The sequence below is a fragment of the Heloderma suspectum genome, chromosome 3 (genome assembly GCF_057233095.1).
Source record: "Heloderma suspectum isolate Gila_16-S chromosome 3, 16-S_ref, whole genome shotgun sequence".
NCBI lineage: Eukaryota > Metazoa > Chordata > Lepidosauria > Squamata > Helodermatidae > Heloderma > Heloderma suspectum.
The window spans coordinates 179650755-179794933 of NC_139460.1; the positions used below are offsets into that span (position 1 = coordinate 179650755).

General features: G+C 44.3%; 2 protein-coding genes across 13 annotated transcripts; one reads left to right on the forward strand and one right to left on the reverse strand.

Annotated features, from left to right (window-relative positions):
- The first annotated feature begins 19179 nt into the window (after positions 1-19179).
- Positions 19180-76216, forward strand: MAPK8 (mitogen-activated protein kinase 8). Of its 12 annotated transcripts, none has more exons than XM_084845099.1 (13): positions 19180-19301; positions 20677-20838; positions 24200-24361; positions 27454-27583; positions 41549-41607; positions 41720-41858; positions 43450-43615; positions 47966-48037; positions 52814-52996; positions 54980-55104; positions 65872-65935; positions 67799-67876; positions 72517-76216. In XM_084845099.1, exons 2-13 carry the CDS (start codon positions 20795-20797, stop codon positions 72660-72662), a joined length of 1368 nt encoding a protein of 455 aa, XP_084701225.1. In that variant the 5' UTR covers positions 19180-19301; positions 20677-20794; the 3' UTR covers positions 72663-76216. The 12 variants fall into 12 exon arrangements, with proteins under 12 accessions (XP_084701225.1, XP_084701233.1, XP_084701229.1 ...); XM_084845107.1 differs by lacking the exon at positions 47966-48037 and adding an exon at positions 48395-48466 and having other exon boundaries at positions 72512-76216; XM_084845103.1 differs by lacking the exon at positions 20677-20838 and having other exon boundaries at positions 19180-19588.
- Positions 76217-106173: 29957 nt separating this feature from the next.
- On the reverse strand, positions 106174-132452 carry ARHGAP22 (Rho GTPase activating protein 22). The gene is made up of 7 exons (XM_084845111.1): positions 131666-132452; positions 126274-126481; positions 119516-119648; positions 115954-116027; positions 112427-112548; positions 107895-108774; positions 106174-107091 (listed from the first exon to the last, which is right to left on the reverse strand). The coding sequence occupies exons 1-7, from the start codon at positions 131907-131909 to the stop codon at positions 106863-106865; spliced, it is 1890 nt and encodes a 629-aa protein (XP_084701237.1). The 5' UTR covers positions 131910-132452; the 3' UTR covers positions 106174-106862.
- Positions 132453-144179: the final 11727 nt, after the last annotated feature.

Below are 144179 nucleotides of genomic sequence, written 5' to 3' on the forward strand. Positions count from 1 at the left end.
GTGATTGGCTCAGCTGTGCTGCAGTGGATCTCTGTGTGTATTACTGATGTGTGTCTCCCTCCCTTGTCTAGTGTACCCTGGATTTGAACCCGAGAACCCTGTAAAATGTAAGCTGTAATGATGCAATGCAGTGTCACAGTTTGTGCTTGCTTACAGCTTCATGTACCTACACTTTTCCTTGGTCTTTCAGGCCCAAATCCAGATAGGGACAATGGAGTCCCTGGGATCAGCAAAGATAACCCACTGGTACAGTATTGCCTTATGAAGCATCTGAGCTTTACTGTATTGTTAGAGGAATCCTCCTGTGAGTTGACCCATGGCTGCTTGTTGCTTGTATGCAAACACAATTTGGGACATTGCACCTCATTACTGATCACAGGGCATTTTTTCTTTTTGAAAATGTGCATTTTAAAGTGTGTATTTATCTTTAAAAATCTGCATGTTTTAATGTGATAGCAAGTTTGGGAATGTGCAAACATTTTCAAAAAATGTGCTCCTATCTGTCTCAACATGTGGGGTTGAGAACACCCACGTATCGTCTCAAACTAAGACGAAATTCTCATACATTCCTAATTGTCAAATGTTGCAGAGGAAATTTACTGTAGTCTATGTGCAATGCCTGATTATTTTGATTATGAAATGCGACTTCACAAGGTAAGGCTACATGTGTATATAAATCTGCCAATCTGAGGTTAGTACTTCATGCATCTGATGAAGCAGACCTTGTCATGACAGCATAAATTTGTTAAGTCTTTAAGGTGCCACAAGACTCTTCGTTGTTTTTGCTGGAACACACTAACACAACTACTTCTCTGGAAATTCTCTATCTTATTCTTCACTCTTTACCTTAACACAGGGCACATTTGTCAGTCCTTGACATCCAGCCTGTGCCCTGGTGAGTGCAGATGGGGAAGAATGACGATCCAATGCACCCAGCTATGGTAGGTAAATTCTCAGATTCAAGGTTCTTCAGGTTGTTTGGGTACTAACTACAAAAATGATCTTCCTCCATTTAGCTTTAAAATATGTTTCTTTTTCCATTTCAACATTGATGTCATTTGTGCTAGATAAAAATCAGCAGAACACAGCCTTACTTTGAACATTACTGAGCTTCAAACACTTCAAATACTGTACACTATAAGTATTATATAAATAATAAAATAAAGCCGTAAGCTGTAATAGGTCAGCTGGATACCTCTTTTATTTATAACTTTTCTTTATTATTTAAAAAAATGGGTATTTTAAAATAAAGAATGCTTACCAAAAGATAGGAACTGCTACAAAACAAAAAATATTAACAGTAAAAACTGTGATAGTTCTGCTGTGTTGCATAGCACACTGCCACTGCTCAGAATGTGCCTTTTCGAACTTTGGCTTGGTGCAGACTATAGCACAGTGGTTGAGAGATCAAGGTTTTGAGCAATGTTGTTCTCGATGGACATCACACCAGCACCAGGCCACATAAATCCTCTGTGTGGTCCTGCAAAACTGACTACCGGGGGTGGGGGTGGGGACCAAAGACACTTCTTGCCCAGGGCACTATTTATCCTAGGGCTGGTCCTCACTCTGAGTAGCTGTGAACAAGCAGGAGTGAGTGAGCATGCTGGCTCCCAACCACCTGACTGCTCCCACTGTGTTAAACAACCCAAAGATGCTCCATCCATGGGTTTATTGTGACATCCGAAAGTGGAATTGGGGGTTATTGGGGGAAGAACAACCCAGACTTGTAACCCATGGTTTGTTCTTGGGTTCAGACATCATGATAAACAACCCAGGGACAGAGCATTCCTGGATTGTTTAACTCAGAGGGAATGGTTGGGCACCAGCATGCTCACTTGCTTCTGCTTGACTATCAACAATCCATGGCTAACTAACCATTGGTAGTTTTTAGGGCTGTGCACAGACCCCTCAATCTGCTTCGGATGCCACTTCAGATCCTCTGAAGTGACCCCTATCCGCCTCAGATCAATTTGGACCCCCTCCGCTTTGACTCGGATCTGAATCCGAAGCAAGATTCGGATATCTGGATCATCTGTTTTTGGAGTTTTCCCATTGACTTTGCATGGGAAAACACAAACGGTCATAACTTGTTTAGTTTCTATGATACAGGCATGACATTGGGGAGCTCTCCACCCCCCTGGAGAGGAGGCCACCTGCAAAATTTCAGACAGTTTGGCCCAGCGGTTTTTGTGCTAGGCGGAGTTAAAATCTGATGTTTTCCACATATACTCTCAAAGCAAAGAGGTGTAACTTCTCCCTGTTTCCACATGTGAAACCTGGGCCCCTCCCAGCTCCCCTTGAGAGCATCCCACCCTCCAAAGTCCAGGCAGTTTGGCCCACTGGCTTGTGTGCTAGGTGCAGAATGAATTTGATATTTCCAGAAACTCAGACCAAACTCAGAAGGAAAAGTGTTTTGAAGCAGAGGTCACTATCCCTAATCTCTGCTGCAGGTGTCTTTGAAGTGCAAAACAACCCTTATTCAGAAGAATCACTGGCTCAGCCTCTCTATGGCTGAATATACACATTACCTGGCAGGCAGGATGGAAGAGGTTTTTTAAAATCTGCTTTTGTGTATTTCTAGCAAACGCTAAATGAGCATTTTGAATGTATCTTCAATGAACATGGTCAGTGCCTAGCCCAGAAGGGCCACTGATTTTTGAATGCTGGAAACGTCCACCCCATGGATCCATACTTCCCCCACCCCATCTCCTCCATGGTGGCCTGCCTAAGCCTCTTCGGGGTGAGAGACAGAGAGCTTGCAGGAGTTCCGGAGGCACTACCAGCCTTCTGCTTGCCCCTGCTGCCGGCCTGCTGGGATGTGGGGGCCTCTTCCCCAAGCAAGACCGATTGGTGCTGCCTCCTTGAGTGCAGGAGCAGGCTGCTGGTGCTGTAGTGCCCTTGCTGTTTCCCCCCGCTGAGAGATGCCTTGCAGTGGCGGCACACAGCAGTGCTGGGATCCGCTCCCACCTCAAAGTGGTCCCACACAATGCTGCCCTGACATTTCAGGAGAGGAGGAGATGCAGACTGCCTGCCTTGACTCGGGGGGGAGGCACCACATGAGCGAGGGGAACAATGCAAGAGGGGTCGGGTGATGGAGCCTCTGCCTGCTGCTCCTCCTCCAACACAACCTGGAGGATCTCCTCCTCTTCACCCTCCACGACGCTGAGGACATCAGACACCTCTGACCTAACATTCAACAGCGGGCTCCCCTCTTCCGCTACAGAAGGAGATGCGGCTCTGCCTTGGGCAAGGGTGTGACCACTGCATGCACACGCACACACGATCATCTACCCACACCAGCCCTCTCCCAAAGACACAGCTAGCGCAATACCCAAATGCAGCCTTTCACTGAAGTATATATACCCCCTTCCTCCACCACTCTCTCTGATTGGAGACTGCTGCCGTTGGTTCTGGCCGAGAGTTCCTGTTCGCCAAAGCACACTCCCTCCTTCTCCTGCGCTCGCCTCCCCGCCTCACCCTGCCTTCCTGCGTCCGCTCGCCTTCTCCCCTCCCTCCTCCTCCTCCTCATGCCCCTCCGTGTGAGCATTCAGAAGTTGATACATTTTGGAGACAGCCTGTCTGGACTGCTCAGGCATTAAGTAGAGCTTCGAATATACGAGGTGGAGGAGGTGCTTTGTGGGGCGGGGGCGGTACTGCTCTGATCTGCTTCATATCGTGAGGATTTTGCTCTGAATAAGCACGCTTCCCATCATCATTCAGGCTTCGTAACAAGGCAGTGCACAGCCCTAGTAGTTTTGTACATGCAAACAAGGTCTTTATGTACATGTAACTTGTTATTTTCTACTCTAACATGCAGTGGAATTTCGGGTTTCAGTCAGAGGTCTTTCACATCACTTGCTACCTGATCCATCTTAATGGGAGATGCCAGGGACTGAACCTGTTTGCATTCAAAGATTGACTGTCTGCATTCAGAGCAGGTGCTGTTCCACTAAGCTATGGTCCCTTTTCCATGAATCCTTGATTGTTTCTGGATATTGGCTTCTGCTGTTCTCCCACAAACAGCTCCACCCAGACTGAGCCAGACCTTTACCTATTATATGTTGATGGACACTGCGTCTCTTGAATTTGATCACAGTCCGTCCTGTCAGTTGGATCTGACCACCTTCACTGCACCCAGGCCTTCCCCAATATGGGAAGCTCGTGCTCAGTGAAGCTGGGTCCTGGCCTATGTGCTAGGTGGATCATCCACCCAGTGGGCCAGTTCGCATGATGTCACAATAAGCCACCTGTGGGGCTCCAAGGCACATGCCAGCCACAATTTTGAATATGCAAGCCATAGTGGGGGCCGTGGGTCATGTCGTGTGAATCCGGGTGTCGTGAGTTATTTGAGGGTTAAACAACCCACGGATTGTTCTAGGGTTATCTGAGGCTTATTTAGCTCTCAAATAACCCATTACACCCAGGTTCGCCCAACACAACAAGCTGGGGCAGTCCCCTGCCATGGCTTGCATATTCAAAATGGCAGCCAGCGCACGTCTTGTGCATCTCAATGAATTCGCCCATGGTATCTTTCCATGACATACAAACTGGATTAGTGTGTTGGCCGGGTACCAAATGACATCAGGGGTGTGTGACCATGACCTTATGTGGTGATGGCCACATCTTCTGACATCATTCAGCTCATGGAGGGATGGGTGGGGGTGTCATTCCCATCCAAAAACAGGTCCCCAGCTCTGCATTAGGGCTTTTTTTCCTAAGGAGTTTTGTATCTCTGCAAACCTTGGGGCTCCCCCAAGCTTGCTGACACCTCCCTCATATATGACTGGTGCTGTTTTGGCTCCATAAAGATCCACATTCACCTCTGAACTCTAGAAATAGTGGGACAAGTGGGGCCCTACGACAAAACGTTGCAGTGTATCATTCGTGTGGGCACATTACCTGAATCTGTGGCTATGGAAGTTGAAAGAACAAATGTTAGCATCAAAGATAGAAGCCCCTGCTCTAACCTTGGTCTTACTTCCACCGCTCCCCCCACAATAAATATTTTTCCTTAGTTTTTGAGCATTTAAATGTTCCACCAGTATTCATGCAAGTCACTAGAGCATGAGGCTTCTACATGCAACTGAATACTTGGTTTGGTCTGGGAGGAGATCTGAGGGGGAAATGTAAGTAGATTGATTTTTTGCTGCAACCTGAGAGATACAGGTGATTTTTGACTGGGAATCCAGACCAGCATTAGCCCCACCTCTGGTCTGCAATAATAACAGTGAATTATATTGCAGGGCTGCTGTAAGATACTCTCTGTCAGCACAGGCTTCCAACCTGCAGTAGGGGCATAACAGTGAACTATACTGCAGAGTTGATGTAAGCTACTAGCTTCAACCTAACCTTCAATAGGAGTATAATACCTCTGCACAACACTGCAGGATTCTTGTAAACCATTCAGGGCCTGACTTGCAGTATTCAGTGTGAAGTACACTGCAGGGTTGAGATAACCCACTCTCCAAGCCACAGTCCCATCCAACCTGTGATATGGGTACAATGCATTTGCTTTGGAATTAATAGTTAATAGAGTTCAATTAATCTGTAACTTTGATAAAGAATAGGAACATTGGTTAGAGAAGCAGCATTCAAGTTGGACCAGCACCACATGTGACTAATACACTGGACATGGAAGGAAAAGTAGAGTGCCTAGGGAGGCAGAAAGTGCGCATGTGGGCACCCCACCCCCAAATAAGGTTATGGGAGGGTGTCAGGGAAGCTGAGGGGCACCCAGCAGACCTAACAGAAATGGGGCGACTCAATATATATGTGACAAGGCATTTGGTGTGGTGCAGAGAGAAGTGCAGGGAATTACCAGGGGCAGCTTAGACTTAAAGCAGGGGTGGGCAACATGTGGCCCCCACAGCCCCCCAATGTGGCTGCCACCTCACCTCAAAATATAGAGGGACCCCCCCACACACAAACACACAAACAAAATGGCATCCATAGCTGCTATGGACACCAAAACAAGCTAATTTTGACCCTTTGGGGAGTCTATAGCAGCTACGGATGCAATTGTTAAAAAGAAATGATCCCCCCCTTTCAGACCCATGGGGGGGTGCAGCCCACAGGGGGGCATAGGGGGCATGAATTACCTCCAGATCTCCCGAAGTTGCCTACCCCTGACTTAAGAGGGTTAGTGAGCAGGTGAAGGTGGTGGTTGTTCCTCCTCTAAGGAGCAGCCACTTTTTGCTTGCTTACTCCCACCGGATAGCTAAATTCCATTCCCCTGACTGCAGTACCCAAGGAGGCAGGATGCACAAGCAGATGTAACATTTCAGAGATGGGGGGGGGGGCAGATGAACAATTGGAAAGAGATGCTGTCATCATGCCATCAATCCTTCCTGCTGAGAGAATGAAGGCATTCTCCGCTACCGCAAGGAGCTGTTGCTGCTTCTCTGCATAGCATGCTTCTGGGGTCAGGCAGGGAAGTGTGCAAGCAGGAGAAGGCAACAGCCGCTCCTGCCTCCTCTGTCTTGCACTGGGCACTGTGACTCTCTGGGCTCTTTGTCAGAGTAGGTTGGGCCTGTGTCACTGCCTATATGGAGTGTGAGCAGCTGTCTCTGGCCACCTCTCTCTCTGGGCAGTGCAGCATACAGAGTAGGTCATACAAGAAGCAGCCGCTTCATCTTCTCATTCAGCTCATTCTTCTCTGGATGACACAATACTATGGATTCTGCCCAGTGTACCATATCCGCCCCACTGTGCCACCCAGAAAGAGGGTGAATGAGAGGACGCTGACTAGCCCTCTGCCTGCTCTTCACCCTCTCTCACTATGTGGGGTGGGGAGGGAGCAAATGAACAAGAGATGGAATGACCGAAGAAAAGATGGCTGCTGCTCCATCAGCTCTCCAGCCTCTCTCACTGGGTGGTGTGTGTTGGAAAGTCTGGTGTGACTTACAGCAGAGTTACCTTACACAAAGAAAACAAGTTAGCACAGCATTCAATATTAGAGGGAATAAATGCAGGATAGAGTCAGTTCAGAAGAAGTTTAAATCAATTTACCTTATTAGTGCTTTCATACACATCATTGAAGAAGGCTATCTAACACTGTTCAGTTACAAGCACCCCTTAAAATTGGGTGTGTGCGTGTAAGCAAGCAAAGGTACGAGAGATGGTTACTTACTTCCTCACGGGGAGAGCACATGTTGCTTGTTACAGAGGCAAAGATGAAGAGGAAGGGGAAGGGGGGTAGGAGAAAGGAGCCAATCAATTTACATGACAACAAGGGGATGAACAAGACAAGCAGCTGTTGATACAACACATTCTCTATGCCACCCCCCACCCACCCCACCCTTCAGTGTCTGGAAGCATGCAAAGTTGTTCCTATGATCCAACATTCCCGTTCTCAATTCTGCATGCTCCAGAGTTGATGAGACCTAGTTTTTCTTGGAGATTCTGGTAACTATCTCTGGTTAATGGCATGGTGAGTATATCCCACATTCATGTTTCCCCTCGGACAACAGCGTTAACTCAACAAGCCCCTGTTGTTGTTAAACATCATATAAGATCTACATCAGTGTGTTTGATGTGTGCACTGTTTTTCTCTGACAGACAGAGTCTTATGCGACTTTGGTTGTACTCTGTACAGGCATGAGCCCATTAACTCCCAAGTCTTCAAGTAGTCGCTTAAGCCATAAGATCTCTCTGCACACTTCTGCAGCTGATACATATTCAGCTTCAGTAGATGAGTGGGCAACCGAGGCCTGTTTGTGGCTTGCCCAGCTCACAGCTCCACCCCCATACAAATAGATGTCCATTAATGCATTTGCAGTGTGAAATGTCTTCAGCCCAACCTGCATCCGTGTATCCCACTGGTTTAGGGCTACTGGTGGGAGTGGTGGCTGGCAGTCTTAGTTTCAAGTGTGCAGTCCCCTTCAGCGATCTTGCTACCCTTTTGATGGCAGTCCAGTCTCTTGGGCTGGGTGAGCTCCTTCTCCTGCATACTATGCCTACTGCAGTGGCTGTTAGGCCTAGTGGTTGTGGCTACATACAGAAGCTCACCTATAGCCTTTCTATAGCCATTGTTTTCTGGTAGCGGCTCAGTAGGTTCCCTTTTCTTGTGGAAACCTGTTTCCATTGGTGCAGGCACTGGATTAGCCCTTTTAGTCGTAGGCTCCCTAGCAACGCTAGGATCATCTGTTTTTGACTAGGAAGGTAACTGCGTCTCCTCCCCTGTCAATTTGTATGCCTAAATAGTAACTGGCATCTCCTAGATGTTTGACTTTTACCGCTTTGTTTAGACGGAGCAGAATTTCTGCACTGTCCTTTTCATTTTCATGGCGCATAATCAGGGCATCAACATGAGTCAGCATAAACGTCCATCTTCCGTCTCTGTAACGCATGCAGAGGCAGGGTCTGCTTTATGCAGCCTTGGCTGGTCAGTACCTTGTCAAATTTTTCATTCCATGCTCCCACTGCTTCTTTTAAGCCATAGGCCCCCTTCTGCAGCTTGCACATGAGATGCTTGCTTTTGCTACTTGCAAATCCTGGGGGTTGTTCCATATACAACTCTTCTTCCATTTTTCCATGCAAAAATGCAGCCTTTTTATCAAGGTGCTCTACGTGAGTGCTTCTGGAAGCTCCTAGGCTTAAAAGCACTCTTACTGTAGCGTGTTTCACAACTGGTGCAAAAGTCTCGTCATAGTCTTCATCATATTTTTGGGAACAGCCTTTGGCAGCAAGCCTGGCCTTGTATCACTGTATCTCTCCTTCAGCCCCCTGCTTGGCTTTTAAAAACCCACTTGCAGCCGATGGCCTTTTTGCCAACCAGCAGTTTCATAAGGGTCCACATTTTGTTTTATGTAGTGTCTCTTCGTTTTTCTTGTGCTGCCCTTTTCTATTTGCTTGCTTCTGCTGTGGACATCTCTTCTAGTTCTTTCCATCATGTTGATTCTTGTAGCAACGATGACCTTGCGAGGTAGGAAACTCTCTGTTGGGCCACAATGAGTGTCTGGGATATGATTCAGGAGTACCATCTGCTTCCACAGAAACTTCTGCCTCTTCTGTTACATCTGCTGGCTCTCTGGGAGCTTCCACTTGTCCTTCCTTATCTGGTTGTGTTTGGGTGATTGCAGCATCTCTTTGTGTCAGTCAATACTCCTGTAACTGTATGCTGTTGCTGTCACCTTCAACCCCTTTGCAGTCACCAGCACGGCTCTGGTCATTTCTTTCTCGTTCATCGAAGTACACCGCTCTGCATACAGTTGTCTTGTCTGTCTTTGGGTTTAGGATCCTGTATCCCTTACATCCTAGAGCATAGCCAACCATTATGCCTTCTTCAGCTCTGGAGTCCAGTTTGGATCTCCTTTCCTTTGGGGCTGTGTATATACCCGGCTTCCAAGCATTCTCAGGTGCTCTACGCTCGGCTTCCACTCATGCCATAACTCATAGGGAGTTTGGGAGTTCTTTCATTACAGCTTCTCCCCATGTCTGTTGGGGAGTTCTGTATCTAGCAGTATATACCACGCCATGTCCATTAATGAGCGATTCTTTCTGCAACCCCATTTTGTTCTGGGGAGTATGCAACTGTGAACTTATGCTCTATTCCTTGCTCTCTCAAATATGTTTGTGTCTGAGGTGATGCATACTCACCACCATTGTCACTTTGGATAGTTTAAGACATCTTGTTGAACTTGTTGGTCACTTTGGCAACATACTCTTTCAGCATGTGTGCAGTTTGGGACTTCTCTGTTAGCAGGTAGGTCACACAGTATCTGGAAAAGTCATCTATAAAAGCAAGTATCTGTTCCCTCCAGCTGAGGCTGGCTGAATCGAACCACACAGATCAGTATGAATCAGCTCAAGAGGCTTGCTTGCGCGTCTCTGGCTTTGCTTTGGGACTGGTGGCCTGGTTGCCTTCCCTTTTATGCATGTCACACATTTATGACCTTAATTAATGCAGTCCTTTATATCAACGTTTCTTAATGACAACAGGATTTCCATCAGCTAAATGCATGCTCCCATTTGTATCTGGGTTTAGTTCATGGAATAAATTAGCATCAGAGGACAGAAGACACCCCACTGTCAATCAGCCATGTAACTTTGGTATGTCTTGTTTGGATTACATTAAAAGTTCTGTGACCTTTATTTTTATGCTGATTTTGGCTCTGTGTCTCCTTGGAGGAGTTAAAATTGCTCCGGCACACCCTCTGGAGTTGTCCCTTTTTGTTGCATTTAAAGCATGAGGATGGCTCCTTTCTTTGTGTCTGCTTGCTTTGCCTTGGTTGGTTTTCAAAATGCCCGCCTTTGGGCTTGTTTTTGGTGATCATGTAATTTGAGCCACTGCGTGTTTCAGCCTCCTCATGAGACTTTTGTCTTAATGCTTCTCCCCTTATGGAGCTTAGTAAATCACTTAACATTCTTTCTTTTGCATTAAACATTAAAGCTAATGTGGAGTAGCTTTGTGGGAGCTTAGAAATACCCCCATTTTTAGCTGAGCATTCAATATTTGCCCCGATGTGACCAACTTATCTTGTATATTTAGTAGACTTGCAATATGCTTATCAGTGTCCCACCCTTCCTTTAAGCTTGTAGAGAATAGTTCTATAAACAATAAAACTTGTTTCTGGGTCTCATCTTCCCCATATAATTTCTGCAGCGCCTTAAGCATACCTGCAGCCATTTTTTCTCCCTTTATATGCACTATCTGATCATCATTGCATTGTAAGCATTGTATTAATACGTTTCTTACCATTACATCTTTGGCGTCCCATCTTATAATGGCGTCTTCTCCTGTCTTAGGTTGCTCTTTATCCAGTGCTTCAAGAGCCCCATCCACCTCAGGTTGATTTCTCAGTCTGAGGCACCGTACATGATAGTTCTCTGCATTTAGTTTGGGAATCACTGTTTGCTTGTGTAACCCACTGGTATATTTTTCTTTAAGAATTCTGAGTAGGAATATTCCTGCACATGCTCAGTAAAGGAGTGAGAAAGGGAGTGGCCATCATTTCAGGCAGTTACTAAAATGCAGTGTGGAAGAAGCTTGCTTTCTCGTCTCTGTAAGACCCTGAACCCTTAAGACAGGTTAGCAGGGAGGTTTCCTTCTGAATTTTTTTTAGGGTCATGCTTTTTTTTTTTTTTTAACAAACTCATTAAATATGAGTTCTTTGTTGTTTATGTTCTTTTATATTGTATAAAGGGCTGTTTAACAAGTTGTTCCTGTGTTGCTGGATTCTGGTCCATTTTGAGAAGATTGCTGAAGAGCTGGAGTGAACTGGGTAGAGACTATTTTCTTTCTTTGGCCAGCAGGAAAATCAAGCTTCAGACAGAAGTTTTATTTATATTTTTGTTGTGGACTCAAGCTGAAAGACAGAACTTTGGGAGGGCTGTGCTCTGTTTTATTGTTTTGGTGATAAGTGAATTGTTATGTATGTAAAATTATTACTTGTGCATTATTATTGTTTTTAGGGTGTTAGAGCGGGGCGGGGGGGGGCAGATGCCAGATAGGAAGTGTCAGAGAGGCACTTCCACCCTCGCCGCCCTGCCCCCAGGAATGCCCCATTTTCGCTGCTCTGCACTGCTGTTATGAGTGCAGAGCACGGGGCCAATCCGCACTGCCTACAAGGGAACCGACCTATCCTATGGCCATCTAGCTGCTGACTAGCGGCCATAGGATTGCGCCCTTAATTAAGAAATTAAAATGATATATGTTAATTGTCCTGGTACAAGGCCTTTGCTGTGAGTCCCTTTACAGACCCTGAAGAAAAGTGTTACACAACTGGTGCCTGAACAGGGACTTGAAGACTGTACAGAGGCAAATTGTGTATATACACACACACACACACACAGAGTCATGGATACTGTATGAAATATGGTTTGGATCCTCTTAGAACTGTATTTGTTAGTGGAGTTTCCCCTGTAGAAACTACAGGAGAAATCAGAAGAGCCATTAGGGCCTTTGGTCAAATACCTGATCTGCAGAGGGTAAAGTGGGAACAATAAGATATAATTCTGTGTGAGTTTGAGGATTTTCCTTCTGTTATAAGTATAGAGGGAAAATGTGCTCTGCAAAAGCTGCAGCAGAAATGGGATGTTATACCAGTTCATGATGATGCTATACAGCAAATTATGGTTATGAGTATGAAATTAGAAGCCCAAAACAGACATTGTGAAGATTTTATACATGTTGATGGCGTTCATTTTACTGTCCCTAGAGCTCCAGCAGTGAAAAACTCTAAAAATAAGAGACAGAGTATGCAAACAGTGGCTAGCACTCCTTTTACAGGTAGAGGCCTAGTGGAAACCTCCACTCCTGCTGCTGGCCTCTCTTTAGAGATGCAACAATGTTTAGTGGAGCAGGTACTTAGTTCAACCAGCAGGTAGCTAGTTAAACTGAATCTGCAAAAGAGATAAAAGTTAAATTAAAATGCTTTTCAGGCAGTGTACCTAAACCTACTGGGGAAGTTGATTTTTTCACCCGGCAAGTACAGGTTAGAGAATTGCTGGAAGATGATGCAGTATCAGGCAGGGATAAAAGGAGAAAGTTTATAGAAAGTTTGTTACCCCCAGCATTGCATGTAGCTCATGGGGTAGGTAGGAAGGCAAGTGCTGTGGAATGATATATAATTGTGGAAAAAGCTTATGGGAGTGTTATAAGTATTTCAGAGCTTAAAGCTCAGTTCTCAGAGACTCATCAGTTTATTAAAGAGTCAGCTTCATCATATCCGAGCAGATTACACACACAAGCTCAGGAAATTGTAGAAGCTGGTGGGATAAAGAGTAGTGCTTGTTGTTGTTCAGTCGTTAAGTCGTGTCCGACTCTTCGTGACCCCATGGACCATAGTACGCCAGGCCTTCCTGTCCTCCACTCTCTCCCAGAGTGTGCTCAAGTCCATATTCATTGCATCAGTGATGCTATCTAGCCATCTCATCCTCTGCCGTCCCCTTCTCTTTTGCCTTCAGTCTTTCCCAGCATCAGGGTCTTTTCCAGAGAGTTTTCTCTTCGCATTAGGTGGCCAAAATATTTGAGCTTCAGCTTCAGTATCTGTCCTTCCAATGAGCAATCAGGGTTGATTTCCTTTAGGATGGACTGATTTGACCTCCTTGCAGTCCAGGGGACTCATAAGAGTCTTCTCCAGCACCACAGTTCGAAAGCATCAATTCTTTGGCGCTCAGCCTTCCTTATAGTCCAGCTCTCGCAGCCATACGTTGCTACTGGGAAAACCATAGCTTTGATTATATGGACCTTTGTCGGCAAGGTGATGTCTCTGCTTCTTATTATGCTGTCTAGGCTTGCCATAGCTTTCCTCCCCAGGAGCAAGCGTCTTTTAATTTCATGGCTACAGTCACCGTCTGCGGTGATCTTGGAGCCCGAGAAAATAAAATCTGTCACTGCTTCCATTTCTTCCCCTTCTATATGCCAGGAAGTGATGGGGCCAGATGCCATGATCTTAGTTTTTTTAATGTTGAGTTTCAAACCAGCTTTTGCACTCCCCTCTTTCACCCTCAACAAGAGGCTCTTTAGATCCTCTTTGCTTTCTGCCATTAGGGTGGTATCGTCTGCGTGTCTGAGGTTGTTGATAATTCTCCCGGCAATCTTAATTCCGACCTGTGATTCATCCAACCTGGCGTTTCTCATGATGTACTCTGCATATAAGTTAAATAAGCAGGGCAACAATATGCAGCCTTGTCATACTCCTTTCCCAATTTTGAACCAATCAGTTGTTCCATGTCTGGTTCTTACTGTTGCTTCTTGGCCCTCGTACAGGTTTCTCAGGAGACAGGTAAGGTGGTCTAGTACTCTCATCTCTTTAAGAATTTGCCACAGTTTGTTGTGATCCACACAATCAAAGGCTTTAGCGTAGTCAATGAAGCAGAAAGAGACGTTTTTCTGGAGTTCTCTTGCTTTCTCCATGATCCAGCCAATGTTGGCAATTTGATCTCTAGTTCCTCTGCCTCTTCGAAACCCAGCTTGTACTTCCGGTAGTTCTCGGTTCACATACTGCTGAAGCCTAGCTTGTAGGATTTTGAGCATCACCTTGCTGGCATGTGAAATGAGCGCAATTGTGCGGTAGTTTGAACACTCTTTGGCGTTGCCCTTCTTTGGAATTGGAATGTAAACTTACCTTTTCCAGTCTTGTGGCCACTGTTGAGTGTTCCAAATTTGTTGGCATATTGAGTGCAGCACTTTAAGAGCATCATCTTTTAGGATTTTAAATAGCTCAGCTGGAATACTGTCATCTCCGCTAGCTTTGTTGTTACTAATGCTTTCTAAGGCCCACTTGACTTCACCCTCGAGGATGTCCGGCTCAAGTTCAGTGACCGCGCTATCATGGCTATCAGGGACATTCAGATCTTTCCTGTATAGTTCTTCTGTGTATTCTTTCCACCTCTTCTTAATCTCATCTGCTTCTGTTAGGTCCCTGCCTTCTTTGTCCTTTATCATGCCCGTCTTGGCACAAAACGTTCCCTTGAGATCTCCAATTTTCTTGAAGAGATCTCTAGTCTTTCCCATTCTATTGTTTTCCTTGATTTCTTTGCACTGTTGATTTAAGAAGGATCTTAAAGGATCATTCTCCTTGCTATTCTCTGGAACTCTGCATTCAGTTGGGTATATCTTCCCCTTTCTCCCTTGCTTTTTGCTTCCCTTCTTTCCTCAGCTACTTGTAAAGCCTCATCAGACAGCCACTTGGCTTTCTTGCATTTCTTTTTCTTTGGGATGGATTGAGTTGCTGCCTCCTGAACAATGTTACGGACCTCCGTCCATAGTTCCTCAGGCACTCTGTCTATCAGGTCTAATCCCTGAAATCTATTCCTCACCTCCACAGTATATTCATAATGGATATGATTTAGGTCATACCCGAATGGTTTAGTGGTTTTCCCTACGTTCTTCAATTTAAACCGAAATTTTGCAAGAAGCAGCTCATGATCTGAGCCACAGTCAGCTCCAGGTCTTGTTTTGACTGACTTATCCATCTTTGGCTGCAAAGGACATAATCAATCTGATTTCGATATTGACCATCTGGTGATGTCCATGTGTAGAGTCGCCTCTTGTGCTGTTGGAAAAGAGTGTTTGCTATGATCAGCATGTTCTCTTGGCAAAACTCTATTAGCCTTTGTCCTGCTTCATTTTGTACACCAAGGCCATGCTTGCCTGTTATCCCAGTGATTTCTTGACTTCCTACTTTAGCATTCCATTCCCCTATGATGAAGAGGACATCTTTTTTTTGGTTTTAGTTCTAGAAGGTGTTGTAGGTCTTCATAGAATCGATCAACCTCAGCTTCTTCGGCCTCAGTAGTTGGGGCATAGACTTGAATTACTGTGATGTTGAATGGTTTGCCTTGGATTCGTACTGAGATCATTCTGTCGTTTTTGAGATTGTACCCCAGTACTGCTTTTCCCATCCTTTTATTGACTATGAGTGCTACTCCATTTCTTCTAAGGGATTCTTGCCCACAGTAGTAGATATAATGGTCACCTGAATTAAATTCATCCATACTTGTCCATTTTAGTTCGCTGATTCCCAAGATGTCGATGTTCAATCTTGCCATCTCATGTTTGACCACCTCCAGCTTACCTTGATTCATTGATCTGACATTCCAGGTTCCTAAACAATATTGTTCTTTACAGCATCAGATTTTCTTTTCACCGCCAGACACATCCACAGCTGAGTGTCCTTTCAGCTTTGGCCCAGCCGCTTCACTCTTTCTGGCGCTACTTGGAAATACCCTCTGCTCTTCCCCAGTAGTATATTGGACACCTTCCCACCTGAGGGGTTCACCTTCCGGCATCATATCTTTTAGCCTTGTGATATGTTCCATGGGGTTTTCTTGGCAAGAATACTGGAGTGGGTTGCCATTTCCTTCTCCAGTGGACCACATTTTGTCAGAACTCTCTGCCATGACCTGTCCGTCTTGGGTGGCCCTGCACGGCATAGCTTATGGCTTCACTGAGTTACGCAAGCCCCTTCGTCACAACAAGGCAGTGATCCATGAAGGGGAAAGAGTAGTGCACTGGACTGCTATATAAAAGACCAATTTTTCAGAGGATGTTGGCATGAGCCTTTGCTGACAGAACTTAAGCTCAAAGGAACTGTACCGTTCCCATATGCAGAATATCTTTTTCAAGTGAAATCCATAGAAAAAGAACAATCTAAGCAAAAGCGGAACATTAGACAGGAGTTTGAGGAGAGAGGAAGGCCTGTAAGAGCAGCTTGCAATTTGTGAAAGAGCCAGAAAAGGTTAATAAGCAACAGGAAGAGGACAGAGAAATAAACTGGAGAGAGAAATGTCTGCAGGTTGAGCAGGAACTGGCACAGATTGGATATGGCATTAAATCTGCCAGATTTAAAGAGAAAAGTCATACAGAAAAGCCAGCTATAAAGCAAAGAGACTCTGTGTGTTTTAACTGTAGGAAAACAGGGCATCTACAGCGAAATTGTGAAAATTAACCCCACATTAGTATATCAGCAGCTAACCAGTCAGTGCTTAACAGAGAAGAGATCTCAAGCCAAAAGTGAGCCTCATAATAAAGCTGTTAGTCGGTGGATTCCTGAAACAGATTTGGCTAAGGAGGACACTAAAGAGATAATTCAATACCTAGTAGGACCTTGCCACAGATATGTCTATTTAGATGCAGTCAAGGCTTCTTGTTTAACAGACACAGGTTCCCAAGTGACATGTATATGTGAGACCTTTTATACCAAGCACCTACCTTATAGAGAGTTGCAGTCCACTGGTAGCATCCTGCAAATTGAAGGAGCTGGAGGACAGTTAGTACCATATCTTGGATTTATATCCTTGGAAATAAGCTTACCAAAGGCTACCTGTGGGATCAACAGTAAGCATGAAGTTTTACTGTTTTAGTTCTTGTCTGCCCAGATCAACATATGAATTAATATAGGCACCAGTGTATTGATGCACTTGGTAGAAGATTGTAAGAGAAAATGGGGTCCCAACTTTCTGAATTTCATCAGAAGTGTGGGCAGGTGCTTGCAGTGACCTTTTATGGCATCAAGGAGCATGCCAAGAGACTGAAGATGAAACTGAGGTGATCCTCCAAGGAAGAAAATCAGTGAAACTTCCCCCAGGGAAAGTAACAACTCTGTCAGGAATGTTACACATAGCATCTGTGTGAAAGGAAGGTTCCATATTGCTGGAAGACCTAGGGGTTACACCTGGACTAGGTGGGCTTGCCGTTTTTCCTCAGTTTGTAAAGATTACTGGTTCCAGTATGAGAATAGGAGTACAGATAAAAAATGTGACTGAAAGGAATATAGTCTTGAAACCTCACACTGTCACTGATAAAGGCCAAGTGACTGAGTGGGTAAAACCTGTTCCCATTTCAAACCTGTGATGGAAGAAAGAAAACGTGTCTATAAACTACCCCTTGATTTTGAAGGTTCTCCCCTATGGCTGAAACCATAGCAGGGTGATAGCAGAGACCATTAATAAAGAAGCACCCAATGCCTTTTCTCTGCATGATATGGATTTTGGAAATCTCAAGAGTGACATGCAAAGTTGAGCTCACAAGTGATAGGCCTTTTAAAGAACAGACTAGAAGGGTATCACCTTCTGATTGTGAAGATCTACATCAACATTTGAGTGAATTAGTAGCATTAGGTGTGACGGAGGAAACTGCAGCCCTTAAGCCTCACCAATGGTGTTGGTGCGTAAGAAAACTGGGGCACTTAGAATGGTGGTAGATTATAGAAAACTTAACAGCATGACTCAAAAAGATGCTTATCCGCTGCCTGGAATTGAAGAAACATTTGCACTATTGGCAGGAGCAAAGTGGTTCTCTGTATTGGACCTCAAAAGTGGATATTATCAAATACCAGTTGAGCCAAGTGATTGGCCCCACATGGCTTTTACCACACCATTTGGAAATTGGCAGTTCAAGAGGATGTCACAAGGACTAACAAATGCCCCAGCTACCTTCCAGAGGATGATACAACATGACATGCATGGCATGCATCTAACTGAGACAGTAGCATTTTTAAATGATCTGATTATTCTCTCAGCCACCCATGCGGAACATGAAGAGTGTCTCTTGAAAGTTCTGAAACGACTACAAGAATATGGATTGAAGTTGGCACCTTCAGTGTAAACTGTTTCAAACTTCTGTAAAATATTTGGGACATGTGATTTCTCAAGATGGAATTCACCCACATAAAGAGAAAACTTATGCTATTACAACGTGGCCAGTGCCAACTACTATAAAAGAAAGAATTGTGCAGATTTTTAGGAGTTGCTGGATATTACTGGAGGTTTGTAGACAGGTATTCTCTTACTGAAAAACCTTTGAATTCCCTTCTTGCTAGGGCTGGAAGAGGGAGCAAATGGGATGGAAGACAAACCCTTGCTGGTAGATGGGATGAAAATGGTCAAAATGCTTTTGAGACTTTAAAATTGAAACTCATCCCTGCACGAGTTCTTAGGACCTGCCCTGTACCAGATACAGAATGAAAAACCTTGAGTCATTGCTTATCACAGCAGAGGACTGAATTCTAGTGAACGCAATTGTCCAGTTCATAAATTAGAATTTCTTGCCTCAAAGTGAGTGGGCCGCTTGAGATAAATTTCATGCATTTTTATATGGTGCAGAATTTAGAGCGATGACCGACAACAATCTGATGACATATGTGCTGAAGACTGCAAAATTGGATGCAGCTGGTCATAGGGAGTCCTGCATAGGGAGATGATGGGCGAGAGAGCCGGCAGTTTTCTGCTCGCACTTTCTCTCTAGTCTGCACTGTGGGCACAATCCTCCCTGCTGTGGTGCCCAGAAAGGGTGAGTGAGAGAGAGGTAGGTAGGTAGGTAAAAGCAGCCACTGCCTTCTCCTTGCATGCTTCCCTGTCCACCCCAGAATGGGATGGGGTGAGATGGGGTGAGAGGCTTCCTGGCTGGGGAGTTCTTCTTCCTTGTTCTTTTCCAGCCTCTGCTGAAGGGGCAGTGAAAAGGAAGCGAGGTTGCTATTTACTGTCTAATATCTTATTCTCATCCAGGTTCTTTTCTTTCAAAATAAAAGCAGCAGTGTCGAGCCCCCGGCCCTTACTTCCAAGTAAAGGTGTTGTATAAATGTGTAGTATTATTATTATTATTATTATTGCTGCTGTTGTCGTCGTCACCACCAGTGATTGTCACGAAAGTATTTCAGCGCTCTGGGCGGGGCGGCGGAGGCGGACACGCGTAGCATCGATAAGCGGAGGCGGAAGCTGCCGCGGCTCGCCAGCAGCGCGAGGCAGGAAGCGCTGTGCGCGAGCACGCCCCTTCTCTCCTCCGCGGCCCAGGCAGGGAGACTCGCAGGCGCGGCGGCGGCGGCGGCGGCCCCGGCTCGGGTTGGGCCACCCGCGAGGTGAGCGAGCGCCGGGACTGAGGCGAGGCCTACTTGCCCGACCACCCCGTTCCTGGCCGGGAGGGAGGGCCGGCCGGTGCGCGCGGGCCGGGACCGAGCGGCACCATCCTCAGAACGGCCACAGGAATGAGGCAGCTGTTCCGCTCCTCAGCGGGCTCAGGCCCAGGCTTGGCGCGGCACCTTCGCCTCCGACCGGGGAGAGGGCGGGAGAGATCCGGTGACTCGGACAAGGCCTCCTTGAGAGTGGAGGCTGCCTCTCGGTTTTTCTTTCTTTGGAGGCGATAAAGGTACGCTTGTGGGAATCGTAGTGAAATGCCGGTTGAAGATTTGTCGCTCCCCCCCCGCCGTAGGAATCCGGAGCATTCAATCTGGATTGCCACTTCTTTGCTTCTCCTTTGGGTGCCCCGTTCGAGAGGGGGTGTGGTAAGCCATTAGCAGCAAATACTTTTGCTGCGACTGAAAGACTAACCGATATATTATGGCAGAAAAGATTTCGTGGGCTAGTGCCAACTTCGTGAAGTGTATGTGGTATTGTCAGTGGCAGTTATGCCTATTTGTCTTTCCTCATCCCCACCCCGTCTTATTTGTATCCTTATAACAATACTATGAAGTAGGTTAAGCTAAGAGTTGTTGGCTCCAAGGTCATCCAGAAAACTTTGTGGCTGAGGGGGGATTCAAACCTGGATCTTCCCAATCCTGGCCTAATAACTCAGTCTAACCACTATACTGTATTGGCATCTACTCACACATATATAGGTAGTGGAGCCCAAAAGCCATAAAATACAAGAGGTACAGAAGGTATTTGACATTTCTTTTCAAAGCTCAGGTGTGTACATAGAACGTGTAGAAATAGTAGAGACCTTCTGTACCTCTAATATTTCATGGCTTTTTGTTCCATTGTCATGCTCCCCCCTTTTATCTATGTGTATCTGTATATGCTTGCAACAAGGATGACACGTCATGTATTTGACACTGTGGTCCCTGGTCCGCGAAAGCTTGTGCCACAATAAATCTGTCAGTTTTCAAAGTGCCACAAGACCGTACTGGCAATTCAGTAAGGACCCTGAGTTCCTTGGGTCTTCTGAGTAAACATATCCTGTGGGATAAGCATGGAGAAAGGCAGAAAGAAGTCACACTAACAGCCTGATCATGTGCATGTTTGTTCAGATGTAAGACTCACTGTGTTTAATAGAACTTACTCCCTGGACAGTGCACATAAGATTGTAGCTTACTTTTTATAGGTCATACCCCAGAAGTCAAGATGGCAGCTTTACATTTTTTGAAGATGGGTGTGTTACCAGAATTTGTAATACTGAATGTTTCTGAACTGACATCTCAAGGCTTCAGAGTTTTTCATGCTGATTCCTCTTTTTAGCTGTTTTCTCTCCATGAGAAAAGATGGGAGTTTGCAGTGCTCAACTGACATGGCATATAGAAGAAGCAATAAGACTGTGGTTATATGTTGATCTAGAGCAGAGCTTTCCAAACTTTTCATGTTGGTGATACGCTTTTTAGACATGCATCATTTCGTGACACGGTAATTCAGTTTTACTAGCAAACCGGGGGTTAAACTAACCTGTTATAAGAGATACGGGCACATACATAAATTGTAATAACGTAATGTATGGGGATAGAACATATCTCATGAAAACCTTTCATTTATATTTTTTTAAATATATGATTTGTAAGATAATAACATACATTGTTGTCATTTATGAGTAACAGTATGTAAATATGTACAAGAAAATGTGAAAAATAAACAAAACTAAAGTATTTACAATACATATTAGGACACATAGGCCCAGGTAGGAGCTCAGCTGCAAAAACACATGAAGTAGAGAAGCAAAAGTCCAACAAAAATGGTGTAAATATATATGTCTCACTACAAGGCTATATTGCTGTAAATATTTGCAATGCCTATGTCCAGAGTCCAGTTCCAGCACTCTTCGGTGGTACACTGTCAGTGGGTGGTTAATCAACAATTACAGCAGAGTAAAAATAAAAATAAATGGCAGAAATCAAATCATAAGTGCCATGTGGTGGGTGGCTTGCTGTTTGCCACATTGGGTTTGGGAGGGTGGCCTCCCTTCAGCCAGCAGCAGGTGAGTTGACTGGGTGACAGCCTGCAGCTGCGCTCACCTGGGTGATTGGGAGCACGCTGATTCTGAGGCTTCTGGCCTCCACTGAGCTCTGTTCCGACTGGCCAAGATGGTGGACGGCCCGCTTGGTGCAGTCCCAGTCCCAGGCGGCGTTTCCACCCGCGCGCTACTCTGGCCTGGCTGCACAGGAGCGCTGTGCAGAAGTCCGCGAAGGGCGTGCTCAAAATCTTGCAGGGCTGGTGGCCGCTTCCACTTCTCCGCGCCACCATCAGCCAAGCTCTGCTCCCAGGGCGGTGCCTCCCGTCCCCTCTCCTCGCCCCACGCCCTCCCCTCTCTTCGCCCCACGCCTCTACCTCGCCGTACTGCTCCAACACCACCAATCACGTGCGTCCTACGTCAAGACATCACATGATCCTAAAGCAGCTAATGTTAAAGCAGCTAAGCCTTAGCTGCTTTAACATTAGCTGCTTTAGGAAGTTCCATGGGAGGGGCCAAGGGAAGCAAACGTGAGTAAGGGAGCTCCGCGGTGCCCTTCCGCACAATTTTCTGCATTTTGTGCAACACACCTACACACTGCTGCCAGCACACTAATGTGTCGCGGCACACAGTTTGGAAAGCTCTGATCTAGAGCCTCCTGTGGCGCAGAGTGGTAGGCGGCAGTATTGCAACTGAAACTCTCCCTGCGACCTGAGTTCGATCCCAGCGGAAGCTGGGTCCCAGGTAGCTGGCTCAGGTCGACTCAGCCTTCCATCCTTCCAAGGTCAGTAAAATGAGTACCCAGCTTGCTGGGGGAAAGGTAGTCACGACTGGAGAAGGCAATGGCAAACCACCCTGCTATAGTCTGCCATGAAAACGCCAGCATAAGCAGGCGTCCCTCTAGGGGTCAGTAATGACCCGGTGCTTGCACAGGAGGAACCTTTCCTTTCCTATATGTTGATCTCCAAAGTTCATGCAGAATTTCAGTACTACACAGTCCAAAACATTTCCATGGGTTGTGCCAAGTGCTTTCCAATGTCTTTCATCTTTGTAACCCCTCCCTGCTGTGATTCAGCCACTTACCCCAAACCCTCAGCAAGTGTGCTGAATGTCTGTGCTTATTCATTAATCAGCCTTGAAGTTTTCCACAGATGTTCTTTCGTAGCTAAATCTAACAATGTAGGGCCACTGTAATTAAAAGACAAACCCATAAAACCACCTGTAGCTAATAGTTTCATTGATTCCAATAGGGTTAACTTCCAAGTCAGTATGTTTAGATTCAGTGTGCAAAGTCTGCAGAATTATGGTGTCTGAAGAGGTGCTCATTCTAGAACTCTTGAACCTGATCCTATCTACTCTTGGCCTTATACAGTAGACTGAAGGAAAACTATTTTTTAAAATATGTTAGAAGTAGGAATTGAGCTAAAGAGATAGTAGGACTGTTAGGAGGGAAAGCTGTAAAATGACTTCTGAAGGAAGATGGGGAAACTTCAAAGAAGCTAATTTTTTTGCAGTAGTCTTCAGAACATTTTGGAGGGAGACCCTAAGCAAATTCATGGAGGATAGCCATAGAACTGGCATGTGCAGAGGCAGTTAGTCAAAGATTTATTGTTTCACTAGTTTATTACAAGACTTTGAAGGCAGTGTACCTCCAAGTAGACAATGCTGAGAAGCAAGGAAAGGCTATTGCCTTCATGTATTGCTTGTTAACTTTCAGAGGCCCCTGGCTTTCTAGTTTTGGAAACAATACTGGACTAGAGCACAAAATGCAGGGGACTTGCCCATCTCTACAAGTAGGTGCATAGTCTGGGGGTGCTTATTGACCCAGCATGATTACTGAAGGAACAAATGTCTTCTATGGCTAAGTGTGCCTTTTACCAGTTCTGCTGGGTTAGACAGTTACAGCCATTCCTGGACAGGGTTAGCTTGACCGCAGTCGTCCATGTATTGGTAACCTTAAAATTGGATTACTGCAATGCGCTTTACAGGGGGCTGCCCTTACGTTGGTCTGGAAGCTGCAGTTGGTACAGAATACTGCAGCCAAGCTGGCAACGGGAGCAACATATAGCCAACATGTTACATCTATGTTGAGGGAACTGCACTGGCTGTCTGTATGCTATCAGACCAGGTTTAAGGTTGTGATACTTGTTTACAAAACCCTAAACAGCTCAGGACCAGGATGCTTAAGAGATTGCCTGACCCCCTGTCTGGTTCTTCGGTTGCTGTGCTTATCAGCCTGGAATAGGGCCTTTAGTATCCTAGTCCTGATAGCTCTCTGGAACTCCTTGTCCCTATAAATTAGACAAGCACCTACTCCTTTGGTTTTCAGCGCCTACTGAAAACATACTTTTTCCAAAAAGCATTCCCAGGATTGTAATTTTGTCTTCTGTATACAGTAATAGCATGCAGTGTTTAATTATTAATATCTACTATATTTTTGTACATTGTTTAGAAATCTCTTTTAATGTGTTTCATAAATATTATGGTGTGTGTGTGTGTATGTGAGAGAGAGAGCGAGAGAGAGAGAGAGCGCGCACGCGCTGTGGAAACAAAACGGGAGAAAGCTGCCCAAAGAGACATGGTACTTGGAAAGAGAAGCTAAATTTTTTCTTTGGTTCCTGTTTTTAATATTGTTGAATCTCCGTTACTTAGAGTTTGTGGGACAGGGAGGTACATGTTGGTAGCATTCCCTTCCTCTCTAAACACTCCCACCATTTCTGTAGGGATGTAGCTGGGAGAAAATGCAGAAAGGTTCATGTGCAGTTTTCAGACTTGGATTTGGGGTTTTATAAGAGGGTAATGTTTTCTTCTATGTGTTTGCAGGTTCATGTCTTTTAGATTAAGCTGTTCAACTAACGGCATCATGAGCAGAAGCAAGCGTGAAAACAACTTCTACAGTGTAGAGATTGGAGATTCTACTTTCACTGTACTCAAAAGATACCAGAACTTAAAACCTATTGGTTCAGGTGCTCAGGGCATAGTATGGTAAGGCTTTTCCTCTTTAAACATAACTCAGTGATGAAATCCCATTTTACTTAAAATGGGAATATAGACAAAACTGAAGCTGGCATATTCCTCATATACTACATGACCAGCCTTGTATGGGTGGAAGTGAACTTCTAGCTATACCCTTTCTTTGTATATATTAGTCCAGCACTGCGGGTTACAGTGCAGGGTAAAAAGGAAATGAAATTGTTGTGAACCACCCAAAGAGCTTTGGCTATTGGGTAGTATAGAAATGTAATACATAAATATTAGAACTGTGTAATTAGAACTGGCTTTGCATAGGTCAGATGTCACTAGGAAGTTGGTGAGGCAGGTACAGGATTGGGATTGCAGCAATACCACATTCAATCCTGTCCATGAAAATAGGAGCAAATTTCTGCCCTAAACCAATGAAAAGTGTACCTTATAAAATGTGAGGATTATGTTTTTAAAGGAGCATCAAGTGTTGTGGTGCAAAGTTCAGATTACAGAATAGTTTGCACTGGTACAAGGGTGAGTGTCTCAGAATTCATAGTTCTTCCTTCAGGTATGGCCACATGACTGTGTTTGAGGATTATTCCTGGGTTGGCTTGGTAGCATTTCATACATGGACTGTTCCCACTTATGTGACAGTTGAAACAAAATCTAGAGTGAGGCTTGGGCCAACTAGACATTATGCAGCACATTATGCAGCCTTGTAATGATGAGTTCAGTTAAAAAGAAATCTGAAAAGCAAGAAGGGCTCCTTAACCCTTCTGCCTTTTTCAACACGTGTGGGAAAGCAATGAGGAGAGGGATTGTGAGTAGACAAAAAACAGGAGGGAAAAGAGTTAAGCAACCCACCCTCGGTTCCTCCAGTATAACTAGCAGCCTTCGACGGTTGCTTTTTAGTAAAGCAAATGAACTCATCCTGAGGCTGTTAATTTTTTCTCCAGCAGAACAGATAGGTGGCCCAAAGAAAAAAAGAAATCAATAATGACAGTTACTAAGTAATATAAACCACCATGATGTTCAACAAGAAAAGGAAGAAAAGGGAGTGAGATAAGAAATACATTGTCTGTCTGTAATGCTAACACTACTGTAAGGTAGGTTAGTAGTATTTTTGTAGCCAAGCAGATGAGTTACTTAAACCACCCAATGGTTAAACTCACAGCATAAATTCACACCCAGTGAGATTTGAGATGGGGACTGACAGCACATAAATCACTCTTCTAGCCAATATACCAGTGTGATCAATTGGAGGATGGGCCCAGGAATTTTTCTTTACTAAATTAAGTATACCGTATACAAACATAATAAGAAGTAAAGCTGCTTTTTCACAAATACATAGATACTGGGTTTTATAGAGCTGCAGCCTATAGATAGATATTTTAACCCTGTCTCAGAATCCATAACCTCACTCTTGCTTCCCTTTTCTTCCCTTACTTTCTGCTCATAGACTCTTTCTGGAGTAGAGGACAACAGCTAGCGTGGGGATAGGCCCCTCCTCTGAGGCTGGGAAGGTAGTCTCCTGATCTTACTTTAGAAGGAGGATCGGTCTCCTGCCAACTACAGATGACTTATTGCCTTCCTTGCAGCCTGGCTGGCTCTGGCAGGGCTCCTGTTTGTGAGAGCCCAGTGTTTAAAAAAACCAAAACCAGCTCTTCCAATGGGAGAGCAGAGTGGAGAGAGACTTATCCCTCAATCCCTTCTCCTTGGCACAAAAGGAAGCCAGCTGGAAGGAGAAGAGGGCATGTTAGTTCATGGTGCCATTTTCTTGGCCAATCATTGCAGATAGTTTAGCATGTCCCAGACCACCACCTTATATGCTCCAGTCAGCAGAACATCTCGGCTCCAACTCCTTCCTCCTTCCTCTACAGCCTTCCTCTGTGGCAGGTTTAACAGGCTGCACCACAGAAAATATAGCAGCCCAGCCATCCCAGAGATAATGATGCCACAAATGAGGATGTGGCAAGTACTATTCCTTTGGGATAGAGAGGGAGGGCTTACAGCCAGTCTGCCTCTACCTCTCCAGGCCGATCAGAGGGCATACAGAATTTAAACTCTTCCTCTGTTCATTCCTTCATAAGACCCCACTTTGCCTGTCCCCTTCTTCTGGCTGCCTTGTCTCATGGGTCCCAAATTCACAGGGCTCTACTGCCCTGCTTACTCAATACTCATACCTCTGTCTCCTCTTGTTGCCATTCATGTGTAGCCTCTTATGTGGCTAGACCCTATATGATTCTCCTTGCCCACTCCCCCACCCCCCATCCAAATGGAACTTTATAATATAATTTGAAAAGCAATGTATACATCTACAAAATGGAGCTGCAGTAAAAAACAACAACCCAACATAATTTAACCCCCTCCCCAATAAAGTTAACAACTAGAATTAAAATAATTGAAGCAGCAGTTCTGATAATGGCTCAAAAGTTAGATGAAATAGAAGTTTTTTTCAATTTGCAATCAGCAGGCAGTGATGAACTGAGCACACCTCCCGAGGTGTTCAGATTCCTCATTGTTCGGATGACTATCAAAAAGTATTTGCTCCTAGTAGATGCCAGGTTTGTATCACTAGAATATGGAACTCCTGAAATAAACTGAAGTGAATATAATAACGTAAGAAGAGCCATACTGGATCAGACCAAGGTCCATCTAGTCCAGCATTCTGTTCACACATTGGCCAACCAGCTGCTCACGGGAAACCCACAAGTGGGACATGAGTGCAAAGCACCGACCTGCCCATGTTTCCCAGCAACTGGTGCACATAGGCATACTGCTTCTGATACTGGAGAAAGTGTATAGCAATCAGGACTAGTAGCCATTGATAGCTTTATCCTCCATGAGCAGGGCCTCTCTTTTACAGCTCATAGAAGAGGAGGCATTCCTTGAGATAATCTTTTCCTTCAGAGAAGCTGCACAGTGTGCTGATATTCTGTGATAGAGCCTTTCACTTTTCATAAACATTCCATGATATTGGGATGTGTGAAGTGCCATGCTCCTTATTCAAACTCTTGACTGATTCTGTGCTTGTAGCCTATCTGACTCTAGGCTTTAGCTTTCTTGTAAATTGTTGCATAAATCTGGTTATGGCAGTTCACTTTTATTTACAGTGCAGCCTATGATGCTATCCTTGAAAGAAATGTTGCAATCAAGAAGCTAAGTCGGCCATTTCAGAACCAGACTCATGCCAAACGAGCCTACAGAGAGCTTGTTCTCATGAAATGTGTAAACCACAAAAATGTAAGTACATTTGTGCATCATTTAGAGATAAACAGTACGGGCCAAACTAAATATGATGGGACCAGCTACATTTGCTCACTTCTCTGCTCCATTCATGTATAAAGATGGGTGAGGGTCCAATTGGTTATATCAAAAGGGGCATTGTCATAAGCACTTGTATTTTGTATTTGTATTGTACTTGTGGAGCACAAGTACTCCAGTACCGGAGTGTGCTCCAGTACTGGAATTGAGCCAGCCGGGGTGTGTGTGTGTGTGTGCCTGAAACAGAACATGGTGAGTGAGGCAGCTGTGGGGGAGGATTTTACTTATCTCCTCAACATGCACATGTTGTTGTAAAAATTAGACACCCTTCCCACCTCCACTTGAGTAGGGTAGATATGTGAATACACACACATGGTTTCCTCATTACATGGCTCTGGCCCTAACTAGATCATGCAGTACCCCTAGAATACAGACTAGTTAAAACAATTAAAAGATATAGAAGAAAATAGCAAAGCATATGTTAATATAAATTTGCTAAGCAAGGAGAGACAAGAAGGCCTTCTTAAATGAACAATGCAAAGAAATCAAGGAAAACAACAGAATGGGAAAGACTAGAGATCTCTTCAAGAAAATCGGAGATCTCAGGGGAACGTTTTGTGCAAAGACGGGCATGATCAAGGACAAAGAAGGCAGGGACCTAACAGAAGCAGATGAGATTAAGAAGAGGTGGAAAGAATACACAGAAGAACTATACAGGAAAGATCTGAATGTCCCTGATAGCCATGATAGTGCGGTCACTGAACTTGAGCCGGACATCCTCGAGAGTGAAGTCAAGTGGGCCTTAGGAAGCATTACTAACAACAAAGCTAGCGGAGATGACAGTATTCCAGCTGAGCTATTTAAGATCCTAAAAGATGATGCTGTTAAAGTGCTGCACTCAATATGCCAACAAATTTGGAACATTCAGCAGTGGCCACAAGACTGGAAAAGGTCAGTTTACCTTCCAATTCCAAAGAAGGGCAATGCCAAAGAGTGTTCAAACTACCGTACAATTGCACTCATTTCACATGCCAGCAAGGTGATGCTCAAAATCCTACAAGCTAGGCTTCAGCAGTATGTGAACTGAGAACTACCGGAAGTACAAGCTGGGTTTTGAAGAGGCAGAGGAACTAGAGATCAAATCGCCAACATTGGCTGGATCATGGACAAAGCAAGAGAATTCCAGAAAAACGTCTCGTTCTGCTTCATTGACTATGCTAAAGCCTTTGATTGTGTGGATCACAACAAACTGTGGCAAATTCTTAAAGAGATGGGAGTACCAGACCACCTTACCTGTCTCCTGAGAAACCTGTACGAGGGCCAAGAAGCAACAGTAAGAACCAGACATGGAACAACCGATTGGTTCCAAATTGGGAAAGGAGTACGACAAGGCTGTATATTGTCACCCTGCTTATTTAATTTATATGCAGAGTACATCATGAGAAATGCTGGGTTGGATGAATCAGAGGTCGGAATTAAGATTGCCGGGAGAATTATCAACAACCTCAGACACACAGACGATACCACCCTAATGACAGAAAGCAAAGAGGATCTAAAGAGCCTCTTGTTGAGGGTGAAAGTGGAGAGTGCAAAAGCTGGTTTGAAACTCAACATTAAAAAAACTGAAATCATGGCATCTGGCCCCATCACTTCCTGGCATATAAAAGGGGAAGAAATGGAAGCAGTGACAGATTTTACTTTCTTGGGCTCCAAGATCACCGCAGACGGTGACCGTAGCCATGAAATTAAAAGACGCTTGCTCCTTGGGAGGAAAGCTATGGCCAACCTAGACAGCATAGTAAGAAGCAGAGACATCACCTTGCCGACAAAGGTCCGTCTAATCAAAGCTATGGTTTTCCCAATAGTAATGTATGGCTGTGAGAGCTGGACTATAAGGAAGGCTGAGCGCCGAAGAATCGATGCTTTCGAACTGTGGTGCTGGAGAAGACTCTTACGAGTGCCCTGGACTGCAAGGAGGTCAAATCAGTCCATCCTAAAGGAAATCAACCCTGAGTGCTCATTGGAAGGACAGATACTGAAGCTGAAGCTCAAATATTTTGGCCAGCTAATGCGAAGAGAAAACTCCCTGGAAAAGACCCTGATGCTGGGAAAGACTGAAGGCAAAAGAAGAAGGGGACAGCAGAGGATGAGATGGCTAGATAGCATCACTGATACAATGAATATGGACTTGAGCACACTCTGGGAGAGAGTGGAGGACAGGAAGGCCTGGCGTGCTATGGTCCATGGGGTCACGAAGAGTTGGACACGACTGAACAGCAACAAAGCATGGATCATGCTATATTAAGCTGATAACTTGTTTCCTAGATGTCAACAATGCAGTAGATTGGCTCTTTGGATTTTCGTACATAGGATTACTCAAAGTGAAAATGATCATCAACTTGTATAGAAGGAGAAGTAAGGCACTTACAAAGGGCTTTACTAAACGTCAGTCTTCAAATTCCTGTGAACATGTTAGCAAAGTTTCTTAGGATTCAGTCCCAAGGCCTATCATACTCAATTTCAGTACTGTTGTTACACAAAAATTGTAGGTAGCCATACTATTATTTTATTATGTTTTCTAGCTGTGGTAGCAGATAGTATTGTTAGTACTACTACTGTTTTATAAAACCTATTTTCTAGATGCCCCACATGCTTTGCGTGTTCTAGGTCAATAATAGAATGGCTATTCTATTAGAGGTTAGAAAGCAACCCTGTTAGAAATGTTCTCGTATGGCAGCTGTGGGAATGAGGCTGAGACACTGGCTTGCTTAAGGCTACCCAGTGAGTTTGTGGCAGAAGCTAGATTTGAACTGAAAACCTCAGCTCTTGACTGTTATGTTATACTAGTGGCCTTGTGGTAGTGCTGTACGTTGATGAAATTCACAGATGACAAGCGTTGGGGATATTTTAATACAAAGTGGGCAGCATGCCTGTCAAATTGGTTGAGCTTATGAATTGAAATAATGCAAACTGAATGAAATACGGTAGTACATGGCATAAGGTCATGCGTCTGGCAACAGTTATCCATGCCTTCGTTACATCACGGTTAGACTATTGCAATGTACTCTACGTGGCTACCCTTGAAGAGTGTCTGGAAGCTTCAGTAGGTGCAAAATGTGGCAGGTAGGCTGCTAACCACTGCATGGTAATATGATCACTCCAGTACTGAAAGATCTGCACCAGTATTCACTGGTTCTAGTTTTCTGGACTCAATTCGAGGTGTGGATGTTAACCTTTAAAGCTCCAAATGACTTAGGGCCTGGCTGTCTGAGGGATGCCAATCTCAGTATAAATTTGCTTGGTTATTAAGGTCAGCAGGAGAGGCCCTTTTGAAGATGCCCTTGCTTACAGAGGCCTGCTTGTCAGGCATGTGGGAAAGGGCTTTCTCTTGTGTTACTCTCAAACTCTCAGATGCACTGCCTTTGAAGTTGTGACTGATCACCCCTCTTTCTGCATTCAGGAAGGGGGTCAAGATGCATCTTTTTAACTTGGCTTTTTAAATTGTTATCATTTTAAAATTTGTTTTTACTGTTTTACTGTATTTTTACCTGACTATGTTTTTACTGTTTTGGACCTTTTCTAAACCACCTTGATTGGTATAGAGAGCCGGCATAGAAATACTAATAATATTAACAACAACAACTGAGGATTAGAGAAATAAGGATTTTGTTATCGGAGGCTTTATCAGCAAGAAAAGGCAGAGGAGGAAAGAGTTTGAGGTGTGCTGGGCAACTACAAGATGACTATGAACTGCTAAATTACAGTCAACTGCCAGGAAAGTGAATGCAATTATTGGATGTTCTGAGTGGGGATATTTATGTTAGGGGAATGGAAGTAATCTCTGATAGTATTGACGATACCATATCCAGTTTGGATTATCGCCTATACTCAAGGAGGATGAGTTCAAATTGGAACAAGTGCAAACCACAGCAAGAGGAATAACTACAGAAAATAACTTGTCTGGGAGTAGGAAATAGAGGAATGTATGGTTTAAATTAGAAAAATGTAGTTGGAGAGAGTTCATGATAGTGGCGTCCTGAGATATTTGAGAAAATGGCAGCGTAATGTATGATAATGAGCAAAGAAGACTGAGGGAACCAGAAATGGTGACTCTACACTGGGGCATGAGGAACTTATTTAGATTTAAAATCCCAAGATATTTTAAGACTTAACTGGTTATGTTTATAAAGAACATTTTGTGATTTCTGTTCAGTTGCCTTAGGTGTGTTCCATTGGGGTCTACAAGAAAGGGTGGCTTTTTCTAGGCTGGCTTACAGCATCCAATTCTTTAAAAATCCTTAATACATTAAAATACAATAAACAATAAAACAGACAATGCAGGATCTCTTCTCCCTCCACTTTTCTCTGCCACAACTGGAGAAAGGTATTAAGTGGCATCATTATTTACCCAATAACATTTTGGGATTACTGATAGATGGGTATTGTGTATGCTGACCATAATATTTGGGATTTGGCTTAGTACTCTGGAGATTTCTTATCCTTCCTTTATGGTTGTGGCTTTCCTTACTTGACCAAGTCATCTGGAGCTATTGCTCTTTACACCCCCCGGATTGTGCCTGCTGTCTGCTTGTGGTACACGCTGTGTGGCTTGTTCTTGGAGAGGCTGGGAAAGGAGAAGAATATTCTTGCCTTTGTGTCAGGATTGGTTGAAAATACTTTAGGACCCTTTCCCGATTCTGTAACTTCAGGGTAAGGATGGACCTAAATTTAATGCAGCCCTGGTTTTAGAATAATTAAAAAAAAATTAAATGACCAAGTAACTTAAAAGGTCCTAGAATGATAACTTCTTTATCTACAACCACCACTTAGTTTTAATTTATTACAATTTCTAATGGCTCAAAGAGCGACATAAAAGTGTTCTGCTGTATGTGTAGATTTTAGGTGAGGCCTTTGAGTAAGTACTCAAATCCCTAAACAGCAAAGTCTTGTGGCACCTTAAAGACTAACACATTTATTTTGGCATGAGCTGTTGTGGACTACAGTCTGCTTCGTCAGATGCATGGAATATTATGGAGACTTTCAGGGTTATTATACACTACATATGATGGAGGTGGAGAGGAGAATTGTAAACAGTGAGGCCAGAAGGAAATTCAGTGCAGAAGGGGACAGATGATAGCAATCACATTATTAACAGTGGTCATTTACAGTGTAACTGTTGCTGATAAGAAATATACTGGCATAAGGTGAGCCAGTTAACACATCTGGTGTGATTAAAAAAACAATCTGTAATCCTGATTCAAGCCTCTGGCTTCAGCACTTCCATAAACAGAAAAAGGGACTATCAGTTTCTTTCCCAGAGGTCTGTCTCAAATTATCATTGGGGGTGTGAAGAGAGATATTCTGGCAAGTGGCTGGTTTATTTAAGTAGCCTCTGTAAAGAAAAGAGAAAGAGAAAATGTTAGGGCCAGGCTGAAGTAGTTGCTTTGGAAGACAAATATAAGAAGTCAAATGCAGTTAGAGTGCTCAAACTGTTCATACAAGCAAAGGGGGAAATTAGCTATTGGAAACAAATAAGGCACAGAAAGATTTGCTTTATGCCATACATGGGCAACTCTCTCTGTGCAGTCCACAGCCTTGGCCATTCTCTCTGCAGGTCATACATAGCCCAGCTATTCAGCTATCAAACTGGGCTGTAGGGGAACACATCACTGTTTCCTCGCTTATTAGCGGTGTGGAAACAGCGATCAGGGTCACTAGGGAGGGACCTCTTCTCCCTGCCCTGCCCCAGGATCCTGATTAGGATTGCTCTGGGGGAGAAGTTCTAACCTTTCCCCCTGCCGCAACAATTCTGATCTTAAATGGATGTGTGCATATGTCCGTCTGTCAGTCCTGGGCCTGCCCACCACTGCTCCACTCACCACCAGCCCCTTTCAGCCCTTGGAAGATTTCCTTAGGGGCCAATGTACCCGCACCCTGAAAAGTTTGCCCACTCCTGCTTTACACTAAACAGGCTTATTATGAGCAATGAGGCAAGTTTAGTAGGTTTCTTGCTGATTGCATCATATTATAAAACCTTCCACTAATCAGACAATCCATCCTTGTCCTCTGTAAAAGATTATACAAATCAACTAGAAATCCCTAAGTTAACAAAGAAGAGCAAACTGTGGCTGGATAGTCTGATCACTGAGACTAAGATAGAACAGGTCATTAGTGGCCTTGGAATGGGCAACACCTGGCATAGATGGGTTTACTGTTGAATTATTACAAAAAAATGTAAACCTGCCCTAATCCCTAAACAGTGATGTTTATTCCGTAACATAATGAAATGGGGGAAAGTACACGACCTCATGGTCAGAGACCAGAATAGAGATCCTCCCAAAAGATGATAGAGACTTGACACTCTCAGTCTTTGGCAGACAGCTCGCTGATTAAGCAAGACTCCAATATTTTTACTGCAACTCTAGCAAATGCATTGAATGTTATTATCAATTATTACATCTGTTCTGATCAATCAGGACTTATGCCAGGACAGAATTTAATGGATAATATCCACAGGACAAGTAATCTCACCCACGGTGCCAGAGGCACCCACTGGCAATGCTGCTGGTGGATGTTGAGAAGGCCTTTGAGGGATGGCAGTATCTGAAATATGTGCTTGTACAGATGGGATTTGGCTCAGGCTTTCCTAGGGCAATTGGTGTGGAGTATGCCACCTCCAGAGCTATGGTGACAGTCAACAGCTAACATAATCCCATGGTTAGACTTCATAGACATACAGATGGGTGCCCTCTATCCCTCACCGTGCTGTTTGCCCTTTTTATTGTCCTGAGGGACAACTTTCAAATTAAAGGTTTCAGAATGGGAGACACTGAATGTAAACTCAATCTTTATGTGGACAATATGGTCATATGTTTCTGATCCAAATACAGCATTGATAACTGAATTTGATAAACTTGTTAGTATCCTTAAAAAAATAACTTTTAGTCATTTAGTAGTAATTAACCCTCTGTTGATAGTTGGGGTCAAATATAACCTGGCAGTGCTGAAAAAAATTATAAAACCTTTATGTACTTCTTCCACAACTCCATCTTTCAGGTATTCCTAAATTGAAGTGCCATGTGCTCCCCCCCCCTCAAAATTTAGTGGAAAAATGAGTATTATTTTAACAGCTATTTGGATCAATTCTACTCCATTTGGAATGACTGAGAAAACTGGAAAAAAAATGCACATGAGGTGTTAAGGATTAAGTGATCCTGCAAAATGTGGTTAATTTCTTTTAATGTACTTTCTATGCTTACAGATACATAGATCAGGACCTATCAAAATACTGACAGAACATTGTTTTTTCACCCTCTATGCTCCTTTCTTATAAGAAATGGAAAGGAGCATAGAGTAGGGATGGGTAGACTTCCTGCTTGCAGGAAATACATTTTTTCACTAGAACTCCCAGGTCTACCAACTGGAGCCAGGTACAAAGTACTGCTTCAAGTAGGCAGACACAGAATTGCAAACCAAGGTGCCTCTAACAAATCCTCAGCCATGGAATTTGTTTTCAGTACCAGAACTGGAGCTCACACACACATCTTTTCACACAGAAATCTACTCTTATTTCCCTACAAACTTCCTTGATTTTAGCAATTCTATCTATCCTTTGTTTTTGGGATGGTCCCAAAACCATCCCGAAGTCCATTCCTAGGTTCTTACTTTTAGCTTATGTAGAATACTACCCTGAATTCCAACACTAATAATCCTTGGGATTTTTATTTTCGAGGAAGAATTCAGCAAATACCAAATTTGTATTCTTTAGTATGTTATAACAAAAAGAGTCTGAAGTTTTTACCAGTGTATCAGTACATTAAATTAGAACTCTCTTTGATGCAACTCCATATTAAAGCCCAGGTTACCCAGAATCTAACAGCACCTGAACATTTGTTTAATTTTGTCACCTCATGCATAAACGGTTTCCTTTCAACAGTTCACCAACATATACTTATCAGTCTTTCACCTGATCTGCCTCTGGGAGAGAGAATTGACATTCAGCAGTAGGAGCTTTGGGGCTCAGCATCTATTCATATCCTTTATTCAATTTATGATTGGCCCTGAACTCTGATACCTCTGATATACCTCTGATATAGACCCATAGTGACCCCTAAAGCATCTGGACAGTTAGCACTCTACTGGGAAACCTGAATAGTTTTATCTGACCTTATCTCACTTCTTTGTCCTCCAAAATGTGAACAAAACCTTAATGCCTTTTCTTGAATAGGCTGACTAGTTCCAACCACTTTGGGGTTTTAAGAGATCAGTTACAGCCCTTAAGAATGTGGGTCCAGCCACTAGGTAATTTTCTGATTTGCTGCCTAGATCACTGACCTAAGAAATGGAGGCTATTGAGTTATTGAACAGACCAGCCATCAGCCTCTGCAAAGGGGTTGGTGTTTACTGAGCAGAGATCCTTATTTTAAAAAAAATCCTCCGTCCTAGAGCTTTCGTATATACCATCTAACTGGAAGCCAGATGCTCTCTGTCTCAGAACATCCTTTATGCAATAAATTTGGCATATGCTCTAGGACCCAAGACTGTACTGAAGTAGGTAATGTGACCTGATAAGTCAAACTGACTTTTTGGTTTTATTTGGAATTCTGTGTATATATGTGATTATTGCCTTCCTTGTTCCCCCCCCCCTTATTTCTCTCTTCCTAAATAAACTCCTTTTTGTATTTTGACATTTGGCTGTGTTGTTTTAAAAGGAATTTCTCACTGAACTTTTCCTCTCATGAAAGACAGCATGATTACAAAGCCACTACTTGTGTTTTAAGATTTTTTAAAGGTTTTTTTAGAAGTTCTTTGTTTCTGGACTTTGGGAAGGAAAACCCAGAGCGCCTTTCCTTTTTCTTTCCTAGGTCTGAGCTAAAGGAAGGTCCTTGGCAGCAGTGCTCAGAAACTCCCCAAGCAGCTGGACAGACTAGGGTATATCAGGAGGTTCATCCTGACTGATGGCAGCCTATCAGAAATTCCTTTCCTGGGGCAGCTATGTGAAGAAGGGGTCCACTAGGAGGAAAAGTTATCCCCCTTCCCATTCTCACAACAAGCTCTAAGGCTGAATCTCTCAGAGCGACATAAATAATAAAAACATGCACAATAAAATAACCTTGCTTTAAAAAGAATTTAAAAGCAGCAACAACCATTTTAAAAGTAGAAGATAAATACTAAAGTAAATATTTTAAAAGTAGAAGATAAATATTAAAGTAGCTAAAAAATCTGAGTAGCTAAAAACACAAAGAAGAACAATCTTAAAATGCAGCTTTAGGCATGCCATTAAAAGAAAAACAGCAGCTAAAAATGTAAATTAAAAGGCTGGAGAGAATAAAAAGGTCTCCACCTGGCACTGGAAAGTCAAGGAAGTAGGCATCAGTAGGGATGTATGAAAGTCACTTACCTTTTCGCAGCTTTGATTCATGGTGTGGGGGAGGTGCTCCGTCCCTCCCCCCGGAATCCTCCCTGGGCCGGCTCTGCTCCACGGCGGCTCCACGGAGCTGCTGGCCAGGGCTGTCCGCAGCCAGAGTTCCGGCCACGGCCAGCTGCTGAGGCCGCAAATGGCAGCCACCGTAGTAGCTGTCATTTGTGTCCTGCCAGGCTGCCGTGATGGGCTACGTAAATATTTACATAGCCTATCACGGCAAAGGCAGCTTCGCAAATGGCGTAGTGGCCGCCATTTGCGTGGCTGCCTTTACCATGATAGGCTACGTAAATACTTACATAGCCTACCATGGAAAGAGCAGTGGCACAAATGGCGTAGTGGCCGCTGTTTGCGCCCCTGCTTTTTGCCGTGATAGGCTATGTAAATACTTACGTAGCCTATCATGGCAGCCTAGCAGGACGCAAATGGCAGCTGCTATGGCGGCCGCCATTTGCGGCCGCAGCAGCCGGCTGAGAGACCAGCTGCCCGAGCCACCGCTGCCAGAACATCCACCTCAGGTAAGCTTCGTCCTGGGGGGTATTCCGTGGGGTGGCGGGTGGTGGGAGGCCGTTCCGCCACGGGTTTCGGGGGGCCGAATGCCAGTGCATTCGGCCTCACTGAAATCCGTGGTGGAATTCTCCGCCATCCCTATGCATGAGGTGGGCCCCTGTAGGGAGGGCATTCCACAATTTGGGAGCTACCCCATGAGACTGTTAGTGAATGTGCTGTCCTTATAGATCCATGAGCAAACTCGCCCAGGTTCTTAAAGACATGCATTCGCTAAACCACGTGATCTCAGAGCAGGTGTTGGCAACATATCAGCCAGACACCTCATAATCCCCTCCTCTCAAGTCAGGAGATGGATGTGAGAGCAGCGACAACGGGAGGAGGAAGGAAGGGGATCTTGGACAGCGGAGAGGAGGTGGCAGTGGGGCAGAAGGAAATCTCAGGCAGGAGGAGAGTGCGGCAGCTGGGGAAAGGAAATTTTGGGTACGGGGAGGAGCTTACTGCTCTGCTTCCTCTCTTTGGGTAGTGTAATAAGTTTGAGGCCACTGGACCCAATCCCTGGTGCTGCACTACCCAGAGCACAGATGAGCCTCTGCTATTAAATAAAAGAGTTGACATCGCAACCAGTGTGAAACCTCAGCTAAAGACTTGCAGAAGTTGTCCAAGTGTTGGAAATGATGGTGCTTGCCCTAGGACAAAGGACATAATTGCCCTTCCTTACACAAAAGGAGTACTTAATAAAGATGACTGTCTCAACAATGCACGTTTCAATAGCCTATTCTTGATACGGATAGAACTCACTCCATGTGTGAGACCTGCATGCCTTGGCCAGTTTCACCCCTATTGCCTGTGTTGGAGCATATTCACGTTTAGAGGTCTGATTAGAATCTGTTGAAACCCAATCTAGCCTTGTGCACATGACATAGCTGCTGATGCTTACCCCTTTGTTTGTCTTTTCCTGCCTCAGCCAAGGTCAGGGATGAAGACACCAAGCTTACTAATATGGGGTGTGTTTAGTCTGTTCTAAAACTGAGTGACTTGCTGAAACCCAGAAAATTTTCACTCACAAATAGCCATCTCAGTATGTGCGGGCACTTGGAGTAGGGCTTCAGATGATCATCTCAAGGCACGGGCAGGAACATATGAGAAGAAGTGGTCCTTCAGATACTGTGGCCTCGAGCTGTGAATGGCTTTGTAGGTTAACACCAACACTCTGAATTAGGCCTGGGAACAAACTGGGAGCCAGTGAAGATGATACAATACTGGCATAATATGATCATAATGCCCAGTTCTGGTCAGTACCCCAGCTGCCATATTTTGTACTACTTGAAGTTTTCAAGGGAAGCCCCACATATAATGCACTGCAAGAATCTAAATGGGAGGTTACCGGTGCAAGAATTGGTGAAGGTAGGCTGTCTGTATCCAGGTAGGAACATAACCTAATCTGGTCAAGATGCTCTGTGCCACAGAAGGCACTTGTGCCTTTAGTGACAAAGATAGATCTATAAGCACCCACTAAGCTACAAAAGTGATCCTTTAGTGGGAGTACAGCCCCTTCTAGAACAGGTTGAATCTTACTCACCTAGACAGATGAACTACCCATTTAATCTGGATTGAACTTCAGTTTATTGGCCCTCTGCCCTGGATCTGATGAAAAAATTAGCTGTGTGTCATCAGCATACTGATGGTAAAAAGGTAAAGGTGTCCCCAACCAGTCATGTCCGACTCTAGGGTGTGGTGCTCATCTCCATTTCTAAGCCAAAGAGCCAGTGCTATCCAAAGACGCTTCCGTGGTCATGTGGCAGGCATGACCGAACACCGAGGTGCATGGAACACTGTTACCTTTCCCGCTGAAGTGGTACCTATTTACTTGCAATTTCTTGTTTTCGAACTGCTAGGTTGGCAGGAGCTGGGACTGAAGACGGGAGCTCACTCCGTCACGCGGCACTCGGGTCTTGAACTGCTGTCCTGCCGACCTTCCGGTCTGCAGTTCAGCGTCTTAACCACTAAGCCACCGCGGCCCGTGTACTGATGGTACTGCACTGTAAATGTCCGGATGACCTCACTCATTGGTTTCATGTTAAATAGCAGGGTGAACAAGAGAGAACCTTGTGGGACCCCAAAGCATAAATGCCATGGAGTCTAGCATAAATTCTCCAGCACAGCATTCTGGAAATGGCCATCCAAGTATGAACGGAATCAAGGCAAAGGTGTACTGCCCACACCCAACTCAGACAATCCTTCCAGAAGGACACAATGGTTGATGGTATTGAAACTGACTGTATGTACAAACATGCTCATGATGCACTATGAAGTAATGAGTAGATGGTATCTAACACCTTCCAAGCTACATACAATGCATCTGCAAAGTGGTCCAAAATGTTGGCAACAGTATGGACAGGTGGACATATTCTTCCACATATGGGGGTGCCCAAGTGCTCAAAAATTCTGGCAAAATGTATGGAAATTTTAAAATGTACAATGGATATGGACCCCAAACTTGTGCTATTGCACAGTATTGACAGGGACCATCTGCTGTACTTGCATAGAAATGTTCAGTTCTGTTTGTACTTGGTGGCTATAATTGGGTGGGTGAGCAAGTGTAGGTTTCTATCTTCTCCCAGTCATAAGAACTGGATGGCAAAAGTGTGGGAGGTAATGGTTTGTTATAAGTTTGTGTCAGGTTTGGGTGGTGTGGACTCAGTCAGCAGTTCTTTTATGATATGGTTCATTGTTATTTCTTACATCAAGCTTCCTGAAGAAAAAGAAAGTACACCAGGCAAAAGATGCATAAGTCTTTAATAATGAGTCCTGCTTGTGTAACTAGGTCCATAAACTGAAAATGCTGGGCGGGGAGTGGGTGTTGAATGATTGAGATGAATGTGGTTATTGGTTTGTAACACATGGTATCTTGCTGATTGAAGAAGTTTCTCCAATAATATCTCCTGCTGTTTTCTTACATCTGTCTATACTGTGGGATAGCCACCTGAATTATTTGTTACTGGCTTATTTATTCCACTTTTTTCTTTACATTAATTGTACTTCTTGACATGTATCTTAAAGAAAGGCAAGCAAGCAAGAAAAATGTTCTGGTTGGCTGCCCCCCTCCCCATTTTAGTCTCAAGCATTTTTCAGAAATACATGATATAACTGGCTGGGCTGGCCTTTGAGGCTTAGGTTTAAATTGGCTGTACTGGATTTGATTTCAAAAGAATGGCAAGGAGTCAGGTGTGAACTTACACAGCATCCTATATGCTGTTTGAGTGCATAGAGACATGTATAGCCTAGTATAACACACACCTAGTTTTAGTTCATCAAGTAGGCTTCTCACGCAAGGTAATTTACAGCTTCACGTGTCAACAATCCTGCAGATGTCTGGCCTTTGCCTACTTATCTCACCCCTCTAAGATAAGAGTGCTGTGCCTTGTCTCACTGAAGAGCTGAGAAACTTTCCCCCTCATAATGGAATGTTGGGGCCCTTTCTCCTAGGAAGGGGCGATAACTGTCTCCCAACCTGGATGCTTCAAGCACCTTCTGGAAGATGGGAGATAACTATATAAGCTGGTGCTCAGACCAATTTGGTCTCACTCCAAGGGGAAACATGCACAGCCAGCTTGGAGGAATTTGTTGGTCCATGGGGTAATGTCTCGTGTGCTGTGGGGACCTGAGTGCACAGTCAGCTGTGATGGAGGACAGCTTCGATCAGCTGAAGGGATGTGTGAGCTGTCTTTGCATTTCTTTCTGCATCCATTTATTACCTGTGTGTAATCAATAAAATGCATCTGTGACTTCATTTCATTTTGGCAACCCTTGAATCTGGTTTGACTGGGACCTAAGTAAATCAGGACCCCAGAATTAATACATTGGCAAAGCATGAGGAAGCTTCAGTAAAGTTCTGAACTGATCAAATTTTATTCTGTTTTCCAGTTTGCTTTTCTTTTTGCATTGTTACCTGGTTTATTTAAAAGTAATCAGCATCTATTTGAGGGCTTTCATGACTTCCTTCTTCCCCATAGATCATTGGCCTATTGAATGTCTTTACACCACAGAAATCACTGGAAGAATTTCAAGATGTGTAAGTGTTATTTTTGCAAAGCATGTTTAGTTACTATAATATGAGTGCACAGTTGACTGTATGATCAAAGGTGCTGCTGTGATCTCATTTTACTTTCTGATCTCCCTCAAAGTTACATAGTGATGGAGCTCATGGATGCGAATCTCTGCCAGGTGATTCAGATGGAGCTTGACCATGAACGAATGTCCTATCTCCTCTATCAGATGTTGTGTGGTATTAAACACCTTCACTCAGCTGGAATTATACATCGGGTTAGTGAGATTATTGCAATTGTTATAACACTCCTGTTTGGGGGGCATTTTTCTTTCTGCTGTTGAGCCAAGCACGTTGTTATTCACTTGAAGGAAAATCTGTATTATTGCCAAACTTTCCCACAAACATTAAAATTAGTATTTGCATCGCTTTTCAAAGTTGATTTGAATTTAAATCATATGTTTGAGTTCTCAGAATAGTCTCGGTCTGGACATAGTAAACTGACTACAGTGTGATGAAGTCAACAGATCATGCATTTCTGCTCTCTTCACAGCAGTGGCTTTGTAAGCCTCTTTGTTTTGTGCGATACAAAGCAGTAGACCCCTATTATTATATCAATAGCCCAACTCAAAAGCCTGCAAGTAAAGCTCATTCTGACTATTTGCTTTCTTTGAGCATTCCTTCTGTCTCCATACATATAAAATTGCTATGAACTTGTTGGGTAGAGTCTTCCAAATGTCAAAGTCCATTGCTGCTTTTGCAGTCTGAGCTCTGCCCCTTGTTTTTATACACTGCAATTACCATTAATTACCCACTAGCTTACCTTATGTAGGTTCCTACTTCTCATTTATAAGTGCTTAGTAGTAATGCTGTGTGCCCAGTTCTGGCTGGTGTTAAATGTTGGCAATGTGATCGAAATCATTTTTTTGTTTTTTTGTTTTGCCAAGTTTGGATTTCCTCTTTTGGGGACTTCTGGGTTTGATTCCTCTAGAATTGCCTTCTTTATGGGATGCCCACTGCTATTTTTGTGATTACTAATTCCAGCTAGTTTATGCAAGCGGACAATGCCCTGGATTATTTCATGGGCAGAACTAGTTAATATAGCCTTAAAAGACCAGGCAGTTTTACAACTAAAATCCTTGTTTAAAGACTCACTTCATTAATGTAGTTTTTCTGCGTTTTGTCAAAGATCGTTTTGCGTTTTGTGGTGAAAGCCTGTGTATCAGCAACAACCCTTACTCTAGGTTCTGGTGCTGTGACATCCCAGTATATGCCATCTGAGAGCTAATATGTAAAATTTACTTTTAAGTAAGTAAGACATAGTCACTGAGAAACCTCATCACTCTGGTGCTTACATGACTTAATGAAAGGGATATTTTTTCAGATGCGCCTGAATGGGCTTGTTCATACAACACAGCTGAGCTGTTTAACCCACGATGAGCTGTGGTGTGTGCTGGGCATGGGCAGCTGCCATTTTGAATATGCAACCTCCAATTGGGCGTTGTGCCGTGTTGTGCAAACCTGGCCACTGTGGGTTATTCAACCCTTGATTAACCCTCTATTAACCCGTGAATAACCTGTGGTGGCTGAATTCACATACCATGGCACCACCCCCAATTGCCCCAGTCAGGGGGCTGCATTTTCAAAATGGCGGCCACATGCACCCGGCACATGCTGTGGCTCATCATGTGTTATTTAACCCATGGTAATCTGTCGTGTGAACTGGCTCAATGTCTGAGCTATAAGTATTGAGCCAGTTGTATACAGGTTCCAGTGTATTGATTTTATATTGGGGATTTTCATGCTTGTCTTAAAATGATATGTCTCTCCCTTTCTCTCTTCACCCCCGCTGCCGAATTTTGTTTGAAGGATTTGAAACCTAGCAATATAGTAGTTAAATCTGACTGCACATTGAAGATTCTTGACTTTGGACTGGCTAGAACAGCAGGAACCAGCTTTATGATGACACCTTACGTAGTCACTCGTTACTACAGAGCACCAGAAGTCATCCTAGGAATGGGATATAAAGAAAACGGTCAGCAACTTAAATTTTTGTTCCTTAATATAATATTCTTTATATCCCCCCACTCCACTTTTTTGCATTTTACATTTTCCTAAGCTGCTGAAGCTTATTTTTAAAAATGACACCATTGCCTAAATGTGCAGTATGTTTAATCCCAGCATGTTGTGTTGAAAGCCTTTTAGGAAACATTATTATACATTTAAAAGGCATTAGGGGTTTTTGCTTGGATAAAATCTGCTTATATAAAATCTGCTCTTAGGGCACTGTTTTGATCTACCTGTAAACATATTTTTTCTCTGTTAAATCTGCCTCGATGTCATACTTAAACAGTGGGTAAAATTAACCTCAGTTACATATTGCTGATGATGTTATGCAAATATAACTGGATGTAGAAACTGAACTTGAACACACCAGTCAGTTCTTGGTTTTTATTCTGCAGGAGCTGTGATGTGGTGGCTGCCATTTGCAGTGTGAGATCATGAGCAAGCTCCCATCATCTTGGGCTATGGGAAGCTGGATATTGGTTGCAACCCAAGATTGTGGGCAAGTTCCTACAAAACTCTTCACCATGGGGAGGCACTTGCCCACAGAGAGCAAGACAGAGAGCACACATAGGTAGAGTCTCAGAAAGAGCAGGCACATACATGATCAAAAGCCAATCCTCCCAGCTGTCTTGCTGAGAGAAAGGGGTGAGTGATCATGTGGGGACAGCAGCTGCAAGGCTACCTTTGCTAACTTTTCTGCTCACTCTTGCAGGTGGCAGAGAGGGGAGAATTGGGCAAGTTGTGGCTGTAAGGAGCAGATGTTGCTGCTGTCCTCTCCCTCTGGGAGGCTGTACTTGCTCATTCTCATTCTCTTCTTGGGTGGCATGGCTGGGAGGATTGGGCCCAGTGCAACTGCCCACAGTGCATGAGCAAGCAGGCCAGAAACCGTGTTTTCTTCTTACAGAGGCAGACACCACTTCTACTTACTGCTCCTCCTCTCTCTGGGCTGTGTAATAGGGGGGTTTGGGATCACTGGACCCAATCCCCAGTGCTGCACTACCCACAGCACAGATGAGTGGGCGAGAGGATGAGCCACTGCTCTTGTGCATTGGTGGGCCCAATCCTTCCTGCTCCACTAGCCAGTAAGAGAGGGCAAGCAAGCTGGCAGAGGCAACAGCTCGCACTCTCTTTCTCTAGGCAGTTCTATGGGGTCCAATCCTCCCCACATTGCTGCTCAAAGAAAGTGAATGCCTGGTCTGCTACCTCTGCCCACTTGTTCACGCTACTTTCTTCGCAGCATAGTGGGGAGGATTGCGGGGAGGGGAGGAGGAGGATGTGTGTATGTGGCAAGGATATGTTGCTTCAGCTCCCCTTTAATTTGGAATTGACCCTTCTGTGTAGGTGGAATTTCCTTATCTAGGACCTTGTACGGATCTCTCCGACTGCCATCCTACACACACTTATTAAGCCCCATTGAATGCAGTGGGTCTTCTGAGTGTACGTGCATAGGTTTGTACTCGTAGTCTGTGCTCCATAAAGAAAGGACAGCACAGGTAGCAGCAATGCATAACACACCCCATATGGAAAACAGATTTAACTGACATTGAAGCAAAAAACAAACAAAAGTATACCGGAGGATAAAAAACCATTTTATGAATCAACAATAGAAGACAGCGGAGCAGGACAGTGGATAAAAAACATGACTGACATTGAATGGGAGAAGTCGGGTTTGGTCATTCCTATTTGGATTCTCTTGGTGCATCTATATGGCTTTTGCCTGAGTGCAGAAGAAGTGTAATATTACCTTGTATGTTTTAGTACAAGGTCAATTAATTTAGAACAAGACTGTTGAATACATTATTTGATTGGTCATTATATAGAGGAGCCATGCATGTTATTTTATGTTTAGCCTCACCAGTTTGCTTTGTAGGAAATGGGTATTTTATGTCACAACCACCATGGCAGCCATATTGGGCACCCATGACAGCCACTTTGTGAAAGTACCCACAATACTCTCAAAGTTCCAAATATGCCCACTGGCCAAAAAAGGTTGTGCACCCTTGCTATATGGAATCTGCAGCACTGAAAGCTCAGGCTGTATTCAAAGTCCCTTTGCCCATGCAGAAAATGACTACTTTGATGACCACAGGTATACCGTTTTTGAATGTTCTCCTATGTTAAAAACAAAAACCTCCCTACAAGTAGAAAACTAGCAGGAAGTGGTCTAGGCAAGAACCTTTCCCTGTAATATGCTAGGATTTTGTTTTCCTTGCAAGCAGCTTTTAACCTGAAGGAACATTTAAAAATGGCTCCCCCCCCCCCACGGTTTGAAGTGGTACAGTACATTCTACACCTCTTTTGCTGCATGTGTAGACCACAGCTCAATCTTCTGACACACATGGGAAATGACCTGACATTTGCTATGCTATGATACCTTTTGAGCTGTATACCCAGCAGTTCCAACAGTGCTTTGCAAATAATATTTATCCATATTTTAGTGAAATATTTACCCCTATACCAAACACAAGATTCATAGGAAAGGTAGTACATTGATTTTACTAAGGTGTGCTCTTAGCATTACTAAGTTAGCAAGAGTTATTGAAGAAATGGGATATTTTTTCTAACATGTAAAACCAGATTTGCTTTTTAATAGTGCTTTGTCTTCTGGGTTAGATAGACAAAATAAATGGCTAAAGAAAGATTGAATTATTTCATGTGTAACAACCAAGAACAGATAAGTTCTCATTTATATTCTCTCTCTCATTTGGAGAGAGAGTGCTATTCACAGGAAATATATCACAATAGAATTTTCTATTCCCATTCAATCATATGTAACCAATCATCTAAGGGTGTAAAACCATCATTGATTTTAGAGAGAGATGCAGGTTAAATTTAGGAATGTAGGAAGTTACCTATGTCAGATCATTGGTCCATCTAGCCCAGTATTGTTGACACTGACTGGCAGCAGTTCTTCAGGCATTTAGGCAGGATTTTTTCCCTCCCTGCCTGGAGATGCCAGGAATTAAACCTGGGACCTTCTGTATGCAAAGCATGTGCTCTACCACTGGGCAATGGCTCCCCTGATATTTAAATGCATGCCAAGCCAATTGACTGTTGAAATAATAAATTCTTATTTTCCAGTTCTCTGAACTGTGTCAAAACAGCCTTTAAGATTTTATTTGTCAAAGGTTTTTGTACCACCCTTTAACAAAGCTTTCAGGGTGGTTTACAAAAACAAGATACAATTCAAAAATTTAAAGAAAACATTTTAAAATAATATATATTTCCCTAACAAAGTGGGCACCAGGCGGAATTCCTAGGGAAGGGAATTCTAAAAATAGGGCACCACGAATGAGAAAGCTCTGTCTTTTAGTTGCCTTGCACCTTACCTTGGATGGCAGGGTGGGGGCACTTGAAGGAGAACCTTGGAAGATTGGATGACCTCAATACACAGACTGGTTAGTAGGGATCCAACATTCCTTCAAGTGCCTGGGTCTCAGGCTGTATAGGGCTTTAAAGAGAATCACCAGCACTTTGAGCTGTGCTCAGAAATAGACTGGTAGCCAGTGAAGTTCTTTAAATACTCATGAGATATGTTCCCACTGCCTGGTCTCAGTCGGCAACCTAATGGCTATGTTTTGATCTAACTGCAGTTTCCAAACAGCCTTCAAAGCCAAACCCATATACAACATTTTACAAGAGCATGGATAATTGTGCCCATGCTATCTTTGTCCATGAGAGGGCCAGCTTAATCGGATGAAAGGCACTCCTTGCCACTGAGGCTACCTTGGCTGGATCTAGGAGTGTCACCAGACTGCAAACTTGGATCTTTTAGCAAGTCTGCAGCCCATCCGAAAAAGGATAAACACGATCTCTGAACAGACGAACCACCTGCCCCCAGGGAACCTGTGTCTTGTTGGGATTAAGTTTCAGTTCATTGGTCTTATTCCAGCCCATTATTGATTCTCATTACTGATTTAAAATGCTATGGGTGTGTTTCCTGTCATTTCAAAGTGTTAAGGAATTCACTTACTGTTCATAATTTCTTTATGAGCCCGATAATAAAAAGATAATCTTTAAACCTTTAAGGGTTTGGTGTGTCAGGGACGTCCCCTGTGCGAGTTCTATTGAAATGTTTGGGAAGTATGCAAGAACAGTTCTCTTGTGGAACATTGTGTCTCACCCAGAAGATGGTTTTGGCAGATGGAGCCATGTATGTGTTCTAGAAATACATTCACAGCTTGATCCCATGATTGCTTCTTCCTTTTGTTGGTGCTTTATCTGCAGTTAGTAAGATGCAGTCATGTCCTATCCTGCTGCTTCTTTAATTTTCAGTGACAGTTTTGCTTTGCTTCTTCTTTTTGTGCTACAAACATAGTGGATTTATGGTCTGTTGGGTGCATTATGGGAGAAATGGTTTGCCACAAAATCCTCTTTCCAGGAAGGGACTGTATCCTTGTGCTGCTGCAGCAGAATTTTTGGTACTAATCTTTTGTGGTGGCTCTGTTCTCTTTCTCTCCCCCCTCCCCCCAATATTGCTTCTTGGAAAATGCATTTTTCCTTAAAGGGCTAATACTTAATTCCTTCTGATAAGTATAACAAAATTGTTAGCATAAGAAATTCGGTTCTATTGAGGCTGCACTTAGCAGTAGGAAATAGTCTCTGCTGGTATGGTAGTGAGCACATCTTCACTCTTTCATTCATTTTCATTCTGCACTGCTCTTATCACTGGGTATGGTTTTTTTTTCCCCTTTAAAGTCCTTTTTTTTGCTTTCAGTCAGTTAATGTCATTGCATTTTGTTTTCAGTTGACATTTGGTCAGTGGGGTGCATCATGGGAGAAATGATCAAAGGTGGTGTATTATTTCCTGGTACAGATCGTATCCTTACTGTGGGCCTAGAACTGAACTTTGAAAAGTCAAATGTATTCTGGCATTTTCCTTTTCAACATCAAATAATGCTGTCTTCCAACTACTGAGGCTTTAAAATTATATTCTTTCAAAAATTGTTTTTCCCAATTAAGAGAATCAGCTATTTTATAGGCTTATTTGCTTTGTAAACAAATATTAATTATTTAAAGCATATTAAAAAGGTTGTGTTTGTTTAAGAGTTCAACCAGCCTGGAACGTCCTGGATGACTGTGTCATTGTGTAAGTTTGGCTTGAACAGGACGTGTTGCTGGTGGAGTTCATGTGTAAAGCATACAGTAAGATCCATTGAACATATAAGCCCTGTTCAGGTGTTAAAAATCCTCTGAAAGTAAACACGCAAGGAGGGGGCGCATGCTAGCCCTGCACCCTTGGTCATCATTTTTTCCACCCTCTACATGTGCAGGGTGACTTTGTGAAGAGGAGAGGCTCCTCTGTCCATTGGGGCTTTTCCACGCGATTTGGAGTGCTGATTTTCCAGCATCCCAGATCGCATGGAGAGCCCCCACAGGTAGCAGAGGCTGTCCTGTTCACAAAGTCACCCTCCACGTGTAGAGGGTGATGAAAGTGATGATGGAATGGGCGGGACTAGGGCACCCCTCTCCGCACATGTTTACTGTACACAGTTTTAGAACATCTGAAGAAGGCTATCTTGAATGCCTGTTTTGTCTCTTAACATCTTTTTTTTTTTTTTTTTGGCAATTCTATTGTAGCTAAGTGTATTGCTTGAATGATTTTTGTTTTCTTTAGTTTTCTGTTCTTACAGAACTAGTTATCTAACATCCTATCAATCTTCAGTTGTGTGTGGATGCTTTCATTAGTAGTGGTCATAATTAGTAGTGTACCTAGAATGGGGCAATAGGGGCACCTGCTCTGGTTACAACCTGGAGAGGGGTGTCAACTGGATATCACCTGGGCAATGATGGCTCATTGCCCAGGACCCTCCAAGGACAGGTGTTTGCTTCTCTGTTTTCTTCTCCCTCACTCTTCAGCATACTGATTAGTAATCATTTTACTACTGTAATGCATATTTATTTAATGGTGCAGCTATGCTCACCTCTGAATGCCACTATTGCAGGGCAAGTGTTCCTGGACTACTGCAGAAGTATGGGCCAGTTGGTTGCTTATTTGATCCGGCAGCATCAAATACATTGCACCAGCTTGCAAACTAGAGCAAGAGACTTCTAACCTTGAAAATATATGGATAGAAGTGTGAATAGTTCTGATATGACAAAGACACTGCATCTAGTATATTCAGTCAGTTTTGTAGTGATTCTTTACACTGCAGTTCCTAGAGTAAGGGACGTTTGGAGGTCCTTTTCCCAGTGAAAGTCTGACATCCCGTCCCCGTCCTCCCTGTCCCCAGTGTTACTTTCTTAAGAGTACCTCTTGGCTCAGGAACAGAAGGCAAACTGATTTAAGTATACAGAGAGACAGAAAGAGAGATGTTTAATCCATTATATTAGATGAGTTAATGTTCTGTGTTCAACAGATGTGTGTTAAATGGCTTGCTTGTGGATTTTAAAGGAGTAGTAGGCAAGTCTAATATCTTGAGTCTTAGGTTGGTATGCCCTCTTCTGTGGGCCTGCAGTTAAGGCTAGTCATATGAGAACTCAAATTGGCTCAATTTGGCTGATATATACGAGATTTCTGGAAAGTGTTTCTGAAAGTGTTGCACTTTCCCAGTGGCCACTGCAGGCCTGGCAGGCAACCACAGTAACAAGAGGGCTGGAGACTTTTTATATCAACCTTCCACAAGCCCCTCCACCAGCCTTCTCCAACAGGAGTTCTGAGAGCCAGGAGCTTCTGATACTGTCTTCCTGATAAAGCCTAGAACACTTTAAAGAAGAGTGCTTATGAAACTCATAAAAATGTTGGGAGGTGTTTTAGGATGTTATATTATTCCCAATTTTACTCTGTAAACTGCTTTGAGAACTTTTTGTTGAATACAAGTATAAACATGAATAAAATAATAAAATACTTGAGAATACTTGCCAAACAGAAGGATGCATGTTTGGGGTTCTGGTCACATATTTCATTCATAGCAATCAAATAGAATTTAATCACAAGTAAAGGTTTAACATTAAAACACCTGCACAGACACACCTAAAAAGCAGCATAGTTTACAGAGGTTCATAGCCATCAGTGGAGCTAACAGTAAATAATGTTCCCACATGGGCTTACAAAGTAGTCTGGCCAGCCTAAGCATTGACCACACATGTTCAGAACCTTGTTTTCATTACAAACTGACAAATTTGTATTTGGAACTAGGTGACTTTAAACTTCAGTGACATCTACAGTTAAGGTACACTTCTGATTTACTAAAGTGGCACAGGCAGTTTAGTGAAGGCACAAATTCTCTCTTGCCTACCAATTTTTGTTTTTTTGATTGGACTAGAATGAGAAGACTACTACTTGTGGATTATTTGTACTTTTGGACAATTTTTCTATTTTTAAACAGCTTTTATTTCCTTGATCAGGAAAGGGAGCTGGGCTGAAGCAAGGTGTTTGTTTTTTTAATATGTTCCTGATACAGGAACTTAGTTTCACATTATACCCATCACTTGAAAGGTAGCCACATGTAAGCCAGGCTGTCTAATTGTTGAGAATTCTGAAGGCTTCCCCAAAAGGAGGGAAAGGGGAAGACTCTAGCCTTTTTTTTAATCCCAGCCTTCCCCAACCTTATGCCCTCCAGGAGTTTTGGACTATAACCCCCAGCATTCCTGTCCATTGTCCATGCTGGCGGGGGCTGATGGGAGTTCATCTGGAGGGCACCAGGTTTGGGAAGGCTGCTATATTCCGTTGTTTACCTATTATGTTATCTCTCCTTTAGTGTCTAATTGTTCTTAAAGGATTGGAGGGAGAGTAGCAAGGATAATTAGCTCCTAAGAAGAATTAAGAGTAGCAGAAATAAATTTTGCGGTGGGAAGATGGTATCAAGGGCTCTGCAGTCCCCTCCAGCTTTCTTTGCTTGTTTCCAAAGAGCATTCAGCATTCTCAGCAATCGGACGTTTGCTTGCACATGGCTATTCATATGATCAGTGTAGCTGAAGCATCTAGCCAGGTTCAGAGGTTGGTGTGGATTGGAGTATCCATTCCAGATTCTACAGTCTACTCTGCAAATCAGTCCCATGAGTGCAGAAAGTAACCCAAAGTAACATGTGACCCATCTCCCTGTTTAGATGAATGGTTGTAATATTCTCAGAGAGCCCATCTATGTGCAAACTTTTTTTAGCATCTCTCACTTAAACATCAGAAGAACTCTGCTGCATGGATCAAGGGTCCAGTGTCCTGTACCCAGCATTGCCAGAATAAAGGCTTGGTGTCATTTTGCAACATCCCCTTCTCCAAATGGGTTTATGGCACAATGGAAACCACAGTGGAAACTGTAGTTCTCATAGATCTCATAGAATCATAGGGTTGGAAGGGGCCTACAAGACCATCAAGTCCAACCTCTTGCTCAATGCAGGAAGCCTGATTCCCAGGCGGTCTCCCATCCAAGTACTAACCAGGGCTGACCCTGCTTAGCTTCTGAGATGAGACGAGATCAGGCACATCCAGCCCTTTGCTCGTCATCTTTCACAAACTCTCATACAAGCACATTCTTTCTCCCCCCCATTCTAAGCAACTGATAGGAGCTTCCCCTTGGGAGCCTATTTCTAAAATAATTAGAATGTAGTAGTACAGAATGTCTTCCATAATTTGAATGAAAAAACACTCTATACAGGTACTTGGTTTGTACCTATTAAATATGGCAGGGATACAATGAAGAAAATCGCACATCACGATTTGAGATTCATCTTCCACTCATAACCACTGAACCTTTAGTTTTAAATAAAAATTATCTTGTCCATCTTCCTCTAGTCTCCAGGTGATACCACAAGCAAAAATACTTTAATGTTCTTATGTCTATGGAGGAATATTTGCTCCAGTATAGAAGCTTATATAAATAAAGTTGGGTGGTTTGGCAAATTCGCTTTCCCCTTTTCTTGATATGGTGGGTAGATGAATGCATTTGCCTAGTCTGCTGTTCTTTACAGTACTGCAAGCCTCTAAGTTGAGCTTTGAAATGCATTAGATACTCACATAGCCATTCTTCTAAATGTCTCCTGTGTGCCAGACATGATTCCACCCAGTTCTAGTTGAGATTATCTGCCATTAAAAACCAACATAGTTAAAGAGGAGAGCAGCTATTGGGCTCCGCACTTATGCATCACTGTCCCATTCATTGGTGTGCTTTTAACTTAGCCTTTGTCCTGAACACTAGATAAGCAATTTTTCTTAGCTCCTTGATCTCAGATATTGATCAGTGGAATAAAGTTATTGAGCAACTAGGGACACCGTGCCCCGAATTCATGAAAAAGCTGCAACCAACAGTGAGGACGTATGTGGAGAACAGGCCTAAATATGCTGGCTATAGTTTTGAGAAGCTCTTCCCCGATGTCCTCTTTCCTGTTGACTCTGAGCACAACAAACTGAAGGGTAAGATTTCATTGAATTTTCTCTGATAAATTTAGAAACGTTGCCCTAGAAATACGGCAGACAAAACATTTGTGTGAACTTTTACAGGTAAAGTTTTATTCTTTGGAAGCACTCCCCTTCTGGGCAAGAAATAATAGTGGAAGCTGTCCCTTGTTCAGTGCTCTCCTTTGAATACCCGTGAATGGCCTCTAACCTGCTGCTTAATGCTAGAGACCTGCATGAATCTTCATGTTTCGAATATAAGCCTCCTTCAACAGACAGTTGGTCTAGCGCACCCATCCCAACCTAGTGCCCTCCAGATGTGCTGCACTACAACCCCCATCCCTTGCCAAGATGGCCAAGGGCCATGCTGATTGGGGATGATGGGAGTTGTAGTCAAATACATATGGAGGGCACTAGTCAGGGATCATTGGTGTGTCGAGAGGATTATTACCAAAGCAGCTTCTCTCATCCCTTGGGGGTGGTCCCTTAAACTTTTTGCTCTAATGTAGAATATTAGAACAAACGTTCAGTGCATGGAAAACAAAGGTAAGCAAGGGCAAAATACAATATCTCTGAATGTGTTTGCAAATAACTTTTTAAAAAAATCATGCCACCACAAATATCATGCCCTAGAAGTATAATACTGGACTTTTACTGTGCCTTGTTGAATGGATTTCCCCTTCCTGTTTCTATCAAATATGATTCTGGCCCATGAGATACAGTCTTCCCTTGGCTGTGTTGCAGCCAGTAGATCCTGCAAAGCTGGAGCAATTAAAGGGAGTTGCAGCAATGTTAGACTCTGGAAATTGGAAGCCCACATGTTGTAAACATGAAAAATAGTTACAGAGGTAAAATAACAAACCCATACTTGCTCATGGGGTACCTTGGCATCCTGGCTTTGGTAACAGAGAGCCAGTGATGTTTTCTTTTTCTCTTTATTAAGCAGATCTGCCACAATCCAATGCAGGATTAATCACTCTTGAATGTCATTTATTTTAATGGGTGTATGCATGCTTACGTTTATGTTAGATTGGGGGCATAATATTTTTTTCTTTTAATTTCACCTGATTGATCCTGGTTATATCCTGCTGGGCTGACAAACAAATCTGTTATCTTCCCTGTAACCTGCATCTTTAATAATGTACACTCTTCCTCTTCTATTTAGTATTTATTAATTTATTGTAATTTTTTCTGTACCCTTCGTTGCCAGAGGCAATCCCAGGACAGTGTACAGTTATATTATGAAAACAATATCATATATTTATAAAAATTAAAGGCATAAAAATCAAACCAAATAAAGAACAAATCAATCTTAAATCAATTTAGATTGTGAATATAATTCAATTTGAAAGTTCAACGTTATACTCAAAATGCCTGGGGAAACAGGAATGTTTTAATTTGGTGCTGAAAAGAATTCAGAGTCACCACCAAGTCCATGGTCTTGTCCCTAAACTTGTGCTATGCATTTGTAACATAGTGTAAGGTCAGGGACAATCCCCTGTGCCCCTCTCCCTTTTCAGGCTTAGAGCTGTGGATTGGGGTAGTGGGTTCTGCCCAATGTAAGAATAAGCTCCTGCCTTCTCTCTAGCTCAGAGCTCAAGGGATGGACAGTTCAGATTTTGAGAGGGGAGGCAGAAGCTAGTTTTGGCTCTGCACTTGAATCTGGCAAGTGCAGCGCCAAAACAAATCCCCAACTTCCTCCCAACTTTAAGGAGAGGGTGAGGATCATTCTTCTCCCCACACAGCTCTGGAATTGGGAGAAAGCCTTGTGCTCATCTCACTCGCCAGAGGCTGGCTGACCCCCCCCCCCCCAATACACACACACCATGGCAAGAGTGGCTGTCTACATTAATATCAAGCCAGTAATCAATAAGAAACAACTGGTTTGGCTGTATCCCCAAATAATCTGTATAATCAGTTTGTTCTTTCTTATTTTAAGTATGGCTTCCTCCTCCCTTTCCTGCTGTCCACAATTATATCCTATATTAAATGTTCTTGCAGCCAGTCAGGCAAGGGATTTGTTATCCAAAATGCTGGTGATCGATGCATCAAAAAGAATCTCAGTAGATGAAGCCCTACAGCACCCATACATCAATGTCTGGTACGACCCTTCAGAAGCAGAAGCAGTAAGTTCTGTACTTTGGATTCTGTGCTAGGAAAAAGGCAGATCGTGATTCCTGGTGCCAGAGGATAGCCCAATATGGGTGCTCTTTTGGTCCACAGCTAGCAGATTATTCTGCATTCTTTTGATAGGAGCTCCAGACGATTTGGGATAAACTTAATATTAAGTTGAAAACTTAGCTTTTCGAAAAGCTGAGCCAAAAAGGGAGTTGGGGGGTGAAGGAGAGCTGGTTACAAAAAGCTGCACTAGAGTCAAAATGGCGCCGCTTTTTGTGATGGGGGTATTGCAAAAGGGCTCAAACATTTTGATTCTTGGAATAATCCTTAGACTTCATTTGCCCTTACTGATGTCATCATATAGCTAAATCTGAATGGCTGCATAGTATTGTGCCATCATTGTGTCAAGTGGCTAAGACCACTTGAGAATGAATGAAAAGGAGAAAAAATGGCTGCTAAAGCATTAGCAGATGAGTAAATGGGCTGCAACCATGCAAAAAGGTAGCATTAAGGTCTTGCGGAGTGTCCTCCGATCACCTGGAGAACAACTGGCTCAGCACAAGTTTTTTCTCAGCACAGGTTTTTTTTCTTGAAAAATACTGTTTATTTGTTACATTTATATCCCTCCTTTCTCCTACTGAGTGCAGGAGGCCAGCCAGTACGGGGAGGTTCTGCGTCCGGGACCGAGAAGGCAGTCTCCAAATTAACTTCCAGAGTAGGCAGGGCCTCTCTGTGCTCGCCAGTTGTACTTCCTGCCTTGTGGAAGGAGGAAGCTTCTCTTAGCTCTCGCATGTGAGAGCAACCAAAAAGAAGAAGAAGAAGAAAGAAGACAGAAGAGAAGAAAAGTGACTTGCGATCGCAACGCAGGGGAGGTGGCTGCTCTTCTGGCATACAGAGGGCCGGCTCACGGTGGGGAGAAGGAGTCAGGGCTCCCCCTCCAAGGGCTTCTTTCCCGCTGCCACAGAGGCGCCGGGGAAACCCCAATGCTCTGGCCCTGCAAAGCGGGGAGAATTTTCAGCCACGGGTCGAGGCAGGCGCCACTATCGGCCCCTTCCCCGCCAACAATCAGTGCGGAGCGGCGAAGAAAGCCTCAGCAGACACCGGGGCCTGCGAGGGTCAGCAGCGGCTTCCTTTGCCCACCCCCCAAGGAGCACAAGTGGCTTCCTTTGCCCATCCCCCAAGGAGCACAGGTGACAGCAAGACCCCCCCCCCCACTACCCGATCAAGGGACTGAAAGGGCAGGAAATCCAGGGCAAACCCCTCAAGCCCATGCCTCCACTTGGAGCCTCAGGAATGGCAGGAAATGGACTCCAGTTCCCTGCCTTCCCCATCGCAGGAACCCCCAGAGGGAGGGCCAGGGGGCCTGGAGCCCAGCTATGGGCCCAACCCCGAGGGCCAGCCCCCCCGACAAGTCCGGGAAAGGGAAAGTTCTATGCTGGATTTACTGGAGGAAGCCATTCGCCAAATCAGACACAAGGCTTCCCCCCCAGGAGAGGATGAGACACCATGAGCGCTTCCACAGGAGCTCATCCAGGGAAGGCCCGTTGCAAGCGACACACCCGTTCACGATCATCCAGCCACAGCTCCATGGATGTTCAGCACAGCAGTTCATACTCCAAACGGAGGCGCAGTCGCACCCCCACCCCCCGCGGCCACTCTAGGAAAAGCAGGCAGAAGGGAAGGAGGAGGCCTCAGGCAGGTCCCACTCCACCTCAAGTAGGGGTTACTCTGGAAGGAAGCGCACCAAATCCTCATCTCCACCCATTCAGAGAAAGAAGGCAAGGAAACGTGGAGAAGGGAGCCGAAGGGCCAGATCCCCTTCCTCATCCCCGACCTACCTCTCCGACTCCCAAAGTTCCAGATCCCCTTCCCCCAGATCAAGCTCATCAGAGTCTGAGGGGGGAGATGCTTCAGAGGAAGACAAGCCCAAGGAAAACCCCCAACAGGGCCGTCTTTTCCCTACGGAGGCATTTCCTAGATTAATTTCCAAATGCCTTAACATCCTGGAGCTTACAGACCAGGAAAAAGACACGACACCCCTCCAAGGTAGGGCAAAGAGGGCAGGGGCAGCGGCAGCCTTTCCATCACCCCCCCCCCCAATGTGCCACTCCCACTACGCCTGGAAGAGATTCTATGCAAGGAGTGGTCTAAGCCAGCTATATCTAAGACACTCCACCGCCACTGTGAGAAGTTCTATTGCCTACAAGAGGATGCCATGCAGGATCTGGTCACCCCAAGAGTAGACGAACCAGTTGCAGCTCTCAACTCCAAGGCCCTCCTGACCTCAGAGCAGGACGAGCTTCCCTCAGTCCAACACAATCGAAGGACTGAGGCAGCCCTCCACAGAGGTGTTGAAGCCTCAGCTACTTCCATGTGGGCGGCGACTATGTCTACCATCGTCGCCAGGGGCATCTTCATGATGGCAAACGGTCTGCTCCAGGGCAGAGACCTAGGGAGGGACACCTGTGAAAACATACAGGACATGGCAATGGCAGCAGCATTCCTAGTTGATGCATTGCTAGACTCCTTCCGGCTGGAGGCAAAAGCCACAGCAGCCAACATCGTGGCAAGAAGAAACATCTGGCTGTGCAACAAGGGGGTGGACACCAAAACCAAATCCAACCTGGCAGGCATCCCCTTCTCAGGTAAGCTGCTGTTTGGGGAAGCCTTGGACAAACTGCTGGTAGAGACAAAAGAAGAAAGCCTTGCTGAACCCAGCAAAGAAAGAGACAAAGCGCTTTCCAGCGAAGCCCAAGCCGGCATGCCAAGACCACCAATTCAGTATGACTCACCGTCCCCCCGCCCCCCAGTGGGGTGATGGCTGCGGGACTTCTCAATTGCCTGGAGGAGGCTCTGGGTCCTAGAAATGGTGGGTCCTGGAAATGGTGACGGGGGGCTGTTCTGTAGAGCCGGAGACCACCCAGGGAGCACTTCTTCAGCTCCCCCCATCAGAAGGACCCAGCTGGGCATTTGAGGCCTCTTGCAGCCATATAACATCTCCGTCAGATCCAAGCCATCGAGAAGGTGCCTTGGAAAGAGAGGGGATGGGGCGTCTTCTCCCTCTTCTTCACAGTCCTGAAGAAGAACGGCGGGACCAGACCCATTCTGGACTCGAAGAGGCTCAGTCACTGCCTAAAGAAGCAGAAGTTCCAAATGGAGACGCTGAAGTCCACAAAGCTACGGAACAAAACAGTTCCAATTCAAAGCTCTTCCCTTTGGCCTAGCCATGGCTCCAAGAGGGTTCACAAAGATACTCCTCGCCCCAGTGGCCTACTTGAGGTCAAAGGGCATCCAACTACACCCCTCTCTGGACGACATTCCAATCTACTCATCATCATGGGAGCAGTGCATGCAAGACATTAGTGCCACTCTTCCAACCCTACGGTCTCTGCGGTTCGTCATCAACGAGAAAAAGAGTTCCTTGTCACCCTCACAGTCTATACTCCACCTGGGGGTGACCCTTAACACGTCCATGGATGTTATGACTCTATCCCTGGACAGGCAGACTACAGTAAGCAGGCTGGCGGCCCGGATCCAGACCGAAAAGAAATCCCGCCTCAGAGAGCTGGCAAAAATGCTGGGCATGATGGTCTCTTGCCATGAGACTGTCCAATGGACAGTGTTCCACGCAAGACCCCTACAGTCGTTCCTCTTGGCCTTCTAGATGGAAATAACAACCAACATCAACCCGGCAGTGCGAGTTCCAGCAAAAGTCTCTTGCTCCCCTGTCTTGGTGGTCACACCCACCCAACCTCAAGGGGGGATTCCCACCCAGACTCCGTCATTCACCACCCTGACCACGGACACTTGACTCTCTGCAAGGGCCACCACACCCAAGGCCTATGGGCCACAGAGGAATCTTGCCTCAGCATCAACCTACTGGAATTGAGGGCCATCTGCTTGGTATTGAGACACCTAGCTCCACAGTCCCAGGATGTTCTGGTCAGAACAGACAGCGTAGTAGTGAAGGCATACTTGAACAAACAAGGAGGAACTCTGTCCAAATCCCTTCAAAAGGAGGCCATGATGCTTTTCAGGTGGGCTCAAAAACATCTCCGCTCCATCAGGGCGGAGCGCCTAAGGGGCATACTGAACATCCAGGCCAACTGGCTCAGCAGGACTTCTCTAGATCCAGGGGAGTGGTCTCTCCACCCAGACACATTCATTTGGCTGACAAGCTGGTTAGTCTGGCCCTGCATAGACCTCTTTGCATCCCAGCAGAATGCCAAGCTCCCCAGATTTGCCACTCGCTATGCCACAAGAGGCACCGAGTTCATAGACGCCCTGACCAACAGGTGGCTTGGAGGGCTTCTGTCTGCCTTCCCTCCTCTACCCCTCATCCCAAAGGTGATCCGGAAGTTGAGGGACCAGCAGGCGGATTTGATCCTGGTTGCGCCCAATTGGCCAAGGAGGCCATGGTACGCCGACCTGGTAAACCTATCTACAGCCAAGCCTCTGACTTTACTGCCCTGACATGACCTACTGACTCAAGGCCCGATCACACATCAGGACCCAGGTTTCCTGAAACTAACCGCCTGGAAGTTGAGCGGAAACTGCTAGGGACCCAGGGCTACTCTTCAAGGGTGATTTCCACCCTCCTAGCCTCCAGGAAGGCTTCCACTAATAGATCATATGAGCACATCTGGAAGGCTTTTATCATATGGGCCCAGACTACAGGGAGGGACCCACTAGTCACCAGCATAGGAGATACCCTGGAGTTCTTCCAGGAGGGCCTGTCAGCAGACCTTAAAACTAATACCCTAAGGAGACAGGTTTCTGCCTTAGCATCTATTCTAGGAGAACTAGGAGGGGGGTCCCTAGGTTCTCACCCCGACATCAAGAGGTTCCTGAGGGCAGTTTCACTGATCAGCCCTCCCCCGGTGAGGAGGTTCCCCACATGGAGCTTCAACGCTGTGCTCAAGGCACTGTCCAAAGTCCCATTCGAAACCCTAGGGGCTGCCACCCTTAAGGTGTTGTCCCTCAAGACAATATTTCTCCTGGCTATCACGTCCGCCAGGAGGGTCTCCGAACTGGGGGCTCTCTTGGCAGAAAAGGAGCTTTGTATTTTTCACAGGGACAAGGTGGTCCTCCGCCCAGACCCAACCTTCATTCCCAAGGTCAATTCGGACTTACACAGAGCCCAGGAACTGGTCATCCCATCCTTTTATCCTCACCCTTCCAACCCCCAGGAAAGGGAATGGCATACCCTGGATGCCAGGCAGGCCCTCAAGTTCTGTCTAGAAAGAACCAAGCCCCACAGGCAACACAGCGCCCTATTTGTGTCCTTCAGACCTTCCTCCTTGGGCAAGAAGGCATCAGTAGCCTCTCTGGCATGCTGGCTTTGCAAGTGCATTGCGCTGGCCTACACCTCCAGTGGCCTAACAGCTCCAGAGGGAATATTGGCCCACTCAGGGGGATGGCCACATCAGCAGCCTTCTGGGGTAGGGCTCCCCTTGAGGAGAACTGCAGGGCGGCCACATGGTTGTCCATGCATACATTTACACGTCGCTGCAAAATCAATCTTTTTGCCTCTGCAGAGGGTACAGGAGGGTCCTCCAGAGGGTTCTGCAGCCCTAGCAGGGTGCCGGCTTAAGGGTTTGTTGACCTACCCAGGGATGAACTGCTTTGGCACAGCCCCGTACTGGCTGGCCTCCTGCACTCGGTAGGAGAAATGGAAATTCTTTACTCACCGGTGAATTTCTGTTCTCTCCAAGTGAAGGAAGCCAGCCAGGCCCACCCAGGCCGGCCTCCTTCTAGACGACTCTTAGGCTAGGCAGGCCTCGCCACAGTTGCTTCCTCAGGCTGATTGTCAGTCAAAGTTGGCAATCGAAGACCGTCAGGATGGAGAGCTTCTGAGGAGTTTCTATGACTTGGAAGACTCCACTGGCGAGCATGGGAGAGGCCCTGCCTCCTCCAGAAGTTAATTTGGAGACTGCCATCTCGGTCCCAGAGGCGGAACCTCCCCATACTGACTGGCCTCCTTAACTCGTCGAGAACAGAAATTCACCAGTGAGTAAAGAATTTCCATTTTCCTCCAAGGAGACCGAGGCGGTGTAGGTGATTTGCCCCCTCTCCATTTTATCTTCACAATGACCCTGTGAGGTAGGTTAGGCTGAGAGTGACTGCCCAAAGTCACCCAGTGAGCGTCATGGCTAAGTGGGGATTTGAACCAGGGTCTTCCCAGTCCAACACTCTAACCACTACACCATACTGGGTCCCAAAATATCTGCAAGGTACAGAGTGTCCAAGTTTATGCTTGAAGGGTAATTATTTTGAACTTTCAAATGTTTTTAAGAAATCATACCCATTGCTTCTTTTTATTGCAATTTTCACTCTTTCTGCTCTTGAACGTTGCAAACCTAAAAATGGGAACACTCCAAAGCTGAAATCTGACATCCTTGCCTTTTGAGTGATGATGTTCAGCTCTTGTATCATACGCATCATGGAGTGCACTGGCACTCTGATTCTAAACATTTAATCTTCTTCGTGGTCTTTGTGACTCATACATATGGGTTCTCTCTAAAAGAGGATGAATGCTCTTTTCAGACATCAAACTCTATAATCATTGAAGCCTGACAAAAGCACCATTCCACTCTGGTCAACTCTGAAAGGAGGAAGTTGGACTCCACAGGCTGTAGAAAATATTCCACAGCCGCACTGGCACCAGGGTGGCAAACAAGGCATGCATGGTGGCATATCAATAATTCTTGCCAAAAAAAGCCAGCCATGTTCTTTGATCTCCTCCTTGATGATGTCAAGAACTTGGCAATGATTTTCCAAGCTGAAGCCCACAGATCAGCAAGCTAACAGATCAACACAGCATGTCACATGGCTTATTACAGCTCCAAGGCTATGGCAGCTGCCATATCAGGACAGTGGGCTTCAACGAGGAAGCCAGGTCTAGAGTGGAGGACCTCCCATGCCTCCACAGATGAAACACTAGACCACATCCAAAAAAATGACCTCCTTCACCCGCAGGATGGGAGTGGGATTATAATCCTAAACCACCCCCACAAATCACCCTCACTCGTACTGGGAATGTCAGGGCTCCGCTAAGCGCCCGTTGGACTCAGTCTCCACCATGACATCTAGACCACTGTCTAGGTCCTTCTTTCAGCCTTGACAAGCCTTCCAAAACAAATACCGTCAACCATCAAGGAGAAAGCACACCGTCCAACTTAAACAGAGTTTTTGACTCACATAGAGAGTCCCACTGCTCCTTCCCTTCTTTTTCAGCCATCTGAAATGGTTCCTGTCAACATGGCAATTCATCACCACTAACACATAGGTGCTCTTGATAATCAGGAATGGCTACACTATCATTCGAATGGACTCCCGACAGGGATCTTTTCTACTGCCCGCCCCAATCCTACACTTATGGAAGGGAGCAGTAGAAAGAATCATTCCTTGCCAAAAGCTTACCAGCTCTCCCCCCTGATATTTCACCATACCCCCCAAAAGACTGAGGTCTGCGCACCGTACAGTCTGTGGGGTGTCAATCATTACATTTGCCCAGGAAATTCCAGATGACTACTCTCACCTCCATACTTCCTTACTTTGCCACAGAGATTGCTTTGCCACAATAGATCTCCACAATGCCTATTTCCACATCACCATTCATCCTGCATCTTGTTGCTTTATTCACCCTGGGCAACAGATACTTTCAGTTCAAGGTTTGGCCTGGGTGCTGTCGTGCCAAGAGTCTTTACGAAATCTAGGGCCATAGTGGCGGCACACCTAAAATTGCAGGGAATAGTCATCTTTCCATATGTCGATGACTGGCTTTTCGTCATCCTAATATTCAGCCATCTCTAGACTAATCTCAAGGCCGCCCTAGATCTTCTGAAATCGTTGGGTCTCCAGATCAATGAGGAGAAATCCTATGTCATCCGCTGTCAAACCTGACAGTTAATAGGGGCTGTTATGGACTCCATGAAGGTCATGCCTCCCTGCCTGCCGACAGGGCAGATATGCTGAGATGCTTGGCATGTGACATCAAATCCCGCCCCTGGTTCTGAATGGATGCCATCCAACACCACCTCGGGCTCATGGCTACAGCCACCCCTTGGTTTCTCACAACTCCTGGAACTTCCCCATCAGATCCGAAAGTCTCTGGGCTAATGGACCATCCCATCGAACCTCTTTGTGGGCTCAGTTTCTAAGCCTCCAGCCCTTCCATAACTGTTACTACAGATGCCTCCCTCTCCGAGTGGGGGGCTCACTATGGTTCGCCCAAGGTTCATGCTTGTTGATTCCACTGGGAACAAAATCAGCACATCAACTACCTCAAGCTTCTCACTGTAGCGAAGGCCTTTGGGGCATTTGAAACAACCCTCAATGAGCACACAGCTCAAATTGCTACAGACAGCACCATTGTAGCTTTCTACGTCGACATACAGGGAAGTACCTCCCCCTCCTGCGTCTCACCTTGAACTTCTGGGACTGGTACATAGGCTCGATCACCATTCACCTTGCTGGAGCCTTGAATAGCATCGCAGTCTCCCTCAGTCAGTCCCGGACTGAGTGGGAACTGTCTCTGGTTGTCACATCGACCCTGCTCAAAATGTGGGGCACTGCTTCACCACAAAGGTGAATGCAAAGCGCTGAACTTTCTGCAGCAGGTCAGGCTAGAGCCCTGATTCCCTCAGCGATGCCTGTCTCCTCAACCTGTGGTGGGGACACTCGAAACTATGTCTTCCACCCTTTCCGCTCATCACATGAGTCATCAACAAGATAGAGGAGGAAAATACCTCCTGCCTCCTAATAACCCCATGGTGGCTACACCAGCTGTGTTTTCTGACTTCGCTTCTTCTTTCCAGCCGCACCTCCCTCCACCTTCTATGGCTCCTGGGCCTCCTCACCTTGGATTGAGGAAATATCAGACACCCAGATTTGAAATCCTTCACTTCTTGGCATGGCACATACGGGCTGGCATGCATCCTCCAAGCAAGTCTTTCAGGTCATGACTGCCTCCCTCAGGCCATCCACTCAGGTGTCCTACAGTGCTAAGTAGAGATCTTTTCAGCGTTCATTGACCCTACCAGACAGTGCCTTCAGACGTGCAATTTCACCTTAGTGCTCGACTTCCTTCTTTCAAAGCAAAAGCACTGGCACTTTCATTGCTCTGAGTATACCTAGCAGCAATCTCCACGAGTCATGCCAAGATCAGTGGTTTTTTGCTCTATCCACATCCAGGTGTTAAGCGCTTCTTCAAGGGCCTTGTCAGCCTTTACCTATCTCCAGCTCCTCCTGTTCTAGCATGGAGCCTGTCAGTGGTTCTTATGCAGCTGACAGTCAAACCCTTTAAGCCAGTGGCCACAGCTGATCACAGCTCCCTATGGAAGTGGCTTTTCTTACTGCCATTACTTCAGCATGTAGGGTGGGCTAACTCTGTGCTCTACACCATGATCAATCCTATCTGACTTTCCACAGGGATGAAGTTGTTCTGCAACCAGATTTTTCCTTCCTCCTGAAGTTGGTGTTGCAGTTCCCCCCCTGTTTTTTTTAATTTCAATACAAAGTGTTACCAGTGTTTCTCCCTTGGCCTACCTCTCCATTGGAGGTAAAACTTCACATTCTCGACATTCAGAGAGCTCTCCTTCTATCTGGCTCAGTTCCTCATCAGCTTGTGTACTATTCTGTCCCAAGGAAGTGGCAGCTGGTGTATCTGCAGCATTTTGCCAAATGGGTCATATCTACTATCCTCCTCAACTACCAACTTGTTCACCTCCCAGCTCCTGAGCATGTCTGCAGCCACGCATTTAGAGTTACAGCATTGTCTTCTGCTTTCCTAAGGGACGTTCTGCTTCTGCAGCTCTGCAGTGCAGCAACTGGGGTTCAGCCTTCAACATTCATTGCCTGGATGCCAGAGCACATGCAGATGCAGCTTTTGGCAAGGTAGTCCTCTCTACAGTCCTACCATGACATCTCCTTCCCTCTCATAGGTGCTTGCTTATTAATCACACACAAATGTGAGTCACAGACACCAAGAAGGAAGACAGGTTGCTTACCTGTAACTGTAGTTCTTTGAGTGGTAGTCTGTGAAGTCAAACAACCCACCCTCCTCTCCACTTTGATGTCTCATTCTTAATTTGCTCCTCTGCTGCAGCTGACCAGAAACTGAGCAGGAGCCACACTTAGACAGTGTGCAAAGGACAGTGGGTACGGTGGGTGGGATTCCCATCTAAAGCTCTGCTCAGCTCTAGAAGGTTCTGAAGGACTGCTCTGCACAGGCTCAGAATCCATATGTGGGAGTTGACAGATGACCACTCAGTGAAGTACAGTTTCAGGTAAGCAACCTGTCCTTCTGGTGTATATACCTTTACCATATGGTGTGAGGAGATATGCTAGCACAGTAGTTAGCACTACTGCATCCTAAACATATTTTGTCTGGCTCTGTGAGTTTTAGAATCCAGCTGTTGATGTCATGACAAAATCTAAGAAAATTAATAGTGGAATGCTAGAGTTGTATTCCAAAAACAAAACAATGTTGACGTTCCAATCCTATGCACCCTTATTTGGGAGTAAGTCCCGTTGAATTCAGTGGGTCGTACTTCTGAGTAAGCATGCATAGGATTGTGCTATTAGAGGCAGAAGTCTCGTTATGGGAGTTCTTATGGAAAGAATCCATTGAAATGCTAATGAACTGAGGCACGCCCTTCAGTACTAATGCACTGGAATGCTAATACATGCCTATTCTTAAACTTGAGAGTGTGAACATATACTTGATATCTGCTATCTTCTGTTGAGCTCTGGCTGTTTCATTCTATTACCAGCCTCCTCCAAAGATACCAGACAAGCAGTTAGATGAAAGAGAGCACACGATAGAAGAATGGAAAGGTAAGGTTTTCAATTTTTGATATGAGCCTAGCCAGAGCTATTGGTATAGCTTTTGCTGTGTTGGTTCCATTATTTGAAGATGCTAAGGTGTGATGTGACTGGGAACTGCATTTGTTGGAAATGTCTGACTACAATTTCCTAAATTAGGGTTGTTGAGTCTTTCCTTCTCTGAAGACTTTGTCTCAGCTTCTCCTCTAGCAGAACTTTGTGTAGACCTATGTGTACAGAAGAGATGCCTATGGAAGCCCACAAGCAGGATAATTAATACAGGAGTACTTAATGCAGAATATTTAATGAATCTTTTGTGTTTATAGCCATGGTGGTAAAATTGCGATTTTATCCATCATTTCAGTATCTTCTTATGAATGGAGTATGGAATCTAATCTGTTGTGGTAGTAGGAAAAGAAGCATGAGGTTATGTATTATAGATTAATTAACTATTAATGAAGTGGAATAGAATAATATGATGTGTGTAAGTACCTTTATCTTTGAGTGGTCAGCGGTAGGAGTAGGGACACAGAAGTGCCTGTAGTCTTGGGGTCAAGAAGGAAGGAAAAGAACAAGAGTCAGAGAGATAGATGTAGAATCGAGGGATAAAAACAGGGCAATAAGAGGATGTAGCAGCGAGGCCTCTCCTTGTGTTTTGAGAGAAATAAGCTTTTCCTTAGACTCTGTAAAGACATTACTTTTCATAACCCCATGCATATTTAAAGAAACTGTTAAGTATTTGGACCTATCCAAAGGCACTAATGGCCACCTCTCTTAAGGGCTAATATCTATACCTCTACGTTTTTCCTTTTAGAGTACTAACAATGCAACCCATGGAAAAGACACTTGTATATCTGAAGTCTCTGCAGAGTAGATTTACCATTTCTGGTAGTCTTTGGGCGTTATGGCAGTTCTATTGATGTGAATACCACAAACACTACAGGAGGCCTTGATTTATTATTTATTATTATTTATTATATTTTATTTATTAATATTATAGTATTGTAGTATTATATTATATTATAATATAATTATTTATTATTATATTATACTGTTATTATATTAATATTTATTTGTAACCTGCTTGGTCTCCCGCTTCTTAATGAAAGCATATCTGTCAGGTCACACAGCTCTTGGAAAGCAAGACCTGCCCTAGAGTTTGACTTTCATCAAATTCATCTTGAGTGCAGAGGACAGTGACTGCCGTTTGTTAATACTGCAAGCATAGTGAGAGAACTCTGTTCTGGATTAGTGATTACAACACAGGTTTTTTGTAATAAGTTCTATATGCTGATTGTAGAAGGAATCCAAGCTGATCTAAATACGTTACTAAAAGACAGTGGCAGTAAAAGGCTATGGTTGGGGAATCGTCTGTACCAGAAGCGTTAACAAACAAACATTGCCTGCAGATTTGTGGAGGAGAGGGAGGGGAGCATTTTCAAAATGGTTTTTTTTGTGAATGGGCTTGCAAGTCCTGAAAAAAATCCTGGAAGTGCTTGGTAGAAAACTCCAATTTTTACTAATCCCATATTGCAAGGTTCATTAGAAAGGTTCAAGAAGTAAAAATTATTTTTGCATCTTAACTTCAAAGGCCTCTGCCCCAAGGCAGCATATGCAAAATGAGCCCACCAAACACCTCCCGAGTAAATTCAGTGAGTTGCTTGATTTTTTTCAGCGAGTTGCTGATTTTGTAAGTGGGTCAGAATGGTGGTTTTAAACAGGTTCATTGCTTGACGTTTTTAATGTGCTCCATTCTTAGCTGGATGCTTAATCAACGGAATTATAGAATGTGTGACTCTATACATACGAGTATAGACTGCTTCTCTAGCTTGTTTGAAATACTGTATAGGTAACACTACACTTGATGATTTTCAGAATTGATTTACAAGGAAGTTATGGACCTGGAGGAGAGAACCAAGAATGGAGTTATACGTGGACAGCCATCGCCTTTAGGTTGGTTGCAATAAAAGTTTTGTTGCTTTAATTAATGCCACTTATAAAAAACAACAGGCAGACTTAGATCAAACAAAGTTCACACATACAGTGATGCCACTTAATTTTTACCTACTCTCATTCATGTAAACTGGAAGTACACCCATGATAATGGCAGCCCTTTTAGGAGTCACTGGGAATCACAGGAATGGTTTGTAAGTGGTCATTCATTCATTTATTTATTTGTTGGGTGGTTTGTTTGAAATATTTTTATACTGCTGCACAGTCAAAAAGGCTGAGGAGCGGAAAACAAGACTGTCTTGTTTAACTGATTAAACAGTCCCTGCCCGCAGACTTACAGTCTAAAAAAGACAGACAAGGCAAAAGGAATAGTGAAGGAAGAGGGCAACGCAATTAATTCTTTGAGCAGGACTGGTGGAATGGCTTTGCTTTCCCTCTCATCTTCCTCAGCTCAGCTTGCTAGAATTAGGGACGTCTGTCACAAGTAAATCCAGCCCTTTGGGGCCCAATGGATTCCTGTGGTGCTCCCAACTTGGCTTGCATTTGAGAGCCAAACCAGGGGTTTGTTCCCGAAATCTGGGAACTTGCGGGGGGGGTGGGTAAAAAAGCAATTTATGCAAATTACCCAAATTTCCGCTGTAATTTGCGCAGATCGTTTTTTACACACAGAGAAAAACCCAGAAATCCGTGAGCTGGTATGACTCGATGCAGGTTGAGTTGGGCTAGTTCATGGGAAACCGAGCCTAAGTCTGGGGGACTGAGCTGACTAACATTATTTATTTTTATTTATTTATTCAATTTATGAATCACCCATCTGGCTAGTTACCCAGCCACTCTGGGCGATGTACAATAACAAAACAGTTTAAAACAATAAAATTCTACGTTAAAAATACCATATTCCTAGAAATACCCTAATCCTCCCCAAATGCCTGCCTGAACAACCACGTTTTTAATGCGTGGTGGAAGCTCATTAAAGAGGGGGCATGGCAGAGTTCCCTAGGGAGGGAGTTCCACAGAGTGGATTTCCCTAGGGAGGGAGTTCCACAGATCGATCTTCACTCCCTGGATGGATTCCTCTGACATCTCTAGCTGGAATGGCTGCTACTGGTGACAATTGAGGGAGGAGGAGCCTTTATGAAGGAGGCATTTAAAATACACTATTAAAAACAATTTCAGCTACAATCACAATAAAAAGTGATACAAGAACAGTAAGATAGAGCAGCGTATGATTAATTGCAATTAACTACAAGCCACATACCACATTTTCTGCCTCCCAAACTGCAGTGGTGGGGGGTGTTCTAGAGGGTGGGCACTGCCACCAAGAGGGTCTGACTTTAAGATACTTCATTGCAACATTCATTTGGTCATGGAATGACCAGCAGTGCCTCCTCTGAAGATCTTAAAGGTCAGTCTGAAAGCTTACCTGGTCCCAAGTTGTTTAGGACTTTTTATGTCAACAGCATAACTTTGAACATGGCTTGGTAGCTAATAAGCAGCCAATGCACTTCTTTTAGCAGAGATATAATGTGAACATGGCGGAGTGTCCTACCGAACCACCCTAGCTGCAACTTCCAAAGGGCAGCCCCACATAGGAGTTGCGAGTTTAGCAGTGCATAAACCACAGTGGCTAGACTATCCAAGAACCGACATTGTTGTCACACCGGCCAAAGTTGGTAATGGATGCACTGAGTCATTGAGTGCACCTGGGCCTCCAGTGACAAAGATGGATCTAGGAGTACCCCCAAATTACAGACCTGTTCTTTCAGAGGGAGTGCAACCCCATTCAGAACAGGCAAACAGCCCAGTTCCCAGACCTAGGAACCACCCACCCATAGGGTCTCTGTCTTGTCAGGATTCAGCTTCAGTTTATTGGCCCTCATCCAGCCGGTAACTGCATCAAGGTACCCATTCAGAAAATGCATAGCCTCTCCTGGCTCAGATATTGCAGGGAAATAGAGCTAGATGTCATCAGCATACTGATGATACCTTGCCTCAGATCTCCTAATAACCACTTCCTACAGCTTCATATAGATGTTGAACAACACTGGGGACACTGCCCTATGGCACCCCATATTCAACTGCCAGAGAGCTGAGACACAGTCACCCAGTGTTATTCTCTGGAAGTGACCCTGTAAGTAAGAGCGGAACCACCATAAAATGGAGTTCCCAAGTCACAGAGACAGTCTAGAAGGATACTGTGATCAATGGTATCAAAAGCTGCTGAGAGACAGGGTTGCGCTCCCCTTCCCTCTCCCTAAGAATGTCATCAGGGCGACCAAGGCTGATTCCATCCTGAAACAAGGCCCGAACCCATACTGGAATGGATCAAGGCAATCAACTTCATTCAAGAACGCCTGCAGCCGGATCACCACCACCTCTTGAGCACCTTGCTCAGAAATGCGTACTTGTGATTGGACAATAATATGGATCTCTAGATCCAGGGATGTTTTTTTCAGGAGTTGCTGCACCACTCACTCCCTCAAGGCCGTGGGAACCACTCTTATCATGCAGTGCTGTGTTCACCACTCTCCTGATCCATCCAGCCAATCCCCTGTGTGGCTAGCTTGAACAAGCCATGAAGGGCAAAGGTCAAGAGAACACGTGGTGGGTCACACCGAGGCAGGAGTCCACATCCTCAGGTGTCAAAAACTGAAATGAATCCCACAAGACAAGACAATGCATTGAACACCTCAACAGACACTGTCAATAGCGGTGTTCAAGTCAGCCTGAAGATGGGCAATTTTGTCCTCAAAGCATTTTGTAAACTTGTCACAGCGAGCTTCCAAGGCCTCCAGTATTTGGTTTACTGGTGTAGATGTAAGCAACCCCCGAACTACTCAGAAAAGCTCAGCTGGACAGTTATTCAAGGATCTGATGGAAGCAGCAAAATAAGCCTTCTTTGCCACCTTCACCACCATGCAGTAGGAATGATTATGTGCTTTTACCTGTGTTTGATCATTCTCATGACAAGTGTTATGCCATTTGCCCTCCAGCCATCTTCCTACCCATAGCACTGTCTGGAGCTCCATGGTAAACCAGGAAGCCATCCAAACTCTGTGGTGCTGAAGAAGGTGCTCAGTGCAGTCATGTCGATGGCCTGTTACACTTTGTCATTCCATAGTGCGACAAGGAATTGTTGCCTCTGACTACTGAAAAATCCTCCAGAGCATTCAGAAATCCCTCTGATACCGGGGGTGGACCATCTCAATGAGTCCCCCACCTCTGCAGGGAGGAACTAGCGCCGTGAGACCAAACTTCACCAGGAAGTGGTCCAACCTTGACAACAGGTGATTTCCACCCCCACCCCCCATTATCCAGACCATCCCCCTCATGACTCGAGACAAAGGCCAAATAAAGGCTGTGCCCTACCCTATGTGTTGGGCTGATGACAAACTGAGGCAGACCCATGATTATCATGGAAGACATGGAAGCCCCAAGCTGGTTCTGTTAAGGCAGCGTCAGCATGGATGTTGAAATGGCCCAGTACCAGGGTTCCAGGGTTTCCCAACACTACATCCGAGTCTGCCTCAGCCAGCTTAGTCAGGGAGGCCATTGGGCAGTAGGATGGTGTTACACCAATAACAACCCCAATCTCTCTTTGGCCCAGCATAAGGCACAGGTCCTCATAGCCTATCTCAGGGCAGAGGGGTTTCCAGGTGAGTGAGATTGAGCTTTTATGAATCACGGCAACTCCCCCAGCCCTCCAGTCTAGCTGATGCTGCACCGAGTAACCAGGTGGGCAAAGCTGGGTCATGTCTACACACCCAGCTCACCGTGATGCATGTCAGGACAGTTCCCTCATCCACTGTCATATTACAGATGAGTGAGGTTTTGTTAGAAACCGACCTGGCCAGAGGGTATAGTAGCCAGTCCACCAGGAACCTGTGGGATGTGGAAGGTATTGGAGAGGAAATGGCTGGTAGCCATCTGGGTCACCACCACTCCAATGGCATTTCCTCCCCATCATACCATATCATCCCTCACCCACAACAGCTGTTACAAGGGCATCTCCACGTCACCCTCCCTTCCACCCAGACACATCATTACTTTTAATCACTTTCTTTCCCAGAAGTTAGCAAGAAAAGGAAGGAGAAGTGGAAAGAAGGAAGGACGTTTACATGCTGTAGGGCAAACAGTAATAATTCTGCTAGCCAATAGGTGTAAACCAGACTGGTTTATAATAATACAATAATAGAGGCCAATGATGGTAAATTAGGCCAATAACATAAATGAGGCCAACATGAGTGAGCACATCCCACCCTGTTGGGCGGAAGACGCTAACTTATAACTGTGAGCTTTGTCCGGCCACCACCTTTATGTGTCCCAAGTTATGATCATACTGCTGCCTACAGGGTTACAGCCTAAGATGAAGCAGGCAAATGAAGAGTCCCCACCTAATCCAGAGGTTTTCTCTCTCTCATGTTCATCTCTCTTCCGTCTCTAAGATGGTCATATCAGCAGATCAGAGAATGGATCAAGTTATGGGATTATTCTCTCAGATAACTCATCATATGAACAGGCTTAACCAGACTGTTAATGAGCAGGGCGCATTAATGCCTAGAGGTAGACAAACCAGAGCAAGCAGTGGAGGAGGCAAGTCTCTCTGTAACTGAATTGATGTTCTGTTTCTCATAGCACAGGTGCAGCAATGATCAATGGCTCTCGCCATCCATCTTCATCTTCATCTGTCAATGACATGTCTTCAATGTCCACGGATCCGACGTTGGCTTCCGATACAGACAGCAGTCTAGAAACATCAGCAGGCCCTCTGGGTTGTTGTAGATGACTACTTGATGTATTGAGGAGTGGCGAGGGGTTCTCTCAGTTACAAAAATCAGTGGTATTATTTTGGGGTGTTTTGAAAAGTAATTGTGGGATTCATTTCAGAGTTCTAATTTTAAACTGCAAGCCACAATGCTTTCCTGTAATTAAATGTACAGTATTAAACTTAATTTTTATCATGGGTTGTTAAATCTGCATATGTTTTACTATTGTGTTGCTGATGTTATTTTTTAAAAACTGCATTGGTAAGATCGGTTTTATTAAATGTAGCATTGCTGTTGAGTTTGTTACCTCACTGCTTTATTTAAGGCTTTCTTGCCATTCAAAATTGTTAAGGTATCTGTATGTGCTTGCAGGACCTTTTTCAATCCATGAAAGCTTAATGTTTTATTTTTAGTCACGTGGCTGGTGAAGCATATAATTTTAGGCTAAAATATAGCAACTGGGAAAGCAGGTCTGAACAAAGAAGATTCCTGTGGTGCATAGGGAACATTATGTAATCTCTGGCAATGTTCCATCCTTCTGCCCCCCAAAAATGACATACTGCAGAAGGTTGGTTTTTGATCACACAAAACAAGATGACAACACACGATTCAACGAAGTTACTCTTTACGTTCAGTTCACATTAGCCTGTCTCTTCACCCTTGTCCAGAGTCAAATTAACAGTGCAAATTCATCTTCCCCCACATTGAACATGGTTCTGTGGAGTTTATTTCTCCATGCATTCTTGTGTATTCAGACTAATACCATTCTTGGTTATAAAAACTCTGTTTCCCCTCAAGCACTTGCCCCATCCACCGGCTCCTATAGCTTCCTGTTCTGTAGTGAATGTATTACGTAGGTGGACAATACAAACTGCTGCTCAGGAGCCCATCCTGCTGGAGCAGCAGCAGCATTAATCTTTTGCCTCACCACAGCGCTGGGATGGCAGAGCAGGAATTCCAAATGCTGACAGCAGGTCATTCTGAAACCAAGAGAATTACGTAGTTTTCAGCATTAAGATCCCAATTTTCTATGAGCTCACTTAAAAAGAAAAATAAGAGTAATAATGATCTATGTAGAAATGTTAAATATAACTTAAAATGGTGCTGCTCCTCACTGAAGTATGTTAACTGTTTACAGTATACATTATTGAATTATATTTTTTGTGCAGCTGACTTGCATTCTGTGTGAGTAAAACAATCATTGAGAATTCGTCCTTAGAAAATGCAATGTTTTTGTGAATTTAAGGCTGAACTGACTGCCTTGTGTAGATAGAAGTATTTTGTGTATTGAATGTAAATGTGAAAAAATGTACAGTAGTACTGCCTACAGAACTAATATTAAACAGAAAAACACAAGCATCTTGTTGGACACAATCACGAAGCTGAGAGAATTGATGCATAAGTTCCCAAGCAGTGTCTGAAATTGTTCTGTGTTTTATCCATCCAGTAAAGGGGTGTGGGGGGGTACCCTTTCAAAATTCACGGGGGGGGGGGCAATACCTGTAAGGAAAACAAATATCTTAAAGCACAATACAAGAGAACAGGATCCGATGGCTTCATATGGTCGATCCAGAAAATGGCAAAATACTGGTCAATCTGCCTTTTGGGGGACGTGGCGGAGGGCCAGTGCAGATTCTGGAGCTATGTGGTGCCATATTCAAACGGAGAGGCAATTGTTTCTAGCCCCTCTCAGCACCCTGCCAGCCATTACCATAGGCAGAGGAAGAAAGGCAGTTCCACATGTATTGCTGAGGAGTTAGGTCAGAGGGAATGAGACCTCTATCACAGTATGTAACAGTGCCTAAGGATACTTGGCTGCTACCTCCCTTTTCTTCCACTACTAGGTACAAGCAATATTGTTATTTTCAGGGAGTTGAAAGTGGTCTGGTAGAGCATACTCATTTTTTTCTTTCCCACTTTCTGGGGTTTGGTTTTGCAGATAATGTTTTAAAAACCAGAGAGGATAGAAGACTAAAAGCAGTGAATGTGTAAACCACAGACAATGATAGCATTATTGTACTATCTTAAACTCTGAAAAAGATCGTCAAAACACTTTAAAGATGTGTGAGCCAAGTGGTCAAAACTTGCGCCCTTCCCTTTTGGTGGTGGTTCACAAAGCCTTCCATTTATGGTAAACACTTCTTAATTTTTTGATACGCTTTATTTCCTAACTATTACAGCCTGGCAAGGGGTAAAAGTGTGGCACCTTGACATGGCCTCTGCAGATGAACTGGGCTTAGATACCATAGTTAGCCCACTGCCTACTCAGTATCTTTCCTTGTGACAGTATGGATTCAGGTTAGGGTTGCAGGGACCCCCAACCCTTTAAAAATGAACTTTAACAACAGCCACCACATCTAATAGAGATCCTGTATATAACCCTTGCAGCAGGGTAAGTCCTACCCTGGGGAAATAGTTAACACCATGTTTCCAGAAGTGTGCATATAGGTAGCCATCACAGATGTAGTGGGAACATCCAGAGCACTGGGGAAGACACAACATGAACTCCCTGCTTTGTGTCTGCTGGAACGTTAAGAACTAGCAGAAAGGGAGAGAGAATGGGTTATATGAGATCATCTGCTGCAGGGTGACTCCCACCCTGGAAACTGATAAAATACCTGGTTTCCAGAGGAGCTGGATATAGCTTTCCAAGCAGCCACAAACAACAGGAACATACAGAGCACAGATGAAGAGACTGACATCCTACTTTCCTGTCTTTTTGCTGCTGGACACTTGGTAACTTTGACACAGTGAGTGTTGGGGGGGGGGGTTCAGTGATAGAGATCATAAGCAGGCAGCTGGGGGAACAACAGAGCAAGGAGAGAGCTTGTGCTAACTAGACCCAACACTTCTATTGGTGTGGTGTAAAGTGAGGGCAGGGGTGCTATTTTAGTTTCATCTGAAAGGAGGGGATGGAGAATACTAGTGGCTATCCTGGTGAGAAGTGGGTCAGTTTGGTTAAATGGAAACCTGGGTGTCATCTGGGAGGGTAGTTTTTGGAAATGTCTGGACAATGTAGATAGCCCCTTTTCTAACCTTAAGGGAGATAATTTTCCAATACCTCGACACCTAGCACTTTTTGTATTGGTACTTGTAAGAAATCTGATGCTATTTTCTGTAAACAGCACTCTTGAGGAACTGGCTACTAATTGTGTACCTGACTGCTCTGGAAAGTCTTGTCATCAAGCTTTGGTTTAAGCACTTTTAACATCTATATTGTATTTTATATATGATTGCTGTTCTTTTTAAAAATCTGATTACTCTGGGAGTTTATAGCTATGCATTTTAACACCCTATTATACCTATTATACTACCATCTTAATTTATTTGAATTTCTGTTGCTGCTGAGTTCTGGTGACATTTACTATGTTGGATAAATGAATTGTGACTATTTTATTTAATGCTACCATTGTAGTGTTCTAGTGTAATTGTTAGGAATTGAGTTCATCAAAATTGTTTTAGGACTTACTCATTTTTGTAATGAGCAATTGCTTTGTTGTATTAGTTGTGAAACAACTTTTGAGTGCAGTAATTGCAGAAAAGAATATAAATAAACTTGAGTTGTAAGAGAGCCAAAAAAAAGGGCCATGACAATTCTGTGGTGTCCAAAACTCTCAAAAGAATACCCAGACATGGGAATAGGTGAAACCTTGCAGTAGTATCAACCAAGCAAATGAACCCTAAAAAACACATAGTTAAATAAAATTCTATTTTACTTGTATTAATTCAGAACTTACATGGCCTTAAAAGGTTAAAGTTAAAAAATAAAAATGCAAGTTGTTTACGTGCCAAACTTATGATGGTTCCATCTAGGTCAGCTTTCAAGTTCTTGGCTAGGTTAATAATCCTTTGTTAAGCACATCCTAAAGTAAAAAAGATGGACACTATGCTTAAGAACAATGGATGGACTTGGAGGAGGAGAAAGCCTATGATAATCTCCTGGGCACTCCAGCCAAAGAAGTATCTCCCTGGCAAACAGAGAGATTCTGTCTATGAATTTCCTGGCTCCACCTTTTCAATAGAACAAACTCATCAGAGAGAGGGATTTGCCAACCCACTTTGGATGTGAGCAGAGCCAGCCCAAGACATGGGTGCTAACGCAAGATGGTGGGAATGACTGGGGGGGGGGGAGCAACAGCATCACCAGCATCCACTGCTTGAGGCAGCTGTCTTAATCTGCCAAACAGGAGTGCTGGCCCTAGTCATGAGCCAACCCCTCTCAGTCACTGCAAGGGCAAGACTGGTATAAGCCAAACAGAATGATGGCATAATTCTAAACTCTGCTTACCAGAAACTGAAACTGAGCACCTTTGAAGTATTAACCTTTTACAGCTATTGACAGACACAAGAACAGAAGAAGAGCCATGCTGGATCAGACCAAGGGTCCATCTAGTCCAGCATTCTGTTCACACGGTGGCCAACCAGCTGTTGACCAGGAACCCAGAAGCAGGGCATGAGCACAACAGCACCCTCCCACCCATGGTCCCCAGCAACTGGTGTACATAGGCATTCCGCCTCTGGTACTGGGGGTAGCATGTAGTCTTCAAGCCTAGTAGCCATTGATATTATCCAGGAATTTGTCTAACCCCCCTTTAAAGCCATCCAAGTTGGTGGCCATCACTACATCTTGAGGTAGCAAATTCCACAGGTTTACTACCTGCTGTGTGAAGAAGTACTTCCTTTTATCTGTCCTGAATCCCCCACCAATCTGCTTCATGGGATGACCTTGGGTTCTAGTATTATGAGAGAAGGAGAAAAATGTCTCCCAGCCACATTCTCCACACCATGCATAATTTTGCACACCTCTCTCATGTCTCCCCTCACCCTCCTTTTTTCTAAGCTAAACAATCCTAGCTGTTGTAACCTCTCATAGGAGAGATGCTCCAGCCCCTTGATCATTTTAGTTGCCTTTTTCTGTACTTTTTCCAGCTCTACAATATCCATTTTTAGGTGTGGTGAGCAGAACTGTTCACAGTATTCCAAGTGTGGTCACACCATAGATTTGTATAAGGATAGTATGATAATTGGCAGTTTTATTCTCAATTCCTTTTCTAATTATGCTTAACATGGAGTTTGCTTTTTTTTTTTTACATCAGCCACACACTGGGTTGACATTTTCATCAAGCTGTCCACCACAACCCCAAGATCTCTTTCTTGGTCAGTCACCGCTAGCTCAGATCCCATCAGGTTATACTTGAAGTTGTGATTTTTTTGCACCAATGTGCATCGTTTTACACTTGCTTTTCCCATTTGGATGCTCATTCTCCCAGTTTGGAGAGATCCTTTTGGAGCTTCTCACAATCCCTTTTTTTTTAAACCACCCTAAATAATTTGGTGTCATCGGCAAACTTGGCCACCTCATTGCTCATTCCTAATTCCAGATCATTTATGAACAAGTTGGAAAGCATTGGTCACAATACAGACCCTATGAGACCCCACTATTTACTTCCCTCCATTGGGAGAATTTACCATTTATTCCTACTCTCCAGTTTCTGTTCTTTAACCAGTTACTGATCCATAAGAGGACCTCTTATTCCATGACTGCTGAGTTTGCTTTGTCAAAAGACTTTTGGAAGTCCACGTAAACAATGTCTACCTTGTCTACATGTTTATTGACAACCTCAAAAGAACTCTAAAATGTTAGTGAGACAGGACTTAACTTTGCAGAAGCCATGTTGTTTCTTATTCAACAAGGCTTTTCCTTCTATATGCTTATGTAATGGCCCCAGGCCTGTAACCAAGTCACCTGTAGTATTAGAGGAACCTTGAGATCCATAATGCTTTCTTTGGGTTCATTATAAGTGCAATTCTCTTGCTAGTGGGCCTCTTGGCTAGTAAGATGAGTCAAAGGTTGATATTGCCGCCTCAGCACATTTCATGCTAATGAGCTCTGAATCTTCCCAGGATGCACCTGGGAAGTGAGGCTATGTTTACAGGTGTCTGTGTTGGGAAAGTTCTGATTGTCTCCCCTCTGACATGGGGCTGTTAGTCTATGCTGGGAAAGTTGCAGATGAACGCTAATTAATGCTTGCTTCTGTCATGCTGCCTCACTGCTAACATGTATGGTATAAAACCCATTTTACCCCTTGGCTCTGGGTTCAAAGAAGCTGTCTGATCCAACCACTGGGTATGCCTGTGTGCTGTAAGTACTCAATAAAGTCTCCTTGTAAGCAAACCTGGATCTTGTAAGCAAACCTTATCACTATATCCCTATCCACACCTCCATTGGCACCTCCAAATTTTAGCAGTCCACGGCCGGGACAATACAGCTTACTAATTTTATCTTTAATAATGCTTTCAACCAATTTAGCCGGAACAGCCATTAAGCTAATCAGCCTGTAATTTCCCAGATCCCCCCGGATCCCTTTTAAAAAATTGGTGTTACATTGGCCATCTTTCAGTCTTCTGGTACAGAGGCTGATCTTAGGGACATGTTGCATATTTTGGCTAGATCGGCAATTTCATATATGAGTTCTTTGAGAACTCTAGGATAGATACCATCTGGGCCCAGTGATTTATTTGCTTTCAGTTTATCAATAAGGTTGAAAACTTCATCTTTTGTCACCACTATTTGCCTCGGTTCCTCAGACTTCCTTCTTGATAACATCAGTTCAGGCAGATGTATCTGTCCTATATCTTCTGCAGTGAAGACGGTTGAAAAGAATTCATTCAGCTTCTCCGCAATCTCCTTATCCTCCTTTAGTACTCCTTTAACTCCATTGTTATCAAACTGCCTCCCTAGCTGGTTTCCTGCTTCTGATATATTTAAATAATTCTTTATTGCTGGCCTTGATATTGTTAGCAAGATGCTTTTAAAAATGCTTTTTGGCATCTCTTATTGTGTGCTTGCATTGCCTTTGTGCAAGCTTGTGCTCCCTTTTGTTTTCATCACTTGGGCAAGACTTCCATTTTCTGAAGGAAGCCTTCTTTCCTCTAATAGCTTCCTTGATGCTGCTCATTAACCATGCCAGTGACCTCTTGGACTTGGTGCTTCCTTTCCCAGCCTGTTGGTATACATTTTAGGTGAGCTTCTGATATAGTGGTTCTGAGTAACCTCCAAGCATTTTGAAGGGATTTGTCAGGTCTGGAGCTTGGGCAGCAGGCATCCTTGGCGAGAACACCGAGACCAGGAGGGATGGAGGTGGGCAGAGAGCAGGGGTTCCCTGGGCAAAGATCAGACCCAAACAAGGCATGGCAGGGCCAGAGGCAAGAGATGAGTCCAAACAGGCAGGGGTCAGTTGCCAGCAAGGCATAGCAAAGATCAGGAACAAACAACTGGCACATGATGCTGCCACCACAATGACTTGTGTTGCTGTGGCAAGGTTTGGAAGGAAGACGAAGCTCTTTATAGGGCTCCCTGAGGTTTCCAGCTGGTCTGCATTAGAAGACCTGGGGGGGGGGGCAGAGCCTAATCCTGCAAATACTGTGAGCCAAGCTGCCTTCTATGTCTGGCCCCCAGTTGGAGCTGCAGAGCTTCCCAGACTGAGCAGATCCTGACAGGATTTAACCCTCCTGATTCCCCCTTTCAACTTCTTTTCACCAGTTCCCCCATTTTAGAGAAGTTTCCTCTTTTGAAGTCAAATGCGACTGTGCTGGATTTCCTGGGCAGTTTTCCAGTTAAATATATATTAAATTTGATAGCACTGTGGTCACTGTTTCCAACTGGTTCAATATTTACATCTTGTACTAGGTGCTAGGCAACACCCCTTAGGATTAAATCCAAGGTCGCCTCCCCTCTGGTTGGTTCCATGACCAACTGTTCTAGGGCACAGTCATTTAGGGCATCAAGAAATTTAACCTTTTTGTCATGACTGGAACATGCATGTATCCAGTCAATGTGGTTGAAGTCACCTATTATAACAACACTTCCTTGTTTGGAGGCCCTGATTTCATTATCCATCTCAAGGTCACCGTGAACATTCTGGTCTTGGGGACAATAGTGTGTTCCTAGCACTAAATTAGTTTTGGAGCCCGGTATTGTCACCCACAGCACTTCTGTGGAAGAATCTACCCCGGTTAGATGTTCTAGTCTGCTCGACACTATGCCCTCTTTGAAGTACAGAGCAACACCTCCCCCAGTACGCCCTTCCCTGTCCTTCCTGTCGAGTTTATATCCAGAGATGATCATATCCCACTGGTTCTCTCCATTCTACCAGGTTTCAGTAAAGCTATAATATCCAGGCTCTCCTTTAAAACCAAGCACTCCAACTCTCCCATTTTGGCTCAGAGGTGTCTAGCATTTGCGTAGAAACACCTATACACAGTGTCTCTCCCCAGATGTCCCTGGCGTGTGCATCTTTTACTATAGCACTTAGTAAATGCCCATCACAAACCCAGCTGTCAATGTGTCCAATGAACGAATCTCTCACTACCACAAGCCCCCCTCCCCCCAGAGGCACATGCTCAGTGCAAGAGGATATTTGCTCGTCTTCTGAGGTCCCTTCTAAGAGATCATTTCCCTCTTCCTCAGAATGATGCCCTCCTTCCCCAAGACCCACAGCCCCTGTGACCGCAGAGGACCTGTCACCCATGGAATGGGACACTGCTGTTCGGTCCCTAAAGGTCACATCCATCAACCTCTCTACCTCTCTTCGCTTCTCCAGGTCAGCAATGTTGGCTTCAAGGGAACAAACATGTTCCCTGAGAGCCAGGAGCTCATTACACTGAGCACACACCCATGGCTTCTGTCCAGCAGGCAGATAGTCATACATGCGGCACTCAGTGCAATACACTGGATAGCATTCACACACCTGCTGGCTTTCTACCTTCATAACTGGTTTTTTATTTGGGTGTGTTTTAACTGGAAAACTTAGTTGTTTACTATGGGAAAGTGGGGAACGTAGTTATAGTTATTTATTTACAGTTACTTACTGTGTTTAGGGAGGGAAGAGTTCAACTGCCCTGGCTTTCAACTCACACAGTTGCTTAACTTGCTTGTTTGCTGATGCTTCATCACTGGGGTTCCTCACACTCAGAGAGCTGGCTGCCTCACAAGCGTGACTCCTTATATAGATAGGCCCAACTGCTACTGCAGTGAATCTGATTGGAGGGCCTTGTCTGAAAAGCAAGGGAGGCTGTGTGTAAACTCCTGATCAGCACTGGCTTTCAGTGCTGGGAATGTAGGTTAATTGGCCCCCCAGGGGGTGGCAATTCCTATATAAGAAGGACTATAGGGAGTAGTGAATGGGAGACCTATTTAGGGGAGATCCTCTATTCCAGCGGTTCCCCCAAAAAGACCATTTTCCCACGGACCGGGGGGGAAGGGATCAGGCCGCAGTAGGGGTGTGGGAACCCCCCTTACCTTGGGTTCACGGGGGGGGGCCATCCGTCCCTCCCCCCCCCCCGGAATCCTTGTCGGCCCTGGACTCACCATAGAGCTGCCGGCCAGCTCTGGCCAGGGGAGGACTTCCGGCTGCTGGGACACAAATGGCGTCCACGTAGCAGCCGCCATTTGCATCCCTGTTCTTTGCAGTAATAGGCTATTACTGCAAAGAACAGGCTCCGGCCGGGGACGGACTTCCAGCTGCTGGGATGCAAATGGCGTCCGCATAGCAGACGCCATTTACATCCCTGTTCTTTGCAGTAATAGACTATTACTGCAAAGAACAGGGCCAGAGCCAGCCGGCAGCTCTGCGGACTCGCTGCGGAGCGGAGCCGGCCAGGGCCAGCGAGGATTCCGGGGTGGGGGGTGGGGGGACAGATCGCCCCCCCCACGGACCCAAACTAATGGGGGGTTCCCACACCCCTACTGTGGCCCGGTCCCTAACAGGCCATGGACCGGTCTGCGGCCTGGGGGTTGGGGACCCCTGCTCTATTCGATGGGTTATTGGAGGGGACAGCAGACAAAGGGTCTGGGAGGGATGCAGTTTGTAAGGACTGAGCCTTTTTTCTGTGTGTGTGTGTTTTAAAAAAACTAAATGATAAGCTGAGCTCTTAAACTTGCTTTATTTAATTTTATTATTTATTTGAAACTTTCTTGGCTGCCTTTCAGGGCAGAAGCCCTCCCAAGGCAGCTTACAAGTATAAAATACATAACAACAGTTTACATATTAAAAGCGATAAAAACAGAAAAACAACAATAAAACCCAACAATAAAACCAGCAACAATGATAATGGCAGTAACAGCAACAATCGCAGTCATACTGCTCATATTGCTTAATGAACTGCTCTTTAAGGCCTAAAACCTGAGCCTAACAGAATCCAAACTACAGCTAGCCTGCCCTTTTTCTGTTTAGAAGCACCATCTTCCACTAGTTAGAGCTATACAGTGGTTCTTGTCAATATAGAGCTATGAACTCTTTTATTCCCCCTTTCTAAACTTGGGATTAGTTAAAGTATGTGGCTGAGGTTCTTTTCAGCCACTAAGGGGTCTTAGTGCAAAGCCGCAAGACCTGTCAGTTCTTGCTGGATTCCCCCCACCCCCAATATTTAGCTCTCTACTGTAAGTTTGAAAGGGGTTACCCCTCTGAGATTTAGCTCTTTTCGCTGTGCCCTTGTTTTGTCTTCAGCTGCTGTTTATGGATTATAAATTATTACCTGAGGCGATTTAATAAGTAATTTACTAAGTAATTTCACTTAACTTCCCCTCACTCAGTTGCACCCATAAATAGTCTGCTAGGAAGCCAGATATTCCTATAACTTTATGCTTGTTAACTGCATACCTCACAGGATGAAGCGAAGGAAGGATCTGAGAGGTGCCTAGTGCAGAGACAGACAACACCTAAGCAGCCAAAGACTGAAGGCAAAAGGAGAAGGGGACGGCAGAGGATGAGATGGCTAGATAGCATCACCGATGCAATGAACATGAACTTGAGCACACTCCGGGAGAAAGCGCAGGACAGGAAGGCCTGGCGTGCTATGGTCCATGGGGTCACGAAGAGTCGGACATGACTGAACGACTGAACAACAACAGAGCTAATTAACAAAATACAACTTAATGTTTATGCATTGCTTGTAATTTATCTTGTTTTTGTAAACTGCCTTGTAAGCTATGCTGAAGGGCAGTATAGATTTTTTTTAAATAAAATGTAAGTTACATTGCATTAGTTGCAACATGGCTAAGAGATGAGCAAGGAAGACGTGTGATTTGAACATAATGAATGTCACCACGTGTGATGTTATGTATTTGAAAAAGGTATTACTTAAAGTCACTGGAGAAGTCACTGATGCTGGGAAAGATTGAAGGCAAAAGGAGAAGGGGACAGCAGAGGATGAGATGGCTAGATAGCATCACTGATGCAATGAATATGAACTTGAGCACACTCCGGGAGAGAGCGGAGGACAGGAAGGCCTGGTGTGCTATGGTCCATGGGGTCACGAAGAGTCGGACATGACTTAACGACTGAACAACAACAAATTACTTATTAAGGATATTTATATTCTGTCTTTCTAGTTAACAACTGAAACTACTCAAGGTGACGAACATTAATGTCACTAATCTGAGCGTGCAAGGACCAAATAGAAATATTTTTTTAAAAAAACAACCGATACCAGAATTAACCCACAAGCATGTTAAAGGCCTGCTGAAATAAAGTTTTCAGTTTGAGGTAAAATGCCAACAAAGATGTCTTGAGGCACGGAGTTTGAAACAGGAGGGACCATAGTTTGGTGGTAGAACACGTGATTTGCAAGTAGAAGGTCCCAGGTTCAATCCCTGGTGTCTCCAGGTAGGGCTGGAAAAATTCCTGCCTGAAACTGTGGAAAGCTGAAGCAAGTTGGCTGGCTCCCACTAGCGGCAACCTCAGAACGGGGTGAAGCTGCTCTGTCCTTGCTCCAGTCAACCATACTGGGCATAGATGGTCCAATGGTCTTACTCACTATAAGGCAGCTTCCTATGTTCTAACTGAGAAAGCTCAACCATGATTGTATATGAGGGATAGTGGCTTCAGATCTGGACATTCCCCAAATTTCATAAGGAATTGGCACGTTGAAGGTACAGAAAGGCATACTGGTGTTAATGACGGGTACCACAACACACAGCACTTGCAATCAGTATGAAACCAGTTCATGGTGATGGCAAACCATGTGGTGCTCCTAAGGGGAGTGGTAGAGAAGCTAGTGGCAGAATCGGTGCTGGCGCTGCCTGCGCTCACCTTTCTCTCCTCCACCCCCCAAATCAAATGCCTAGTGCTAAAAAGCCGGAGCAGACAGAGCACCTTCACCCCAGTTCTGAAGCTGCCACTAGTGGGAGCCAGCAGACTTCCCATTACAAAGCCGGCTTTTTTGGCGGAGGAGGCAGCAGCAGAACTGAACCCCTGGCAGTGGCAACCCCAGTGGTGGAAGAGGGAAGTGGGGCATCTTTCCAGACACTGACATTCCTGAAGAGCTCACTGATGTGGTGGACCGGCTGGCACAGGAGGGAGATTTCTTTCGCAGCTGTACTAGCGCTCCTGGAGGAGGTGACAGCAGCACTTCTGTGGTGAGTGCTGGGGGAGGAGAATCAAAATACTTACTAATGAAGTGGTTTTAGGGAGCAACTCCTATGACCCCTAACACAGCAGTTTCTAGGGATCATGTCCAAATACAAAAAGAAATTGGAATGCAATAAACAGAAGGTGACTGCTGCCTTACATAATGATCTATAAGAACCAGTTTCAAATGGCCTTGATATGGGTTTTTTTCTTTCTTTCCCCAAACTGCCAAGGAATATTTCCATCCTTCTATGCCACTGCCCCGTTCCCCCAGCAACCTCTCCTTACAACAGGCCTGTATTTCCAAATGGCCATAGGAATGGACTGGAAACAAAGCCCTATGAAGAAAGACTGAAAGAACTGGGCATGTTTAGCCTTGAGAAGAGAAGACTGAGGGGAGATATGATAGCGCTCTTCAAGTACTTGAAAAGTTGTCACAGAGAGGAAGGCCAGAATTTCTTCGATCATCCCAGACTGCAGGATACGGAATAATGGGCTCAAGTTACAGGAAGCCAGATTCCGGCTGTACATCAGGAAAAACCTCCTGACTGTTAGAGCAATATGACAACGGAACCAATTACCTGGGGAGGTGGTGGGCTCTCCCACACTGGAGGCCTTCAAGACGAGGCTGGACAGCCATCTGTCAGGGATGCTCTGACTTGGATTCCTGCATTGAGCAGGGGGTGGGACTCAATGGTCTTATAGGCCCCTTCCAACCCCACTATTCTATGATTCTATGAATACATTGGAATGATATCATGAACCCTTCAGGAAACAAAGGGAGACCAAAAAGCAAAACTGCTTATGGGTAACACAGGGAGTATTCCCAAACATCCTAATAGTCCTGACATGATAACATGCTCCATAGGAATGGCCCCTCCTTCATCATGGCCATAATATTAAGGTGTCATTCCGAATGGCCATAGGAACGCATTGGACTGAGGCAAGCAGCCCCACAGAATGGAGCAGAAGGAGCCCTAATACTGCTCACAGCTGAGAGTGGCAGTACCCCAAAGGCCACAAGAGACCCAGTGCAATTCCCCTTCCATAGCAATGGCCCCTCCTTCCACATGGCATAATATTCAGATGTCCTTTGGAATGGCCATAGAAATGCATTGGACTGAAACGATTAGATGTAGGCTGAATCTACACATAGCAGTTATCCCATTATCATCCCATTATCATATCTATTGGTACACATGACACCAATAAGTGCCAATAGTTATGATAACAGTATAACTGCTATGTGTAGATTTAGCCCTAGAGAGAAGAGCAGAAACCTCAGAACTGTTCACATGTGATAGAACCCCCAAACATCCCAAGAGCCCACACAAATATCCCCAGGCATCCCAATGCCACTACCCTTCCATAGAAATGGGCCCTTCCAAACGATCACAATATTCAGCTGTGCTACCGTTCAGCTGTACTACCATTATGGCATTGCAGAAGGAGGGGCCCTTCCTGGGGCCATTCCAAAGGACACCTGAAAATTATGGCTGCATGGAAGTAGGGGGCATGCGGCTAGAACATGCATCAAATCATGACTCCTGGGATGTTTTGGTGTATTAACTCTGACACCGATGAGCAGTTTGGGGTTTCCTGGTCTTTTCTGTGGGGCTCCTCGTCTCAGTCCAATGTGTTCCTATGACCATTCATTCAGGAGCTAAGTAACAACAGCAAAAAGTTAAAAGACAGATAAGGGGAAAATACAACTGGGAATAGACCCTTGGGGGAAGAGACCCTTGGGGGAAGAGACCCTTGGGGGAGGAGGCTTCTCAAGCGAGCCTTGGTCAGAACGCAAAGCAGCCTCTCTTTGCTTTTCTTCCTCCCCCCTGTGCGCTCAGTCTCTGCTGTAGGGGCACCATACACCCCTTGTTCTTTCCTCCAGCTCAATATTGGGATGGTGGAGGAAAGAGGAGTAAAAAAAGAAGTAAGGGAACAGCACCGCCTCTTCCTACACCTGCCTACCCACTTCTCCATTTGCTCTTCTGTCCATCCTTCCTTTCCCTGTGTGTGTGTGTGTGTGTGTGTGTGTGTGAGAGAGAGAGAGAGAGAGAGAGAGAAGAGGGGGAGCAATTGTGAGAGAGACTGTGTGTGAAGTATTAAGACATAAAATCCCCCACTTGTAGCCTAAAATGGAACATTCCAGGCCAAGCGTTACTATCTGATTCTGTTGCATGGATAAAATGCAGAGTCCCTAGGGTTGCCACCTTTTGTGACTTCCCCGGCTTCTGTGCTTTGAAGCATCCTGACAGGCAGAAATTTAGATGACATATTTACTCATCCCACCCTTTTATCCCCGTAAAAAGTATTTACGTAGCCTATCACAGCTAATGCAGGGACGCAAATAGCATCCGCAGCCCAGCAGCGGATGGACGTCCGGCTGCAGATGGGCCCAGCTGGCAGCTCCATGGCCTTGCCGTGGAGCCGGCCGGGGAGGATTCTGGGGGAGGGACGGATCACCTCCAACCCCCAGCAGATGCCCCGGAACAGAACCAGGTAAGTGATCCGCCCATCCCTAGCTAAAAGTTTAGTGAGACAAGATTCTGCAGAAGTCATGTTAATTCTTTTTCAACAAGACTTGTCCTTCTGTATGCTGGATAATGTAATTTTTAATAACACTTTCCACCAATTTACCTAGAACAGATGTTAAGCTAATCGGCTTGTAATTTCCTGGATCCCCCCTTGACTCCTTAAAAATTTGCATTGCATTGACCACTTTCCAGTCATCTGGTACAAAGCCCGATCTTAAGGATATGTTACATATTTTTGTTAGAATATCAGCAATTCCAAATTTGATTTCTTTAAGGACTCTCAGATGGCTATCTGGATGTAATGATTTGCATTGTTTTCTATTTGCCAATAAGGTCTAGAACTTCATCGTCACCACCTCAGGCTCCCTTTCTGAAAATATCCAATTCAGCACAGAAATCTGTCCTACATCTTCTACAGTGAAGGCAGAAAAAAAAATTCATTCAGCTTCTCTACAGTTTCCTTATCCTCCTTTAGTATTCCTTTAACTCCTTGTCATACAATGGGTCAACTGCCTCCCTAGACAGTTTTTTAACTTCTGATGTATTTAAAGATTTTTTTTAACCATGGGCCTTAATATTATTAGCAATATGCTCCTCAAAATTGGTCTTTGCATCCCTTATTGTTTTCTTGCATTTCTTTGTACACAAAATTGGGCAGGAGAGCTAATACTTGGGAAGATAGAAACAAAATTCAAAGTGATCTTGATAGACTGGAGCGCTGGGCAGAAAATAACAATGAAATTTAATAGGGATAAATGCCAAGTTCTGCACCTAGGAAAAAGAAACCAAATGCACAGTTTCAAGATGGGGGATATGTGGCTCAACAACACTACAAGCGAGAAAGACACTGCACTTTAAGAAGGATGCAGTCAAGCTGGACAGGGTTCAGAGGAGGGCAACAAAGATGATCAGGGGACTGGAAACAAGGCCCTCTGAGGAGAGACTGAAAGAACTGGCCATGTTTAGCCTTGAGAAGAGAAGACTGAGGGGAGATATGATAGCGCTCTTCAAGTACTTGAAAGGTTATCACAGAGAGGAAGGCCAGGATCTCTTCTCCATCATCCCAGAGTGCAGGACATGGAATAATGGGCTCAAGCTACAGGAAGCCAGATTCCAGCTGAACATCAGGAAAAACTTCCTGACTGTTAGAGGAATATGGCAATGGAACCAATGACCTAGGGAGGTGGTGGGCTCTCCCACACTGGAGGCATTCAAGAGGAGGCTGGACAGCCATCTGTCGGGGATGCTCTGGCTTGGATTCAGGGGGTTGGACTCGATGGTCTTGTATGCCCCTTCCTACCCTACTATTCTGATTCTATGACAGCTTTATCCTTGATGAGATTAGGGCCTGATTTAGGAGACACCGACTAGGCACTGACTAGGTTCGCGCTATTGCTGCAGCTCATCAAGGCTTATTTAAGCCACGATGAGCCACAGCTCCCACAGGCGCCAGGTTGCCTGTTCAGGTCACAGCTTGTTGTGTCATATGAATCCAGTGAGGATGGGCTGCTGTCATGGTTAACAAACCACCCACAGCCCTAAAACAGCTCATGGGTTAACAACGCCAACAACCCATCCTTATAGGGTTTGTATGACGCAAGCCACCGTTGTGGCTTGAATATTCAAAATAGCCACCCAAACTGCTAACCCCTGGGGCTAATTAACCCACAGTGGCTTAGCATAATGTGCAAACAGGCCCACTGCCTCCAAACCAGTTAGAGCTGGCTCGAATTAGCAAGGACCAATTCTCTTTTGTTCCTCCCATGGTTTGATTATTCTTTATTCTACTGTGTTTCAAAAGTTGAGGAAAAATTATTTTGGGGAGAAGCAAATCAGAGTAGCATTCAAATGCAAAGAGCGTTTTCCCGCCAGCCAGCCATTCTGGATTATTAACAAGTTGTAACAGCCTTGCAGAGGTTAATAGCCACGAGCCTTGTTATGTTAAGGGGAATGGGAGAAAAAGAAAGCTTTACCTATTAACAAGAAAGCATAGCAAGGTGCCACTCTGTCAGTCACAGCCCCAGAGCTTCTCTCTAAGTACATTTAGGGCGCAATCCTATGGCCACTAGACAGCAGCTAGACTGGATAGGATTGGTTGGTTCCCGGAGAACCACCTCCCTGCCCCCTTCTCTACCGCCTCATAGGCAGCACAGAATGTCTCCGGGCTTGTAAGAGCAGTGCAGAGTGGTACAAAAGGGAGCATTCCTGGGGATGGGGAGTGCAGATGTGCCAGTATGAAGCTTCCTATGCGTTGTTCTGCCTGCCCTGCCCGAAGGTCCTGAGGCTAGACGGCCGAAATCAGCTGTCTAGCCGCGAATGCAGGGTGGCTAGGGATGTCAGAGAATTCCGCCACGGATCTCGGTGAGGCCGAATGCCAGTGCATTCGGCCCCCCGAAATCTGTGGCGGAACGGCCTGCCCCCTCGCCCCCCCCCGCGGATCCCCCCCGGAATGAGACTTACCTGGGGTGGATGTTCCGGGCGGGGGTGGATGTTCTGGGTGGTGGCGACGGCTCCGGAGGCTGGTCTTCTGACAGGCTGCTGCTGCCGCCATTTGCAGTCTGGAGGTTTTTTGTTTTTTTTTACAGAGACGTGATAGGCTACGTAAAGATTTACGTAGCCTATCAAGGCTGGGTTAAAAAACAAAAACCGCGTACGCAAATGGTGGCTATGGCCGCTGCCATTTGCGTTCCTTATTTTTGGCCGTCTTAGTCTACGTAAATATTTACGTAGACTATGACAGCAAAAATAAAGGGGAATGCAAATAGCACCCGCTACTCTATTTGTGTTCCCCTTTATTTTCACTGTCATAGCCTACGTAAATATTTATGTAGACTATTACAGTGAAAATAAAGGGGAATGCAAATAGCATAGTGGGTGCTATTTGCATTCCCCTTTATTTTCACCATCATAGTCTGCGTAAATATTTACGTAGACTAAGGCGGCCAAAAATAAGGAACGCAAATGGCAGCGGCCATAGCCGCCATTTGCGTACGTGGTTTTTGTTGTTTTACCCAGAGCCCTCTGCGGACGGAAATCCGGCTGCGGACGGCTCTGGCCTAGGCCTGGCCCTGGCCAGCTGCTCCGCAGAGCCGCCGTGGAGCACAGCCGGCCATTCGAGGATTCCGGGGGGAAGGAACGGATCGCCACCCCCCTCATCGAGGATTCCAGGGGGAGGAACAGATTGCCTCCCCCCCCCACCATAAACATAATCCGCGGAAAGGGAAGTACATTTCGTACATCCCTAACGGTGGCTGGAGTGTGGAGAAGATCCCCCCTGTGCTCTGCCCTCCCTTGCATAGGTGGTTGCTTCTGAGTTCAGAGGTGGCTGCCTAGCCTGATAGGATTGCACCCTTACTCATAAGTAAATCCCAAGCTGAAGAGATGAAAAACACTTTGTACCTTGTACATGTACAGCTAATGTTTTAGGGATTTAAATGTATTTATTAAAATGTCCTCCTCTACCAATGTGCAACAAAGCATATACACCTGCGTGTGATCAATTAGCAGGTGGACTGGTTCACTAATACTTTGAACCCTGTCTTTTTCCCATTCACATTTTTTAAAAATGAACACGGTGCTGATGGTCAAGATTCACAATACAGACCCTGCTTACTCAGAAATAAATCCCATTAAGTCCAATAGGACTTACTCCCGGGCAAGTGATTCTGAACCACCTGTGTTAAATTTGACCGTAAGTCTTCAATGACTTATTTTTCATTTGACTGATTTATGAACTTTCCCCTCTTCATGGATCACTGCCTTGTTGTGGCGAAGGGGCTTGCGTAACTCAGTGAAGCCATAAGCTATGCCGTGCAGGGCCACCCAAGACGGACAGGTCATGGCAGAGAGTTCTGACAAAATGTGGTCCACTGGAGAAGGAAATGGCAACCCACTCCAGTATTCTTGCCAAGAAAACCCCATGGAACGTATCACAAGGTTAAAGATATGACGCCGGAAGATGAGCCCCTCAGGTCGGAAGGTGTCCAATATACTACTGGGGAAGATCAGAGGGTATTTCCAAGTAGCGCCAGAAAGAGTGAAGCGGCTGGGCCAAAGCCGAAAGGACACTCAGCTGTGGATGTGTCTGGTGGTGAAAAGAAAATCCGATGCTGTAAAGAACAATATTGTTTAGGAACCTGGAATGTCAGATCAATGAATCAAGGTAAGTTGGAGGTGGTCAAACATGAGATGGCAAGATTGATCATCGACATCTTGGGAATCAGTGAACTAAAATGGACAGGCAGGGGCAAATTTAATTCAGGTGACCATCATATCTACTATTGTGGGCAAGAATCCCTTAGAAGAAATGGAGTAGCACTCATAGTCAACAAAAGGGTGGGAAAAGCAGTACTGGGGTACAATCTTAAAAACGATAGAATGATCTCAGTACGAATCCAAGGCAAACCATTCAACATCACAGTAATTCAAGTCTATGCCCCAACCACTGAGGCCGAAGAAGCTGAGGTTGATCGGTTCTATGAAGACCTACAACACCTTCTAGAACTAACACCAAAAAAAGATGTCCTCTTCATCATAGGGGATTGGAATGCTAAAGTAGGAAGTCAAGAAATCACCAGGATAACAGGCAAGCATGGCCTTGGTGTACAAAATGAAGCAGGACAAAGGCTAATACAGTTTTGCCAAGAGAACACGCTGATCATAGCAAACACTCTTTTCCAACAGCACAAGAGGCGACTCTACACATGGACATCACCAGATGGTCAATATCGAAATCAGATTGATTATGTCCTTTGCAGCCAAAGATGGAGAAGCTCTATACAGTCAGTCAAAACAAGACCTGGAGCTGACTGTGGCTCAGATCATGAGCTTCTTGTTGCAAAATTTCAGCTTAAATTGAAGAACGTAGGGAAAACCACTAAACCATTCAGGTATGACCTAAATCATATCCCTTATGAATACACACTGGAGGTGAGGAATAGATTTAAGGGATTAGACCTGGTAGACAGAGTGCCTGAGGAACTATGGACGGAGGTCCGTAACATTGTTCAGGAGGCAGCAACGAAATCCATCCCAAAGAAAAAGAAATGCAAGAAAGCAAAGTGGCTGTCTGATGAGGCTTTACAAGTAGCTGAGGAAAGAAGGGAAGCAAAAAGCAAGGGAGAAAGGGGAAGATATACCCAACTGAATGCAGAGTTCCAGAGAATAGCAAGGAGAGACAAGAAGGCCTTCTTAAATGAACAATGCAAAGAAATTGAGGAAAACAACACAATGGGAAAGACTAGAGATCTCTTCAAGAAAATTGGAGATCTCAAGGGAACGTTTTGTGCAAAGACTGGCATGATAAAGGACAAAGAAGGTAGGGACCTAACAGAAGCAGATGAGATTAAGAAGAGGTGGCAAGAATACACAGAAGAACTATACAGGAAAGATCTGAATGTCCCTGAGAGCCATGATAGTGCGGTCACTGAACTTGAGCCGGACATCCTCGAGAGTGAAGTCAAGTGGGCCTTAGGAAGCATTAGTAACAACAAAGCTAATGGAGATGACAGTATTCCAGCTGAGCTATTTAAAATCCTAAAAGATGATGCTGTTAAAGTGCTGCATTCAATATGCCAACAAATTTGGAACACTCAACAATGGCTGCAAGACTGGAAAAGGTCAGTTTACATTCCAATTCCAAAAAAGGGCAACACCAAAGAGTGTTCAAACTACCGCACAATTGCGCTCATTTCACATGCCAGCAAGGTGATGCTCAAAATCCTACAAGCTAGGCTTCAGCAGTATGCGAACCGAGAACTACCGGAAGTACAAGCTGGGTTTCGAAGAGGCAGAGGAACTAGAGATCAAATCGCCAACATTCGCTGCATCATGGAGAAAGCAAGAGAATTCCAGAAAAACATCTATTTCTGCTTCATTGACTACGCTAAAGCCTTTGATTGTGTGGATCACAACAAACTGTGGCAAATTCTGAAAGTGATGGGAGTACCAGACCACCTTACCTGTCTCCTGAGAAACCTGTACGAGGGTCAAGAAGCAACAGTAAGAACCAGACATGGAACAACCGATTGGTTCAAAACTGGGAAAGGAGTACGACAAGGCTGCATATTGTCACCCTGCTTATTTAACTTATATGTAGAGTACATCATGAGAAACACTGGGTTGGATGAATCAGAGGTCGGAATTAAGATTGCTGGGAGAATTATCAACAACCTCCGATATGCAGACGATACCACCCTAATGGCAGAAAGCGAAGAGGATCTCAAGAGCCTCTTGTTGAGGGTAAAAGAGGAGAGTGCAAAAGCTGGTTTGAAACTCAACATTAAAAAAACTAAGATCATGGCATCTGGCCCCATCACTTCCTGGCATATTGAAGGGGAAGAAATGGAAGCAGTGACAGATTTTACTTTCTTGGGCTCCAAGATCACTGCAGACGGTGACTGTAGCCATGAAATTAAAAGATGCTTGCTCCTTGGGAGGAAAGCTATGGCAAACCTAGACAGCATAGTAAGAAGCAGAGACATCACCTTGCCGACAAAGGTCCATCTAATCAAAGCTATGGTTTTCCCAGTAGTAATGTATGGCTGTGAGAGCTGGACTATAAGGAAGGCTGAGCGCCGAAGAATTGATGCTTTCAAACTGTGGTGCTGGAGAAGACTCTTACGAGTCCCCTGGACTGCAAGGAGGTCAAATCAGTCCATACTAAAGGAAATCAACCCTGAGTGCTCATTGGAAGGACAGATACTGAAGCTGAAGCTCAAATATTTTGGCCACCTAATGCGAAGAGAAAACTCTCTGGAAAAGACCCTGATGCTGGGAAAGACTGAAGGCAAAAGAAGAAGGGGACGGCAGAGGATGAGATGGCTAGATAGCATCACCGATGCAATGAATATGAACTTGAGCACACTCCGGGAGAGAGCGCAGGACAGGAAGGCCTGGCATGCTATGGTCCATGGGGTCATGAAGAGTCGGACATGACTGAACGACTGAACAACAACAACAAATGAACTTTCCAATGAAGGGGACAGTCCATCTCTGGCTACATTTTATGGAACATGATGTGTGAAGTAAAGAGGAAGATCTTTAGAAGAAATCTCACTGGAAAGAGCCTCCATGTTCAGAGGCAGTATATCTTTGACTGCAAGAGGAAGAGTGAGATCTTTCTCCCCACCCCAACAGAATCAATACACCTAGATCTCTTCTCTGTAAGATCACCAAAGAGTACCTCCATGTTCAGAAGCAGTATACCTTTGATTGCAAGAAGAATATTCGAATTGCAGTCTGGAAGTGTGCGAGCAGCCTGCCCCCTTTAACCACACTAACCATATTTTAAAAAATAATTCACTAACTTTCTAAAAATCTTTCCTATGTGTAATGGGATTTCACATCTCTCCCCTTTTAAGGGGAAGTCTCTGCCACTCACAGCTGTAGAGCTCCTCACCAGTAAATCCAAAATTGAATTGAAAGCACTTTTCAAAACTTTATAAGGTTTTTATTTTTATGTTTTAAAGTTTTTTTTGAAGGGGGCAAGGAGTGGAGAGCTTCATGGGAGCCACTGGTGGTTGGGAAGCCCTACTCTAAAAGCTGTAAACAAACAGATTTTCTTCCCCATTTTTCTGCAAAATATGTCTTAAAATTTAAAAAGTTAATTTTCATTATATATCAGTAAAGTATTTATATGCTGCAAACATATGTGAATTTAATCAATTTATCTATTGACTAAAGCTGATGATTACTCTATTCGGAACTGAAAAGGAACAGTAATAATACTAGACCAGGATCATGGAATGAAATGGACAGTATATTCAAGACAGTCCTTCAAAAATCACACAATTAAGATGTGGAATTCACTGTGACAAGAGGTGATGATGCCCACTAGGAGGGCACATGGAGGATATAAGCTTATCATTATTAGCCATGACAGCTAAATAAGATCTCTATTTATGGAGGTAGCAAACCTCTGAATACCAGTTTCTGGGGACCAATAACAGGAGAGGACTGCTGCTTTCATGCTTTGCTTTGAGTTACCCACAGTTGGAAACAGGGCCATAGACTACATGCACCCTTCACTTTACGCAGCAAGGCAATTTGTTTTTAGTTGTACTATTATATTGTGTGCATATATTGTGTATCTCAGCATTCTCCAATCTGGTGCCCTCCAAATGTGTTGGACCACAACTCCCATAATAGAGAAGTTCCCTTCAAAAGAAGAAACTTCTCTAAAAGCAGGGAACTGATGAAAAGGAAGTTGAAAAGGGGAGTCCGGAAGGTTAAATCCCTTCAAAATGCTTGGGGGTTACTCAAAACCACAATAATAGAAGCTCAACTAAAATGTATACCACAGGCTAGGAAAGGAAGCACCAACTCCAAGAGGTGGTTAACGAGCACATCAAGGAAGCTATTAGAGAAAAGAAGACTTCATTCAGAAAATGGAAGTCTTGCCCAAGTGAGGAAAACAAAAGGGGCACAAGCTTGCACAAAGGCGATGCAAGCACACAATAAGATATGCCAAAAAGCATCTCGCTAACAATATCAAGGCCAACAATAAAGAATTCTTTAAATATATCAGAAGTAGGAAACCAGCTAGGGAGGCAGTTAGATAGTTGGATGACAATGGAGTTAAAGGAGTACTAAAAGGAGGACAAAGAGATTGCGGAGAAGCTGAATGAATTTTTGTTTGTTTTCACTGCAGAAGATATAGGACAGATACATCTGCCTGAACTGATGTTTTCAGGAAGAGAGTCTGAGGAACTGAGGCAAATACTGGTGACAAAAGATGATGTTCTCAACCTTATTGATAAACTGAAAGCAAATAAATCACTGGGCCCAGATGGTATCCATCTTAGAGTTTTCAAAGCACTCAAATATGAAATTGCTGACCTTCTTACCAAAATATGCAACATGTCCCTAAGATCAACCTCTGTACCAGAAGACTTGAAGATGGCCAGTGTAATACAATTTTTAAAAAGGGACCCAGGGGAATCTGGGAAATTACGGGCTGGTTAGCTTAACAGCCGTTCTGGGGAAATTGGTTGAAAGCAATAGTAAAGATAAAATTAGTAAGCATATAAAAGGACAAGCCCTGCTGAAAAAGAATCAACATGGCTTTTGCAAAGGTAAGTCCTGTCTCACTAACCTTTTCTTTGAGAGTGTCAGTAAACATGCAGACGGAGTGATCCAGTAGACATTATTTACTTGGACTTCCAAAAGGCTTTTGACAAAGTCCCTCACCAAAGACTTCTGAGCTAACTCAGCAGTCATGGAATAAGGTCCTTTTATGGATCAGTAACTGGTTAAAGAACAGAAAGCAGAGAGTAGGAATAAATGGGCAATTCTCCCAATGGATGGAAGTAAATAGTGGGGTCCCACAGGGTTCTGTATTGGGACCAATGCTTTTCAACTTGTTCATAAAAGATCTGGAATTAGGAATGAGCAGTGAAGCGGCCAGGTTTGCCAATGACACCACATTATTTAGGGTGGTTAAAACAAAAAGAGATTGTGAGGAGCTCCAAAAGGATCTCTCCAAACTGGGAGAAAGGGCATCCAAACGGGAAATGTGGTTCAGTGTAAGCAAGTGCAAAGCGATGCATGCTGGCACAAAAAAAACCAACTTCAAGTATAACCTAATCCAGGAGGATGGATTAGAGACATGACTGAAGGATTGCCTGCACTCATAAAACCCACTGACAGGTATCCCTTTCTTCTCATCCATGTGGGAACAAATGATACCACCAAGAGCAGCTACGAAGAAACCACATCAGACTTCGAAGCTTTGGGAAGGAAACTCAAGAACTTTGGGGCCCAGATAGTTTTCTCATACATCCTTCCTGTAGTTAGAAGAGGGATAGAGAGGGATAGAAAAATACTCTGGGTGAATGACTGCACATGGTCCATGCTGTCTATATACTAATACCCAGAGTATGGGAAACAAACAGAATGAAACTGAACTCTTAATACAGAAGAGAAATTATGAGTTGGTGGGTGTAACTGAGACTTGGTGGGATGACTCCCATGACTGGAATACAGCAATTGAAGGACATAACTTGTTCAAAAAGAACAGGAGGAACAGAAAGGGAAGTGGGTTGCATGATATGTTAAAAATACATATCTCTGCACAGAAATACAGGAGGACGATCTTGGTAGCCCCATCGAGAGCATCTGGGTTAAAATAAATGGAGCAAAAACTAAAAGGAAAATGGTGGTTGGAGTCTATTACTGGCCACCCAATCAAGGAGAAGATGAGGATGAAACTTTTGAAAAGCAAATTGCCAATGTTTCAAGGAAGCATGATGTAGTAATAACGGGGGACTTCAATTTCCCTGATATCTGTTGGTGGACAAATTCTGCAAACCATGGCCCCTCCAAGAAATTCCTGACTTGTGTTGCTGATAACTTCCTCCTACAGGAAGTGGAGGAAGGAACTAGAGGACTGACTATCCTTGACTTTATCCTAACCAATAGAGATGACTTAGTGGATAAAGTAGCAGTTACGGGAACTCTGGGGGAAAGTGACCATGTTATACTTCAGTTCTTAGTTCTAAAGGAAGCAAAAGACAAGTGTAGCCAAACACGTACCCTGGATTTTAGGAAAGCCAATTTTAATAAACTCAGAACAATGATCAGTAAGGTCCCATGGCAAGCGACTCTAATGAGAAAAGGAGTCCAAGATGGCTGGGAGTTTTTAACAAAGGAAATTCTAAAGGCACAATTACAGACAATTCCAACAAGAAAAAAAGGCAGAAGACAACAGAAGAAGCCAATGTGTGTTCACAAAAAGCTTGGAGATGAACTGAAAACAAAAAAAGGACACATGTAGGAAGTGGGAGGAAGGCAAAGCTACAAAAGAAGAGTACAGGCAGGTAGCACAGAATTGCAGGGATGGACGGCTAAAGGATGGCTAAAGCTGAGAACGAGCTGAGGTTAGCGAGGGATGCTAAAAGCAACAAAAAGGCTTTCTTCAGATACATGTATAGTAAAAAACTATAAAAAAAAGAAATGGTGGTTAAACTATTCAGTGAGGATGGCAAAATGATAACAGATGACAAAGAAAAGGCAGAAGTGCCCAATTCCAACTTTAGAATCATAGAATCATAGAATAGTAGGGTTGGAAGGGGCCTACAAGGCCATCGAGTCCAACCCCCTGCTCAATGGAGGAATCGAAGTCAGAGCATCCCTGACAGATGGCTGTCCAGCCTCGTCTTGAACGCCTCCAGTGTGGGAGAGCCCACCACCTGCATAGGTAATTGGTTCCATTGTCGTATTGCTCTAACAGTCAGGAAGTTTTTCCTGATGGTCAGCCGGAATCTGGCTTCCTGTAACTTGAGCCCATTATTCTGTGTCTTGCACTCTGGGATGATCAAGAAGAGATCCTGGCGTTCTTCTCTGTGACAACCTTTCAAGTACTTGAAGAGCGCTATCCTATCACCCCTCAGTCTTCTCTTTTCAAGGCTAAACATGCCCAGTTCTTTCAGTCTCTCTTCATAGGGCTTTGTTTCCAGTCCCCTGATCATCTTCGTTGCCCTCCTCTGAACCCGCTCCAGTTTGTCTGCATCCTTCTTAAAAGTGTGGTGCCCAGAACTGGACACAGTACCCAGATGAGGCCTAACCAGTGCTGAGTAGAGTGGAACTAGAACTTCCTGGGATTTGGAAGCTATGCTTCTATTAATGCATCCCAAAAGAGCATTGGCCTTTTTTGCAGCCACATCACATTGCTGGCTCATCTTCAGCTTGTGATCAACAACAATTCCAAGATCCTTCTTACTTGTAGTGTTGTTGAGCCACATATCCCCCAGCTTGTAACTGTGCATTTGGTTTCTTTTTCCTAGGTGCCGAACTTGGCATTTATCCCTATTAAATGTCATTCTGTTGTTTTCTGCCCAGCGCTCTAGTCTATCCAGATCACTTTGAATTTTGTCTTCCAAAGTATTAGCTATCCCGCCCAATTTTGTGTCATCTGCAAATTTTATCAGCGTTCCCTGCACTTCCTCCTCCAAGTCATTAATACAAATGTTGAAGAGCACTTGGCCCAGGACTGAGCCCTGCAGTACCCCGCTTGTTACCTCTCCCCAGTTTGAGAAAGTCCCATTGATAAGCACTCTTTGAGTCCGATTCTGTAGCCAACTGTGGATCCACTGAATCGTTGTTTCATCTAGCCCACTTTTCACTAGTTTGCTCATCAGGATATCATGGGGCACTTCGTTGAAAGCTTTGCTGAAGTCGAGGTATATGATGTCTACAGCATTCCCACGGTCCACAAGGGAGGTTACTTGATCAAAAAATGAGATCAGATTAGTCTGGCAGGACTTGTTCTTGACAAATCCATTTTGGCTTCGAGTAATCATTGCATTGTTTTCAAGGTGCTTCCAGATGGATTGCTTTATCATCTGCTCCAGAATTTTCCCAGGGATTGATGTCAGACTGACTGGTCTGTAGTTCCCAGGTTCCTCCTTTTTAGCCTTTTTGAAGATAGGGACAACATTAGCCCTCCTCCAGTCATCCGGCACTTCCCCCGTCCTCCATGATTTCTCAAACAGAATAGACAGCGGTTCTGAGAGTTCTTCTGCCAGTTCATTTATTACTCTAGGAAGCAGTTGATCTGGCCCTGAAGATTTGACCTCATTCAAATTAATTAGGTGTTCCTTGACCATATGCTTATCGATCTCAAGCTGCAATCCTGCCCCTTCAGCCTGTACTTCGCCTTTGCCAGGGGGGTCATAAACCCTCTTTTGGGAGAAGACTAAGCCAAAGTAGGAATTGAGCACCTCTGCCTTTTCTTTGTCGTCTGTTATTGTTTTGCCATCCTTATTTAACAGCTGAACAACCATTTCTTTCCTCTGCCTTTTACCATGCACGTAGCTGAAGAAAGCCTTTTTGTTGTTTTTAGCATCCCTCGTTAACCTCAGCTCGTTCTCAGCTTTAGCCTTCCTGAAACCATCCCTGCAATTCTGTGCTACCTGCCTGTACTCTTCCTTTGTTACTTGGCCTTCTTTCCACTTCCTACATGTGTCCTTTTTTGTTTTCAGGTCATCCCTAAGCTTTTTGTGAAGCCACATTGGCTTCTTCCGTTGTCTTCTACCTTTTCTTCTTGTTGGAATGGTTTGTAATTGTGCCGTGAGAATTTCCTTTTTTAAAAGCTCCCATCCACCTTGGACTCCTTTTTTCGTTAAGAGTCACTTGCCATGGGACCTTACTGATCATTATTCTGAGTTTATTAAAATCAGCTTTCCTAAAATCCAGGGTATGCGTTTGGCTACACTTGGCTTTTGCTTCCCTTAGAACCAAGAACCAAGAACATGGTCACTTTCCCCCAGAGTTCCTGTAACTGCTCCTTTATCCACTAAGTCATCTCTGTGGGTTAGGATCAAGTCAAGGATAGCCGATCCTCTAGTTTCTTCCTCTACTTTTTGTAGGAGGATGTTATCCGCCACACAAGTCAGGAATTTCCTGGAGGGACCATGTTTTGCAGAATTTGTCTCCCAACAAATATTGGGGAAATTGAAGTCCCCCATTACTACTACATCATGCTTCCTTAAAACATTGGCTATTTGCTTTTCAAAAGTTTCATCCTTGTCTTCTCCTAGTAGACTCCGACCACCATTTTCCTTTTATTCTTTGCTCCATTTATTTTGATCCAGATGCTCTCAATGGGGCTACCAAGCTCATCCTCCTGTATTTCTGTGCAGAGATATGTATTTTTCACATACAGTGCAACCCCACCCCCCTTTCTGTTCCTCCTGTTCTTTTTGAACAAGTTATATCCTTCAATTGCTGTATTCCAATTGAAGTTCATTCTGTTTGTTTCCCATACTCTGGGCATTAGTATATAGACATCGAAGACCATGTGCTTCATAGTCTGGCTTTCTTCCTACATGTTTGTGAAGACTATTATTGGGTGCTATCAGAGCTGTTCTCTCCGTTGCAGTGCATGCTCCTACATCCATTGTTACCCCCAACATTACACCTCCCTTCCCCATAGGATTCAGTTTAAAGCCCTCTTGATGAAGTTCTTCATGCTGTGTCCAAACACATTCTTCCCATCCTTTGTGAGGTGCAACCCATCCCTAGCCAACAGCCCATCTTCCAGGAAATATAGGCCGTGGTCCCAGAATCCAAATCTCTCTTGTCAGCACCACCTTCGTAGCCAGTCATTCACCCAGAGTATTTTTCTTTCCCTTTCTATCCCTCTTCTAACTACTGGAAGGATGGATGAGAAAACTATCTGGGCCACAAAGTTCTTGAGTTTCCTTCCCAAAGCTTCAAAGTGATCTCTTTGTAGCTCCACTTGGCAGTATCATTTGTTCCCACATGGATGAGAAGAAAGGGATACCTGTCAGTGGGCTTTATGAGTGCAGGCAACCTTTCAGTCATGTCTCTAATCTAATCCGTCCTCCTGGGAGACAACATACCTGGCAAGTCCACGGGTCTTCACGACATATTTGGGTCTCGATCCCACGCAGCAAGGAGTCTCCCACTACTACCACGCTTCTCTTCTTCTTGTTAGAGGCGATGAAACCCAGGCCTACGTTTGACTGACCTTCAGCGTCTTGCTCGCTCTCATGTAGGTTCCCCTGTGATTCTTCCTCTGCAGGCTGTCCTCCAGTCTCATCCGCAAGTACCTGGAATCGGTTCCACAGCTCCACTGCTTCCACTGGTGCAGAGTGGCGTCTAGTTCTTCTGCTCCTAACTGTCACCCTTTTCCACGGAGTATCCTCTACTGCATTTTCTTCACCTCAGCATTTCCCACTTCTGCCTCATCTTGCTGTTGCTCTTCAAGCTTCTGGTCTTCCCTTTGCTACTGTAGTTCCCCCATTCTGTCCAAGAACGCTTCGTGTTCTCTTATTCCCCGGAGGGTCGACAGTCGCCGCTCCAGTCCACTTACTTTTTCTTCCAGCAGCATGATCAACTTGCACTTGTTGCAGGTGTAGACCAAATTGTTCTCAGGCAAGAAAACAAACATTGCACACACCTTGCAGGTCACCACCACTGGAGAGTCCTGTCCTTCCATTGTCTCTTTTCCCTTTTTGTGTCTAGCTTTGTGATTGTTCTAGACTAGCCTGTGCCTGCTCCTCTACTCAGTAGAGGTTAAAAGCAGAGTCCCACTAGTGTGGAAGTGTGTGTTACAAGACAGATAAATGAAAAAAGTTACTTTAAAAAAAGAAAAGAAAAAAAATGTTAGGGGCCTCCCCCTTGACCTCCCCTGTCCAACTCCTGTTTGCTCGCTCTGGTCGCTTGCTCTCTGGGAGCTTGCTTGCTTCTGTAGTCCCTGGACCAGCTGGACCAGCTTGCTCTGCTCTGCTCAGCTGGGAGGCGGAAAACAGACTGAAGCTTCCCACCCACTCAGCTGCTGGGAGTACTCAGGCCACACACCCCCAATTCACTTGGAGCTCTCAGAAGCACCTGGTGACCTCACAGCCACTCAGAAGGATAAAGGGCAGCCCCCTGGGCTTCCTGAAGCCCACTTACCTCTTAGCCTCTGTCTCCTTTGTTTCCTTTGTCTTCTTTGTCTCTTCTACCACTGCAACTCCCCTGTCCAACTCCTGTTTGCTCCCCCTGTTCGCTCGCTCTCTGGGAGCTTGCTTGCTTCTGTAGTCCCTGGAGCAGCTTGCTCTGCTCTGCTCAGCTGGCAGGCGGGAAACAGACTGAAGCTTCCTGCCCACTCAGCTGCTGAGCTGAGTTTGGCTCAGTCTTCTCCTGAAAGAGGGTCTATGACCCCATGTCAAAGGTGAAGTACAGGCTGAAGGGGCAGGATTGGAATTTGAGATTGATAGGCATATGATCAAGAACACCTAATTACTTTGAATGAGGTCAGTTCTCCAGGGCCAGATGAACTGCACCCTAGCATAATAAAGGAACTGGCAGAAGAATTCTCAGAACCACTGGCTATTCTCTTTGAGAAATCATGGAGAATGGGTGAAGAGCCATATGACTGGAAGGGGGCTAATGTTGTCCCTATCTTCAAAACGGAGGAATGTAAGAAATACAGACCAGTCAGACTGACATCAGTTGCTGGGAAAATTCTGGAGCAGATGATAAAGCAATCCATCTGGAAGCACCTTGAAAACACTGCAATGATTACTCGAGGCCAACATGGATTTGTCAGGAACAAATCCTGCCAGATGAATTTGCTCTCATTTCTTGATCAAGAAACTTCCCTTGTGGACTGTGGGAATGCTGTGGACATAAAGTCCACAGCATAAAATAAATGATAAAATTTGCAGATGACACAAAATTGGGCGGGAGAGCTAATACCCTGGAAGATAGAAACAAAATTCAAAGTGATCTTGATAGACTGGAGCACTGGGCAGAAAACAACAGAATAAAATTTAATAGGGCTAAATACCAAGTTCTGCACCTAGGAAAAAGAAACCAAATGCACAGTTACAAGATGGGGGATACTTGGCTCAACAAAACTACAAGTGAGAAGGATCTTGGAATTGATCTTGTAGATCACAAGCTGAAGATGAGCCAACAATGTGATATGGCTGCAAAAAAGGCAAATGCTCTTTTGGGCTGCATTAATAGAAGCATAGCTTCCAAATCCCGGGAAATACTAGTTCCCCTCTACTCAGCACTGGTTAGGCCTCATCTGGAGTACTGTGTCCAGTTCTGTGCACCGCACTTTAAGAAGGATGCAGACAAGCTGGAGAGGGTTCAGTGGAGGGCAACGAAGATGATCAGGGGACTGGAAACAAAGCCCTATGAAGAGAGACTGAAAGAACTGGGCATGTTTAGCCTTGAGAAGACTGAGGGGAGATATGATAGCGCTCTTCAAGTACTTGAAAGGTTATCACAGAGAGGAACGCCAGGCCCTCTTCTCGATAATTCCAGAGTGCAGGACACGGAATAATGGGCAGATTCCGGCTGAACATCAAGAAAAACTTTCTGACTGTTAGAGCAATACAACAATGGAACCGATTACCTAGGGAGCTGGTGGGCTCTCCCACTCTGGAGGCATTCAAGAGGAGGCTGGACAGCCATTTGTCAGGGATGCTCTGACTTGGATTCCTGCATTGAGCAGGGTGTTGGACTCGATGGTCTTATAGGCCCCTTCCAACCCTACTATTCTATGATTCTATGAAATAAACTTTTGTTCACGTCTTTCCTTTGTTTTTTTCCCCCATTTGCATAGCTTTAGGGCCTTTGGGGCCATTGTTTGTATTCTTTTTGAGAGAATAGGGAATTTCTTAGAGTAATATGACAGTGGAACCAATTACCACACTGGAGGCATTCAAGACAATGCTGGACAGCCATCTGTCAGGGATGCTCTGACTTGGTTTCCTGCATTGAGCAGGGGGTTGGACTTCATGTTCTTATAGGCCCCTTCCAACCCTACTATTCTATGATTCTATGATCTGAGCTAGTGGTGACTGACCAAGAAAGAGATCTTGGGGTGGTGGTGGACAGTTCAATGAAAATGTCAACCCAGTGTGTGGCAGCTGTAAAAAAAGGCAAACTCCATGTTAGGCATAATTAGAAAAGGAATTGCGAATAAAATTGTCAATTATCATACTGCCCTCATAGAAATCTATGGTGCAACCACATTTGGTATACTGTGTACAGTTCTGATCACCACACCTAAAAATGGATATTGTAGAGCTGGAAAAAGTTACAGAAAAGGGCAACTAAAATGATCAAGGGGCTGGAGCATCTCCTCTATGAAGGAAGTTACAACAGCTGGGATTGTTTAGCTTGGAAAAAAGAAGGGTAAGGGGAGACATGATAGAGGTCTACAAAATTATGCATGATGTGGAGAATGTGGATAGGGAGACATTTTTCTCCTTCTCTAATAATACTAGAACCCGGGATCATCCCATGATGCTGATTAGTGGGAGATTCAGGACAGATAAAAGGAAGTACTTCTTCACACAGCACAGAGTTAAACTATGGAATTCCCTACCACAAGATGTAGTGATGGCCACCAACTTGGATGGCTTTAAAGAGGAATTAGATAAATTCCTGGAGGAGAAGGCTATCAATGGCTACTAGGCTTGATGACTATGTGCTACCTCCAGTACCAGAGGCGGTATGCCTATGTACACCAGTTGCTGGGGATCGTGGACAGGAGGGTGCTGTTGCACTCATGTCCAGTTTGTGGTTTCCTGGTCAACAGCTGGCTGGCCACCGTGTGAACAGAATACTGGACTAGATGGACCCTTGGTCTGATCCAGCATGGCTCTTATGTTCTTATGATTACCAGCCAGCATGCCATTGGCCATGCTGGCTGGAAATTATGGGAGTTGTAGTCCAAAACACCTGAAGGGCACCAGGTTGGAGCAGCGTGGTCAATCCCGCCCCCCTTTTGTTAAATAAAATTCTGTTATTTGTACAAGCCATATCATGTGAAAGTTACTACTCATCAATCTGTTAAAATATTATTTGCCTATTGATTCTCACATCCTGTTGGAACCATGGCCATAGCATAATCCTTGTAACCATCCCACCTTATCTAAGGACCGAGAACCCATAGTCACCCCTCCCCGCAAAACTGCAGGTGTGGGAGGGGCAAGAAATTGAGTTACACATACAGTTCTAGTAAGCCATGTTGTATAAACATCATCAGAGGAAGTGGTTTGGGGTTTTTGCAAGTGGGTGCTGCTCACCGAACTTCTCAACATCATTCAGCTGTAGTTCTAATAAAATTTAGTTTGTTTTTATTATGAATATACTACCCATTTAAGATTTGAATTGGAGATTGAAGAGAGTTGAAATGGTTAACCAGCAGTAGGATTATTACCTCTGGTGAGCAGAGTTCCATAGGAAAATAAGTATGAGAGATGCAGAAGTGTGTGTCAAAACCACCATGGAGGATTCCTTGTTCCCACAACAACTGTTGATATTATAGGAAGACTGTACTGTTTGTGCAAGGAAATCCTAGTGGAAATAGACTGCATGAAGTGCAATTTCAGTGCAAGTTTCAGGTTAATTTTAATTCAGCAAACCAGCTAAATACTGGGCTTCCAAGCTGGAGAAGACAGTACATTTCTTTACCTGAGGATTATGACTTGTCCCGGTTCAGGCACGTTGTAACTATGTAAAGAACTGCTTTTCCCGGGCCAGCAAAGAGATGCTTTCCACATGAGAGGTCCCACCTCTTTCTCACCAATCTATGATTTGTTATCAGTTGTAACATTTTCCCTGATAGCCCCAATATTTTAATGTCTGTAAACAAGTAACATAGCAAAAGTCTTTTCATATCACTGCAGTATTACTCCTGATACACAAGTAAACTAAGGCAAAATGGAGGGAGACAGGCCAGCTGTTTTGCTGTAATAAACTGGGGAGCAGAGGGGGTGGGTGGGAATCTGCCCTGCACCTTGCCTTAATTTGGGACTTTGGTCACCTGGCTTTCTACTGTCAAATTGCCTAACGTTGTGAAAAAATCTTCCATCTCTTCTTGTAAGAGGTGGTTTCTCTTGTCTGCATCTTCCCGTGCCCGCTCAGAATTCTTCAGCTTGATCTCCAACAGTGTATATTTCTTCTTCTCTTGGTCTAGCTCTTCTTCTAATCTTGCCACCTGCTTCCTCAGTTCTGTGCTTGTTTCTTCCATTCTTAAAGTTGAGAGAGCATAAATTAGTTAACCTCACAGCATACTGCAGCATGGTTATTTGTGGCATAATGACCAGCCACAGAATGCCTGGGAAAGTAAAACCAACCATCATATCTCCAGAGTTACAGTCACTTTCTGTTTGTTGCTTTAGCAGCAACCCCACAAGCTTTGGTTTGTACAGAATTGACCCAAGGCATTTGGCTGCTTTGAAACAGAGCCCAAATACCCCACCCCAGGGTAAATTTTTGTGCAGGTTATTTTAAAGAATTGTAATCTAATGCAGAAATGGAACAGAATGAACTTAAACGTGAAAAAATGAGAAGCAGAGCAAAATCGAGCTTTACAGATTCACCCATCCCTAGTCAGTACTTCCTTAGAATGCAGTCAACCAATGTTTTACTGTGTCTGACTTATGCCTTCTGGCCAGGCTATCATGTCTTCTGGAGATGAGGGGTAATTGTCAGCACATCAAAAGGCAAAGTCCTTTAATGCCCAGCCTCTGAAAAAAGCAAAATCTCCAAGGCCTAGTGGGATGGAGAAGATCCAAATAGCTTTTGACAAAAATTAGAAGCTGGCCTCTGAATGCCTTCCTCTCTGGTATGAGTTTAGCACTGTGCCCATCTCCAGTACTTTTTGTTTACATAGACAGTCTTCTTAAAACAAGACCCCTTAACTGGCCTAAAACTTAGATTTTTGTACATAATTGAGAGTTAAACTTAGGCAGAAGTGAAAAGCCACTGGTTATTTCATGGCTTCTGACATGACTCTCTGATATTTATTTGCCTGTTTGGGGAACTATCTTACCTTTTAATATTAGACTCATACTCAGTCCTTTGTTTGCTCAGCTCTTTGTTCAGCTCAGCAAGGAGACTCTGCAGGGCTTCAGAGCAGTGGGCAGAGGCTTTGGAAGTAGCTGCCAAGTCGCTCTGGTCGCTGTTGCTGCTGCATGCTTCTGACCTCTCCATGCTGTTATCCAGATAGCCTTCAGTGTGAGGCAAGGAGCTGAGAGTGGCCAACTCCATCTGAAGAGAGCTCAAGGCTGAGGAGTTGCTTGCCCTGCAGGCAGCACAGCTGTTGACAGAATCCTCCGCAACAGAGATTTCACAGGATGAGGTTGACCAGGTGGCACTAGTGCTGCTGTGAGTACTGAGAGAGAGGCTGGAGGCGGGGACATTATCATAGGTGGAGTGTCTTTGGGATGAACCTGTGTCTTTGACCCGCCCTCCTGAGGATGACCTGCGGTAGCCTTGAAGAGAATACCATCCATTCATTAGCCAGTTTCCACTAGAAGGTAAGCTGGGGCTATCCAACAAGGGGCTGCCTGTTTTGTGACTGAGCGACTTAGCCCCCTGCAGCTGAAAGGAGTATTTCCAAGTAGGTAAAGCCTGTCCTCTCTTGCTGGGGCTTGTTGTAGGCTGGTTGCAGTTTTCTTTACTGGTGTGTTCCTCAGTGGTGGCCTTAGCTGCAGAAGATGTTGCATCTGAAAGCAAACTAACAGGGCTAGAAACACTGTTTTCTAACTTGCTGTCTGCTCTGCCATCCTTTGAGATCCAGTCCACAGCACCATGTGGGCATGGGCAGTGGGCTTCCGCTTGAGCTCCCAAGCCCTCAGCCAGAGAAGCACCAAAGATATGTCCATGTTCACTTATCAAAACAGTCATCAAGTGCTGAACCAGGGAAGTACCTGTGTGGTAAATGTTGAGATGGTCAGGTTAAGACATCCAGCTTTTCAAAGAAACATGTCAGCCTTATGGGGAAGTGCAACTTTCTGCTTAAATTCCCTGCATTTGTTATGAAGCTAAAATCCTGCTCTGATTTACTTAGAGGAAATAAAAGATACAAATGCAAAAATGCATTTGACACCATGGCTCTTGAATCCCAACTACCCTATTCCTGACAAAATGTGGGATAAAAAACACTCCAAGCCAGTTGCTAATGTAATGGAGTCTTGATAGGGTGTGATATCCTTTGCAAATGAGCGTTACGGAGTCGTCCCTCATGTGGTCAGATAGTACAGATGTGAATGGCTTTTTCAGCCATACAGTGGACTAGATTGATAGGGACTGTAAGGTTGTGGCTGCTTATTGGTCACAGGTTTATGGGGAAACACTGCATGTAACTCATTAGTTATATGTGATATTTCCCCATGAACCTGTTGTTAGAACCTAAGCTTTCATTGTTAGATCTTTGACGATGAAAACAAGGACCTACTACAGAAAGAATTGATCATGGTTTAACCTGTAGCAGCACTGCAAGAAATTGCATTGCATTGGTGCGCATCTCAACAATATTCTATTAATGGTTGGTATTAGAGAGGACTGGCACTAATGGAAAAATAAACACGTCAGTCAAGGCTGCAAAAGAATTTGGCTAAGCAGGACACACAACATGGTTGTGTAAATTATAACAAATACCATCTTTTATTTATTTTGTTAAAGGCAAGTGGGATAACTAACCTACTCCAACTGAATAGAACCAAAACTCATTGTCTTCCTTTTTTTTGAATTGTTGTGTATATGTCTGTCTGTTGACCAGTCACAGTGCAATCCTATACATGTCCACTTGGAAATAAGTTGCATTGATTTAAATGGCACATACTTCGAGGTATAGTATACTAATAAACTTAACCCAATATAGGATTGCACTATCAGTTTGTTATGATTTTGTCTGTTGATTTCTTTTATCCAGTGTAATGATGTTGGTCAGACTTTTATGGAATAGAAAAATTTTGTGCAATATGATCTTTTAAAATAATTGCTTGCTTTTCTTGCACCAACACATAAGTACATGTCATTGCCCTAATACGCCTATTTTATTTTGATCACAAAAAGTGACAGAATTTGTAATTTATAATGATATAAAGATTTTCCAAATGATTTGCTACAGAGATGTGCATATTCCTTCTGAGAAAATCTGAAGGAAACTCTTCTTACCTATTAGCCAGTTGTGCATTTCCCCTAAAATTCTGATGCCTCCCAGCAGCATTTCACTCAGTTTGACCAGGTATTGTAAAATGATTTTAGCTTATTACTTTTTAAGAAAAGAAATATATAGGAAACCCCTCCACCTCTTTACAGAATGCGATTAAAAATAATCCCTTATATTAAAAATAAAACCTACTACAGGACTCAAAACTATGTATATATTCCCCAGTAGTCAAGTGACCAAACCAAACAGCATTTGCTTTAAAGCAACGTTTGTTCTATGGCTTGTCATCTGTAGCATTGTAACCCTCATCTGCTGCACTGTAACTTCCATGCAACAATTCAAGAGTGGATGTACAGTTAATAAGACTAATAACTGCACAGTTTTATAACAGCCAAAAAGAGATGTAATAGGATATGAATAGTATAAAGTTTAGACAACCACAAAGAAAATTGCAGGGTGTCCTGGGTGGCTACATATTACGAATGTGTACTGATCACAAGATTCTATTCAGACCCCAATTTGGAAAACAGTCTGATTCAACTCAGACTGATTTAGAGGTTTCCCAGTTTGACTTGAGGCCAAGATTCAGAAATCCAGAGCTTCGTGCCTCCCACCGATACAGAATTGGATAAAATTCACAGGCACAGTTGACACTTCTAAGCAGATGAAACCCACGCAGAAGGCACAGGGGTTTGGTACTAGGCACTTTTACATTATTTTAAAAAGTTTCTGTAACTTTTTAATTCTTTAATAGAATTGGATGACATTTGCAGACATAATTGCCCCTTCTGTGGCAAATAAAGCCTGCCAGATTTCAGGCAGAGAGGTACAGGGGGGTGTTGGGTTGTTTCTAATCTTAGTTCTACTTGGAATAAGCCCACTGAAATGAATGGGACTTAAGTCAGTAGTGATTTAAATCTCATTCATTTCAATGGGTCCACTCTAAGTAGGACTAACATTATATAATACTACCTGTTGCATGCACAGGGAATCTTTACAGTTTTGTGATAGTGAAAAAGTTCACTAATCCACCTCTAGTGTAGTGGTGGCCCTTGGTAAGAAACCTGCCAAATTTCAGAAGAAAAGGTGCAGAGACTTTTATGCTAGGCACCAACAAATCTGGTTTGGGGGTGGGAAGGGAATGATAGGACATTTGTTTTGAAATGAATGACATGCAGCCTACAGGTAGGTGTGCACTTCACCCTGGCGGCTCCAGGTATCTGAAATGAAATACACCATCTGCAGCCCAGTGGTCCCCAGCTGAGCCAACAGTTTCTCCCTGGCTGCCTGGTACAGAGAGGGGGCCACTGTCCTGTTGTAGGCGGTGTGGGGCAATACCATGTAATATGGGACCACAAGCTCCATCAGGCTGAATGGCTAGACATCAAACGCCAACAACTCATCAGTGCAGGTTGATGATCTGTGATGGCATTGGAAACTGCCATCTTGTGGCCCCTATTTTCCCCACCCCATAGCAGTCCACCTAAGCTTCTGTTTCTTGGCAAGGAGGGAGGGGAGGCTGGGAGGAGGCTCCTTGCACTCTGCCTGTCCTGTTACACCACTCTTGCTCTTGCCACCTGACTTCTCTGCCCCTAGCAGAAGGGCCTGGTGCTGCCTTCTCAAGTGTAGGAGCAAACTTGTGTTGATATAGTACCCAGTTTTCTTCCCCTGCTCTGCTCAGATCTTTTCTTCAGTGGAACACTGCAGGTAACAGAGCTGGGATCTGCTGCCACACTGAAGTGATCCCATATCATACTCTGCCTCTTCTGCAGCAACCCAGAACCAGTTCCTGAACTCTGGGTCTCCTCCATCACTACAGGAGTAGTGCAGGCTTCAGAGGGGGCATGTGCTGTAGCTGATGTCTCTGCCTGCTCCTCCCGCAGCACTCACCACAGAAGTGCTGCTGTCGCCTCCTCCAGGAGAGCTAGTACAGCTGCGAAAGAAATCTCCCTCCTGTGCCAGCTGGTCCACCACATCAGTGAGCTCTTCAGGAATGTAAGTGTCTGGAAAGATGCCCCCCCTCCCCACTTCCCTCTTCCACCACTGGGGTTGCCACTGCCAGGGGTTCAGTTCTGCTGCTGCCTCCTCCGCCAAAAAAGCCAGCTTTCCTCCAAGGAACCCAAGGCAGCATACATGATCTTCTTCCTCCTTCATTTTATCCTCCATTTTATCCTCATAAGAACCCTGTGAGGTAGGTTAATCGTGCTCATCCATAGAAATCCATCACATAAGACACTGAATCTCATTTTTCATGTGAACTTTGTTGCATATTCATTTGCAAAGCTCTGGCATTTCACTCTAGAATTCTTGTCAGGTATTAGACACCTGAATGCTCAACGATCCTGGAGCTGCTGGATACTGTCTATCCAAAGTTTACATTGATATCCTTAAGAATATAAAGTGCCTACCTTCCATTATAGTTACTGGGTCTTCTACTTGGGGCCGAAGGATATTTGGACCAAACACAGTGGCGAGATTCTGGACACTCATCTTGTTATGGCTGGAGTGAGACTGAACTTCATCAAGAAATCTTGAGAAGCCCCCACCAAAGAAAAAAAAACACCCAAGAGGTTTATTCATCACCAGTTCTTCCCAGAAGAGAAGACAAGCCTGGGGTTACCAGCATTACTGCCATGGTGCAGAAATCCTGATTTTGCCTGTCAAAGGGCCAAGTTAGATACATGGGAGATGCATGAAGAGTCTCCTGACATTAATTTAACTGGGAAGACACATCAGAAGCAGTGATTGCTGGGAGTGAAAGTCAAGCTTCCTCCCACTTTTTCTCACTCACCCACTCCTTCCTATCAGGGAAAAGATATGGGGTCTACATATCTTCTCCTGTAGAAAGAAAAGTTGGAGGGTGATTTTGAGCAGCAAACAGTGGGAGGGAAAAATAATTAAGCAGCCCCCTCCCTCCACCATTCCTCTGCTGTAACTAGCAGTCTTCCACCCTTAATTTCCAGTAAAACTAACTCCAAAAACCTGCCAGAGACTTTTCGTGCATCTCCCACATATGATCTAGTTTGGCCCTAAGAGCTAGCTGCTTCAGAACAAGTAAAATGCAGGGATTTTTCATAATCAGAAAGAGGCAAGGAAACTGCCATGAATTGCCCTCCTTAAGACCTTATACTAGACTTCTTTTTTTAACCAACTGTCTTCTACTTTTCATTTTTCAAAAATGTGTATTAACTTAAATCTCTCTCTGCTTGGAATACATTCCCCACACCCCTGTGCAAATCTAATGCACACTGTAGTCAACACTGAAAACAATTTAAAACATGATGTCTGATGGCTTATGTTTCTCCGTTTGAAGCAATGAGGTAGCAATACCCAAACATCTAGAGCAGAATGCTACTTCAGGAGAAAAAGTACTTTTCAAAATCTAATTTTGAATGCTTAATGGTCTTGATATGGAAATAGATGACATATTTTTGTTAATTGGTTTCAGGTCTGGCCAAAAGTCAACAAGGAAATTTCTTTGGCTCACTGTAGTCTTTCACAAAGCAGGATACCACCAACATTGCAAAATTTAGTCTTCTCCATGGAAGACAAAGGTGGAAGTAGTAATAGCCCTGATTGATAAAGCCTACCCAGTTAATTTTAGGCAACACTCCATGTCCCATGTCTAGAAAGCTGGTCTTGAACGTTCAAATCCTTGGTAAGCCATGAACCCCACTAGATAGCCTAGAGTAAATTATTATCTCTCGGCATCAGAGTCATCATGATAAAATGGGATAGCCCTATCCATGCTTATCTCCCTGAGATTCTTGAAGGCAAAAAGTGGGATGCAAATGTGTTGAATATATACATTTACACAAAGCAGTTATTAAGAGTGCATATGCAGAGCACAATCATGGAAATGAACAGGCCTGAGCTGAATTGGGAGAAGTCACATTTCATGAACAATTTCACTAGCTTGAATGCTTATTGCTAATCTTTCAGGAGGGCAGAAAGGGTGAAAAAGTGTGCGTACACACACTAACACATTCAGGCAGCCACACCTCCCCTGAACAGGTGCCCTTCCCTGCCATTGGTTCTACCTTCCAGAAAAACAGCATCTCCTAAGTAACAGTTGGGTAGCAGAGATAGCAGTGGCATTCCCAACCCCTCAGCCGGTGGCACTCCCAGAAAAACACCACTCCTGCTTTAGTGACAAATGTTTTTGTCTCTGTGTGTTGTTCTTTGTTGTTGCTTTTTGCTGCTGCTGTTTGTTTTTCTTTACCAAATTGGTCTTCTCTTCCTGAAAACAGTGAAGTCACATGGCCAATGAGATATCCTACCTGATGATATCACTGAAGGAAAAGAAAGCTAATTCAGAGTATAGCAATTCTCTTACTTTGTATTAGGGTCATTTGACCTCCGTGATACTGTCACATTGGCTCAATGATACTGTCATTGGCTATGTGACAACATCACTGTTTTCAGGAAGAGGAGACCAATTTGGAAACAAAATGGTACCAATGAAGAAGTGAGTTGGGGCTGTGCACAGCAATGAATGGGCACAAAAAGGGTAAGCATTGGGGGCCTGGGGAACATTTTCCCCCTCCCAAGCCTTTTTTATGCCAAAAATGTTCCCTGAAGAACATTTATCACAGCTAGAAATGGAAGTAAAGGTTGCTTTTACTAATATTTCCATTCTCTTGACTTACTTGCAGATGTAACTGAGGAGGTTAGTCAGTTGATTTTATTGCATATAACCATAGGTTCTTACAATTTTGCAACAACAAGAGACACCGACACAGAAAGAAAAAGGCTGAACGAGCTGCTCACATCAGATCATATGCACTTTCTACAGCAAAGGTTTGTAGGACCTTTGTTCTAACCTTTTTAGCAGCCATTGCAAATATGGCTACTTGATTAGTTACATAAGGATTCATATCTACAAGTAGTTTACACATCTGCTCAGCCGAAGCTCTGTCAGACATTCCTTCCAGCCAAGGTGCAAGAAATATTTTCCTGGGACTGGCATACATACATAATATCATCTACTTGTGGGGCCCCACATATATAAATATGTTGATGAAATATGAAAACATTTATATACTTCCCATCCAGGTATGCAGAGGGCATAGTCTGGAAGTGTAATTCCATAAATGCCTTCCTTAGTTCTGAGTGAGTCAAGGAATTAAGATACTTAGAGAAATTCTGTTTGTTGAATGGTTTCCACATCTTTATTAGCACCCTGTGACTATAATCCATCTCGAATTTTAACCTTACATTCACTTAGATAAAAGGAAGCCAATGAAAGAGAAAAATGGGCCAGTTTTTCAAAACAGGAAGAAGTCCAAACCCCTCTCCCCTGTTCTTCTGTTCTAAATAGCAAAGTTTAGCCGGTTGGTGGCATGTTGATCAATCTTTTCAGATAAAAGAAAATGGTCTTGTTTACTCTGAGAGACATTGATGGTAGCTCCACTTCAGCACGAAGAAGAGCAGCTAGAGTGCTAGGAGGAAGGACTAGAATGCCTCTTAGAAATGTATTTTGTGTAACCTCCAGATAGTCTGTTTTATCCATCTCCCCAAATTTCTGCACCATACAGAATTTGTGCTAAGATTTTCTGCTCAAATATTTTCAATGCTGGATGCACCAGCTGACCTCCCTTAGTTCTGAAGAAAGTGTAACAAGCTTTTGTAAATCTAAAAGTTGCCAAGATAATTGTCAGTTTATGTGCCTTCCAGGACAGATCCTCTGAGAAATGTATACCCAAATACTTGTAAGATGAGCATTGTGCAATACATTGATTACCCAGGAACCATTTAGGTCTTTGGGGTCTTTTGGCACATTCCATGATTTTAGTTTTATCATAATTAATTCTGAGAAATTTTCAACAATAAGTTGCCAGCTTTTTCAATAATCTACACATCATAGAGATCTTATGTAGTCCTATGGATAGGGGGCAGGGGAGGAAGAAGATAATTCATCCACGATATGACTTACTTGCAGATGTAACTGAGGAGGTTGTAATTAGCCTGTGGAAGGTTTTTCACATGTTTTGCCAATTCCTGAGTACCCTGAGGGATGCGATAAAAGCGGTATGAACAGCAGGCTCCATATGCCATTTATCAGTCCATGGCTAAGCACAACATTATCTGGTAGGCCCCAAGTGCAATAACTGCTGGCCTATCTGTGAAGTTCTACTTGTCTGTGGTCCTTAGCACATCAGCCTGAGTCTCCCGGGTTTCATGTTGAATTAGACTTCATATTGGAGGGCTCTTTCTGCTTGGCCCCTAAAGGATGCTGTTATGACTCATCTTTCTCCACTGAACATGACCCAGTTAATGACCTCTCAACCTAAGGAGCTGAATAGGTATCTCCCTATACATGGTTATCTACCTCTGTGAGATTCAGAGCTTTCCCAAAGTGCTCTAAAACATCCAAACTCACCTGACTCAATCAGCCTAATCAAGATATAACTGAGGCTTTGTTCTCTTTATAGAGTTGTAAGTTGTAAATATCAAGATTTCCATTGTGCAAAACTATGTTTAAGTTGTATCTGAACTCCTGGATGATCGCAGGTCCCTCCTGTGTGATACTCTGTTTGCCACCTCCCAGGTCACACTTTTTTGACCAGGGTGTAGTCAATAAGCTGATCCTGTGTTGAAATCACTGCATGGCTCCCTGATGGCTCCCTGATCCTGATCCCCAGTATCCCAGTCCCTATTTCTGTGATATGCTTTAGCATTGAGCATTGAATCACAGACCCAATTTGCATGATCAAAAGAAACCACGGTGGCTTGTTGTAAGGTGCGGTGCATGCTGGGCATGATTTGCATGTCATGTTGTCCGAACTTGGGCGGCATGGCTTGTTGGAGGGTTAAACAACTCTCAACCCACGGGCTGTTTAAGCCATGGTGGCTTGTTTTGATCATGCGAGCCAGCCCATAGAGTTGGAAGGCATCTCAATGTTTTTCTAGTCCAACTCCCTGTTGATGCAGAAAATCCATTGCTGCAGCATCCATCATAAAGGAGACAAAACCAAAGAGCTGAGCAGAGCAGAGCAGAGCAAGCTGCTTCAGCTGGTCTAAGGACCACAGAAGCAAGCAAGCTCCCAGAAAGTGAGCAATCAGAGTGAGCGAACAGGGGGAGCAAACAGGAGTTGGCCAGGGGAGTTGCAGTGGAAGAAGAGACAAAGGCAAAGAGGTAAGTGGGCTGGCGTAAGCCCAGGGGGCTGTCCTTTTCCTTCTGAGTAGCTGTGAGCTCACCAGGTGCTCCTAAGAACTCTAACTGAATTGCGGGTGTGTGCCCTGAGTACTCCCAGCAGCTGTGTGGGCAGGATGTTTCAGTCTGTCTCCTGCCTCCCAGCTGCTCCAGCTGGTCTAGGGACTATAGAAGCAAGCAAGCAAGCCCCCCAGAAAGTGAGTGAGTGAACAGGGGGAGCAAACAGGAGTTGGCCAGGGGAGGTCCTTAACATTTTTTTTAACGTTTATTTCATTTTTTTTAAATTGTCTTGTAATGCACACTTTCATATGAAGGATGCAGACACACTGGAGCGGGTTCAGAGGAGGGCAAGAAAGATGATCAGGGGACTGGAAACAAAGCCCTATGAAGAGAGACTGAAAGAACTGGGCATGTTTAGCCTTGAGAAGAGAAGACTGAGTGGAGATAGGATAGCGCTCTTCAAGTACTTGAAAGGTTGTCACAGAGAGGAAGGCCAGGATCTCTTCTTGATCATCCCAGAGTACAGGACACGGAATAATGGGCTCAAGTTACAGGAAGCCAGATTCTGGCTGAACATCAGGAAAAACTTCCTGGCTGTTAGAGCAATACAACAGTGGAACAAAATACCACACTGGAGGCATTCAAGTGGAGGCTGGACAGCCATCTGTCAGGGATGCTCTGACTTGCATTCCTGCATTCAGCAGGGGGCTGGACTCGATGGTCTTGTAGGCCCCTTCCAGCCCTACTATTCTATGATTCTATGACCTTCCGAGGTTGAGTCTCATAGACAGAAAACAACAGAATGAAATTGAACAGGGATAAATTCCAAGTTCTGCACATAGGAAAAAGAAACCAAATGCAGTTACAAGATGGGGGATACTTGGCTCAACAATACTACAAGTGAGAAGGATCTTGGAATTGTTGTCGATCACAAGCTGAATATGAGCCAAGAATGTGATGCTGCTCCAAAAAGGCAAATGCTATTTTGGGCTGCATTAATAGACGTATAGCTCCGAAATCACATGAAGTACTAGTTCCCCTCTACTCAGCATTGGTTAGGCCTCATCTGGAGTACTGTGTCCAGTTCTGGGCACCACACTTTAAGAAGGATGCAGATTCTGCATTGAGCAGGGGGTTGGACTCGATGGTCTTATATCATCTTCCAACTATTCTATGATTAGAATACTATTCTATGATTCTATGACTAATGGCAGCCCCACTGCTTCAGAGAGAGGAGGATTCAAATAACAAATAGCATTTAGGATAAAAGAATGGAATATTCCAGGGCTGTTGAACATTTTTCTGGTTTCATTGTTTTGTTAAAAAAAGGCTAATTGGGGAAAAATCCAAATATATGCTATACATAATACTTAAATTTTTATTTTACATGAATAAAATGCATTAAATACATTACGTATAACCTAGTTGATAAATCAAATAGCACTTTCTGGGGAATTTATGAAAGAAATAATACATTCTTTTAAAACATTAATTACAAATATTTTTCCCTTACTTCCCTTAAGAGTCAGAACTGTATCCTATAGCACCCTAACGTGGGGCTAAAAAGCAATATCCATGTCTCAGCGTTATTCTACAAAAGTGGATGAAATAATGAAACTATTGAAAAAGCTCAGACAATAAACATCCTTATAATGTAATTCAATGGTCATATGGGTACATGGAAGCTAAGTTATACGTGAGCACAATACGCGAGCCTAGACTGTGTTTTTCCTGCTTATATAGCACAGAAGCCAAAGATGTTAAGCCCTGTCTTACAATTTCAATGCTTTTGGCATACAAGTGAATTTCTTTCCTTTAATCCAAGGTTAATTTCCGTGTATTGTTTTTAAAGGAACTTTAATTACATAAGCCCCCTCAGAGGTGGAACTGCATAATGTAACCACTGAAGTTACTTAAGGTTTCAAAAGCACTTCACGTATATCGTCCCAGTAATCTTTATATCAAGCTTGCAAGGTAGGCCATTTTTTTCATGATCCCTGTTATAGTTTGTCCAATGGTTCAATGCAGTATAGTCCTTCATTGTTATCCCTTTATTTTCCCAGGGTGGTGGTGATAAAGCCAAGATGGAGTGGCTTACTTCAGCTCTGGAGAGACTGCAAATCAAGTGAACATGGTAGATCTCAAGAGACATACAGAGATCAAGAGATGACGCTTTGCTTCTTCATGCGAGTAACACAGACAAGGGGCTATTGTATATCCTAAATAATTCTTAATTCAGTAGTTATTCGCACCCCCTACCCCCAATGTGATCAGTCTTTACAGAAATGCTTTTTTCTTTAGATTGCTACATGAACATTAAAGTTTTATAGTGTTCACTAACCTCTCCTTTGTCCTTGGAGAGCAGTTGCCCACAAGACAGGAAGTCTTCATACCTGGCAAAAGGAATGACAGGCTCTGGAAGCTCTCGAAGGTAAAGTTTCAGGAGGGAGGCAACCGTGTGAACATCAGTGTTGCTAAAATGAAAGAAGCAAAGAAGGAGGTTTAGCAACCTGTGAAAAAGTCTACCCAGAAACGCTGCAGTTGCCTTTGACAAAGATGAGTGGGCTTATGGCATGCCTTGAACCTATGAGCTCTAATTGTTCACTGTGTCAATTAAATGTTTCTTTCTCTGCTTAACTGGCATGTAGTGGGCAATTTTCAAAGGGGATTGCCCCTTCCCCCATCCCCCCTGCATAGCAACTGAGCTGGTGCCACTGGGATATTTTTTCTAAGCTTTATTGCCATGCAGGGTGGGGGGATTGTAGTTTGGGAGAGAACAGTTAACCTCCCCTCCCTGCACACTGGGGCCTATCAACCCCCCACTCCACATGGCAATTAACCTTAGGAAAAAAATACTCCCACTGGTGCCAATGGAAACTTTTTTTTTCTAAGCTTAATTGCATGGGATAGGGGCAATTTTCCTCCAGGAGGGAAACGGTGAGAGAGAGAAGGGGCGGGGGCGGGGGTGGGAGGAGAGGGAGAAGTGTATGGAGAAATGAGTGGGGAAGAAAGACAAAAAGTCTTTTTGCCCTCCTAAAACATTAAACTACCTGAGCAGGAGGTCCTTCTCAAGGTACCCCAAGAGTGTGGTTCCTTCTCATCTTTGTTTGTTTCCCTACCCTGGATTGTGGCTTCCTAGCTTGCTCTGTTGTGCCTTCCTCTGTGTGTCTATGTGTATGTGTTATGGTTTGGAGGGAAAGTCACAAGCCCCCACCACATGGAGAGAGGGATGACCTCAGAAATTACAGAGCACAGAAAGGAAGAGACACATCCATGACAAACACCACTTCCCAAGGCAGAGAAACCACACACCAACAGTGCCTCCATCATGTCAGGATTGAGCTCCAGTTTATTGGTACTCATCCAGTCCATTACTGACCCCAAGCTCTGATTTAGAACATCCATTGCCTCACCTGAATAAGTTGTGATGACACCAAACTCCAAATTGACTTCATTCAGCAGGTTCACACAGATGTTGTAAAGCATGGGGTCAAGTATCAGTCCTTATGGGACCCCATAGCACAAATGCCAAGGGCTCAAGCAGTCCCCCAGCACCACCTTCCGGAATCAGTCTTCCAAGTAGGAACCGAAACACTGTGCCCCAATACTTATGCCATGGCCTATCCAAATGAATACATGGTTGATGGTATGAAAAGCCGTGAAGAAGTCTAGCAGAATTAACAGGACCATACTTCTCCTATGATAGTCATCCATCTGGTTGATCAAGGCAGCCAAAACTGGTCCTGAAACCAGGCTGAAATAGACCTAGATAGTCTATCTCATCCCATGTGAGCACCTTATCCAAGAAAGATAAATTTGTGACCGGCTGATAGTTGTTGCAATCTCTGGGCCCAGGAAAGGCTTTGTGTACAGCATGCCTCTGACAGCTCCTTCACATCCTGATGAAAGTGAAACTGAAACAGGCCCCAAACTAGCCAGAGAAGCTCTGCTGGATAGCATCTCAAGTATACTACAGTAGCAATTATTGCCATTGCTATCACATTGTAGGCTCAGTAATTAGCTTGTACCTGTGTTTGGTGAGGTTGGTTTTAAGATTTTCACAACCCGCATTCTAAAAATCCCTGTGCCTAAATGAATATTTAAAGGGAGAGGTAGCGATTGAGCAGTTTCAAGAAAACAGGCTGGCAAAAGAATCCTCCCAACCCCTCTGCTCCTGTAGGCAAAGTGCAACTGTGGGCAATGAGTTACTTCAGATAGACATTTAGCCCTGTGCTTTCCCCACGCCCTCACCCCACATGACTTTCCCTTCTGCCAATCACTGCCACTTCCACCAGCTCACAGCAAAGCTAGCTGAGATCACGCAGGCTGCCTAATTGCACTAAAGCCGCTGTGACGGAAGAAAACCCGTCACAAAATGAGTATGAAAAAAGCCCGGATTTAGTGCAAAAAATGGTGTGCTAGCTATGTGCATCATGTTACATGATTGACTTGGGGGACGGAGTAGAACCAGAGTAAAAACCTCATGTAGATACCCCCCTGGAAGACCAAGGTGCACAATAAACCCTGCAATGTGCAGTAGGATGCTTAAGAGTAGCTGTGTCAATTGCCCAAGTCATCTCCATATCCTACAAAGCAACCAGGAGTGCTGGCCATGCTAACGGAAACTCCTTAAAAGTACTCAGTAATCCCTCAGATTACATTAGCCTCCAGGGGTGGACTATCCCAATAGGTCCACTACCCTGTGGATGGGAACAGGTGGAACAAGCCTGCACTTCAATAGAGTCCATAGGTGACCATGACAAGGGAGTCACCAAGATCTCCCCCACATCTAGACCCCCATCCTCCAGCATAGTCAAGATCATTAAGTCAGGAGTGTGGCCTGCTACATATGTTGAGACAACCCCATGGTTGTCATGGTGACCAGAAAGTGCTGAACTATCCCAGGCATGATAGCCTTGGAATGAATGCTGAGGTACCCCCAGAAGCTTCAATCCTATGGGTCCTCAACACCAAGACTATAATGGAACACCAGGTCTATCAGCTCAGGAAGGGAAACTGTTACCTCCACCCGACTGGTCCACCCAGGTCTCAGTAATATAGGCCAGGTCAGCTCTCTCATCCATGTGAGGGAAGTGATATGTGATCCCCAAATCTTCCTAATATCTTTTCCTCCATACTTGAAAAAGCAGCTTGGGCTGAAATCATGACAGAAGGGAAAAGGGTTAATCATTCTGTCTCAGCATGCCCTTCTTCTTGGGTCAGCCTATGCCACACTGATTTGGGTTTAAAGCAGGGATGGTGAACTCCTGGCCCACCGAATGAATACAGCCTCTGATGGGTCCACGTCCAACCCCTCCAGCTTCTCCCCAGGCCCTACCTCCCATCCCCAGGGCCAACTCCCTATCTCCCCCAGACCCAGAAATTTCACGTCTCTCATCAGCACCTGACTGGAAATAAGAGGTTTTTCCTGCTTGCCTTGCCCCTCAACTCGCTGCAATCAGGCTTTTAAAAAGTCTCCATTGGAACCAATGGAGGCTTGTAAAGAGTCTAATTGCAGCATGGGGACATTTGGGTTGGGGTTTGCTTCTGGGGAGAGAAGGGCTAACTGTCCTTACCCCAAAGCTGTGACTCCCCCCTCAAAATATCACTCTTCCCATGCTGCAAACAGACTTGCAGCATGGAGGGGGGACATTTTTAGGAGGGGAGAGCTTGTGGTTTGTGTATGAGTGTGAGAGGGGTCTGGTCAATTACATCAGGGGCCACATGGCAAAAGTGGGGTGGCCCTGACCACTTTGGAATGTGGCACTGACCCTGTGGTAATTGGGAAGTCCAGTTTCTAATGGAGATAAAGTAATTGTGTACTGTGTACTGTGTCCAGTTCTGGGCGCCACACTTTAAGAAGGATGCAGACAAACTGGAGAGGGTTCAGAGGAGGGCAACGAAGATGATCAGGGGACTGGAAACAAAGCCCTATGAAGAGAGACTGAAAGAACTGGGCATGTTTAGCCTTGAGAAGACTGAGGGGAGATACGATAGCGCTCTTCAAGTACTTGAAAGGTTGTCACAGAAAGGAAGGCCAGGATCTCTTCTCAATCATCCCAGATTGCAGGACACAGAATAATGAGCTCAAGTTACAGGAAGCCAGATTTCAGCTGAACATCAGGAAAAACCTCCTGACTGTTAGAGCAATACGACAGTGGACCCAATTACCTGGGGAGGTAGTGGGCTCTCCCACCCTGGAGGCATTCAAGATGAGGCTGGACAGCTACTGTCAGGGATGCTTTGACTTGGATTCCTGCATTGAGCAGGGGGTTGGACTGGATGGTCTTATAGACCCCTTCCAATCCTACTATTCTATGATTCTAATTCTGCCATGTGGACAATTATGTCAGCGTCCTTTATGTCCTATTCCAATTTCTAACCATTTTACATTGGGAAGAAAATGTATAAGGTATCTAAAGGTGCAAATGAGCAGATAACCAGGGATTTATAAATGTGGTGCTCATTCTGTTAAAAGCAAAGGATAGCATCTGTATTTGGATGTACATCCGCTGAAAGTAATTGGCAGAATTAACCAAATGCACATCCAGTTTATCCCTGTAGTGGCAAACAAGGATATTTAAGACATTTCATGGGGTCTCTGTGGATATAAGGTAAGAAATGTAATAAATAATAAAATAAATATGCAGGATAATCGGGCAGAATTGTGAAATACTCTGCGGAAACAAAAGGGGGGGATTCACAGATCCTCCTGAAAATTCCTCACCTTCAGGCAGTTACAACCCTTTAGCAGCCATGATACATTCATAACAACTACTAATGGATAGAATTTGCATATGGACAATTCAAATATGAAACCCTAAAATATGATTTCAACAGCTAGAATCCAGTTTAAGTTACACATGACACTTAATGTGTTATTAGAGACATCTGGTGTGTGTTTTAAAATTAATTACAGGCATGGGGTGGTGATTTTCAATGGGATCACAGCACATGGGGAGAGGAGATTTAACCCTCCCCTTCCCAGTATGACTATGCAGCTTAGAAAAAAAAAGTTCCCATTGGATGAGTGCTGGGATCAGTGACTATAGTAATACATACCAGTAGCAAATGTTTCTTTCCTCAGATACACAGAAAGTCAAGGAATTCATACCAAAATCTTGACCAGGGCAGTGGTGATAGTTATTAGTTATTATCCATCAGCTTGACTAGCAATAGTGAAATGGGGTTGGCACTGGCAATACTATGTTCCTTGAGCAGCACAGACAAGTTTAAGTATCTAGAAGTGACTCAACAGAAGCTTCCAATTTCTGTTTACAAATTTTAAACATTTAAAACACAGTCTTGCCCACCCCGTGTGTACATACTACAGAAATGCAGAACAGAGAGCAATGATTGCTCCCGGCCTGTAAAATGTGTAGCTACCTCACAAAGTCTAGAGAAGAAGCGGCTGAGCAGGGAGTGCTTTTGCTGCAGCTATTAAAAATTTTATAGCAGTTATTTACATCTGCGAAGTGTTCACACACTCCCAGAACAACCCATTTTACAGTTAAGGAACTCAAGGACAGTGATTGTCCTAGGGTTGCACAGTGACCCTGGTAAAAAACTGAGGCTTTGACTCTTAGAGCCAAGTCCAACTCACTACCCAGCAAGGCCTTTCTTAATGTGTTTACCAGTCTGATAGTAGATGAGTTTAACTATGTGCTGAGAACCACATATTCCTGTCTGATGTTCACAACATCTATAACTAAGCATGAATGACAAGCCAAAGAAAAAGGCATATGCCAAAACCCGTCTGTGGACAAATACTGGCTGTTTAGAAAGCACAGCAAGGTGGAAAAAATGGGAGTAATGTATTTAAGTCCTTTGGCAGAGACTTGAAGGCACAGCCCTGCCAGCAAGATGTTGTGCTGTCATGAGACACGCTTCTGTTATGCATGTGTGCATGTTGCTGTGTGTGTTGCTTTCTGTCTGTGTGTGTTGCTTTGTGTGTGTGTGTGTTGCTGTCTGTGTGTCCGAAGCTATTAAACAGCTTTTTTTTTTTTTTACTCTGAAAAGTTACCATCCATGCTTACAACTGCTCTGATCACGAAAAAAAAAATCCCGTTTTACAAATAGGGAACTGAGATTGATAGCAACTTGCCCAAGGCCACTCAGCATATCCTAAGGCTAGAGTGAAAGCCAAATCCAAGAATCTGTGGTCAAAACCCAACAGTCTATAGGTCACCCCAATAGTGAAAGAATGCATGCAGAGATATTTTTATGCACGTCAGCCACATTCCTTCAGTTTGGTTTGTTCTTAATTTCCTGGTGTGGTGGAGAAAAGGCAGCCACAGCTCTTCCCTCCCATTCCTTCCCTGGTCCTAAAGTCTGTCTCTCTCACACACCTAGTATTGGACACATCTGGGGACCTGTTTGCTACAGCTGCTGAGAGATGGGCATGGACAACAGGATCCCAGAAGAAATGGTCCTGATGTGCTATAGCTGCCTCCTCTCAATGCACTGGGAAATTTAAAGAGAAACATAATCTGGTGCATAGGATGAAAAATGGATGCTATTCTTTCTGCATTTTTTTTATAGTTTAACCTATAGTATTTTTTATTCATTTAATTGTACACTGCTCAGGTAGCTTAGAGTGAAAGGCAGCTCACACACTGGCCAGGTTCACATGGTCAGTGGGGAAAACAGTGCAGTATGGGTTGTTTTCCCACCCTCGTGTGTGCCCACTGTTTGCTTAATTACCTGCACTGCATCACGGTTTGCCGTGTCATCCAAACCCGGTGCATGGCACAGTGGGACTAGCTCCTAACCCACCCCACAATCCATGGCTTTTAGTAGGGGTTGTGGGGTGGGTTAGAAGCCATCCCCGCCATGCTGCACATCAGGTTTGGTCAACATGGCAACCCATGACATGGCATGAATAATTAAGTAAATGCCAGGTGCACAAGCTGCATGTATGGGGGTAACAATCCATACTGCATTGTTTTCCCCTGCGATCATGCAAACCCAGCCATTATCTATGTAAATAAAATGGCAATCCTACTTCCAAGTAGGACAGAATGGTGGGATGAAATCCCCCAGCCAAGACACTTGGAGGGCTTGCAGCTCTCTAGTGTTCATTTAAAAACACCAGTTCACCTGTCAAACTGAGGCTTCTCCCCACAGTCAAAGGAGTCCTGTAGTTCTTTCACCAGATTCGCTTGTCCAGGCATGCGGAAGAGCCCTTCCTCAGTGAGGCCATGCTCTCGAATAAAATTCACACATTGCTCCACCAGACATGGAGCCAGGTGCTGGCCGTACTTCTTTTCATATTGGACTGTGTCTTCCAAGCGTTGACCAAAGATCCCTGCCAAAGGGAGAAGCCAAACATTATCTTTGGTTGCCACAATCCTAGTGTGGAAAGAACTATGAGGGCAGGGAGGATGGCCTGAGCCCAGCTGCATCAAATGAGGGAGAAGCTGCAAGACAAATCTATTTGGGGCCTGAAACATCCTAAATATGTTGTTTGGGGTACCAGCATCACTTTGTTTGGGTGCTTATGGATTTAAAGGCATGTTTGCAAAGCCACCATCTCTAAAACTTGCTCCTTCCAGTTGCAATCTGATATAAAGTAGAAGACACTTGGACTTTTTTTCAATAGCCCTGAGAAAATAGCCTAACCAAAATGGTCATCTGCTGGACCAGAGAGGAATGCTGCATCAACCAGCATCAGGACTGAGGCCCAGCTTTTAGGCTATAAAAATCAAGGTCTAGTCCAGCATTTGTTTCCTGAAGTGGCCAGTCATAGGCACTGGAAACTCATAAGCAGGACATAAAAGTGATGGTGACCATCACCTTTTTGTCTCTGTCTTGTAATCAGTAGTATCCATCCTGCCTTTGAACACGAATCAATCAAGCATAGTTAAGAACTTTGCAGGAAATTTAGCTCCTCTTTAATAGGGAAGGAAACTGAGCCCTAATCAGGGATACCACCCGGGACAATGTGCAAGAGTAATGCTTACTCCTGTATGATAATGAGAGGGACACAGTATGTGAGGGGAAGGGCAAATGGAGATGAAGTCAGGTGGTGACAGTTATGGGAAGAATAGCTGAGACACCAGAGAGAGAAGTAAGTGGAAAGACAGGATGTTAGAAAGAAAAACAGTGGATATGGAGGAGCATGAAAACCTAATAGACTCAAAAGAACTTTCTCACATACACTGCAGAAAAAAAAGTTGTAGGGTTGGTACATTCATATTCCTGTTTCCTAATTTTAGATGATTGATTAAATAAAAAGGAAATAAATAATTGTTTGCATTAACTACCTTAACAGATATTATGAAGAAACATTATTTAAGCATACATAAATCTAAAGAGTCTGCCTTTCTCCACCTGTAACTGAGGACTGTGTGCATTATAAAGGCTGCAACAGCTCTTTGTGGTGTGTTACCAACTCTAACCCATACAATGCAGCTATTAGAAGAGAACCACTCTCATTGTAAAAGCTGGATCCTAGCTTTACTCATGTAGGAGGACGGAATCACAAAGCCTTGTTTCTCTAGCAGCCTCATCATACCCATGCAATTTCGAAGAAATATAAGTCTTTATCACTTCCATGGACCTTACTTCCATGTAAGGTGTTTACAGCTGGGGCACCATTTCTCCTCCTCCTCCAGTAAAATTCCACAAAACCTTTTATATGTCTTCAATCTATCTAAAGCAAACTGTCCTTTCCCAAGGAAAGGTGATCCATTTTGTAAGTTTAGACTCTGTGGATGCAAGAGAGCTGGTGCAACATACAGCCAAGAGAATGAGCTATGTCCAAGGTTTGAATTTTGCTTCAGTGATGAACTCACAAGATTGCCTCAGGAAAGCCACTCACCTTCAGCCTCTCCCACATATGGAGATACTGACCTACCCTAGGGGGGTCTTAAAGGCTACAGTAAATGTGTGAGAACACTCTGGTGATATATAAATGCTAATTACTATATATTGTCGTCGTCGTCATCATCATCATCAATATGCTTCAATTTATCCAATGGAGCTCTTTGTCAGGAAGAATGTAGATTAGCATCATAAAGCACTATGAGAAGAATTCTAGACAGATTTTCCTCTCCCACCAGTGAGTATCTTCAAGGATAGTGTGGGAATAATGTCTGTACTCTGATCCCTCAGCTAGATTCAACTGCTAAAATTAGCTATACTTTGGAACATTAACTCTCATTTCAAAATATTAGCCCCTACAGAACAGAATTACATCATTGAAACAGTCATTGTTACTCAGGTTGCTTTTTGGGTTCAGCTGCTGGGAACAGAGGGCTTATAAGGAAGCCATGGAATGGAATGAGAGTAAAACTTTGGCCTAATAAGCAGGACTGTCTTTCCTGGAGGGCAGACTTGGCTGCCTGGAGTCCAAGATAGGACAGTTGTGCTGGCAATGCTGTGGTCAAGTCATAGAGCAATAGACATTATGAGAAGTTACAATATTTTTTACTCCTCACAGGTAGCAGCTCCATGAATCCAAACTGTTCCCATGTACCCCAATAAGGCCTAAGGTAACATCAGCTGCCCAAAACTATGGAAAAAGACTATTTCTGCAGGTTTCTACCTACCCAAAATGTCACTCACCAATCCAGAACCAAATTTTTGGTTGGCAACTGGAAAGAAAAAAGACCAGTCAGAAGGCAAGGAAGTTTAGGGGAGTCAGTGAATCAAAAAGCAACTGCATCCTAGGAAAGGATGGCTACACAGTTGCCTACAGAATCGGACTCAAAGAGTGCTTATCAATGGGATCTGCTCAAACTGGGGAGAGGTAACGAGACTGAAAGAACTGGGCCTGTTTAGCCTTGAGAAGAGAAAACTGAGGGGAGATATGATAGTGCTCCTCAAGTACTTGAAAGGTTGCCACAGACAGGAAGGCCAGGATCTCTTCTCGATCATCCCAGGGTGCAGGACACGGAATAATGGGCTCAAGTTACAGGAAGCCAGATTCCGGCTGAACATTAGGAAAAAACTTCCTGACTGTTAGAGCAATACAACAATGGACCAATTCCCTAGGGAGGTAGTGGGCTCTTCCACACTGGAGGCATTTAAGATGAGGCTGGACAGCCATCTGACAGGGATGCTTTGACTTGGATTTCTGCACTGAGCAGTGGGTTGGACTCAGTGGTCTTATAGGCCCCTTCCAACCCTACCATTCTATGATTCTATGAAAGGAACTTTTATTCATGTCTTTCCTTTGTTTTTCCCCCATTTGCATAGCTTTAGGGCCTTTGGGGCCATAGTTTGCATTCTTTTTGAGAGAATAGGGAATTTCTTGCTTTGTCCATGTCCCTTCTTCAGTTTTTAAGGCTGCAGCTAGCCATAATCTCTGAATTAGCTTTTTGGGGCAAGATGTTTGACTCCTATGTAACTTGGAGCATATTCAGTTTCCCCCCACTATTTTATTTTACTCACTGATGAGGCTCAGGTTTCACCACCTTTTTCATTTTAAAATATTTTCTTCACTTCCTATCTGGATTAATTTTCCTATCTGGACTTTGCTGAGTTTTACACCTTGGACTTTGGGAGACTCTCCTCCAATCTACATGTGGGTCCAGAAAAACCTGTTCCTCAGATCCCTGCTTAGGATATGTAGCTAGAATTTTATTTTACCCTAAAGGTTTGGACTATACTGCTATATAGTTGGAAGCTTTAAGAACTGCATTTAACTAGTTTGGACTGGTGGGAGTTTAAGTGGAGCTAAGTAACAATTCATACTGCTGCTAGTTTTGCCTACTATAACTTTTGTTTGCCATAGCTATTTCATTTAATGCGCTAATACAGTTTTCCTAATATTGGTTTTCTAATAGGCCTCAGCAAGAGTTAAAACTGTAATTTACTTTTAGCATGTAACAGTTACACAGCTTTGTGGTTCATGGTTACAACTGTATTTTCTCTGTAATCATTACATGTTTCACATTTTACTTCTGCATGTGATGTTATTTTGCATTTACCTTTTTCGATAAATTATTCATATCTTAATACTTAAACTGTGGCATACACATTAATAAATTAATTACAGCCGCAATTTGTGCATAACTAAGTACTTCACGGTTGCAATTTGTGGAAATTATGCTAATTATGTCCGAACTTTGCATAACTTTCTGATTTTAGAGAAAAAATTCTCAAGATACTGGAAAAAAGCCCATGGCTTGGCTCATGAATGCAAGCCAAGCCAGGGGCTCTGGGGAAATCTGTCAAGTCCCCAAAGAGCCGGATTTCCCCACGACAGACATCACGAAAGACAATACTGCTGATAGTACTAAGCTCATTTTCTGGATCTTCCCTCATTACAAAGCCAGGAGTTTGGTTTCGGTTAAGAGCAATAAAAATGTCTTGCTGAGCTCCCAGTCCCAACATTCTGTGAGATCCAACAGACAGCAGCTCCCAAACCAGCACAGCTGGGTAGAGAAGCTAAACCAGAAATTATTCTGACTGAAGAATGGGGATAAACGTTTTTCTCCATGTGTGCTTAGTTATTCACTAAATGCTTAGCAGAACAAAGTCTGGACATGTTGGGAACTGGAAAAATATTTGGAGTGTTTCACAATTTTCTAATTCAACACCAGCTTCAAAGACTAGAGATGAAATCCTGAAATGGAAAGGTAGAATATAATCCTTGGGTTCATCAGTCTGCCCATACAGTACAAAGCATTCTCTCCCAGATCCTCAGATTCACACTTTTCAAGACAAGGAACAACCACCCTGCATGATTCTTGTGCTTAGATGCATGCACCAAGTATTGAATGAATGAATGAATGAATGAATGCTGTCCTTAGAGAGAATGCAGCACACATGTTCAGGGAGACAAACTCATGCACAAGCTGCCTTGCCAGCCAAACAAAGACAAGCCACAGAGTAACATGTTCACAATTCAAATGGGTGGGCTGGGGAAATTTTCCTGTGAGGCTTATGTGTGTGTAAAGCTGCCTGTTATCTTGACAAATGGATCGTTCATGCACATATCCTCAGTTGAGCGAGTGAACAAGCTCTCATCTCTCCCCGTTCCACATGTGCTCATATGTGTTTACACAAGGCCACATTAATGTGTGTGTGACAGGATAAATGGTCACCATTAGGAACAGCTTCACTGCTGAAGATAGGTCACATGGAAATATAATCGTACAAGCACCCTGACCACAGAACCAGATAACAAGACATGTGCCTACAAGCAGAATCAACGTTTCCAGCACCCAGTCCTTAAATTCTGATGGAAGAGTGGTAAATGGATTAGTAAAACCAGTTAGATTAATAAGGCCCAGGAAGACCACAGAGGCCATGGCAGAGCTGGGAATTCCTATGCCACCCTTACCTCACAGCCACCTTTAATTCATGATCTTGAGGTGGACAAAAGAACCGCCAAAACCTCGGCTGAAAGGAGTTTTCAGTCTGACAAGCTAAGGCACATTTTCAGTGCCTATTTTACAGCCCTGGCTGAAGCTCTCAGCCTGTGCCTGATCTGGGAATGGTTTGTCCTGAAGCTCTTGGGCAAGCCCTCCCTCTTTCTTACCTCTGGTTGTGGCACAGCACTTGGATACATGGCAGGCACCCAGCATACAGTAGAAGCCTGGCAATGTGAGAGAACAGGGGCAACAGAGGAGGAAGGTCCTGGCTCCAGGCATCAGACACATTCTGAGTCCCAGCTCAGTCAGTTGTCCACAAGGCTTCTGCTGGAATACAGAGAACAGCCACACAGCACCCTCCTTGCTGCAGATAACCACAGCAGCACATCTGGCCTCAGTCCCACTCGGCATTAATTATGACTTGTTCCTAAAGCATTTGAAATATCCAATGAAAGTGTGGTGCTAGCCAGCTTCCAATGCAACAGCAAGGCAGGCAGGCAGGCAGGGTCTTGCCCACTCGTTGCACTCCTCCCAACTGCAGCCAAGGTAAACAGCAACTCAGTCTAGGTCACATGCTTTAACAAAGGCCTCCCCCTTGGGCTGTGTAAGAAATTCAGGTTTTAATTTCTTATCGGATCTATTCCCGATAGCTTCCAGGACAGAGAAAGGATTGCTGTCTGTATCCTGCCATACTATCTGCCACATCCAATGAGACATTCCTGGGCTGCCTAAGCATGGCTGCCTGCTAGACCTCAGCTTAATGCCATAGATCAGGGGGGCAAAAACAGCAGCCTCCCAAGCCCTGTCTGGTGGCCCCCAAAACCTACAGTGTTCATCACTGCCCCGCAAATGGAAAACACACACTCTAGAAACAGGCTCTATGGTTCCTTCCATAGAAGCCTCATTTCTAGAGTGTCCCAGGAAGCAGTGCTCAAAGGTTCCTGCCTTGCCTTCAAGGATGCTCTAGGGACACTCTAGAAATGAAGCCTTTATGGCAGGAACCAAGCCCATTCCTAGGGTGTATTTTGCTTTTTTGCAATCAGGTTGGGGCGGCTGGGGCAGGGAGGATGCTTCTGGCTCAGATCCGATCTTTATTCTACTTGCAGGGTGGGACGATGGGGAAATGAAGATTGTCTCCATCGCTCCTCCCACCCTACATTGGATGATTGGACACCTCCGAGTTCGGGGGCTTCCAATCACCGAGGGCACAATCGATAGGACTGTGCCCTAAGGAAGAAAAGACAAAATAGCTGCACAATGCCTTTTGATTGGTAGTGATATAAGTCCTCTGTCTGGAAGACCCCTTAGCCTAGGGGCAGGGGGGGAAAGACGGCTTTACTAAAAGATAAGTCCCCCTGAGTTCAGTAGAACAGCCTTCTTCCAAATCCTTGTAATGGCATGGCATCCTAGGGGTAGGTTGTCCCAAAGCAAAGATGTGCAAGATCTCATTTGATTACTTGTTCTCCCAGATTTCAAAATTGAAGGTGCTACATGAGAAGGATTCAGAGGAGACAGATAAGGATGGTAAAAGGGTTTAGATTCTGGGTGTTATTTTTATATTATAGATTCCAAAAGACAAGTGGTATAAAGATAATAAAAATAATACTTAGCATTTATATAGTGCTTTCTGAGTGTTCAAGTGCTGCACAAATCTAATGTTTGTAATCCTTACAACAAACTTGTAAGGCAGTCCAACATTATTACCAAGATAATTCTTTCTCCGATTTAATGCTATAGAGAAGGAGCCTTTATTAAATAAAAATGCCAGATATATTTAGATACTCCTTTGTACATCTTTAGCCCATTTGCTCATATAACTTTTCTCCTTAAGTTCCTATTTTAAGTATGATCTGATATAGTTTAAAGAGGTGTTTCTAGTTGACTGAATTATAGTTTCAAAATTTGTTTTAGCACTATTGATATATCTTTGATTTTGAGTTATTAAAAATGGAGTTATTAAAATTATGAAGCATTTCACTTGTAAATACTGGATATAATAATGTATTTTCTTTCATTATTCTAATTAGTCATAAAGTAATATGATTGAATTTTAAAACATATTTTTGTGTCTATCAGACTGTGATTCTTCCAGACTTTAAAATTACATAAGCGGCCATCTAAATATAAAAACGTAAACTTTAATAACTGGGGTAATTAGGGATATGGGTAGGCTGACCATATTTCCTTGAGACAAAAACGGGATATTGGGATGACAAAAACGGGACAGGGTTATGTAATATTCATGAAAAAGTGAGATGATAACAAAAGTTTTATTAGAGAAAGAATCTCTATGGGCAGAATGATGGTAGAAATAACAGTAAGACTCACCCTCCTGGCTCCCACACACTGAATGGGGCTTAGTGACTGCCCCTTGAATTCCCCATCACTGCAGACAAGCAAGGGGGCGGCGTCTGATCGTTGCTAGCTCAAGAAGCCTGGCCCTGACTGGACAAAGTAAATGGAACTTCCTCTTTTGTCACACTAGTAGTTTTACTGCATGCATTGATTAGCATAGAGCCTTATGATAAATGCATTCAGTTTTTTACAAAAAATTAAAAATGGGACAAAATTGACATTTATATTAAAACGACGGGACGGTCGGGAAATATGAAAAAAACGGTACTGTCCCGTTTAAAACAATACGTATGGTCAGCCTAGATATGGGAGGTACTACATTTTTAAAATATTTATCACATGCTTCCAAAATAAAGGCACCTCTATTTATTGTAAACGTTTTAGAAGTTAGACCATTAGTTAAAAGTAAGGTGTAAATATATTCCTTAACCATTTCTATCTATTGGAGACAAATTAAAAGCATACGGGTGCAATCCTATGCATGTTTACACAGAAAAAAAAATCCTACAACTCTCATCATTCCCCAGCCAGCCATGCTGGCTAAGGCATGGTGAGAAATGTAGGACTTTTTTTTTTTTTTACTGTCTAAACATGTATAGGATCGTGTCCTTCATACATTGCTTAAAGATCAGCACCCACAACACTCAACTCCAATCCGATTATAGGTGTGTCCCCCTCCCCAAGAATAAATTGTTATAGCAGGGGTGGGCAACTTGTGGCCCTCCAGATACTTTGACCTACAACTCTCATCATCCCTCACCATTGGCTATGCTAACTAGGGCTGATGCAAGTTGTAGGCCAAAACATCTTGAGGGCCACAGTTGCCACCCCTGGGTTTGGGGATTGCTTCCTGAATGGACAACTCACCTGCAGGGGTGGGGTTTGAGACAAATGCTCTGTAGTGGGTGGGGTAGTGGTGGTAGTGCCAGCCATTCTGGAGTCTGAATCAACAAAGAGTAGGACAGATAGGAGTTTCTAGCTGGAGGTAGCTACATTTTATATCTTTAAACCCCAACCCTTCTATAAAATATTAAAGGTAGCTGAAACCATATTTCTAACCATTCTTTGGAAGACGGGGAGCTCTCAGTAGCACACTGATAGTTCTGCAGTTTTTGTGGATAAAATCACACTCATTTCCTCTGGCCTTGACACCACCACTGTGTCAGAGTCAATGCCAGAGGAGTCCACATTTGTCTGTTATCTGATTATATTGGATACATTTCAATCACAGACAACTGAGGATATCAACAGGATCATTGGTTTTGTTTACTCTACAACTTGTATGGACCCATGTCCATCTTGATGAGTACTTGATGAACAGTGAGAGAAATTGCTGACCTGCTTGCTGTATGTAATCAATGCTTCCAAGGGGAGAGGGCCCTATCCAAGTTAGTCTGAAAGAAGTTGAAGGCCTTAAAAAAAAACACTCTCACTTTATCCCCATGAGTTGATGCATGGCTAATTTCTCTCTCTCTGTCTCTCTCTCTTTGCCAAGTATATAGAGTAGCCTGTGGCTGAGCAGCTGCTGGGTTCCCCTGATGATACAGATTATCTAGACTCATTTTAATCTGGTTTTTGGATAGAATTTGGGACTAAGACTACCTTGGTTGCCCTGGCTGATGACCTTCACTGGGAGAAAGACGAGGGTGGGATATAACCCTGCTAATTCTCCTGGTTTTTCTTCGTGCTTTTGATATCATCCATCATGCTCTCCTTCTTGATTGACTGAGCTGAAAACTAGTTGCACTGCTTACAGTATTTCTGCTCCTATTTCATCAGGTGAGTCCTGAAGGTGGTGGTAGGCTATTGTACTTTTCTGTGGGAGATCTCATGTGGAGTCCTTTGATTATCAGGTGGAGTCTATGGCCAGGAGTCCATTCTATCAGCTTCACCTTCAGCTAATATACCAGCTGCATCCCTTCCTGGATCTTGCAACTGTTGTCCATGTCCTAGTAACCTCTCAACTGGACTACTGTAACACATTGTAAATAGGACTGTCAATGAAGCAGTCTATAAACTACAACAGGTCCAGAACAGGGAAGAAGCAAGCATTTGAAGCAGGAATGCCTGAATATGTGAGTAGCCCTGAGTCCTTAAGCCTGGTGTAGGGTATGAAAAAATTCAGTCTATCTCATGGAAAAATATTCACCCTCATATCAGACCACCAGCCTCTAGTTTCTATACTGTAGAGATGACAAATCTCTGGCCTCCTAGCCCCACCCCCACCTCCTCATGCAGCAACGGGGCTTTTTAAAAGCCTAAGTGGTGCCTGGCGGGAGAGCTGCGGGAGAAAGCGGAGAGAAAGGGAAAGAGACAGAAAATGGGAGAAAGAGGGGGAGGAGGGGGGAGGAGAGGAGGAGGGAGAACTGAATGGATGAATGGGGAGCATGTAAACAGGTATTTGTGTGAGAAAGGATGTAGGGTACCACTAGCACTACCCGCTTTTGCCAACTGTGTACAGACAGGCCCTTAGGGAACCTAAGCCATGTTTAATGTAACTAGCCCTCTCCATGAGTCAGGGAGTGTAACACATACACAAATATAATGGGAAGGTGGTTTACCTTAAGGCAAGGTTATGTGCATGGGAACTATGAATCATACCTCCACTGAATGGTGCCCGTATTACCTGCTGGATGGCTTTCACCCAAGCTTCCATATTGTTCTGTAAGTTAGCCATGAGCAGGAAGGCTTCATGGTGGATGGGCATCTTATCCTGGTCTGTTGAACCACCTGGAAAGAAACTGAACCTCAGTTACCACCTAGATACAAAACTTTACCATTGTCCTCAGCTGGTATATATACAGTGCTTAAACTGAAAACAGAGATGTCAAGCTCAAGACCATTGGGTACCTAAACTTCCTGACCCAGATTCCTGCCCTAATCCTAGAAACATGGGAGCTGACTGTAAGACTCAGTGGCTATGCACATGCTCAGAGGCATTTACCTGCAGTCACAGAATAATACAGGTCTAACTATTTTGTGACAGGTGAGATTCAAATTCTTATGGCTGATTTTCACATCTATTTGTATTCTTTTTCTGACATACTCTCTGATGTGTACATACCAAGGCAAAATCCACAGATTTTGCATGGTCATTCTTAGGAATGGGAGAACCAGGAATGCTCAAGCTCACCAAACTCCACTTCAAAAACTTGGTTCACCTCACCTTTTAGTTTGCAACTTGCTTTTTAGTTGAGCAGGAGAAATGTGCATTTCCTTGCACATTTTTCAAAAGTGCACACTTTCCCCCATTGATTAAAGTGTGAAAATAGGTATTTTTTAATGTGCATTTTAAAGTGAACATTAAAAGAAAACATTTTTAATGTGACTGCAAGTTCAGGGATGGGTGAGGTTTTTCTGAAAAATGTGCTCCTGTTCGCGTTTGGGATTATGGGGTTTCAATGATTTGCAAACTGAAATGAAATTCTTGTACATCCCTAGTCATTCTGTTCTTCATAGCCTTACATGGCTCAGGACCACAGTACCTGACAGAACACCTCTCCTGGCATGAACCGACCCATACACTATGCTCTGCATCTAAGGCTCTCCTCTGACAGCCTGCTCTTAGAGAGGCTCAGACGGCAGCAATAAAGAAGAGGGCCTTCTTGGTGGTGGCCCCCCATTTATGGAATAATCTCCCTGACGAGGCCCGCCTGATGTCAACATTGTTATATTTTTTGGCGCCAGGTTAAAACTGCCCTCTTGTCTCAGACATTTGACAGCATAGAAGGATTCTCTTTGATTGTCTCTGGCTGATTGTTTTAAATGGTTTAGATACAACAAATAGCACACACAACAACAACATGTATGTCATTATGTGAACGGTTTTATACTTTATTTAATGTATTTTAATGTTTTTAAAATTTTTGTGAACTGCCCAGAGAGCTTCGGCTATGGGGCAATATAGAAATGTAATAAAAGAAATTAAATGGAAGTAATGAAAAAATCTGCTTTGTATAAGTGGTGATAGAACAGACTGTCTGGCACTGGGAACATGTTGCCCATTGAACTTTTTGGGAAGCACCTGGGGGGAACTCCAAAGGCATTGACCACTCTTTCATAACACATGAGTTGGCTTATGGAGATTGGGCAAGAGAGGGCACTTCCAGTCCTTCCATAGTGAAATGGATTACTCAGTCTGGATTAAAAGGCAAGAACTGGGGACACCTAACTGCTCTTACTAGCTATTTTAACCCATTTCGGCCATTATGGTAAAAAGAGGATCTATTACAGTGGCCAGTTATAATATTTTTTCCATGTTCAGACAACCAAGCTAGAACATGGAAAAAGTGCAGATGCAACCCTTGGAGATTCTCTGCAATGCTAAGGTGTGATTGGCCATTGTGTCACTCCTCCAGAACTCTGGCTTTGAGCAGAAGCCATCTTGTGGTGATGTTGCTGTTGTGTGCTTTCTCCCCCAACTCCACATTACTAAGCCAAGTTTACGGTTTTGGTACTTGTTTACAAAGGCTAAACAACTCACGATCAAGATATTTCAGGGATCGCTTGAATCCCTACGTGCCTGTTCAGTCGCTACACTTATCAGGTGATGCCGTCCTGGTGGTGCCCAGCATTTCCAAGACCCCATCCATGTTGGCTTGGAACAGGGCCTTTGCATCACAAGACCCACTCTCTGCAACTCCCTGCCACTAGAAATTAGACAAGCGCCTACTGTTCTCGGTTTCTGGCACCTAATGAAGCATACTGTTTCCAAAAAGCATTTCCAGGAAGGTAATTTTGTCATCTATGTACAGTAATAATATGCAGTAATTAACTACCTTGTATGGCATTTTTGGACAGACATTTATTTTAAAGTAAACGATTCATAAATCATAGAATCATAAAATAATAGGGTTGGAAGGGGCCTATAAGACCATCAAGTCTAACCCCCTGCTCAAATATTGCTAAATAAACAAACATTATTCAATTTTTGTTAATAAAATTTCCAAAGATGCACATCCTCATACTACATTTCCAGTGAGGTTATTTAGCACATGAATCCTGAACATCACACAGCAAGTTTCCTTGAATCCCCCCAGCAACTTCCAGTGACATGGAGCAGTAGCAGAGTAACTCCACTATCTCATGACTAGCATGGTGAGTAGTGCTCTATGCCTTGGGGATGCCAAGTGATTTTGTTCTACAGGTTACAGGAGCTCTTCCTCCTCATACTCACACTTAACTCACTTCATCCTAGAAAGGGAAAAAATGACACCGAATACTTGTAGAGCATTGAAGTGCTTTCATACAATCTGAGTCTTGGTTTTCATAAAGCTGATAGCCCAATTCAGGCATCATGAAATTGCCTGAACCATGGAAGGGGGCACAGAGATTCATGTGCCTGTCCCCACCACCACCACCACTACCACCACCCCCGCCCCCGATCTCCCTGTGTTGATGAGGAAAAGTCTGATGAAAAGCTGTAACTATGTTCAGCATGGAGCTCTGAGGCAAGGATGTTTTTGCACGTAGACCATTGCATAGGGATGAATCTGTCTGCTTTGTTTTCTCTCGCATTCAGATTTTTAAAATCTCAAGTCCTTTCCAGCCCTAACACAAAGAAATTTGCAAATTTTGGTAAATTCTTATCAGAAATGAACTGAAACAAAAGTCTCATTTATCTGTATCAAATTCAATAGGTACAGTTATGCCCAAGGAGAGGACCATAATGTACCTGCCTGTCAGAGACATGGAGCCAGTAAAATAATAAAAAAAAAGGAGGATAGGGATGGCGGAGAAATCCGCCACGGACTCTAATGAGGACTACGCCACCCTCCGAAGTTCTGTTGGGATGGACCTTACCTGCTGTCATCCAGGTCCGGGTCCATCCTCTTCAGGCCATAGCCGGCCGCTGCCGGGCTGCGGACGCAAATGGCATCCAGCGTAGTGGACACCATTTGCGTCCCTGCTCTTTTCGTGATAGGCTATGTAAATATTTACGTAGCCTATCACGAAAAGAGCAGGGACGCAAATGGTGTCCACTACGCCGGACACAATTTGCATTCACAGCCCAGCAGTGGACCGAAGTCCAGCTGTGGACAGGCCCGGCTGGTGGCTCTGCAGACTTGCCATGGAGTGGAGCTGTCCAGGGAGGATTCCGGGGGGAGGGACGGATCGCCTACCCCCCCGCTGACGCCCTGAATCGGACCAGTGAGTGGGGTTCGTACACCCCTAAAGGAGGGGGGAATCCTAACTCAGCACTGACATGGTTGAATAGTAGGGGTGTACGAAACCCCGCTTACCTGGCTCCGCCGGGTTCCGCAGGTGGGGGGAGGCGATCCGTTCCTCCCCCCAAGAATCCTACCTGGCCGGCTCCGCTCCGTGGCCCGGCCGCAGAGCTGCTGGCCAGGCCAACCCGCAGTGGGGCCTCCAGCTGCTGCCGGGCTGGTGCAGATGCAAATGGCGTCCTGAGTAGGGGACGCCATTTGTGTCCCTGCTTTAGCCATGATAGGCTATGTAAATATTTACGTAGCCTATCACGGCTAAAGCAGGGACGCAAATGGCGTCCCCTACTCAGGACACCATTTGCATCCGCACCCGGCCTGCAGGAGCTGGAGCCACCGCTGGAGCCAGAGCCAGGTAGGCTCCATTTTGTGGGGCTTTCATGGGGTGGAGGGGCAGGGGGCTCCGTTCCGCCACAGATTCCGGGGGGCCAAATCCACTGGAATTCAGCCCCCCTGGGATCTGTGGCAGAATTCTCTAACATTCCTATTGAATAGACAGTGATTCAAACCTAGACTTTTAAGAGTTAAGCACTCAGTGCCTGGGCCTAGATGGACAAATCTGTAAGTTTTGGTTTCTCCCACATTCAAACTTTTTCAACCTCCAGTTCTTTCTGTCTCAAATACTGTATGAAGAAATGTGTGAATTTTGGTCAATTCTTATCAAAAATGAACTGAACTGAAATTCCCATTCATCCCTATCCCAGGGCAATCAGGTTTCCAGGACACAGGGAAACCTTCACATGTAGAAGTCTCCCCCCCCTGCTCCAATGTCCAGCCTGACACACGGATGGCACAAGCAGGACTGGACAGAGCAACTTTGGGCCAATCTACATTGCTCCTGCCATTGCAATGAAGTTGGTGCACTCTCGGGTTAAATGCACTTGCATTAAAACGTGATTATCCACGCTCACCCTCTTTTCCTGTTCCAGTACCTCCTCAAATGCACAAGCACAGTTCACACTCCGGCACCGTGCTGTTTTCCTGCTTTCAAGGAAGGCTGCTCTCATTGGAGGCCAGGATGAGAAGCTGGGGGGTGTCTGCCAAGGCTCTTTTCCCCACACCAGCCCTTGACAGTCAGCACGAGGAAGAGGGGCAGCTGCTACTGACAGGCTAGCATAGCTTCCTCAGCACTAGAAGTTTTATCACCAACCAGCAGAGGGCTGGATGAGCACGAGCTTGTCTGATTGTGGAAGCTCAGTTTTACCTCCTTCTAGCCCCTGCTTTGGCTTCTTCTTCTTTTTTTTTTAAATTAAGGCATTATCTTCAAATCTTCAAAGAAGCAAATCTTCAAAGAATTGTAGCTTCTCCAGCTCGATTGTTCCGCAAACTTGCCCGGGCAAGCGTAAATGTTTTCACAGTCCCATCCATGCTCGCTGCACGGAAAGAAAAACACACACATATTCAGGCAGACAGTCATCAGTATTCACAGACTAACATTGATAACAATGTCTGTGGACAATTTTAACATCATCTCATTAGCGGCAGACATTTTTATTGATGTTAGTCTGAATAGTGATGACTGTCTGCCCGGATATGTGTGTGTGTTTCTTTCCATGCTGCGAGCATGGAGGGGACTGTGAAAAAAATTACACTTGCCTGGGCTTGCCCAGGCAAGTCTGTGGAGCAATCGGGCTGGAGAAGCTACAGTTCTTCAAAGATGTGCATCTTTGAAGATTTGAAGATAATGCCTTAATTTTTTATTTAAAAAAAAAGCCAAAGCAGGGGATAGAAGGAGGTAAAACTTAGTGTCATTTGAAGGGATAGAAGAACCTGCTGCTCAATGCAGGAAGCCTGATTTCTAGGTGGTCTCCCATCCAAGTACTGACCAGGGCTGACCCTGCTGAGCTTCCGAGATCAGACAAGCACACACACATCCAGCCCTCTGCTGGTTGATGATAGAACTTCCAGTGTTGAGGAAGCTATGCTAGCCTATCAGTAGCCGGAAGACCGCATGGGGGCATTGAGAGCTGTGATTGGACAGGAGGGAAATACAAACACTGCTGTATATGGGCAGGCATGGGAGGGGACTATGACCTTATATAGTGACGAACACAGAAGAGCAGAGCACATGAATGGGAAATACTGGAATATCAGGGTATTGAAAGCGGTAGGAGGGAAGCGGGAAATTGCAGTTCCAATATGAACCGGGGAAGACATAATGTGAAAGACGGGCAACGAAAGCTCATTGGAAGCGTAAAAAAACTTAAGTGTAGATCAGCCCTTCTTCTCAGGTGTGGCCAGAGACAAGGGTCCCCAGCCCCTTTCTACATGCTGTGCTCCATCAAGTGAGTAACATATGAAGGGCTAGGGTCATTAAGGAATGTTGCTCCTCAGGGGATCACTACTTACTTGTTAGAGGAGTGGTTGCCATTATAGTGAGGGGGAAGTTTCACTTTGGAGGGCATATGTAGGGCGCAGAGCTGACCTCACCATTAGGCAGAGTGAGGTGATTGCCTCAGGCAGAAGATGCTGGAGTGCAGCCCCCTAGAAACACACCGAGACCTCACTCTGAAATTCCAGCATTTGTTTTTTTAAAGGCAGTCCTCTAGCTCTTTTTCTGAGAGAGAGGGGGGGGGAATGTGCAAGCATCATACTTCCCAATTGTCCCTCACAGGATGGGGGAAACCAAGATGGCTGAGCAGCTCCTGTCCAGAGTCAGTTAAGTCCTTATTAACTGAGCTCATTTGCCCTGTTCCATAACCTTCTCTCCCTTTCCCTTTTTCTTGTTTACTTCCCTTCCCCCTTAATATAGCAGTGACAAGGGAGAGCAGAAGGAAGAAAGAGTGAACTGGATCCATCCGATCTTGGAATTGACCTTTCTGTCTGTTATGTAGTGGGGAATTTGCCTTAGGAGTTGGTTGGGCCATGGGAGGTGTGCAAGAGGAGAAAAACAAGTGTTCTTTCCACACTCTTTCACAAAATACTTTTGAATCCTACTCCACGAACACCCCAGGTTTACACCCTAGAACCTCTCTTAAGAGAAGAATTGAGGAATTGTTAAAATATAATAGTAATAATAAAGCTCAACTTAAGGGCAATATATGGTTACTGGGAATGAATTGTAAGCCTGTTTCCTTGTTATAAGATTGATGATATGATATTGAAATGTAAGGTTGATTATCAAACTGTAACACTGCTAATGTAATAGGTGTAGTTTTTAAAATAGAATGGCATCTGAGGCCCATGGGTATTGGAGTTTAAATTTAACTCTTTAAAGAAAGGAGGGAAGAGAGAAGGGGAAAAAAGAAGAAAATAAATTTCTCTCTCTCTCTCTCTTTCTCTCTCTCTCTCTCTCTCTCTTTCTCTCTCTCTTTCTCTCTCTTTCTCTCTCTTTTTCTTTTTGTCATTGTTGTGTCCTCATAAGAATATTGTATTGCTGGGAAATTGTAGTTATTGATCAGGTTGTTGGTATTGTTTATTTCATTTATAAAGACAAAATAAATAAAAAGTATCCATATAACCACAACAACAAAAAGAGAAGAATGGAGGTACGTGAGTTAAACTGATGAAAGGACCAACAGCAAGGTTACTATGGCAAATCACTTCTCCCTCAATTTTAATAGGGGTATGGAAGGGGAGGAATTGTTTTGTTAGTCCAGTTGTTTTTATTCTTAAAACCTTTATTTCTTTTCTGATTTGTTAGAATAGCATTCATTATGTGATGAATTTCACCCATTTTCTTCCCATTGATTTTAATTTCACATCGTTTTCCATGTGCTCTTTTCATGTGTCTAATTATAGTGTTCTAACCAATCAGTATGAAACCTTTAGGCATTCTGCTATCCCTCCAAGGGAACAGACCTACCAAATTTCTGTTAGATAAGTTAATAGGTAAGATTTTAAATAACTCATAATATGTTATTTAAGATCTTATCTACTTTGTCAAAGTCCTCAAGGGTAGGTTGCACAGAGAACAAAATAAAAATCCAAAGGGGACTATTAAGGCATTACTGCAAGCCCAGTAACACACCAAAACCATAGGAGAAAAAGCTGTGCAATCCCAAGGGTTGTTTAACCAAGCTCTGAGACAACTTCTTAACCCTGCCTAAATTAAGAAACAAAGATTACTGAAGATAAGCTCTCCCCTACCTGATTGTTTCCC

Bases quoted from the DNA above. Each gene is read 5' to 3' on its own strand.
- ARHGAP22 (XM_084845111.1), bottom strand. From the start codon at position 131,909: ATGCCGAGTGGGACTGAGGCCAGATGTGCTGCTGTGGTTATCTGCAGC. The intron at 116,028-119,515 runs GTTAGTGAACAC...CGCATCCCTCAG, and splicing joins TCTCCAAGGACAAAGGAGAG to GGTACTCAGGAATTGGCAAA. The intron at 112,549-115,953 runs GTAAGTCATATC...GGGCTTCTCAAG, and splicing joins CTCCTCAGTTACATCTGCAA to ATTTCTTGATGAAGTTCAGT.
- MAPK8 (XM_084845099.1), top strand. From the start codon at position 20,795: ATGTTGGTGATACGCTTTTTAGACATGCATCATTTCGTGACACG. The intron at 52,997-54,979 runs GTAAGATTTCAT...ATGTTCTTGCAG, and splicing joins TGAGCACAACAAACTGAAGG to CCAGTCAGGCAAGGGATTTG. The intron at 55,105-65,871 runs GTAAGTTCTGTA...TTCTATTACCAG, and splicing joins ACCCTTCAGAAGCAGAAGCA to CCTCCTCCAAAGATACCAGA.